The 107857-nt window shown below is 38.3% G+C and overlaps 1 protein-coding gene and 1 non-coding gene across 9 annotated transcripts; one reads left to right on the forward strand and one right to left on the reverse strand.

Moving 5' to 3' along the window:
- Positions 1-15102: 15102 nt before the first annotated feature.
- Positions 15103-99222, reverse strand: Sgms2 (sphingomyelin synthase 2). 8 transcript variants are annotated; one of them, XR_007110509.1, is made up of 9 exons: positions 98646-98957; positions 91623-91743; positions 57115-57217; positions 34341-35041; positions 31002-31119; positions 25583-25736; positions 20976-21142; positions 19468-19724; positions 15103-19339 (listed from the first exon to the last, which is right to left on the reverse strand). XR_007110509.1 is itself a non-coding variant. In XM_047566560.1 (8 exons), exons 4-8 carry the CDS (start codon positions 34793-34795, stop codon positions 19521-19523), a joined length of 1098 nt encoding a protein of 365 aa, XP_047422516.1. In that variant the 5' UTR covers positions 34796-35041; positions 57115-57217; positions 91623-91743; positions 99117-99153; the 3' UTR covers positions 15103-19520. The 8 variants fall into 8 exon arrangements, 7 of the variants coding, with proteins under 7 accessions (XP_047422516.1, XP_047422515.1, XP_047422517.1 ...); XM_047566560.1 differs by lacking the exon at positions 98646-98957 and adding an exon at positions 99117-99153 and having other exon boundaries at positions 15103-19724; XM_047566559.1 differs by having other exon boundaries at positions 15103-19724.
- On the forward strand, positions 78687-78791 carry LOC124995179 (small nucleolar RNA U13). Its single transcript, XR_007110652.1, has one exon. It is a non-coding gene; the product is annotated as a small nucleolar RNA U13 (small nucleolar RNA).
- Positions 99223-107857: the final 8635 nt, after the last annotated feature.

Raw genomic sequence — 107857 nt, forward strand, 5'->3', positions numbered from 1 at the left:
CATGGTCCATTATATTTTTTTCTATAAACGATTCCAGTAAAATATGTTACATTTCCAGACCACTCTGTTCTTATACTATTTTTTTACCTGTTTTCCCTAAGTTAAGCTTGGAGTTCCCCCTAAAAAATGAAAACACCTCACATCTTCTGTAATTAACCATTAATTGTTAGATTACTTTTCATGTTATTTTAATATCTAAGAGAATTTTAAAAATCTAAACTACATGCCTGCAGATATGATCTTCAACATAGGATCTCATTTTGTTCATAGCCCAGCTCTCTGAAGTAGTAGCCACTCAGTCTTTTCTTATAACAATTCACAAATAATTTAAAAATATTTGAAGATATACCTAATTTACAAACACTAACAGCCTTCTTCTTGTGATATTACTACATACATGGTTTTTTTCTAAATATTCCCTTATTTTTGTTAGTTTAACAGCTCTGTGAGGCAAAGAGGAAGTATTATGGGTTGGATTGTGTCTTCTTACCCCAATTCATTGACTGAAGAACTAACCCTCAGTACTTCAGAATGTGACTTTATTTAGAGAAAGGCTTGACAACAGAGGTAAAAGTTACAAGTGAGGTCATATGGGAGGACCCTAATCCAATACTAGTGTCCTTGTATGAAAAAGAGGCTAGGACAGAGACACAGAGGAAAACCTTTATGAGGTCAGCAAGAAGGCAGCCATCTGTGTCAAGAGAGAGACTGCAGAAGAAACCAAACCTGACAACACCTTGATCTTTCAGCATCCATAACTGAGACAATTAATTTCTGTTGCTTAACCACCAGTCTCAAGCTCTTTGTTGTGGCAGCTCTATAACAGTACAGGAAGCTATATTGTTCCTCTTAACACTGTGGGTAACCCATACATGAAGCAATAGCTCATCCAGTGCTTCTTAGGGATCAGTTTCAACAAATTACATTCAAGGAATTCTTGCCAGGGAAAAACACTTCCTGTTCCATCTTCTCTATTTTAGACAGAAAAATACAATAACAATCAGTAACAGCACAGGAAGAGAATACAAAAAGATCTTTTGGGTGGGGATAGGCAGCAAGAAAGATGATGAAAACTTTAAGAAAAAAAATCATTTTATTGAGACCCTAAAGACAATTTTAAACCAGTCAGTTTCCCATTGAAAGTCTTCTGGATTTACATGGATTTTGGCCAGCACTGTTGGTAACTGTATAACTAAAATACCTAAGTACTTATTATTTTGTTATCAAGAGTGGGCATTAAATTACCCTATTTGTATAAGTACAATTGTCCAGCTGGTTTTTAATTCCCTGGGAGCTACATCCATACACCACACTCTTAAAGAGTCAGTGAACGTGAACAGAAAGGGTTTATGGATTAAGAAGGGTTTGCAAAATACTCAAAAAGGAGAAGTGTTATTTATACTACTTGGTCGCACAATTCCACTGACCATTTAAAAATTAACCCCTTCATGTGCATATGAAAATCCCACTATTACTATAATGCACCAATAAAAATGATAAAATAAAATTAACACCTTCATATCCTTTCAGTTCTCATGATTTGCTTCACATATACCTAAATGTCTTCTCTTTATATATATGTGGTTATGCACTTCTTTATGTACGTAAACTCTCCTTGCTCCCATGTACCTTACCTGAAATTGAAGTAATTGATGTACTTACATCAAGCACAAAGATCAAATGAAATAATCATCACAACGTCTAGCATTTAACTAATAGTCAGTAGGTATAAGTCGTAATTACAGTAGTTATCACTGGGGACCTGATACCTTAAACCCAACAGACTAGTGCTATCTCTGCCATTTTTCCCCACCCCTTGAAGTTTTACCAACAATTTCTGAGATCAGATTATGAGATTGGACAGGGCATTATTTCCTATGCTTAGCCTTTATGCCTTGGTGTGATGAATTAATACACTTATCCATTTTTCCCCAACCTCACCCCTCAGTTACATATAGGTAGCTGCAGAGGAGATGAAGGGAGGGAAGCCCTTGAAATACTTATATATCAGTGGAAGGCAGAACCTCAAAGGTAACAGAAGCCAATTCCTGAAACTTTTTATTTGGACAAAATAGTGCCAGAACTGGGGCAAAATTTTTGTTGCATTCCAAAATAAATGGTCCAGGTGCTCTATAACAAAAGAAGGGGTCAGGAGAAACTGTGGTATATTTATTCAATAAACCATCCCTGATCAATAAAAAAGGGATAAGCTATGATAGATTCCACAGTATGGATGAATCTCAAAAACATTACATTAAGTGAAAAAGCCAGTGCTGGGTTTGTGGCTCAGTGGTAGAGTGCTTGCCTAGCACGCGTGAGGCACTGGGTTGGATTCTCAGGGACACATAAAATTAAATAAATAAAATAAAGGTATTGTGTCCATCTACAACTAAATACACACACACACACACACACACACACACACACACACACACACATATATATATATTGAATAGCCAGACCAAATAAGAGTGCATACTGAATAACTACACTACATTTATTTGAAGTTCTAGAACAGGCAAAAATAACCTATAAATCAGAACAGAGAGTGGACTAACAAGGAAGGAATAGGAGAACGTTTTCTGGTGTGGTAGGAATATTCTACATCTTGATCAGTATATTGGTTACTTGGTGAATGAATTTGTCAAAATATAAGTGTGCATTTTACTATAAGTAAATTATATCTCCATAAAACAAATGAAAAATAATAAATAGGAACCAGTATTTTGTAGAAAAAGACATTGCAAAGCAAGACTTAGCAGTTTTGATTTATGAGATGTACCTATTGTGAGGTGGGTGCCCACATGTACGTTGTTAAAAGTGCCAACCATGATTAGTAGTGTAGTATGTAAATAAAGAAAAATGAAAAAGAACATCATTAAAGAGAAACATTCCTCTCAAAAAATAACCTTCTCTTAGTTTAGTTACCCTGGTTATAAATGTTACTGATTCTCCATATTTTATTTTTATGTATACCAAAATCTTGCTGAAATTCCTATTTCTCCCATTTATTTTCATTTATTCTGCAGAAACCATCATAAAAACCACAGGGGGACCTCAGTCCAAATCTAATTGGGTTGCCACGGGCACATCTTTAACCTTTCCGACTCTTGTTCTTTTTATTTGGTGAAATTAGGGGGTTACCACACGTGCCCTAAGTTCTCCATTCCCTAAAATCCTAAATCCTCCCTGCTTAGGTGGATTGTCAGCACTTTGAATCTGGCCTTTGATTAAAATAACATACTTAGTCAATCAAATTGAAAGAATAATATGTACAAGGTAAAATATAAGCCAGATGCTTCAACAAAGCTAGCATGGGCTGCTACTTCCTGGTTCAGGAGATGGAACTTGGACCTGTGCCTAATTGTGAAGCCTCATTTCAAAGTGTCATTAAGACTCAAATTTTAGAAAGGACATTGAAAGTTTGCCTAGTCTTTAGGTAAGAACGTATTCAAAGAAAAGTAGATATTTTATTTATTTATTTTTAATTTAAAGTTCTAAATTAGATTTATTTTCAATAAAACTTATCTGGAACTCATTTTGAACTTTAAAAAATGGTTACCATTAGTGTCACATAAACAACAATCAACTTCAGTTTACATTTATTCCTTAGGTGACTTTTTTTTAAAAAACTTTTTTAATCCTTAGGTGACTTTAATACTCTTATTTACAGTGAAGACAATAGTAAAGCCCTACAATTTAACTTTAACAATGTGAACTTATTATTAGCTGAAAGGACACATACAATATTGTAAAATGGAACATACAGATTGAAGTGTCCTGGGGTACTCCAGAAAACTAGATATTTTAAAGTCAATATTTTATTCTGATTTTTAAAAGACTAAGTTTTTGTAGAAAAATTGAATATACAGAACATTTTAAAGTAGGAAATAATATTTGCCTGTTTATTCTTACGACACAGAGGGTATCTTTATAATCTTATATGCATACATACTTCCAGTCTGGGGTGTGTATATTTAATCACTATAAATATTTCTATTTAAAATATTCATATATTTGTTAATATGTGAATAATGTGATATCATTAACATTTTCCATGTTGTTCTCCCATAAATCGTTTGAAACTTCTGTATTGTAGTACAGGGATCATCATCCTTTTCCTGGAAAGGGTCAAAAAGAAAATGTTCTGGGCTTTGTGGGCCATTATGTTCTGTTACAACTCCACAACTCTGCTGTGGGTACAGGAAAGCTGCCATTGACAATAAGGAAATAAATGAGCATGGCTCTGCTCCAGGAAAACCTTTAACAGGCAGAGGCATCTAGGCTTAGCCTACAGGCTGTTATTTGCTGATCTGTGGATTTTAAAACATCTAGTCCATTGCTTCTTGGCCTTTGGCCAAGATCATTTGTAAAAAAATTAGGCCATTGTTTAAGACTATTTCAAAATTTATCTGATACCTGGTGGTTGACACTATTTTTAGGACTAAAACAAGAAATATATGTAAATATATATGTGTGTGTTTTATATAGATATACAAATGTTTGATTAGTTCAGTAGGACAAATACCAAGAAATGGTACATTTCTAAGACTGTTGATATAAAACAAAATGTACGCACACATGCACAACTTTGACCTTCTATCTCTGCAGAAACTGTGAAAAATATAATATATCTTGTTGGATTTCTTAACTTTGGTTTCACTAACTTGCTCTTTTTCATTGTATTTCTGGAATCTTGTCATGCCTTATGCCCCCCCTCTGCCCTTGTTTTTTTTTTTTTTTTTTTTTTTTTTTTTTCTTGTGGTGTCAGGGATTGAACCCAGGGCCTTGTGCATGCGAGGCAAGCACTCTACCAACTGAGCTATGTCTCCAGCCTGCCTTATGCCCTTTTAACAGCTGTCTGGGCCTTCATTGAATGGAATCATTCATCAGTACACATACTGAGCCCTAATTATCATGAACTGTTCTTGGTACTAGGGATATTATATGAATAAAGCTAAGTGCTTGCTCTTCAAGGAGCTTACTTTAAGTGGGAGAAGCTAGACAAAAGGTGAATGAATGTTTAATGTATCCGTTGGCAGTATTATGGAAGAAATAAGGAACAAAAAGGAGCTGGTAGGAACTGCTGTCTCCATGCTGGGGCAAGTTGCCATCTTATGCAGGCAGTTTGGGAAAGGACTCTCTGGAAGAGAGAGCTGATCACCTACAGGAAGGCTTGCAGATGCCCAGAGGAGCCTTCTACACAGAATTAACTGGAAGCTCTAAGACCAGAGACTAAAGTGTGCCTCGAATTTTCCAGGAACAAGGAGCCACAGGACTGGAGTGGAAAGGCAAAGGGGAGGTGGTAGGAGACAAAAATCAAAGAGGTGTGATGGTTTGACATATTTGACTCCATGGAAATGTTATATGCCAGGATATATGGGTGATGACTAAACAGACTCCATTTTACCCTGAGACTCCATGTTATGTAGGAAATACTTCTCCCATGGGAACACTTTGCCTCTGTACCCATCATCAATTGCTTAGCAGGACATGTTTGACAACACAAAATGGCAATTCTTGTATAATGAAAAATTGTTATCTTTTTGATTCCTATTTTCCTAAACACTGTACCATGTCAATAGTGATGTCAACAGTGATTGCTTAGATGTTAGTAACCATTCTTTAATTTGTACCTAAGTAAGGTCATTTTGGCCCATTTCCCCTTCTGCTAATGATTTTAGATCTCATGATGTTAGTTTGTATTTTTAAATCATACCAACAGACACTTATGAGTGATGCACTGACTTATGGTATTAAAAACCCCTACAACCCTGTGGTCAGGGCTGTTCTCCCAATAGCCATTCTTGGGGCATTGAGATAGTCAGCCGGTCAGCTAATAAATACTCTCAAATTTGGATTTCTCAGTGGTGATGGGTCTGTTCTTAAATTGCACCCCATAACAGAGGTAGCTCAGGTTAGGTTCTGTGGAGCACACCTGTAATCCCAGTGACACAGGAGGATGACAAGTTTAAGGCCACTTTGTTCAACACAGTGAGATCCCATCTCAAAATAAATAAATAAAAAGGTCTGAAGATATAACTCAGGTTCAACCTCTGGTACAAAAAAAGAAAAAAAAAAAGTAGCTTGTGGGGCATAATAGAGACATTTACTTTGAATAAAATGGTAGCTACTAAATTGTTTTTAAGAGGGAATAACATCTGGCTTATGTTTTAACAGAAGCACTTTGGCTGTTTTCTAAAGGGGCAAAGGTGAAACCAAGAAGATAATTAAGGGATCAATTGAAGTAATTTATTAGCCTAGTCCTCCATTAGTAAATATGAACATAATTTCCAGTTTCTATTAAAAATTTGCTGGAATAAATAATATAGAGAGTTTTAATTGTAAAATATAAATAACATAAAAATTACAATTTTAGCCAGTTTTAAATGTATGATTCAGTCAGGTACAGTGGTGCATGCCTGTAATCACAGAGACTCAGGAGGCTGAAGCAGAAGGATTGCAAGTCTGAGGCAGCCTCAGCAACTTAGTGGTGCCCTAAGCCCTTAGAGAGACCCTGTCTCAAAATAAAAAAGTAAAAATGGATGGGGATGTAGCTCAGTGGTAGAGCACCCCTGGGTTCAATCCCCAGTACCACAAAAAAGTGTACAATTTGGTGGCGATAAGTGCATTCACATTATTGTGTAACCTTTACCAGTATTTATTCCAGAACATCACCATTCAAAATAGATACTCTGTACCCATTAAGCAATAACCCGTCACTCGTCCCTTCCTCCAGCCCTGGTAACCTGTATTTCACTTTCTCACTTTATGAATCTGTCTATCCTAGGTGCTACACATGAGGGGAATCAAGGATGCTTGTCCTTTTTTTGTCTGATTTATTTCACTTGGCACAATGTTTTCAAGATTCATTTGGTCGTAACAAGTTTCAGAATCTCATCCTTCATATGACTGAATAGTATTCCTGTGTGCACATATACACACTGTTTTTTGTTTTCCATTCTTCTGTTGACAGACACATGGGTTTTATCTACCTTTGGGCTACTGTGAATAGTGCTGTATGAACACTGGTGTGCAAGTTATCTATTTGAGTCTAATTTCAATTCATTAGGGCATCTACTTAGGAGCAGAATTGTTGGGCTATATGATAAGTCTATGTCTAACTTTCTGCAGACCACTTGTTTCCCACAACAGCTGTTCCATTTGATTAGCAACAAAGGTTCTGATTTCTGTTATCACCAGAATAGCTATTCCTTTTTAAAACAGCCATCCTAATGAATGTGAAGTGTATTTATTGTGATTTGATTTGCATTTTTCTGATGGTGAGTGATGCTGAGTATCTTTTCCCATGCTTTCTAGAAATTCATATATATATATTCCTGGCAGGCGTGGTGGCGCATGCATGTAATCCCAGCAACTAGGGAGGCTGAGGCAGGAGGATTGAGGGTTGAAAACCAGCCTCAGCAACAGCAAGGCACTAAGAAACTCGTGAGACCCTGTCTCTAAATAAAATACAAAAATCTGCTGGGGATGTGGATCAGTGGTTGAGTGCCCTGAGTAGTTCAATCCCCAGTATCAAAAACAATAAAAGGAAAAGAAAAAAAAATTATATATATTCTTTAGAAAAAGAGGTATTCAAATCTTTTGGCCATTTGGGTTGTTTTATTGTTGAATTGGAGTACTTTCAATATTCTAAATACTAATTATCAGACATGTTATATATATATATTTTTCCTGCCCTATGGAAAATACACTGTTCTTTGATGTATTAAAGGTTTTGATTTTGATAAAGGTCAATTTATATTCTCTTTTATTATTAGTTATTTTGATGTCATATTTGAGAAATTATTACCCAATCCAAGATCATGAAGATTTTCATCTGTTTCTTCTAAAAGTTTCATAGTTTCAGCTCTTAAACTTAGACCTTTGATCCATTTTTTAGTTAATTCTTGTAATTGGCATAAATTAAGGTTATAACTTCATTATTTTATATATGGACATCCAGTTTTCCCAGAAATGTTGACTGACAACAGTCCTTTCTCTCATTGAATGATCTGGTACCTTTGTCAAAAATCAGTTGACCCTTTATGTGAGGAATTATATCCACAATCTCTATTTCTATTCCATTAATCTACAGTCATGTGTCACTTAACAATGGAGATATTTTCTGAGGAATCTGGTGCTAGGTGACATTGCTGTTGTGTGAACATCATAAAGTATACTTACACAAACCTGACTGGTATAACTTTCTATCCACCTAGTAAGCAACTCAGGAGGCCAAGGCAGGAGGATTGCAAGTTTGAGGTCAGCCTCAGCAACTTAGTGATCCCCTAAGCAACTTAGAGAGACCCTGTCTCAAAATAAAAAAGTAAAAATGGATGGGGATGTAGCTCAGTGGTAGAGCACCCCTGGGTTCAATCCCCAGTTCAGTCCCTGCACACCTAGGCTCTATGTGCCCATATGTGCTCCACTCCAACCCATTGTTCCTAGAACACGATGAACAAAACAACATGAGATCAAACTAAGTATAATTTGCAATCAAGAGATGTGATAAACACAAGATGTGTGAGGGTGCTGCCAGAATATCACAGGAATGCTTTTTTATGCAAATTCTTATTAAATAGAACATCTTAAAATGATGAGTAAGCACATAAACCAATAAATCATTTATTATCAAGTATTATGTACTGTACATAACTCTATGTGCTAGACTTTTACACCATTTGCTGTGTGGAAAGGCTAACACCTACATCTCCACAAGCACCTGTGTAATGCAGTGCACTGATCTTACTCTGGCTACAGCATCAGGAGGTGACAGGACTTTTTCAATTTCCTTATAGTCTTATGGGACTATATATGCAGGACTTCCTATGGGACTGTACATTCTGGCTCTTGTTGACCAAAATGTTCTAAAGGGGCACATGACCGTAGAGGTCTATCCTTACATTACACAGTTATGACTACTGTGCTCTTGTAAGTTTAGAAACCAGAAAGTATGAGTTCTCTTTTTCAAGATTTTTTGGTTATTCTGGAAAATTTGGCTATCTGACAAGCAATTTGGCTATTGTATTAACCTCTTGAGATAACATTTGAATTTTTAGATGGGCTTTTCTTTATCTGTAAAAATATTATGGAGATTGTGACAGATCACATTGAATCTGTAGCTCACTTTGGGTAGTACTGTCATCTTAATAATATGAAGTCTTATGATTTTATGAACACAGGTTGTCTTATTTACTTAGGTCTTAATTCCTCAGCAATGTTTTCTACTTTGTAGCATACAAGTCTTCTACCTTTGTGATATCTTCAGTGAGTACAATGAAATGTTCAAGGCAATTAACTTATAAAAGTTTTATTTTGCCAATGGTTCTGGAGGTTCCAGATCAAGATTGGGTGGCCCCATTACTTTTGACCTTCAGTGAGGTGCAAGATGGGCAATGGTGATGAGCATGTATTGAAGTAAACCATTCAGATCACAAGCCAAGAAGCAGAAAAAAAGAAGACTGGCAGAGTTCCACAAACCCCTTTGGACATTACACTCCTAATGACTTAAAGACCTACCAATAGGCCCCACCTTTTAAAAGACCCACAGCACCTCACAGCTACCCTGAGGACCAACTCTTTAACATGCAGAACTTGGAGAACACTCATCCAAACCATAGCAACCCCCTAGGTTAAATGTATTCCTAAGTATTTTATTCTGTAGATGATACTGTAAATGGAATTGTTTTCTTAATCTCCTTTTCAGATTATTTACTGTTAGCATATAGAAACCCAACTGATTTTTGTGTTTCATACGCTGCAACTTTGAATTCATTTACCAACTTAATTTTGTTAAATTTTGAGTCTTCTACATATAAAAGCAAGTCATTTGCACAGTTAATTTTATTTCTTCCCTTTGAATTTCAATGCTTTTATTCCTTTTCGTACCTTGTTCCAGTTCTAAGAGGAAGAGCTCTCTGTTCATATTGAATATGATGTTAGGTACAACATTTTCCAGGTATAATCTTTATTATGTTGAAGTTGTTTCCTTTTATTCCTGGTTTGGTGAGTGTTTTTAATCATGAAAGTTTGTTGAATTTTCTAAAATACTTTTTCTGCATCAACTGAGATGATCATGTGTTTTTTTTTTTTTTTCTTACTTCATTCTGTTAATGTATTATATTGATTGATTCTGATATGTTGAATCTTCCTCATGCCCCAGGAATAAATCCCACTTGGCCATGGTATGTACTCCTTTCAATATATGCTGAATTCAGATTGCTAGTATTCTGTTGAGAGTTTTGTGTCAATATTTATAAGGGATAATCTGAAGTTTTAATAGTGTCTTTATCTGGCTTTCATAGTAGAATAATTCTGAACTCATAAAATGAGTTTGGAAGTGTTCCCTACTCTTTAATTTTCTGGAAAAGTTTGAAGATTGGTATTAATTCCTCTTTAAATGATTGGTGGCATTAACAAATGAAACCATGGTTTGGGGTTTTTCTTTGCTGAGAATTTTTGGCTACTGGTTCAAACTCCTTGGTGGTTGTTTTAGTCCACCTTTTCACTGCGGTGTCCAAAAGATCTGACTAGAACAATTGTAAGAGGAAAAGTTTATTTGAGGGCTTATGGTTTCAGAAGTCTCAGTCCACAGTTCCGTTTCTTGGGGTTTGAGGTGAAGCTGAACATCATGGTGGAAGCGTGGTGGATGGAAGCAGCTCACATGATGATCAGAAAGTAGAGAGAGATTTCACAGGCCAGATACAAATGGCACACCCCCAATGCGCACCTCTTCCAGCCACACCCTACCCACCTACAGTCACCAATTAATCCTATCAGGGTATTAATTCACTGATTGGATTAAGACTCTCATAACCCAATCATTTCTCCTCTAAACCATCTTGCATTGTCTCACATGAGCTCTTGGGGGACACCTCACATCCAAACCATAACAGTACTTATAGATGTATTCAAATTTTCTATATCTTCCTGATTCAGTAATGGCAGATTTTGTTTCTACCAATTGTCCATTCCATCTAGATTGTCTAGTTTGTTGCCATACAATTGGTCTCTGTTCTCTTAGAATTTATTTCTGCATAATCAATAGTAATGGACCCACTTTCACTTCTGATGTTAGTAACTCTAACATTCTTTCTTAGTCATCAAATTAGAGGCTTGTCATTTGTTAGAACCAACTTAAAACTTCATTGCTTTCTGTGTTGTGTTTTGTTGTCAATCCTTTTTCCTGTCTTCCTTCCTTCCTCCCTCCCAACTCTAGTGCCAGGGACTGAACTCAGGGCCTCACACATGCTAGAAAAGTGTTTTACCACTGAGCTACATGCCCAGTCCACTCAATTTCATTTTGATAGTTCCAGCAGCAGGTTTCTCAACACTTTCTTTAAAAGGTTATTGAGCAACAAAATAATCTTTAACACTTATTTCTGCTACATTCAAAAGTTAGCTCACCGATTAGCCACTGCTGAGATATGGAAACTTTGTTGCTAGTACAATATGGTAGCAGACATATGGCTCTACTGTGACTGGATCAGCTTTAGCTACTTGAGACTGGGGTAAAATGACCATTCTTTCCATAGTCCAGGGCAGCAGGGCTAGGGTGAGACACAGATTACTTTATTGAATGAACTGTCTTATTTTTATTAGCAAAAATAAATTTGCACATCAGGAATTTATCACTTGTGTTTCTGGAAGTTTCTGGGGAAACAGAGCAACACAATTCAGGTATCAGATTAGTGGGCAAAACATGGGAAAGGCAGGCAGAGTAAGGCCTTTGGAAATAGAGGTTTGAATTTGTGACATTAAATTTCACTGACAATGGATTTGCTTTATACTAACAAGTTTGTGAACTCAAATACTTGCAAATTCTCTTGTGTTCAAGGCCCTTTTGAACTGGGAGCCAGCTTTCCTCCTTTGGAAATGTAGAAAATAGAAGTGCAAGAAATGAACTGTAAAGGTGACTACCATAATTATGACAGGGAGACAAGGAGCTATATTCAGTGAAAAAAAAAAAAAACTCAAGTTCCAGCTCCAACACTTATGAACCCTTTCATCTTATGAAATGGGGTCGCCAACTCTTGCCTCATTTACTTCACAAAGTTTTATGAAGATTAAAGAATGTATGTCAAGCATGAACTGTAAAATGCTGTGCCTTGTTAAACATGCCACATGAATTAAATGTGCATTACATATATACACGTAGCAGCACCTAATCCATTACTATTCTAATTTATGTTAGCAATCTAGTTTTACACTTCTGATATTTTTATGTATTTTATTAGAAGAAAATGAAATGTTAGATGTTAAAGTTTGTGAAGCTTCTATGACTTTACTTACCTGTTCCTTTTTCATGGGTGCTGAGAGAAGACACAAGACTACCGGGTTAGAGACAAAAGACTTCATAACTCACCATAGCAATAGCCAAAATGTCAGCATGGTTGCTTACATTTCCCTTGTTCTCCAAATCCCATGGAGAGAGATGACTTGGAGGGATCAAGACAGATGCTACACATGAAGCAGGTTTGGGGATTTTACTGCACTAAATAGAAACAAGGGGCATTATGCTACCTAATCCCTCAAGATAGATCGCTGCAAACACAACAGCCTGGGTAACAATAATCAGGGCCCTGCACTCTCAGGAGGCTCAACAAAAATGGGTTGGTATGAATGCTCAGGGACCATAGCGGGTTGCCTCTCTCGGCATTTAAATGAAATAAAACCTGTTGTCTGATTGCAGTTCTGCTACAATGGTAATTAGAAAACAATGGCAAAATAAGAGGCAATGTCTCCAAAACAGTAATCAGCTTCCAGTTCTTCAGAATACCTAGATGATTAGCTATCAAAGTCCTCCCCAACATTTTCTTAATCTTGCAAACCCAGGATACCATATTTTATGCAATTGAGGATTGTTGCTGTTGTTGTTGCTGCTGTTTTGCAGTACTGGGGATTAAACTCAGGAGTGTTTTACTACTAAGCACTACTGGTGTGTACCAGTCCTTTTTGAGGCAGGGTCACCTTAAGTTACTAAGACTGGCCTCCAATTTGTGATCCTCCTGCCCTCAGTCTTCTGAGCAGCTGGGATTACATGCGTATGCCACCATGCCCAGCTTGCAATTGAATTTGTTAAAGACCTGACTTAGTTATAGGTGAGTTTTACAGTACAAACATTCCTCTCTTGATATCAGGAATTGTATTTATCAGCAGCTGTGGTATATGACACACGGTGACCCTTAAGAAGCTAATGAACACAGTCTAACTCCTGTCTTCCTATTTCTCAGCAGGAGATTAAAAATATCATCAAAACTTATAAGCACCTCTAAACAGCATGGCATTGTCATTCAGACAGAATGAAGGCTCTTTTTAAGTTCAAGGTGTAAGGATCTATAAACAAAAAAATTCTACATCCATAGGTAAAATAGGCACATAGATGTTGCTTTTCCATCTCCAGATGTGGTGGGGATGGGATGGGGGTAGAAGTAAATGAATGGATAGAACCTCTTAGTGATACTAGCTAAAAATCTTTTACCCACTCTTGTCATTTCTAACACTGATGTCAGGACTTGGACACACCACCACACCCTAATGGTAAAATCAACAACTGTGAAGTAGAAGTCTCAAACCATGCATACATGGTGATCATTTTTTTCTGCCAATCATTCTTTTTTATTTTTTGGTACTAGGGATTGAATCCAGGGGTACGTTGCCTCTGAACTACATCCCCAATCCTTTTCACTTATTTTTTTAAGACTTTGAGACAGGGTCTTGCTAAATTGATGATACTGGCCTTGGACTTGAAATCCTCCTGCTAAAGCCTCCAGTCACTGACATTAAAGTCATGCATCACTGCAGCCAGCTCCTACCAACCATTCTTACTTTTGTTTTGAAGTGGTTATTACTTATGAATCTTACTTACCATTATTAATGATTCAAAATGCCACTTTAACTGGGTGTAGAGTTGCATACTAATTACTTATTGGAGTTGGCTTAAAAAAGAGAATTACCCACCAGGCGAGGTAGTGCAAACTTGTAATTCCAGTGGATTGGGAGGCTGACACAGGAGGATTGTGAGTTCAAAGTCAGCCTCAGCAATGGCAAGGTGCTAAGCAACTCAGTGAGACCCTGTCTCTAATAAAATACCAAATAGGACTGGGGATGTGGCTCAGTGGTTGAGTGCCCCTGAGTTTAATCCCGGGTACCAAAAAAAAGAGAGAGAGAGAGAATTACCATTTGAAATTTTTTTTCTCTCATCACCACTTTCAAAAATGTCCAGAGGTTTTTACCCTCTCATAGGTATTCAAAGTTTTCATACAAGAGAGAACAATGGAACCCAGAATGAATACACCCATTAATAAAAGTTGCCCAGTCCCCTGTATGAAGAGCCAGAGTTCACATTAGCCACTTGTACACATTCTCGATAAGGGCATAAGGCAGTCTGAGGCCATGACCAGCAAAATCAGCATGCAGTGTTTCAAAAAGGACAGGAATCAAGTGCGATGAACTTTCCATCCAAGGCCTGGGTGGATGTGGTGAAAAAACTTTACAAACCTTTCTCTATCATTTCCAGGTAATCCAAAGATAAAAACTTCACTATATTCAATACCTGATCTTTGAGCCTCAGTATCTTATCCTACTGCCTTTGACCCACTGAACTACTTTCACTAACTATGACTTTTGGGCAGGGGTGATGCTCTCATCTTTCATCAAGGGGTCTAACAACGACTTCCTGCAACCTGCTTTGGCAAAGACTAAGGAATCCAGTTGAGGACATTAGCCTCAGGCCCCTCTGTGGAGGCACGTGGAGACATTTCTTTCAAAAACGAGTGACAGGACTTTGTTTTCCTTGAAGAATTAATGAGTTTTGTCCATTTGTAAACAGGAAATCAGAATCATCAAGTGTGCAACTGATTTTTTTCCATACATGAACTTATATTGTTGTACCTTATTTTTTACTTTTAATCTAAGGGCAGGAAAAATAATACTGTCCTGTTGACTCACAGTTCCATTCATTGAAAGTTGTTACCTTATTTTAAAAATAGTGCTAGAAGAAAATAACCCTCTTGTGGTTTTATTAAGTACTCTACTACTAAATAAACATAAGAACACATTTTGTTAAGTTGAAAGAAACACTAATACTCATTTTGAAAAGACTGTTGATGTCACTGTGGTTTATTGGATAAATACAAAGTATAGGCTCTTTAAAGCAAAACAAATGAGATTAAAAACCAAGTACACAAATCCTCTTTTGAATAGAAACATAAATTAGTTTAACTAACAATTAGGCACTTAAAATGTAAATGTAAGATGGTACTTTTAGAAGTATAAACAGCAGTTATACTTCTAAATTCCTCCTGAAATGTTTTTACAAATATAAAAGCACAAGCATGGAAAATATTTCTAAACAAAGAAAATTTCCTCTTTAAAAAAAAAAAAAAAGAAAGAAAAGAAAAGAAAAAGAACCTGAATTCAAATCTCATATGATAGGTCAATGATTAAGGTACTGGTGGGCAGGAGACAAGAGTTTCTGAAATTTACATGTTTGATTAATAAACTATTCGATAGCATACAGTAGATATCATAATGAAAATATATGTCAGGAAAATAATGAGTTCTAGACTTAAAATTTTACTTTACAACAAGGCACTTAACACATTGAAACAGTACAGTAAATTTCCAAAAGAATGCAACTGGCTACCTCTCAAAACTTTGTAATAGTATTTCTTTTGTGAATATACTGTAACATAACCATACATTTTGCAGCATTAATCATTGCATAGGAGGTAAATTAAATAATGAATTCCAACTTGGCAACTAGATTAGCTTATGTTTGTAGTTTTTCTTTTAAAGGACAATTTAAAATAATTCCACAATACAGCATTATTCTTTCATGATTCATTTAGAACACAGTATAGTTATTAAGTAAAAATAACTCAGAACTTACAAGGTGTCTGTCTGTAAAGACTTATCTTTGGGTACCTTTGACATGATTTTCAGTGTTTGGATAATGAAGTCAAGAGCACTTCTTCATAAAAGAAATATTTTTAGCAACTGAGTCAAAGGAGTTAAATTATTGCAACATAATGACATTGAAAACACAAATATGAGGAATCTTTATACACATAAACAGAACAGCCTTCAACACATTACACATAACTTATAATATGCTTGATTTAAACATGTAAACTCATTTATTAAATTCCTTCTCACACTTCATTACACTACAGAGGTGAGTGTGTTAAGACCGGCTTAAGTTTTTAATCAGTTTTACAGTACAAAATTAAAACAACAACAACAAAAGAAATGTTCAAAATATTCAAGAAACAAGATGTGAACTTTTAATTAAAGAAAAAACTATGAGTTCAAGCACGTAAATTTTAAAAAATAAGAAAGACAGCTGACTTGGGGTTTCAAAGTAAACAAAAGTGTAGGTAGTTATAAAGGGAGACATTAATGATTGTGTAGTGAGAGGTAAAAATGGTCTGCAAATTTTCTTTGATCATATGGATGAAAGATTCAAATTGCAGCTTCCTATACTCTGAGCACATTTTCGATGTGGGAAGGGTTTAAAATGTCTCTAAAATAACTTTTCCCCCATACTTTTGGATTGGCAAAAATAGAAAAACAAATGCCTTTTAAAAACTTGAAAATACTTTACTACAAAGTGACCTCTGCGTTCGAAGACATAGAACCTATGGCCACAAGAGGGCGCTGATAAGACAGCAAAGACACCCCCTTGCCAGTGACCCAAATGCCACGTCACCCACAAAACAGATTTCAAGTTCACTCTCCAGAGAGCCCAACATGCCAGTAAATTAAATGACAAATTCGCCATTTGTTCGGATGGAACTAGGGGAAGAGTGCTTTCTTTTTCAGATCTAATGGAGGAGCTCGAACACTAGAATCTGAGAGAACTTCGTTTCCATTGGAAAGAATTCAGGAAAAAATGTAGCATAATTTATAGACATTATATATTATAGCTATTTCATAGAGGGACTAAATTACAGGAAAAAGCTTCAATAGGAGCACAGGCTTGCAAAAACATGGATAATGGATAAGATGTGAATCTTAACTGGCAAAGAAAAGATGTTGCAAAAATTTGTTGTTTCAAAGTCAAGATCATAATTGTTTTCTATCTCAGACTGGCATGTTGGGTTAAATCCCATGTTTGCTCTCCTACATGTAAATGAGTAGTTTTACTATTTCTCTTCTTTTCTCATCTTGAATCTTTGAACCACCCCCACCCCTTATTTTCAAGCCACATTCCTCCTCAGCACCTGTCAGAGAGCTATGACACACATCATGTGTAGACAACATGGGAGTGGTAGTGTCTACACCTGGGGTCACAGGTGTTTTTAAGGTCCTTGAGAAGGTGAAGATATTATTTTTTTAAAAACTGGATTACTTGATGAAAGTGCAAGGCTTACTGCTTCAAAGGTGTCCAATAATCAATACACAAGTCTTTTTAAAGCTTAAGCACTTTTCCTTATTCAATTGGAGAAAAGTGGGTTATCCAAGACACAGCTGAGTAAGGCTCTAAGGTATATTTGATTGTTTTATTTGAATTAGAGGCTCAAGGAGCAGAATCCAGGCTTCAAGTGTCAGATGATTTTCTTCCTAATCAGACAATGGGAATTTAAAGTCAGTGTTTTCAAGAGGAACACCTTGTTCTACAACAAGTGGCAATCTTTAAAAGACAAATGTTGGCAAAAATTACATAGAATGATGCCTAAACACCCAAGGTATATGTTTATTATCATTTTATTTAATAAAAATACTGGAAAAATCCTCGTGTTTCAAAATCTGTCAAAGATGGTTAAAGTTTCAATATTTATTTAAAATAACCAGATTAGAGAGCCTTCTCCCTGTCTTTGAATTCAACCACTTTTCCTTTAGTGATTCTATTACACAGAGGAAAACAAAACAAAACAACACTCTGAAAACTACATAGAATTTTAGCACCAAAGGATGATGACCCTTCTGAACAAATCTATATTGTGCTTTTCTCAAGCAATTTAATGGTCAATTTTGTATAATCAAGACTGACTTGTTTATAATGAGAAATTTAGGGATGTTTCCCATCTAAGAGGAAATTTCACCTTTAATATACATGTAACTGCCACATCCCAACACACTGGCCTCTTTAACCTCTGCCCTTACAACTTTTTCTAAGGTTACTAGAAGTCTTACAAATTGACCTTAAAGTAGTTAAGAATTTAAGCCAAGAATTATCCAAAAATTTCAATAGCAGTAAATAAAGGACTAAACCTGATCATATTAAATCTGAGCAGATTTTTAAAATCCACCTGTTTTATATAACCTCAATGAAATTTAGAAACAATTATCCCCCTTTCCTGTGTAGCTGTGCCTGTCTAACATGCTGATTCCAACAGCATATTAAAGAGCAGCACCATGTATTAATTTTCACAGGGTAAAAGTCAAATTACTCAGTGGTCTTCGTAAGGTGTCCTTACGAAGAGTGTATGGGAGCTGAGGCTATTGATAAAAGGCAAAGGTACGTTAAACTTTCAGGCTTCATCTTGTTTTTTCCATAAAGTACAATTGAACTAGGAAGGAATAATTTTTAATAAAATGTGCCCAAATACCTTTTGGGGTTCTAATTAGGAACCCTAAAACAGACCTTACACCAGTGCCTGGGCTGGAAGGGAAATACATGCTTGTTCCCCAAGGGGTGTGAGTACCAGTTCACACACGTGTGTTTTCAGCCTGTGTTGGTGCAGTCGACATCCCTGGGGTCCCAGATACAAATCTGCCAGTCAGGCTGCATCTAAGTGTGTGCATGAGGGTCATTCCTTAGCAGAAATAACCCCGTGCTTCCTGTGTATCTGTCAGAGATATATAAATGAAATATTTACACACGTGTAAAATCTGTGGGTGTGTCGTATACTTTCATATTTCCTTGGATCATCTTATTTTAAAAAAAGATAAAATTATCAGTTAAAAACTTAAGGGTAAAAGTGATACATAGTGCATAGGGTGGTAGCAGCAGAGCGTATCCCTAGACTCCCCCTAACCTTCCCTGTGACAGGGTAGAAGCAAAGTGCACCCAAACGTGACTTGCAGCCATGGACGGCCCCCCATTATAGTAGCCTAATGCTAAAAACCACTTTCAACATTAGGTTATTCTATTTACACAGTGGCTGTATACATCCAGACATTTTATTCAAAACATTAACAAATTCTTCTGACCCTGGGAGGAAAAAAATATCCTGAAAGAATGCTGAAGTAGAAGATTTTAGTGGAGAAAGAATAAGAAAACGGGTAATATGTTCTTTGGCACCTCTTTAACAAGCTCACTAGTAAAATCCCAGGATGGGGGCTTGTCTCCAATGAATGAAGAGCTGCAGGAAAATATATCTTTCTCAGGCTGAATTAAAAAAAAAAAAAAACAGTCAAAAAGTAATACTTTGTTCATCTTTCCAATCATTTACACAAAATTTGGTCCACGTCTTCATTTACCAGTCTGTTTTTCCTAAAATAAAAACAAAGCTATACCTTTGGTTGCAGCATGAAACTCTTTTGGTGTAAGAGCTGGTGCCTCTGGACCCTCAGGTAGACTTCTCGTTATCCTCACCAATCTTTTGGACCCGTGAGTACTTTTTGCATGATGACTTGAAGCAGCCAGGAGGCCAAGACAGTGGCCAGGAGAAGCAGCAAGGAATTGAGCCTTGTACATTTTTCTCAAAAAAATAAAAGATGGGGAACCACCACGCTCGAGACAAGAAATTAGTCTGTGAAGAGACTTTCAAGTTCTGCAAAGGGTAGGAAAAAAGTGAAATGAGACATCTTTCATGATTTGTCCCCCCTTTTCCTTAATTAAATGGTCATTCATTTAATTTAACAGGGGAGGCAGAGTCTGTGTCCCATGGCAGTAAGTGCTGTCACCCCTTTTCCTGTGACTCTGGTCCTCAACATACCAAGGCATCTTTTCCTGTTTGAGGCTCATGCCATTTCTTCTGCTTACAATTCCAGTAAGAATGGAGACTTGGGAATGGTGTTCAGGAGTAATAATTTTTCGGATATGTGAGTGTCACATCTAGTGGCCAACAAGATCTGAGAGGCTGAACATATTTAAGAGGACAGATGAAAATTCTGGTTCAGTAGAGTGAAGAGGCATCTAGATGGAAGTGTTAAGAAGGAAAATGGAAACAGGAGACTACAGGAGACAGAACTACAAGGAACGATAAAGGAATGCATAGAAAAGGTATTTATCAGTGGACACCAAGAGATGGATGTAGATCTTTCCAGAAAGACATATCAATCACAAATTCTCCAAACATTGTAGGTACCAGACAATATGTCAAAGTCTATTCAAAGATAAGGAAGTCAAAGTACACAGACCAATTCTGTTATACCAAGAAAACACATCAAGACTTAAAAAAGAGCAGGGGAGGAACAGGTCTACCTTGGACCAGAGGAAGAGAGGAGTTAGGGAAGGCTTTCCAGAAGTGGTGGTATATGAGCAAGCTCTGCAAGAATGAATAGAAGAAAGAACAGTTCACCTGGGAATAGGAAGAAGCAGAAACAAATAAGGAAGGATCAGAAGGGAAGCCAGAGGGCACCAATCATCCAAAGATATACCAAAGCCAGTAATTCACAAGATATTCATTTTGCCTGATTAAAAATTATATGGCTGTCTCCTTTTCTGAACATTGATGTATGTGCTTCGAGGGCAGGGAGCAGGTACCAAGCTGTACCATGATACTTCTATAGAGACGGTTCCTAAATTTTAATTTAGTACATATATCTCCTCAATTCCAGTATAAATCAGCCAAATTACTAAAACACTGTAATGTGCTCTGTGATTTTACAGCATTTTTATCTTTACATTTCTATTTGTGAAGTTATTTGGCCTGGCTCTAAGTGTAAGTGGACTGACTGAACCCCACATCTGGGTGGTGCCAGCAGTTATTCCCATGAAGCTCTCTCAAACCCCACAGTCTGAAAAGGGGTCCTCCGAATTGCAAGAAAAGAAACCATTCGAGGATTGTCACTGCTCTCACCTTTTCATTGGCCATCGAATGGTACCACCAAAAGAGCCGTGTTGTGATATAATAAGCAATGATCACATCAACAGTGTAGTGTTCATGCGCTACAAGAATGCAGATGATCCCGGCGGCACTCAGCAGCCAGCAGATTAAATGATACCACCAGAAGTGACGAGGCGAATCTGGACAGTGGAAAAATTATAGCGTTAATAAGATTCCCAGAGATGATCATTTATTTATTTGTTTATTTATTTATTGTGGAGCTGGGGATTGAACCCAGGGTCTTGCTCATGCTAAGAAAATACTCTACTGCTGATCTATACCCACAGCCCCCAGAGATTAATTTAATGACTACGATCTGTCCTAATGACCTGGAGCAGAGTAATCTGGGATAGGGAAATTACTGGAAGGAGAAAAGTGAGAAGCCACAATGAGTCACTATGAACCTTCCAGGATTTGCTCAGGTAGGAGAAGGGGTGAGGGGACCATGGGAAGAGCAGGTATAATTGTCATTCACCAGGTGGGGGAGGCAGTCTCTCATAACAATAGGTATTCAAGACCTTGCCCTTGCTAATAAGCTGCTTAATAAGGAAGAGGATGGAATTGCTTAGGAGGTTGGCTGGAATTGGCTCCTACTGGCTCACATAAGGAACCACACTGGCAAGAGAAACAGCAGGAGTCAAAAGAAAAGGTACTTTGTTCATGAAAACAAGGGAACAAAATGTAAAAGCAGGGGAAATTTCAGGTTATAAATTTTCAGGTTATAAATGTTTCTCCATGTGTCTGGGGAGGGACAGGGAGTGGCTCTGTGGCAAGCAATAACTTCACTCTTGGCAATTTCGTACTGTTGTTGCCAACAGCACTGTGAAGCAGCACAGCCTATGAAAACCTTACAAGTCTTGCCCATCCACTTATAGATCTTTAGCCTTCCTGCTAAGGCCACTTAGATGTTCATTCCATTGATTAGCTGTTAGAAAGAATTGCAGAATTGGTGGAGTTAAACCGGTTGAGAATACCTCAGGAATTTCTCACCCAAATGTTAATGACAGACACAAATGGAACCTGTTCATCTCTAATTACTTGGTCATCTGTTTCATTTCTTTTTTTCTATTTTAAAGCTTTATTGGTTCACAATAAAAGTTTAATAATCCAATAAACTGAAATTTATTTCCTATTTAACTTTTTTATATTCACAGCTGATATTTGCTTTCCAGTGTAGAAGAATGGTTGACTAACAAAAGACTGCCTTTCTAGAACTTCAGATGAAACACCAAGTCAGTTATCATTCAAATACAAAATCTTTTCTGTGATAAAAAAAGCTGTTGCTCTCTTGGTCCCAGGGAGAACGGTAAGAAAAAATAAACTTATATTTGCATTTTCTAGTTCTGGATGTGCTATATTCATTCAATTGCTTCATTGTACAACCAAGTTCTCCAAGGTAACTCAAAGAAACCCAGTTTTTTTTTTTTTTTTTTTTTTTTTGTACTGGGGATTAAACCCAGAGTGCTTAACCACTGAGCCACACCCCATCCCTTTTGGTAATTTTATTTAGATACAGGGTCTCACTAAGTTGTTTAGGGCCTCTCTAAGTTGCTGAGGCTGGCTCTGAACTCAAGATCCTCCTGCCTCAGCCTCCCGAGTTGCTGGGATTATAGGCATGCACTACCATGCCCAGCAAAACCCAGAATTTTGATGCTGGGAGATACTTTAGTCTTAGAGCCTGAGGGGTCTAAGATGAATCTGTTGATCCATTAGACTCAGAAGATGAAAACTGGACAGGACATGTAGATGCTAAATGTTCATCCTCCAGCATCACAAACTCCAGCCCTCCTAAGGTCTCATGCCAACCCCCTGCTTAATGGGTATTTATGAACAATTCAAAATGTTCAGGCAAACCAGAACTATTCTGTATTTTTTTCATCACAAGAAGCAAAGCTGAAGTAGGTAAGGAAGAAAGAGGTGGCCTGAATGGTCACTGTACTACTACTCACGAGGTTTTAAGAATAACTGGAAACCCTAGCATTTTTCCATGATGCTACCACTGCAGTGGGACCACTACTCATGAATTCAGAACACTGGCTGACCCTCTTTCCCCGCAAAGCTGTTTTGAAAGTAAAATGGCAAAATGGTAATCCTCTTTGTTCTCCATTCTACCCACAACATGGAGCTAAAAGATGACACAAATATTAACTGAGTTCACTGTCTGTGTGGGATCTTGAACGTCATGGGCATTGAATAACAGTGACAGTGGACTTGGAGTGGTGGCAAGGTTAAGAATGAAAGTGATCTTGCCTAGCCAAACGTTTGGGATTAAGAGCATGGCTGATTTCTCCAGGTAAATTTCATAAGGAATCTAGGCCCCAGTGATATCTGCACAATTGTGTAAAGCCCTCTTTTGTTAAACCACAAAACGGTCCTGGTCCCACCTTTTCATTTGGTCTCACAACTAAATTTAAATCCACTCATGACAAGAAAGCAAACAAGAATTCAGGCTGATTAAAAGGCAGGAGAGCCAGACATATATACATGATGCATGTCATTCTAGAAGCAGACTTTTCAAAGAAACCACTAGAACTGCTGCTTCCTCAAAACGACGACACATGGTGTAATTTGGAAGGTTACTTTTCTCTGATGGCATAGAAAACAGGCCCAAATGTGGAAGACCCTGCTTATATATAAACTGGTTATGAAGCTGAGTTTGTAGTATTAAAGACTTGACATTTTATCTCTCACCAAAAATTGGAAAAAAGAATATAATCCTTTACATACAACTTTGAAAACCCCAGTTGATGGGAGAGAGTCTTGGGAAAAAAAGGTTTCTACATCCTGTGTGACCTTCATCAAAGCATGAAGTTGATTACAAGTTGCCCTGCTATTGCTCTGAGGTAAAAGAACAGTAATGAAAAATGTACCTCGTTTATAGATAGGTAGACTATTCCTTGGCAATTCTATAAGGTCAGATAACTCAAATTTCCTAAAATCCTAAAAAGCCAAGAATTGAGGACCAGAATCTCTGAGGTCAGCCAGCTTGAGTCTGAATACCTGATCCTCCAAAATCTGGCTGTGGTCCATGGCCAAGTCTCTTTTTCTGTGCTTAAGAAGAAAGACTGGGGGAAAACAGTGCCTCCCTGTTGCAAGGATAAAATGAGTTAATTTGCATTGAGGGCTCAGAATAGTACGTGGCTTAGAAGTAGTAGTATCACCTATATGCTACTAGTGTTAATATCACTTTGTTCCTCAGTTATTTTGGAAAACTGGCGGTAAGTTTCCTGGAGTGTTTTCTCTTCATTATTCTGTGGGTTTTGACTCACAGGGTCTTTGCTCTGACCCTCTAATCCTCCCCACCCCAGCCTCTTTCATAAGCTCCTTATGATCTTCAAACTAGAGTGAAGGTCCTACAACTAAATGTAACTGTAGAGTAGAAAATAACTTATATACAGATGGAATTTCCCCTGGCAAAACTTGGAGTTAGAAATATGAACAATGCTCTTTTCAGAATCAATAATTAGGTATTAGAATATAATGATTAAATTTCAAGAAGAGTCCATCCCCTGATATTGGCATACAGTGAGATTTAGACACCGACCCTGACCCCGCAACCTCTCACTCTACACATAGAGTGAGTGGAGATAAAGGTAAGGTGTAGAAACCCTTGGCCTTTAAACCAAGCATGACAAACACCCTGCACTTAACTAAACCTACCTGGATTAATGAAAGGCCAAGAGAGGAGGAAAGAGCAAGAAGGAGGGGGAGGGGAGGTCTCTCTCTGCATTTCTCTAACATAGATACCTTTTCTACAGGTGAAGTGAAGAGAACTGAGATGAGCATCTAAGAACACTAGCAGGAGGCCTCTTGGATCTAAAGATGAAGGTGAACACTGAGCAGCCTTGCATACATGAAGGAAGAGGCATTTCAGAAGAATTCCGAGATAATGGGCCCAAATGGTCCAAAACCTCTGAAATCTACAAAATTGGGATCTGATAGATAGCCACAACCAAGCCTCACCTGACAATGAATAAGATAGTATTTCATCAATGAAAGTTACTAGAAAAACAAGGATTCTGTATAATGGAAAATGTGTATACAAATATGGAAAGAGATTTCAAGTTCTTGCCTCCAGGTTTCTTCTTAAGAAGAAGATAACTGGAGCTGGCAAAATGTCCCATCAAGATAAGATGTCTAGAAAAACATAGAAGATGGCTGGAAAATAATGGAATTGAAATAAAGTGGGATACAGAAATGGTTTAAAAGGGGGACACAAAAGAATTTCCCTGGAATCATGGAATGGAAGGGTCAGACAAATAATTCAAAGTTCATTTACATTAGAATGGACTAATGCTTTTTGCAGTGAACTGTAAGTTCTCTTGGTTCCAATATTAATAAAGGTTTTCATACCTTGAGTTGTTTGGGAAGTATGCTAAATGCCAGAGAGAAGCCACAGCCAGGTTTTAAGCCTTTGGTGGTCACAACTAATTATTTGAAATGATCACACACACACAAATGTTTTTATATCTGTCTTTTATCGTTATCAACCCCAATAGAATAAGGGCTCCCATCCATTTCAGAGCCAAGGGACCCCTCCACTATAGCAATCAATTATGTGGGAATGAGCTATTACTTACATTCTTTGATGAACAAATATGTAAGTGTCAGCACGACTGTGTGACCGCTGAAGAGGAAGTCTCCACACAAGATGTGTGATCCAGTTATGGACAATCCACCACCAGAAATCAACCGGAGAATCCGCTGTATTTTTGCCTGAGAGTCTCCATTGAGCTAAATGACAGAAGAAGATTCAGAAGAAAATTTACAAACTTATAAAAATTCTGTTTCAGTCTAAGTGTGTGACAGAAAGGTCACCAGGATGTGATTTTTTCCCCTTCTAATTTAAAATGTCAAAAAGAATCCAAGGGGAAGGTCCTCAAACTAGGTTCCATGCATTGCACTGGCCAGCTTTATTGACACCTTTTAAATTATTCAATATGTTACTAATAATATGTTTTGGTGGTATTGTGTCCTTGGGCAAAGCTTTTAAAAATATTAATAACCAATGACTTCACCACAGTTGTGCACTAAAAAGCAGAGCAAAGCTACTTTCTTCCCTTTTTGCAGGGGGATGTGGAGGTTTGGGACAGTTAATATTTGATTCCGTTGCATACCACATTACTAATATTCTGCAGTGCAGTCGTACCTTGTATTAAGTGGGCAGCCTCAAGTATACATAACAGCTATATTGATGCCTGAGCAAAACACTAGAGTTAAAATGAGGAGCTGAAACTCATTAAATCATTCAAATAGGTTTGAAAATGACAGATTAACGATATACTGGCAGATTTAAAAATGACCAGCTTTGATCAGGAAAAATATCCCTGAAAGAACCTATGTGTTGTGGCAGGGGGTCAAGAGAGGGCTGCCATGGTCAGGGGCACTGTCTAAACCTCCTAGAAACCATTTAGGTGAAATGGAAAATGATGTTGGGCTGAGTCAGGAAGTGCAGACAACAGGCAAAAGTTTACACCCTATTAAACTTTAAGCACACAGGAAGGAGTTGGTTCAAATAGTAGACACAGAAGATTAGAATACAGAAATGCTGGGAGGAGTGACATGGAGGGTTTCAGAAGAGTCTAGAATGATGCCAAGAGGCTTCGAAAATCAAAGGATAGGGCTGGGGAGATAGCTTGCAAGCACAAGGACCTGGGTTCAATCCCCAGCATCGCAAAAAAAAAAAAAAAAAAAAAAAAAAAAAGAAAATTGAAATTAAGAAATAGTCCATGGAAGAGAAATAGAGAGAGTCCATTACTGACTATTCCTTTGGAATCTGGGGGACAGGCATATGACATGCTGCCTTCTGAGAAACTGATCCCTGGCCCATGGCTGCCCAGTCTCCATGATGGTGATGCTGTTCGGTGGTGTGAACACAGTCAAATCTTGTGCAAGTGGACGCATGGTATAGGAGGGTCAGAATGTGCACAGGTAGGTGAGAGTCTAGGAGTAGAGAAATGAAGTCAGTCCCCCAAAGCAGGTGGCAAACAATCCTATCCAGGACAATAAGGAACTGGGTCAAGAATCCTCGCCTAAAATATCCTTCGTAGGGTACTAAAAAATCTCCTGATTTAAAAAATCATATGGATCCAGAAAGCCTTCTGGTATTTAAAAGACTCTTGTAAAGGGGCTGGGGAGATAGCTCAGCTGGTAGAGTGCTTGCCTTGCAAGCACAAGGCCCTGAGTTCGATCCCCAGTACCGCAAAAAAAAAAAAAAAAAAAAAAAAAAAAAAAAGACTCTTGTAAAAAGGTGAACATACCATGATTGCTTGGCAGTTAAGAATGAGGCACTGCAGAGAAAATGAAAACACAGGCTTAGAGGAAGGGTGAGAAATGCAACTGGAGCCTTGAAAAGAGTTTCACCCCCTTTAAAAGTGTGCAGACTGTTAGACTGTTGTCAGAGCTGCATGACTCACTTCAGGCATACCCCACAGAGGCATGTGACAAGCTACATAATATACTGTGACAAGCCCTTGGTATCAAGGATTCAATCAAGCCATGTGCTTTATCAGACCAGCACAATCCTTGAGGAATTTCTTCTGATGCGGTTGGTACAACTACTGCCAACACTGAGATCAAATAAAAAGGTACATATTCTCTGCCTAACCACTGTGTTCTCCATTTCAAAGGACACATTATTCTTCATTTTGAAACCATAATATTTTTTTTCTCTACTCACATATCTCAACTCTATAATTTTCTGAAGGCAGAAATACTTAAAACCCTTAGTCCCTTTACTTGGGGTCAACAGTGTAAACAAATCAGTAGCTGAGATAACCCCTTTTCCTCTGCATTCAGTGTCCCCCCATATCTGTGGTTTTGTTTTCAAGAGTCTCAAGTTACTTACCATCAACCATGGTCAGAAAGCTTAAATGGAAAAATATTCATAAGTTTTTTTTTTTTTTTTTTTTTGTGGGGTGGGTACTGGGATTGAACTCCAGGGCACTTGACCACTTAGCCACATCCCCAGTCCTATTTTTGTATTATTTAGAGACAGGGTCTCACTGAGTTGCTTAGTGCTTCACCATTGCTGAGGCTGGCTTTGAACTTGTAATCCTCCTGTCTCAGCCTCTGGAGCCACTGAAGTTTTAAAGAACTTTTATTACAGTATTGTTATAATTATTCTATTATTAGTTATTGTTCATCTCTTACTATGCCTAATTTATAAGTTAACTTTACTCATATGTATATATGGGAAAAACATGGTATACCTAAAGTTCAATATCATCTGCAGTTTCACGCACCCATTGTGGATGTTGGAACATACTCCCACAGATAAGTGGGGGTTACTGTATGGAGATTTCTGATACACTTGATTATATATGCTTTTTCAGAACAGAGGAAGGATTTTCTTCTTGTCTTCTTAATTCCTCAATACTGTCACTGCCAATTCTAAAACATCAGGTCATGCATAGTATAAATGCTAAATAGAACTTCAAGGAAGGAAGGAAAAGAAAAAAAAAGAAGGTAAAAAGAAAACTGGTGAAGGAAAGGAAAATAAAGAGTGTTAGGATTAATGGATTTTTTTCTCTAGTTCTTTTCCAGGTCACTGGGGCCTTCCCATCACATGTCACAGAAGACTCTCAATACTATTAATTTGTTTCCCGACACAAGTCTATGCAGTTACTGGATATGGAATTAAAGATGCACAAACCTACAGAGAAGCATCAGTCAAAACAGCCAAAGCAGACAGGGGCTCAAATGTTCTTAAGTGTTCTTCCAACTGCAACCTCCATTAAACGCCTCCCATAAAAATAAATTAGGTACAGGGGAGCCCAATGTGGCTTCTGACAAACAAGAAACTTACAGGCTGTCCCTTTTATTAAGGAGAGAAGTCTTTAGCCATCTATGGCCAGGATGGGGTGTGGGGAGAGCTGGCCCCAGAGAGCTCTCCCAGGGAAGGGACCCATTGCAATCCCAGCCAAACATTCTTGGGTGTGGCAAAATGATTTAGAAAAACTAAATCACCTCAAAATAATTTCCTAATCAGTAAGACAAAATTTATCTAAATATACATTGAAGAACTGAAGAATACAAAATTTTTGACTGAAAACCAGCTGGGGTTGGTGGCTGAAGGACCTTTAGGTAGCACAGAGCTGTAGGACAGATGAGAGAGGGGGCCACAGGAAAACTATGGAAGTCACGGGTTCACGATGATGACCCCTATGATCACATCTGGTGGACTATAAGCTGTAGGAGCCATCCGTCACTGGCTGGGACACCCTCCCATGGGAGTGGGTTCAGAGCACAGAGCCCTGACATTATTCATCATGAAGGCAAGCCATGGAGCCAGCAGCACAGGAAACAGCTAGATTATCTAGCAGTCTTCTAACCACAAAACCGTAAACAGCACTCAGTGTTAGCAGGTGGACCACATTTAGAATGCAATTCCAACTCCTGTTCTGCAGCACCTCATCTCCTCTAGTCAGGCGGAGTGATTTGGAACCAGGATTCAGGCACCTACAGCCTGCCTGTGCTTCAGGAAGATGTGCTGACAGGTGAACATGGCAGATGATCAGCTAAGGAAGCTCCCAAAGTTTCCATCATGCGTGTCTGTGGTTCAGTTATCTGAAGCACATTTACCGACGTGGCTTCTGCAAATTGCACCTCTCTCATGGAGGGCAATCGGTCTTCTACTTTTCTTTCTGTAATCATAGCAATGCATCCCTGCAAATCTCAACCATTATGAGGATGGGCTTGCCTTCCTTTCTGTGGCCATTTCTTCATTCAACACACTACAACAGGACATTAGAAGTGTTTATTGTGCTTCTAAACTCCTCCCATGTCTTGAATTAGCTTCACTAAAAAGCAGCCAATGTTTAGATTCAATATGTACACTGTTTTAATTACAGACACTTTCTGCTTTGATGACTTTGGAAAATTATGGCTTCTCCCAACCACACCTATATTTGGTAAGGGAGACTGCTGGCTTCTTCAGAATAACTCTATTTTTCCTTTACCTCAGACATCTGCTTAGTGTTCAGTAAAATATGAGGTTAGGCTTCATTCCCTTGTCTAGAAAGCAAATGATTTGTAAGCTTCCATTTTATAAGCAAGTCTATGCAGTTACTGGATATGGAATTAAAGAGGCACAAACCCAAGGGGAAGCATCAATCAAGGTGTACAAAGGTCTAAGGTGATCAACGGCTCTCCCACGAGTGGACTCAACATGACAAACTGACTCCTGCTCAGGACAGTTTCAGAAGACATCCTCACACAGAGTCTCTGCAGTCAGCTACTCTATTTTTCCAACTGCTAAAAACTTTGAGGGTCATCCTTGACTTTTTTCTCTCAAACCCATACCCAACTTACTAGCACAGCCTATTGGTCCTGCTTTCAAACTCTATTTTGAATTGAATGACTTCTCATTAATTCCACTGCCACCATTCAGGTTTAAGTTCTTACAATAGGTCATAAGATCCTCTGGAATCTATGGCATGTATCCCCATTGCTATCCATCCTGCCGCAAACTCCCTACTCTTCCTTTGACCCATTGCAACTAAACTATTTGCTTGGCCTGGAGCTCATATCTTATTAAGAAGCCTTTCCTGATCTCTCTATAAAATAGTTCCTACCCACTTAACCACTCCTCAATTGACAATCACCTGACTAATCATCATGTGATACATCTTAATTTATCATCTGTTATCCCTCAATAGAACACTAGCTCCAGAGGAAGAATTTCATTTTGGTTATTATTGGGCCTGGGACATAAGCTCAATATTTGTAGAATGAATGCTTGACTGTATAAGAAAATGAGGTTACAAAGCGTAAAAGCAAATGATGGGTAATCAGCAGAAAATGATTTTTTTTTATACATGAAGATGTACTTGTACTTTTCTTAATTAGCACATTTCGATTTCTTTCCCTAAATCTAAAGCAACATAGAAAATATGCTATGTGAACACCTATGAAAGTATGTATAAGAATGTACAATAGAGTGGGTGTTCAGTAACTGTTTTCTTGATTTCCTCGAAATGGGAGTGCAGAGCTGCTTACCTTTGGAGCACACTGGAAATGCATTCCAGGCACAGGGAGAGTAGTAACATACATTGTAATACAGCGATACAGGTATAAAGTTCCAATGATAAAAAAGAATCTGCGCCCCACTATTGACCTAAAGGAAAAAGAGGGATAGGGAAAGACAAGCTTACTGGTTGCTTTTGTTCCTAATGCAGTCAATAAAACCTAAGCCAAGAAAGAAAACTTCAACAGATTAAAAATAATTAAGAATGGCATTAAAACACCACAGTTTCACAGAATTTAAAGGCTGTGAGCTGTCCCTTCTATAATTCCACGGTGAGACTGCACTTCTGTTTCCAGAAATGAAGATTCATGTGCTAAATAAATGTAGGTGTTTTGGAGCCCAAAGTGACTAAGTGTGTGGGAACAGGGGCGTTAAAGTAAACTAGGAGTCTAGATAATTCCCTCTTTCCTAAAAAAATCACTTTGCCAGCGAATTCAATGAACCTCTATGTTTTCAGTCAACTCATTGATTAATAAAACCCTCAAGGACATATCGAAGATTTAAGTGAGCCACAGTCACAGAGGAATTAACTAATGAGCCAGGTGATGTCACATAATTGGACACATAGGGAAATGTGACAATCCATTAAACTCAAGTTCTATAAACAAGGTATATTTGGGGACCATCTGAAGGTATTTTGACAACTTGAACATGAATTATATTTTCTCTGATTAAATAAATTTTCAGAGAATTACATTTTGTAGAAGTCCAAAGTGCCCCGTATGCTTAAGGACATTTAATAGTGAAGTCGTAAACTGATTTACTTTTACTCAATCTCGATCAAAAAGGAAAAAGAGGAGTGCAAAGCTTTTGCATGCAGTTTGATCAAGATTGTACTCCTGTGTTTACTGCAGCATTATTCACAATAACCAAGAAATGGAGACAACCTAAGTGCCCACCAAGTGATGAATGGCTAAGGAAAATATGCATATACACAATGGAATTCTATTCAACCATAAAACAATGACAACCTGTCATTTCAGAAAATATGGATGGAACCAGAGATCATTATGTTAAGTGAACTCTGCCAGGCACAGAAAGACAGGCACCACATGATCTCACTCATGGGGAATCTAAGAAAGTCGATCTCACAGAGGTTGAGAGTACAGCAGTGGTTGCCAGAGGCAGGGGAGGTTAGGTGAGTGGGAGTGATGGGGAAAGGTTAATCAGTGAGTTCTAAGCTACAGTTGATAGCAGCAAGAAGTCTGGTGTGCTACTGTACAGTAAGGAGACTGCAGATAACAATAATGTACTACACATTTCAAAAAATTTTAAAAATGGATTTTAAATATTTTCACCAAGAAAAACTAACAAATGTTGAAGAGATAAGTATGTTTAATCTCATTTAAATATTACTTGTGGTTAAACATCACATGACAGTCCATTAATATGTCCAATTTTTAACATTTTTATGTACGAGTTAAATATCATTTAAAAATAAAGACAGACAAAAATGCCTAGTGGACATCAAGGGTCTGAGTGTCCTCACGGCTCAAGGTGACAGTCCCTTTTTTGTTGTTTGTTAGGTCTAGAAGCTCTGTTTGGTTCTGGGGATGGAAAATGAGTGGGATTCCATAAACCCCTGGATTGCTAGTTATAACATCTCCAGAACATAAAATATAATACTGCAGTTCTCCCACTCTCAGAGCTACCAGACTTTCCAAAGTAGGACTGATCAAAAACTTCTGGAATCACAGATAGTTTCATAGGGAGACATGTTTGAAGTTTTTCCCAAGACTGTTAAAAGCCAGCCTCAACAACTTAGTGAGACCCTGTCTCAAAATAAAAAGTAAAAAAGGGCTGGGGATGTGTCTCAGGTTAAGCGCCCTGGGTTCAGTCCCCAGTACCAAAAATAAATAAAAGAGGTGACTTGTGACTAATGTAATTGATACCATTAAAATGTGTGGCCCAGGTATGTGCCCATGAGTTGTGACATGGGGAAATCAAATCTGATATTGGAGAGGAAGTTAACATCTAGATGATGACTCAAATAAAACAAGGTGAAGATTCCACTTCAGGGTGGGGTCCAGCTACTTACCAGACCCTGGTAAATGGTTCTTCTTACATATAGGGATAAAATTGTTCTGCATATTAAAGAAGAAAGCAAACACCTGTGGCCCAAGAGACCCTCTTATGTTCAATGTATCAATTCCAGATACTGAGAAGAAAATCATTAATATTTAACAAGTATATTCTTTGATTTTAGCATAAAGCATGTCATAACTAAGTAAAACACAATTATCAGCTCTTTTACTTAAAACATACCAAGACGGTAATATTAAAGAAAATGCTTAGGAATGACTTTGGTTGGTAGAATAAGTTTTCAAGGCTGCACTTGAGAAAATCTCTGGCAAAGACAGATTGAATTCCTCCAATCACAAAGCAACGAAGAATGGGAAGAACAATACAGCATAAGTTCTCTCTTCTAAAAATGATCTTGTGGCATTAATACTGAAATCTTAGTTGACCCTGAATCTTCAAGCTATATCAACTAAGCATATATTATATATTTTGAAAGCCCCAGACCATGGATAGCATTTTGATCAAACTCCTATGTTAGTGATTTAATTACTAGAATCCTAGTGGAAAGCAAATATTTGATGACTGAGATGAAAGGGGAGTTGAGGGGTCTTAGTTTTTATGGACTAGAAGTCAGAATTCACACAGAGAAGCAGAAATAACTGCTTTAGATCTATGTCCAATTTTTAAATATCTTCAAAGCAAAAATACTGGCTTACTATTTCCTGATTCCTCCTATTCTAAGACAGGGGTGGGGGACAGCTGAACCCAGTGAACTTTGAGCTCCTTTGTGGTGCTGAGGTGAAATCAGAAGGCATGTTTCCTTTAGAAATCTAAAACCCAAACCACAGGGACCCAGTTCTAAATTCAGTTTCTTAAACAAACATTTGTGACTGGGTGGCCAATCGGCCAAAAAAAGCAAAAAACAAAAAACAAAAAACCTAAAACATGAGAACTTTTGAAGACAGGCAAACCTCAAAGCAGGACAGTCATCGAATTAATGAGTAAGGGAGAAAAAAGTTTCCTAGCCTCTTCCTCTCCCCACCTGTCAAGAGCCTGAAATAACCCAAGGAAGAGTACATGTTATTCCCTTCAAAGCTTCTGGATTTATCATACAAACGCCCTAGCGCCAAGTTGCTAGAAATCAGGAACTGGGCATTAAAATGATGAACTGAGTCACCCACCACGTTACTGCTGTATGCTTGCCAGTTTCAAACTTAATGGTTCAACTGACACTTTTTGAACTGTTTATGTATGACTACATTTATTAGGAAAAAAAAAACAAGACTTACTTGTATCTCAGAAAGAGCCACTGGGTGATCCATAATCCAACCAATATAATCCCATTGATTTCTGATACAGAAAATGCCCATTTCACCCGATCAATGTAATCAAAAAACTTGTCTGGGAGTGGAGGGCTGAGCTCCTTGGGAGGGACCCTCTCATGCACAACTGTGATCATGACCGTTGTCAAGACGAGGTTGAAAAGCGCATACACGAAAGCAATGCCCGTTTTCCACCACTCTAGGGGGAACTTGTTCCTTGACTCAGTGGGCATAGCAATTTGGATATAGTCTGGGTACTTTTTGGTGCCCTTTCGCAGCCCATTGGATAAACTCTTAGCTTTACCGTTGCCATTTTTGTTTTCTTCCTCGACGGGCTCAGCAGGTCTTGTGTAGGTGTTTGCAGGATCATTGGACTGATTTTCCAAATGTTCTTCAAGTTTTGCTGTCTCTATGATATCCATTGTCTCCAGTCTTCAGATCAAAAAGGAGAAGGTAAAGTTCTTGTTCTTCGTGGAAACTTAATTTTTTTAAATCCTTTTACTTCCAAGATCAACATGGACTCTTATAATTGATTTTGTTTTCTAATACAAAATGTAGAAGGTAGTCGTCTGATTATTGTTCCTGCCATGTAGCTGTCTGCTGTACATTCACCACTCTTACGAAAGGAAGCCAATTCTCCTTACCCCAAAAAGATGTTTCTATTCCACCTAAAAACAAAACAAAACTATGCTTAGATAATAAGTTTGTCCAATTATCAAACTTCTGAAACAAAAACATTCTCAAAATAAGGAAACAAATACCAAAGTCATTTGCTTTATAAAGATATTATTAGAACATGGTTGACGTTGCAGAGATTTAATTTATTTACAAAATATTAAACTGTTTAATCCTGGTATTCCTGTCTCTTTTTGAGCTGATGTCAGTATAAATAGGAACATTTTAACTATCAATTCCCTTTAAATTTCTTTAAATAAAAGACAGGACCCAACATTGCAAACACTTCAGACAGTATTACTTGTTGCTAACCATGAAGTCATAATAAGCTAGAACCTGCCCAGAGATCACATCATTCTTTGCTAAGACTGTATCTTTTCTATGAACCTTAAAGAAAGAATTAAAAACTGGTGAGTTGCTTCCATAGTCAATGCAACGAATAACTGTTACTCTCTGCATGTGTCAAAATAGTCTATTTTCTGATTAAAAAACTGAAGTCCTTCTGGTGACTACATTTAAAGAACAGATTTCAGAGCAATACATTCAAGACATATAGAATGGCACTGCCTCAGTTTATCTTTTATATTCAGAGATGCACAACACACACAAGAAAAGTTGGCAGCGTGTGAAATAACTTAGAGAAAAGATATACAGAGCCTTTTATGTTTCATTTAGAAAGCAAGTTGTTTGAAGGATAAGATCTTTTACTACAAAGTTCTGGTAAATTAGTAACTGACAGTATCTGACGCAACCATCAGCGTTTCTACCAAACAACAGAAACTGGCATCCAGAGGACTGGCTTGGGGCACTTACTCACCATGACACTGATGAGGAAAGGGTACCCTTGGCTTAGGCTTCACTGGCTCCAAAGAGCAAAGACTTCTCTGGGACACAGGGAGCCACCACCAACTCTCTTATACTAGCTAGTACTATGCTCCAGCTGTTCTTAATTTAGGAAAGCAGTATTTTAGTCACACTGTGGAACCACCACCTGAAGAGGATTTTAAACCTTGTAATTAGTCCCCACCCTGAGTACACTGTACAACTTTAACATAATCCTTGGAATTTTAAAGGACTCCTTTTAGGATAATTTCAGGAAAAACAGAAGGGGGGAAAAAACTCAACCAAGTGACAGTTAAGTCTTTCTTTAATGAAAGAAAAGAGAGAAAATTTAAAACAGCACAGTTAATAAGTACAGGCAAGATTTATTTACAACCATGAGTGGTAAACAGATCAACTACAAGTGTTTACTGTGCATCTACTGAGGAATAGATGAGGGGAATTAAAAGGAGTTTTAAATAAGCCAAAATACCTGAATATTTAGCCAAAGAGTTTGTAGTCTAACCGAAGAGACAGAACCAAAGCAACAAAACTGTCAGAGAAGACTGAATACCATACTGTCAAAGGAAGGCGAGGGCTAAACTGATCACTAGATAATGTAGGCTGAGCTGGGTGCCGTGGTGCGCACTGTAATCCCAGTGACTTGGGAGGCTGAGGCAGGAGAACCACACCTTCAAGGTCAGTTGTGGCAATTCAGTAAGACCCTGTCTCAAAGTAAAAAAATAAAAATAAAAAGGGCTAGGGATGTAGCACAGTGGTAGAGCTGCCCTGGGTTCAATCTCCAGTACTGGGGAAAAGAAAAAACACAGGTGAGTTGTAATTTATTCTGGTCTTGTCAAGAGGTCTCTCTACACAGACACCGTTCATATCTGAGAAAGTAGAAACCGGAGGGAAGCTGACCTGATAAAGAACTGGAGGAGCAGTGGAGGACTAGTTTGGCTAAGAGATGGCACTACCTTTCAACATCTTGCTTGGTCCCTTTGAAAAGTCCCCAGCTATTGATACATTAAAGCAGGATGAGAAAGCCCAATAGCCCTCTGGCCTCATGTATTCTCTATAGTGCCCTCGTATATACAGTGGTGTGGGAAGAAGCACAGTGAAAAGGTGCCACAGCAAGATATTGTCAACAGCAAACCTTCAACACCACCGACTACTTCCAGCAGAGGCACCAAAGCACTAACTCAAACCATTGTCTGTCTCTTTATCAACTCTCGCCTAATCCATCAGAGCATCTTGCCAGGCTATCAATCAAATTCCCGTCAATACTTCACATGTGCTCCTAGTCTGGTGTTCATATGAGAAAGAAGCTTGTGATTTTGAAACCCCATTTCGTCTGTGGACATACAGATGAGCTTTATAAGGTAGGCACCTAATTCTAGAACACAGAATGTGGAACAGAAGAAAATCTAATTAACTACTTTTTTTTTTTTTTATTTAAATGAAGATGCGCTTAGGCACCCACCTCAGGGGACTACCACAAGGATGACTGAAACAATTAATTGTGAAGAGCATTGTGCCACTGGGAGCAACAGCACTCTGTGAGTACAATGCCCATTTACTGTCATTAGTAATAGGACTGATATATTCCCTGGGATTTCATTAAGAGGAATAAGGTACCCAACACATTCATCTTGTGTCCACCAATCCTGGGACTCAGTGATTGTCATGAAGTTGATGACTACCACATACTCATTCCTATAGCCATCCTTTCCTATCAGCATTTGGGATAGTGACAAAGTTAACAAGTTCCTCTAAATGGATAGCAATTCCATGAGTTTGTTTAGGTTGCTATGCAGGAACCAATGCCCAGCTATCCAATTCCTCTTATGTGGCAAAAAACTGGATAATAGAGATACTCCAGGATCTTTATGGACTCATTTCCCTTTTGAAAACAAATGCAAAACATGGAAATGCTGAGTACACTGATCCTGTTCTTAGAATTATTTTAGAAGCATGATACACTCCAAATATGTAAGCATGGCTTAAAATTAGGAAGTAACTATACTGATATATCACAAACATATGTGAAAAGCAAAGGTATGATTATCTTGAATGAAGCCTAAGGGGCATTTGATCAAATTCAACATCTATTTGATTCTGGGGGGCGGGGAACATATTTAATGGAAGGAACAGATTCATAGCTATATGCTTTCAGTGACAAATCAAAATTTTAGTACTATGACTTCTGTTACCAAGTGAAAAGTCCCACTGCTGCTTCCCTTTTCACTCCTAAAACAACTTTAGAATCTTTTTGTCAAGTTACAAAAAAAAAGAACCCACATATTTATACATCACTGCATGTCTCTGTTTTACTTCTGTCATCTCTACTATTTAACATTGGGTTAGCCAAAAAACCAAGACAAGAAAAAGAAAACAGGCAATTACTGACATTATAAGAGAAATGCATATGTGAAACAAACAATATTTTATCTCAAAGATATAATATTCACCTAGAAGGTCTGTTCTGTTTACAAATTAAATACACATAGAGCTTCCATACAGAACCAGTGATAACCAGTTAAAAATTTTATAAAAATATGGGCATGTAAGCTGGTTATTGACATAGCCACTATACCAATGGCAAAAATGTCCTCAAATCCTAGTAATTAAAAGGCAATGTTTAGAAGAAAGCTATAACAATTAACACTGAGATAAAAGAAAACACAAAACTGTAAAATATTTCACAGGAGGGAAGCTATTAATGTTAGTCATTACTTTTAATAATCCCAGTAGTGTATTCCTTTAATTTGACAAAAGTTCTAATGTTCATCAATAAAAATGGGAGAAGCACATTTGCACTACAAGACACAAAATGCAACTAAATCTTGATTTGTGGCACCTTTACCCATGCTGTGATCCTATGTTGTAAATTTATACAAAGGAAATAAATGTACGCCAAATAGTTCTACAATAATTTTTAATAGTTGCTTATAAGAAAGAAGTGGAAATATCCAAATAGTTAAGAATGGGATGAGTTCAACAAATTAGTTACCTTAATATTATGAAATGTCAGGTGGTAATACAGGCTGTGCATCCAAAATCTGAAATGCTCTGAAATACAAAGTCCTTTTGATTGTCAACATCATACTGCACAAGCCTGATGGTTCAATGTACTTTGTTTCATGTATAAAATTATTAAAGCTATTGTATAAAATTATCTTTAAGCTATGTATATCAGGTACATATGAAATAAATGCATTGTGTTTAGACTTGGGTTCCATCCCAAAGATATCTCATTATGTATATACAAATATTCCAAAATCTCTAAATTCCCAAATCTGAAATACTTCTGATCCCAAGCATTTCAGATAATGGATAATCAACCTATGTAATGACAATAAAACTGCAAGACAGAGACATAAGCACTAAAAGAGAATACAGAATCCAACTAAAAGGAAACTTTGGAATAAAAAATGTAGAATTTCAATAATTCATTCATTCAGAGGTTATGGTTTAATTTAAAAAAAATGGAAAAGGGGCCATGTGACAGATACTCCAGGCTATAGAAGAAGGTGCAAATGTGAAGGGCCACTCCCATGAGACTCCATCAGCAGTTCTGACCAGAGGCTCGGTGAATCTGCAAGGCAACTGGGCGTGAAGTCAAAGCATTCACATGTGCTGTTGACTAGATTTGCAAGTTTCTCTACCTGTGCATTTAAAGTGCTTAAGGTGATAAGACATATTAAATGTGTAAATACAGTTTAAAAATTAAGAGAACTTATCTAAGTTTACATATGGGTTTTAATGTTTAAAAGAATTTAATCTGTTAAAGATAGAAGCTTAATATCCATTGAAGAAAATATATTCCTACTCAGCCACATCAATGTTTATGGCAGCTCAATTCACAATAGCTAGATTGTGGAACCAATCTAAATGCCCTTCGACAGATTAATGGACAAAGAAACTATGGTATATATACACAATGGAATATTATTCAACCATAAAGAAGAATAATATCATGACATTTGCAGAGAAATGGGTGGAATTGGAGAATATCATGCTAACTAAAATAAGCCAATCCCAAAAAAAACAAAGGCCGAGTATTCCCTGATAAGTGGATGATGATATATAATGGGGGTGGTGGAGTGGGGGTGAAAGAAGAATGGAGGAACTTTAGATTATGTAGAGGAAAATGAGAGGGAGGAGGGGGTGGGGGTATGAAAAATGGTGAAATGAGACAGACACCATTACCCTATGTACATGTATGATTACAAGAATGGTATGAATCTACATTGTGCACAACCATAGAAATGAAAAGACGCAGTCTGTAAAAATAAAAATAATAAAAAATTTTAAAAAAGAAAATACATTCCTAAATGTTCAAATTGGAATTATGAATAAAATGATGTAGATATTGACCATAAAGGTTTAGGAAGGACTAAGTCTTAAAGAAGTTTAGTGAACTACATGTCAGTTGAAACAAATAGTTGATGAGTTTACTAGCAGACACAAAAGTTTTGTCAGATCTTACACAAGAAAACTTGGTTGTCTCCGAAAAGCCACTAAAAAATGGAATTGTCAAATGAAACAGCCACAAAGTAACAGTTCTCAGCAAATGTTACTTAAATACCAGGTATTGTACTTGTGTATTATCTAATTATTCCTCACAACCACCCTAGGAAGTATTGCTAGCCCAATGTTAAATAAAATAAATTGAGAGAAAATGAGTTGCCCAAGGTCAGATTGATGGGAAATGGCAAAACCTACATTTAAACCAGGAATCTGACCTCAGAAGCCCCTGCTCTTAACTGGCTTACTACTACCTCTAGTGTTTGACATTTTAATAGGTGAACAGTACAGTCAGTTACAAAGACCAAGAGACACTCTTGAATTGTTTATTTTTTTTTTAGATATATAAATACATAGAAAGGTCTTCTAGACAGCATTATAAAAAAGTCTTTGTGATTTTTGCAAAAAACAACATAAACGTAGAGGGCTGAGGATGTAGCTCAGTGGTAGTGCATTTTGCCTAGAATGTTGAAGTCCTGGATTTGATGACAGCAACCAACACCAATCAATTAATTAATATAAACAAGTGTTTTTTATTTTTCTTTTTGTATTGGAGATCAAATCCAGGGTCCTTGTGCCTGCTAGGCAAGAGCTCTACCACTGAGCTACATCTCCAGCTCCACTTCACCCCCTTTTTCTTTTATTTTGAGAAAATGTCTTGCTAAGTTACCCAGGATGACTTTGAATTTGTAATACTCCTGTCTCAGAAAAATTTTTATAATTTATTCCTCTTGTAGGGGAAAAAAGGAAAGGAACCTGTTGACAATTTCCCTATAATCTATATTTACCCTTTAATTATAGTTACTCTTATTAATGAACCTTCATTTTAAATTTCTAATATAGGTATATTAATGTTAACAGGATGCAGTTTGGTTAAGAAATCTTACAAACATACAGTTTTTCTTAAAGACCAGGATAGTTTAACTTTTTCTTATTAATAGTCTTAGAGCTTAACTTGTTTGTAAAAATATCCCCATCTAAAACGTACAGGTACCAATATGCTTACGGATAAAAGGATGCCTTGTGAGTGATGCGATCTATTTCAGAAGCATCCACAAAAGCTATGAATTAGTTTTACTTACAAATTCTCTACAACTGAAGACCCATTGCTTACTAAAATTTATCATGTATTTGTGAAACACTTTCCCAACAAAAGGAATATGGAAAAGTGTCCTTGTCAAATCAAGTTTTTATAATGCCCCTAAGTCCCACAAGTTTTTCAAAATAGGATATAAATTAGGGTGGGCAGGCTTGCAAAGTAGCTTGGTAACACTGTAGTCTGAGAAGAACTTGGAAAAAAATTTAAAATAAAAGACATAATTGAAAAATCAGCTACTAATGACTATACTCTTAAACTCTGTGGTAAAGAATATGCTTTGATGGAGGACAGATGTTTTGATCTCTGGTAGTTACCATTTCTCATGAAGGGAGATGGGACTATTTTAGTCCTGGTTCTATTTTTCTAAGAGAAAGATACAGCCTAGCAATAGAGAGAAAGTAATTAGTGATTACCTGGGCCTGCAGGTGGGCATGGGGAGTGATTGTAAATGGGCTCTTTGGTGTGGTAGAAATACTTTAAAATTAGAGATTATGCTTGTGCATATTTGCAAATTCACTAAAAATCATTTAATTTACCCTTAATACAAATGAATTTTATGAGCTTGAGTTACAAAGCAACTCAGTTGTTAAAGAAAAAGACATAGCCCATTGGGATAACATGTACTAATTAGAAAACCAAGACCCATTCCACACTGTTATTAACCTCCAGGCTCACTTTTCCCTTTACTGTATTATACTTACCAGCTGAGCACTTCTGTAGCAGTGATTGTGAACATTTCTGTTTTTTTACAGACAAGACCAAGAACTAGCCATGGAACAGCAAACTGTTTAACAAAATTCATGTAAACTGTGCTCCAAAAATAAACTTGTAACTAAATAATGTGAAATGACAAAAAACAGATGAGTTTTCTAGCAGAATTCATCACCATTCATTATGAGTTAGATGACTAAGTTTTTTTTTTTTTTTCCTTTTGGCTTTTGTAGTTTTAGGGATTGAACCTAGGGCCTCACATATGGTGGGTAAGTGCTCTATCACTCAGCTATACCACTCAGCTACATCCTCAGCCTTGAATTAGACTAAAGGGAAAAATTACAGTCTTTCTCATTAAAAAAAAAAAAAAAAAGGCCTGGTCACTTTAAATGGCTGAAATAAAATACTTACCCAGGACAAATATTAGCTGTGTAAATTTGAAAACAGTAAATTGTGGAACTGGCAATATTTTACAAGAAGGGATGGTCTACAGTTCCCGGTGAAGCTCTTCTACCTTAGCTAAATTGATACTTTAAAGGACCTTAATGAGATCTGATCCAATGTTCTATAGGATGTTCTAAAATTCAGCTTCTTTTTATAGACTGTTTGCTACCTGTTTGTCTTTCTATTGGTGATTGCAAAATTCTGATTATCAGATCTGATTCTGGGTATTTTTGAAAAACAAAATAGTATTCTAGAGTTGTGTAGAAGAGGAAACTTAAAGGGTGGGGGAGTCATAGGGAAAGACAACTTGACAATCCTGGTATAGTATGGAGCATGCAGTCATGTGAATAAGTGACAGATGCATAAGTAAAGGAATGAATGGATAAACTGTGGACAGATTAGACAGATAGGTAAACAGATATAATGAGACAGCACACAGATAGAATTGGTAACCCAGACACTGAAGATGGAAGAGGGCTATAAAATAAAGCCAAAGTCTAGGGAATATTTAAAAATAATCTTTTAAGTTTCAATTCAGATAGTCTAAATCAGAGATTCTTAAACTTCAGGGATGGGAGTGGGGGACATACAACACATTTGAGGAACTTTTCCTAAATGATGGGAAGTGGTAGCTTATGCTTGTCCCCACCCTCCTTTCCCCACCCCATTCCTGGCATATCTAGTGAAAGTTGTGGAAGGTAAGGATGGGAAGACTCCCCAGGTGATGTTTTCCTGTTTTATCTAGCTGTTTTGGGCACTCGGTAGAAAGAACCAAGCTGATTTTCTCCTTCTCATGCCTTTCTGCATTTAAATGCCAGTGAAGTGTGACATACAAATGGCCTTAGAGAACTGGGTTGAAGGCCTATCTTTGTGTTAAAATGCTTATCTGTTACACACTCCCACAGAGGAAACCCTATAATATAAAGAGATGTTCACACTTTCAATAACCTGAACTGTGTGGCTTTGGTGGTATAGTGGTGAGTACAGCTCCTTCCAATATCTGACCTATATTCTTATCAATATACAAAAATCTATACAAGATAGTTATTTGTTCACTGGCACCCCTCCAGGCAACTGGCATTACCTGCTCTATGTTTAATGGCCAAACAAAACCAGCCAGCGCTTGTTTAGTAGAAATACCCTGGGGCCTTTATCAGAAAGGTTAAATCTAACAGCCTAATGAACAACAGTGATAATTATCTGCTTCTATATTCCCAGCTTTCCTTATATACCCCTAAGATTTATATACTTAGAAACTTAGAAACTGATTCCCTGAGGTTTTAATACTTACTACTCTGGAATAGGTGGCTATGATGGGGTGGCCAGCACCCTGACAGAGCAGGTTCCTGTTCAGGAGGTGTGAGCCTCCTGAGAAAACGAAAGGTCTGAAATAATCAGTAAAAGATTAAAGACAAAGCCAAAGATCAGCTATAAAAAGCAGAGTGCCTGATGTGTCTTCCAGTCCTGATAGGAACTGGAACTGAACAACTGAAAAAGGCCCCAAATCTTTATTTAAGGGGAAATACACCAAAGGCAGGGATACGGTTTCAGTAGGAGGAGTTACATTTGAGTGCTTGTTTCTTGGTGTGGCAGGGGTCCTGCAGTAAACATGTTGACTGGCATTTGGCAGGCTACACCATGTCCAGAAGGCTGTGCTTGAACTTGAGCCGTGATTTAAGACAGAGTGCCACACAAATCGGGTGTTCTCTAACCACGTTCCTAAAACCAGGCTTCCTTGCTCAATGGCTCAAACATTGCTCAGTTCCACACATGGTTCATAGATGGCCCCCAGCAGGTGGCTGCATAGATTAACTATCAAAGTGAGAGGTATCTGAAAAATATTTAATCCCATTTAATATTTTTGAAAGGGATTTGTCTAATACTGGTGTGAATGCTTTCTCCCAAGAATAATGGCTGGTCTAAGAAAGAAAAGTAGAAGCTGAATCTAATAGCTTAACATTATGCTCCCCAAACCACACAGTCCTTTCTAAATGACAGTAGAGGTCTCATTCTAGGTAACCCCATAGGTCACAATCACCAGTCTATTTCCTAGTCAACAACAAAATATTGTACTAGATTTGGAAGCAGAATCTTACTGCAGGAAAATCAGGATGAGAAATGAAAAGGGGAAAAAAATAAAAGATACAGATCCTTTTAAATAATTTCATGATTCTGCTTTAATATAGTTGCTTTATTTCATCCTTTTCATATTATCGGGCTGGGGGTATAGCTCCTTTGGTAGAGTGCTTGCCTTGCAAGCACAAGGCCCTGAGTTCAATCCCCAGCACCAAAAAAAAAAAAAAAAAAAAAAAAAAAAAAAAAAAAAAACAGATTATCTTAGAAATCCACCTATTGATTTCTCCCTTCAGCATGTGGTAAACAAATAGTGTGCATATTTCATACTATTTCCAATACTCTGCATAGAACAATATAAGCAGGCTACTGAAATGGTGTTTAAAAATGACTTCTTGAAGCACTGCTTGCTATTTAATTTTAGTAAAGAATATTATCACTTTGTTTTGAAATGTAAGGGGAGTTACATTTAATCAAGAATCTGTGGAAGGGCTGGAGTTATAGCTCAGTGGTAGAGCGCTTGACAAGCATGTGTGAGGCACTGGGTTCAATTCTCAGCACAAACATAAATAAATAAGATAAAGGTTCACTGACAATTAAAAAAATATATAAAAAAAGAATCTATGGAAAGGAGTTAAATAATCCTGCTCTAGTAATGAAGGTTAGGGCAGAGACTTGAGGAGAAACCACATTTAACCAGGCGCTGATAGCTGGTACATTTAATATTTGTAGTAGAGGGCATATGCCCCAAAACCAAAAGCTCACTCGGTTCCGAATGATGCTGCAGAAATGACACCTCAATGCACTCTAATTTCTTTATAGATGCTTAAGTCTAGAATTAGATGCATTGATATTTATTTAAAATGCAATGGGTTACTGGTAACTGTATTTGTACTCAGTGCTCTGTGCCAGGGAAATGAGTTCAAGTGATAGCTTAGGACAGTCTGAAGGATTTAGGGGAGATCTTCCTGGTGCTGAGAATTGAACACTGAAAAATTAAGATGGAAGGTCCTAGAATCTGCACTGCCAGCAGGTTAGTTCCATCAGCCTGCTGGGATTTAGCAAGAGTATTGTGCAATACTTGTTAGAGGGGGTAATATCAAGAAGAAAGCAAGATGGCTAGAGAGTGCTTCATGTGTTAAAGTCCTGGGCTGGGGCCCATATGGGCTCCTTGATGTGAGGTAAGGATGGTTTTCACTATAGGGAAAAGAATAATTAGGAAAAGGGGGAAACCATGGAAGACCCAGAAAAGATCATAAATCCCAGATTTCTCATTTTCTTAGGCCAACTACAAAAAATGGTCCACAAATGAAGTAATTAAGAATGTGGTCAGGGCTAATTTTGTGACTCAATGGTAAAGCGCTTGCCTAGCATGGGTGAGGCGCTGGGTTCAATCCTCAGTACCACATAAAAAACAAACAAATAAAGGTTAAATTCTTAAAAAAAAAAAAGAACACAGCCAAGCATGGTGGCACAAGCCTGTGATCCCAGTGACCTAGGAGGCTGAGGCACAAGGAATCCTAGTTTAATGCCAGCCTCAGTAACTTAGCAAAACATTGTGCTAAAATAAAAAATAAAAAGGACTTAGGGTGTAGTTCAGTAGTAAAGTGCCCCTGGGTTCAATCTCTAGTACCACACACACAAACCCAGAAACAATCAAAAAGAATATAGACCACTCTTATGATCTAAGTTCAGCTTCCTTTAAAAAAAAAAAAAGCAGGTCTGTAAATTTTTTAGAGTTACTTTATGGCCAATAACCCATTGCTTTCAAGGACTCTAAGGCTCTGAAAAGCACCACCTTCTCTGAAGCCACTGAGGGCCTGATCTGGCTCTAGTTTCTCTTAGCATTTAAACTGTATGTTGTACTTAAGTAAATAATTCTCTCTCAAAAGCACTTATTTGATCAATGCTTCCAATGTGGCTTCAGAGATTGGTTTCTACAAATAACCTAACAATAATGATTTACATTCCCTCCCTAAGTTTGGGTCTATGAAGAGGGACCTGGATTTCCTGACCCAATCCACACTTCAGGGCGGGCCAGTGGCACAACGGATAGCACGCCTCACTGCGAGTCGGAAGGCTCCAATCCACACTTCATTAAAGGAATATCACACATGAGGAAGAAACAGCAAGATAACAACTTTACTAAAGAGATTCGATTTACCTAAAAGATTAAAATCCTGAATCCAACAATGCCATTTAAACAATTTAAAAGAATGCAAAGAAAGTTACACTGAATTTGAAATACACCTACAAAGTATTTATGTATTAAATTTTCATTTATTCTAAAAAATTAAAGAAGTGAAGAAACTACCATGTCAATTTCCAAAATTTTCACCAGTAAGACCGTGTGTGTGTGTGTGTGTGTGTGTGTGTATATATATATATATATATTTAAAATTTACTTGAAGGAAACAAAGAAGTTTGGTTTATTCATCATAGTATTTAAATATTGTTTTAGGAACTATTAGTGGCTAAGTATATGGGTATTCAGAATTATTGCCAATAGATATATTGTCCCCTGGGGGAAAATGAAGTTCTTCAGAATGAAGTTCTTATGTTTTTTAATCTAATAACCTTCAGGGAATGACCCCATATCTCTCTCATAACAGGCTGAACAGCTCACTTACGACTTTCATGTTCTGTGATATATATACACAATGGAATTTTATTCAGACATAAAGAAGAATGAAGTTATGTCATTCACAGGAAAATGGATGGAACTCAAGAACATTATGGTAAGCGAAGTAAGTCAAACTCAAAATTGAGTGTTGTATGTTTTCTCTCATATGTGGAAGCTGGTGAGAAAAAGCAGGGGACAGGGTGTTGTGGGGGGAATTTCATGAAAGCAGAAGGAAGACCAGTAGAGTATAGGAAAGGGAACCAGGGGAGGGAGGAGGAAAGGGAAAGGGGAAATACTGGGGAATAATATAAACCAAATTAAATTGTTATTTCATGTGCATGTATGAATATGTAACAACAAATCCACTATTATGTATAATTATAATGCATCAATAAAACAAATAGGGAAAAAAGACTTTTATTTTCATTTGTGACCAACTGTGCTGGTTTTCAAAGGTATAAAGCCAAGTTTCTAGTAAATGTGTCTTCTGAGGTCCACACAACTAAATGTTCCCTGTACCAAGCCTGAGAAATCCACCACAAAGTGTAGGTTGCTGTTGGTTTAACAAACTATCATGTGGTGGTATATTTGCACACCATGGATTTTGCAGTGATTCCAAACCAACTGTCTATTTTCCTTTTGAAAAAAATCCTAGAACAGGATACACAGCTCTTTGCATTTCCCTTCAGAATATCATAATATCAGATACTCAGGTATAATACTTAGGTCCAATATACCCAAGCTGTCTCTTTGTCAGATAATTAGCTAGACATTGATGCTGCACCTAAATAGTTCTTAGGGACCCGATGTAAGCCACACTCACTGAAAGCTCTGCTAACAGCCTGGGGACTGTGAGAGACACTGGGAGGTAAGCATCACACTTGTCATTAAACCTTAAGGCTCCAAAAAAAAAAAAAAAAACCTTAAGGATCCAATGGAAAATCAAACTGTGGTAGGGACGGAGTGTAGGTATTACTACACAGCAAATGACATTAAAAGTGTGGGAACTACCTAAATGGAGCCAGAGTAAACATAACCACAATAAAAACACGTGAAATCATAGTAACTTTTTACTAGGCACTGTTAGTTATTATATAAGAATAAATATATAAAAATATACAAATTCTACATAAATAATATACAAAATGTGGATATTTATTTGATCAAGGCCATTCCCAGACTGTCATCTCACTTTGTTTAAATTGGTTTGTCATTCTCCAAAATTCTGCAGGCAAGTGATTTCAGGAACCCAGCCTTTGAAGCCCACTCTCAAATGCCATTGAGAAAACATGGAAAGAAACAAGAGGAACGGAGAACATCTTCTGCTATAATCATCACTTTTTTGCAGTGAGTGGAGAAATAAAGAATAAAACTGAGGAGGCCTGGTCTCATAACCACAAATCAATTCCGTATTTTCTGTTTGGAGTTGATTTCTCCTATACCTCCTCTGACAAATGGTAGGACAAGGAGTCCCTGTGACTACATACCTCCCAATTATTAATAACAAGAACTTCCTGCAGAAAGTCTCCTTGACGAATTAACACACAAGCCTCTACCTTATTGTAATTCATGGAAAAGGGACACTGGAAATTTACCCTGAAACAAAGTCCATTAAAATGTGATTTAAGCTGTCATCAGAAAGGAGCACAAAAACTGCTCTGAAGAGTTGGTAGGATCAGAAATGGGCATATTTTTTTGAACATCTATTTTTTTTTATTGATGTATACCCTTCAAGAATAATCAGTTATAAGCTGTTTTGTATATTTTTTTGTTGTTATTTGTGTTTTGAGATGGGGGTCTCACTACGTTGCCCAGGCTTATCTTGAATATGTGAGCTCAAGTAATCTTCGTGTCTCAGTCTCCTGAGTGTCTGGGACTCCAACTGCACAACACCAATCCTGGCTGTCACAAGCTTTTTTTGTTGTTTTTGGTTTTAGATATACAGGATCGTAGAGTGTATTCTGACATATTATACATACATCTCTTTTTAAACATATAGTAAGCTTTAAAAAAGCTTACATCTCTTGAAACAGTAACTGTATTGATAAGAATTTGTTTTGGAACAGATATTAGATAATGAAAAATAATATTTAAAAAAAGAGTAAAATATTAAAACAATCTCAATAACTACAGTTGGAATCTGAAGCATCCATAAAATACACTGAACTATTTTCATAAAAAGTAAATGTGAATGCTGGTGGTGTGATTTACCAGTTATATTTTGCAGTCCAATTCATAATACTTAGTGGGTGTTCTGGGGATAACAATAGTTAAAAAGGCAATTCCTTCATAGAGCTTTGCATGCTGCTAATATAAAATGATAATAATATTAAGGATAAAAAGTACTATGAAAAAAAAATAAAGTGAGAGGGCAATAGAGTAACAGGACTATTCAAATCAAGATCACCAGGATTAAGAGGTAATCTCAATTTAAAATGTTAAATGACTACTCATTTTCAGAAAGGGGGGGAATCAGTGTACCATCAATCAAAAGAACACCTATGTTCCAAACTGCTGAGGCCCATAATCAACTTCCAGGAATCTGTAACTTTTTAAAAATTTAAAAGGAATTCCACTAAAAAGTCCCCATACTTACACAATTGTGGATTTTTGCCTTTGAATTATTTTCTATTCCTAATAGATGAAGAGTATGTGCCTATGTGTGTATGTATAATCTCTAATTATATTGCTTATAATAAAAATTTTTAAACTGGTCTTCCCAGTGTTGTTTTGTAAGAAATGTTTAATCTGAGGTTTTTAAGAAAATATTGAAGATCCAATGTCATGAACATAGAAAGAATAATTTTTTTAAAAAGCATTATGTGGGGGCAGAAAACCTGAAGCTATCAAATATCTAAATAAGAACTCAGAATTCAATTTGACCTTCAATGCAGAAAGGTATGGGAAATGTTTAACTATATCTTGAGTTTAATGAAACAGTGACCTAACAAGATAAGCAGTAGTTTCTCCTCAAATATGTATCAATTGTTACACTATTGCTGAAAGCCTAGAAGGTTAGGCAAATAGCAGATAGAGAAGGCAATTATTTCTGTTCTCCTATTCAGGAAGGTAACAAGAGAAGGCTGGCTATCCCCAAGGGCCTTTTGAGTAACTTCCCCCACCATTTTCCCAACCAGAAGTCACTTAAGAAGAACAATGAGTCATGAAAACTTTTAAAAATTAGACAGGAGCCTGAAATAATGCTTTAAGTTTAATGACACCATATGCCATATAGATGTAAAAACAAAAAGAAAATTCAAATGATGAAAATTAAGTGGAAAAATAAAAGACTTGTTATACACAACTTCGGAATAAAAAAAAGTCTAGGGTATGTAGATAGAAACTAAAAATAAAATTCGAACAAAGAAGAATAGTACTGTCTTTAGTTTTAATAGCCTTTTAAAATGCCAAGTTCTACTTATCAGTAGTGAGTAGAAAATCAGCAAATTAGTTACTCTATTTGGCTTAGCACTAGACAATCCACGGGAATAAACTGATCAGAACTGTTTCCATGGGGTGAAGCAGTTTTAGAGAAACACAGGATGATTCAAAGCACTGACTCTAACCCTGGACATAATGCTAAAGGGAATCAGGAAACTGTAAACTCAATGCTCAATTAGAATCAGGAAGTTAAAAGATGTAATTCCATATTCAATCTTATTTCCATTTAACCTAATTTCCATTGATGACCCCACAAAAATAAAAGTGTTTGACTATAAATAATGAATATATATATATAGTTATATGCTATAACTATATATGACTCATTGTTCTTCTTGACTATGACTATATATATATATATATACATATATATATATGCTATCAAAAACATATTTAAAAAAGGTTCACAGAAATTCCACTTCTTTGCGCCTCATTAAAAAAAATAGCCTAGAAATTTTTGTTGTTCTTGTTGTTGTTTGCACTGGGCATTGAACCCAGGGATGCTTAACCACTTAGCCACCTCCCCAGTCCTTTATGTTTATTTTTTGAGTCAGGGTCTCACTAAGTTGCTGAGACTGGCCTCAAACTTGCCATCCTCCTGCCTCAGTCTCTAGAGTTGCTAGCACTACAGGTATATGCCACCGCACCTGACTGAGCTTTTTGTATTTGCTTTTATTTCTATACATTTTGTGGCATAATCTGTAGTAAGAAGCATACAGGAGATTGGGAGGCCATTTCCAAATTTTATACTGAACAAGATCCAAACTGACATTCTGACTAATGACTAAATTTCAGAAGCACTATTAAGAATGGCAAAATTGATTATGGGTTTGATGGGAGGTATCTTTAAAGGAAAAGAATGAATTCCATCTAAGGGTCTCATAGCCTTGAGATGGAAAAGGCAGATGCTTACAACTCAGGTCCCAAACTACATTTGCCATTTCCTTCCACCAGTCAGGCACCTCTCACTTAGATTCTTCTCCCAGCAAACTGTACCACCATTCACCAGTTGCATAGAGTAAACAAAATCTTAGCTATCATCTCAGGTTCATCCTCCCTCCCCTGCTCACCTGACATTCACCCACGCTCCTGTTCATTTTCATTTCCTATCTATTGATTTACCGCAGCTCTCTCGAGCTTGGTTCAGATCACAAACAATTCTGCCTTACAGAGGACAGGAATGAGTGCAAACACATCAATAACCCAAATAAATGTTAGGTGGGTTGAATCCCTGCACTAAAAAAGTACATAAAATTATTATTTTTTTAAAAAAGCATTATGGTAATAAGAATTTTGGGTGATACTAGTATTTGGTACACAAAGTATTAAGAGAAAACATAATGGAGAACAGTTTACAAAGAAGATACAAAGTCATGGACATTTTTGCACAAGGAGAAACCAGGAACTTTGCAGTCGTTTTATTTAATACAGGAGATTCTCCCTCTCTGATTTTGATCCCAGTCCACTTCCTGCTTTCCTGGCCTCTTTAAAGCACTCAAATGGCTCCCTGTGACCAAAAAGTCCATTGCTTATTTTCACTTAAGAGAAAAACAAAAAGTTAACAAATTAACAAAAAATTAACGAATTAAAAATTAACAAATTAACAAAAAACCAAAAATTAACAAAAAATTAAACATATTAAAAACAACATAGTATATCGTGAACCCCATTAGCGACAACAATTATTAAGGGAAATCTTAATCTAAACTCTACCCTAAGTTTTTGGGTTTTTTGAAGTAATCTCAGAGACCACAGAATTTCATCTGTAAATATTTCAGTATACCTCTAAAACAGAGGGTTTTTTTGTTTTGTTTTGTTTTAAACCAACTGTTTAAAACCCAACTGTAATGCCATTGTTACAATTAACCAAAATTAACATAGTTTCCTTAATATCCAGTCAGGTTACCTTTCTCCAATTATTTATTTATTTTTTATTCTTAGATGGAGGTGTGTCCTTCTGACGTCTATTACTTCCTAGAATTGCACACGAGGTCCTTTATAATCTGGCCTCTGCCTTCCTTTACAGTCTTCCTTTTTACAACTTGCATTATCCCTCTTCCCTAAATCCTGTGCCTTCAGTCATAAGCACTTAATTTTTGTTCCACTCACTGGCAGTATCTCCTTACCAGGTCTTTGCCTGTAATTTACGGTGATCTGTCTCCTCTCACCCAGATTCTCTGCTCAGGCTCTGTCTCAAGCCTCAGGTTATGTTATGTTGCAGTTACATCCTCCTAGAAACCCTCCCTGCTGTGACTCCCTGGGCTGTGTTGCCCCTGCACCCAGAAATGAACCCCTTGCTGCCTGGATAGGATACCAGACCTTCTGCTTCCTCTCCCTCAAGTTTCATTAAAAAAACAAAAACTAATTTTGGGGTCTGAAATTGTGGCTCAGTGGTTGAGCGCTTTCTTACAACATGTGAGGCACTGGGTTCGATCCTCAGCACCATATACAAAATAAATAAATAAAATAAAGTTTTAAAAGTGCTTTAAAAAAAAACCCTAATTTATAGTTTTCAGCTTGTTAGAAATTAACCTGCCCCTGTTGAGTGTCCACATTTTCATGGCAGAGTTACCATTCTTCAACTTATTATGCCTTTTGGCCTGTATGTTCATGCATAATTTTCATGCAGATCTGCTTCATATGATGATCTATAGGTGCAAATCAGACTTGTGTTCAAAGATTATTTGTCAATACAGGTTGAGTATCTCTTCTGAAATGCTTGTGACCATTAAGATCTGTTTTTCTTTTCTTTCTTTCTCTTTTAATTTTCCTTCTTGTTTCTTTTTTGGAATGTGTGCATACATATGAGTTCTCCTGGGATTGGGACCCAGGGCTAAACAAAAAATTCACTTGTGTTTCATATATTCCTCCTATACACATAGCCTTAAGGTAATTTTACACAAAAATTTTCAAACAATTTTGTGCATTTTAAAAAACTCATCACATGAGGTGAGGTGTGGAATTTTCCACTGGTGGCACCATATCAGCCCTAAAAAAGTTTTGGATTTTAGAGCATTCTAGATTTCAGGTTTTCAGATAAGGGATACTCAAGCTACCATAAGAAAATCTACAGAATTACTTAATTATTCTTGGTAATTCACAGAATATTCAGTAATCATGAAGTTTTCAAATGTAAAAAATAATTGTGTATGACAAGGACAAGGACAAAAGGGCCACTGGAAAAAGACTCAAATGTAAGGCAGGGATTCATAACCCCAGGGCAACAGGAGCAGAAAATAGCTTCATATGATTCTGAAAGTGGCACCAACTTCCTAAATCAAAAAATGCACTCAGGGACCTTATTGCTTTTCAACTGATAACTGACTAAATAAACAGACTTTGTAGATATTTTGGCTGAAGTGCAACCAGAAGCCTGAATTTGAAGATTAACTGTCAAAGGGAGTATCTGTAGAAAAGCTGACCACTTTGTGTACATTTCTTCATCTATAAGTTGGTGCATAATGACTAGGTGGAAGTAAAAAATTCTCTGAACCCATAACAAGTCTAATTTATATTGTGAAGCCAGCTGATCATTTTATTTTTGGTTTTGTTATTTTAAGAAAATTTTTATTTAGAGAAGTATTTAAAAATACTATATATACTTTAAACAATTTTTAACAATTGTGATCATGCAAAGCTAAGTAAACTTTATCACTATTATGCTACATTCTCTCCACCAAGGAAAAAATTTTGAGACAGGCTCTTGTTATGTTGTCTAGGTTAGGCCTGGCCTGGGCTCAACCCATCTTTCTGCCTCACCCTCCAGAGTAGTTTGGGGACAACAGGTGTGCACTAGCATACCCTGCCTAAAAATTGTAGGTTGGTTTGGGGCTTTTTGTTGTTATTGTGTTGTTTGTTTGTTTTTACTTTTTTGCAGTGCTGGGGGATGGAGCCCAGGGCCTCGTGCATGCTAGGTAAGTGCTCTACCACTAGGCCAAATTTTCTACCCCCAAAATATTTTTTTATTTTAGTTTAACAAGACTGGAATGTTTTTAAGTGTTTAAAAAATTTTAGATTCATAACCTACTAGTAATGTAATTTATTTATAAAATCTTCTGAAGAGTAAAAGTTGCATTGAACATTTATATGGTCCTTATTATCGTGCAAACACTATTAAACATGCTTCACTAATATAATCTTCACAATTCTGTGATGAGGTATGCATTATTATTATTCACATTTCACAGAGGAGCACAGAGAGAGATAAGTGAATTGCTCACAGTCACCAGCAAATAAATAGCAGAGCCAGCATTTGAGGCTAAGCTCGCCATTCTATGCGCTGTTTGAGAAAAGTATCTACAAATGTGCACACAGGTTCAGGTTGAGTTCTCACAGCAAAGGAAAGGAAAACGGGGTACCATGTCCTTACTGCGCCAGAAGAACCAATGCCAGAGATCAGTAGATTCTCAAAGCCAGTCGTCCCCTGCTGCTTCCTCTTGCCATATAGTAAAAATGTTGCAGAATCAACTCAGAAGAACTTTATATTATTCCCTTTGTAAATGTCATTTCCAGGATGGATCACCTTACCTCCCCTAACTTTTCCATTTATGTTCAAGATCAAATAGAAGGGATAGAAATGCCCTAGAACAGTTCACCTAGACACATTCAGATTGTTGTGCAGAGGAGGTGATGGGATGAGGGAAGGCCGAGTACCTTGTGAGCTAGTCAAGAGAAAAGACATATTTTACAAGAGTGTCCCAGGAAGACGATGTGGATATGTTTTCAGGCCCTCATCATGTTCCAACTTGCAGGGCACTTTGTTTCTATTTTGGAGGAATTATCCAAAATCTCATCTGAAATATGCTTCCATGGCTACAAAAGCTTATAAACTAATAGTGTCATGGCAAAACCCTGGGTCAGAAGTCAAAAAGACCCGAATCCTTATCTCCAGTAGGCCATAAACAAGCCAAGACTGAGTCTGGGTAGATAATTTAGCAGAGCTGAGTTTCAGTTTTCTCATTTAGTACAGTCTCATTATTTTACAGATTTCTTAGATGTTTAGCCATATTTGTAAACAAGTAAATACAATTTTATGAAAGAAAAAGATGTTATTCTTCTCATCAAATACAGCTGAATAAAGCAAATAAAAAATTCCATTCTTCAAAGAAAGAGGTAGGATAAGGTAACAGGGATAGAGAACACTAATGACTAGATGTTCCAGGTACGTTTTCTTAGTGCTCAGAACAACACTGTGAGCTTAATCCAGTGATGTGAGATGTCAAAATCCCCAGAGATTTTTTTAAAAAATTTATTTGGCCCTTTAGCTCAATGAAGATAATTTATGGATAACACATAAGATAATGAACAACTAAAGTTTATTCAACAACCACAACCCCTATATCATGCCTTTGCTGATCTCAAAAGCAAATTAAACACAGATATATTTGCATGGAAACATCTTAGAAGAGAAGTGGGGGGAGGATGGGAATAAGAAAGAGAGTAAAATGAATAGGACATATCTTTCCTATCCTCATATATAAATACATGACCCAAGTAACTCCACATCATTTACAACCACAATAATGGGATCCTAATTGGAACGAGTTATACTTATTCTATGTATATATAATCTTTTAAAATATACTCTATTGTCATGTTAAAAAAAAAAGAGAGAGGGGTATTTGGCCTTGACCATTTTGGACCTGCCTAGGTAAGTTTGAAATTCCCAGAGCAGGTCATCAGGAAGGGAAGCTTGAAATACTTGGGCAAAAGGTAACGCAGCATGCTGTCCACAGGCAGAATTTCTTCTTCAGTTGAGCCTTAGCTCTGCTTTTAATTCACAGTAAGAGAACCCACTCTCAGCTTATCTAGGAAAATCTCCTTTACTTTAGGTCCATTTATTATAGATTTTAATCACATTTATGAAATGTTCACAGCAATATCCAGATTAGTGTTTAACTGAATTACTGGGGACTATAGCCTAATCAAGTTTAACATCAAAATGATCATCTCATATGCAAACAAATAATGCACTTTCCTTTTTTTTTTTTTTGGTAACTATTTCTTCCCTGTGTAGTTATGCTTACACTTGATGGCTACCAATTTATTTTGAGATAATACGTGTACAAAATGTGTAATTCTTACTAGTTATAACCTCCTCCTTTAATGTTTTTCATGTCATGTTTTTATTTGTCATAAAACATTAGTATTTTATTATCTTGAAAAAAAAAAATCTTAGGAGCCCACATCTAGCTTCTAACCCTGACTGCCATTTGATGAAGATTTAAGCAGTTTCCTTGGTCCTCAGTTTCTTTGCCCTACTTTAAATAAGGAACTATGTTAAATGATTAACCTTTGATTTATTACAATTTAAAAACATGACTTACCTTATATCACTCTTCTTCCAGGTACTCACAGAGAATAGGTCACATGAGAAGGGAAATTAGTCAGGAAGAATCACCCAACAGGTTCCATCTACTATTTAGACATCTGAATGGAAGAAGAAAAAGACTGGTTTTAGAGGCCTGAGGCAAACCCCCTTTCCCACCAGGACTGAAATCAATTAAATTAGATCTTGAGGAAGAGTGCTTGATTCAGGCACATTGGACAAAAGCATTAAAACCAAAGAAAATAATTTCGTAAGGTTGAAGGATAAAGGTCATATCCCTCAGAACAAGATGTGGTTAACTGAAGGCAAGTTAAACAATGGAAAGTTACTGGGTGAGCTCAGAAGACAACACCAATGAACCTACAAGTAAACTACTGTGTTACCAATTGACCATGATTATGGATGCAGATACAAAACTAGTAAATAATAACACTTATTAGTACAAACTCTGTTTAAAATAGTTGATATTCAAAAAGTCTTTCTGGAAATATTTCAAATTGGGAAATAAAAATGTTTCAAGCAATCTGAAATTGCATATCTTGATTTAAGGAGTTCATGTATTTCACTAGCATCAAAGAAGGAATTTATAGTATCAAAGAAGACTAGACCTCTCTGATAACAATTTGCAATCCTAGATTTGAAATTTTTCTCAGGGTAGCAGATTGTTCCAGTTTTTACCCCAGACCTGAGTCAAAAAATGTTGAAAATGCAGCTGATCAAATGTTACAACTTTGTTAATTAAAATGACAAATTTCTGTCTTAAAGACTTTTGGAACAAATAAATATAAACAAATTTAGTGAAATCTTATCAGTGTATGTATTTGAATCATTTGAGGAATTATATATTGTTTCTATTTTGAAAATAAATGATGTTCGCTTAGTAATATTTTATGAGTAAGGGTTAATACAGTTTTCTACCAAGTAACAAAGACTCCTGATGAGAATATTTAAATTTATATAAATGGCAATAAAAGGGACAACTCTGGGTCCTTCATCAAATAAGCCAAACTTATGAACACTTCCCCCTGATCAACAATACAAACTTATAGAAAGTTTTTCAAGGTGTATGCTTGAATGTAAAACAGGGACTCCACATTCAATGTCAAATTAAGTGAAGCACTGTGTGTTGTGGCTTTGAGAAAAGTCAGAACATTTTAGAGTTCAATGTTTGCTTTTTTCTTACTTGTTATAGGGATCCAGGTTAGCCTTAAATCATTGTGCTATTATTTCACTAATAAAAGAACTCTTGATATCATGTTGTATTCTTAAATGTGTGCAATTTTTTGTTTCAATTGAAAAATAAATATTTTGAGAGGCTGGTGGCATAGCTCAGTGGTAGATGCATGTACAGCATAAGAAAGGCCCTGGGTTTAACTGTCAACACCAAAAAAAAAAAAAATATATATATATATATATATATGTATGTATATATATGTGTATATATACATATATATATTTAAAAAGAAATATTTACAGTAATTGAATAAAAAGATTTCATGTACTTACTTAATGTGCTGCACCTTTGGCCTTGGGTACAAATTAACAATAATGATGGGTGAAAGTCCCTCCCCTCCCTAACCCTTTCCTCTTTAGAGTTCCCCATTTCCTTGGGAAACACCCTCACCCGACATTTGGTCCATCTAAACATAATGGAATGAGAAAAAATCTGCAAATTCAGGAATAAGAAAGACACTGATTACCTGCCTTTCCTCTCTCCAAATGTCATAGCTCTCTCTCAGTCATGTTTAATTGCTACAGAACATCACCTGGGCACTGTCAAACTCCTAGACCAACACACGGTCACATATTCCCCATCCCGTTCCCTAACATTCTCACTTCTCTTTAAAAAATAAATTCAAGAGAAGTCAGACTGGGACTCAAGGTCAATGGTCCTCTTGCCTTCCCTATGCTCCTACCCATTTTTGTAGCAGGCTGCACAGTTTCATAGTTCATTGCTTACACAGGGCTATCTCCTCGGCCAGTTATGAGTTGCAAGGACAGAGTCCATATCTTATTTGTCAGTGTCACTGGCCACTAGCCAAGTACCTGGCATTCTGGCCCTAGAATGGCTGTTGAATGAATACATCAGCCCACATACTCAAAGACACCAGAGTGATCTTACCCTTTTCTGAAGAACCACAGGTATCTTTCTAAACGAGTCAGTGATGTGTTTACAGAATTGTGTACCTATCAAATACAAGGCCCATCTGACTTTCTATGGTTTACTTCATGTAATTGCATTTTCTAATACAGCATGTCTTACATAAAAAGGTGGGCTATGATGTAATGCATAAAGAACAGTAAAACAAAAACACGGTATCAGAATATCAAAGTAACTCTGATGTAGCTTTTCAATATGTAATTTTCAAAGTACAGAATTCTGAAAATCCTTGGAGAAGCTTCTCAAATGATTTATGGCTATAATCTCTATAATTCTAGTCCTCAGAATCACAAAAGAATAAGTAAATCCTTGAACAGGGTCCCGCTTATCTTTGTAATTTCTTCATTCCCTCATGATTCAGCCCTCACGGAGTTGTGAAATATGGAGGGTGAGCCACCCCAGTCACAGAGCTTAGGTAATTAGGGACTCTGGTTCCAGAGCTTCCTAAGTATGGATATCAAAATGGACAACCAACTTCATGAGGTTGGCAACCTTACTGCTCCCATCTGAGGTATGACAAGTGAAATTTCTAACAAGTGGCAGAAATGGGATTTAAATCCAGGCAGTCTGGGTCCAGAGTCCATTGCTCATTTTACTATGTTATGTTGTTTCTTTCTGCTTTTTTTTTTTTTTGACAATTAGGAACATGCTATTTTTTTCCCCTAACAGCAACAGATTTCCTTTCCTGTGAGTCTTTCTGGAGATAACAACACACCTTTTCCCCTTCAATGCTTCCTTGGGGCAGTTACCACAGACGAAACAGTGTTTGCCCTGTGAGACAACATCCTTCCAAATATTAGCTGGTCCCACCTTCTTACATACAGTTACCAGCTCTTGGTCATCTGATGCCCTTAGTGCCTCTGAGAATGTTTATCCACTCTTTGGTGACTTAGAAGCGGGGCATTTCCTGGAAATACTGAGGTTGGACATTTCATTTGTAATGAGGTGTTTAGAGTGTGTGAATCACTCCTGTTGCCTAGTAACTCATTTGTGTTTGGTAGGATGAAGGCAACCGAAGCACAGGTATAGTCAGGCTCAGGGCAGGTATTTATTCAGCATAAGCTCTTCCCAACACTGGACCGTTGATTTAATGCTTAATCTTGACACCATTCTTTCCCACTTCCTTACTAGTCATAGAAGCTCCTTCAATCATTCCTTGTAAGTCAGAAGAATTCAAAAAGTATTTTGGTATGCAAACAATCACCAGATCCCTTAAAACTGAAATAAAGGTAACATTATTTTTCCTATCGAATTTTCTTGTGGAGTATGGAGGGCAAGCCACTCATCCCCAAAGCTTATATAATCATAGACTATGGTTCTAGTGCCCCCCAAATATAGACATCAAAATGCACAGCCACTTTGCAGGGTAGGCATCCCATCTGAGGTGTAAGAAGTGAAAGTTAGAAATCTAGCAAGTGACAGAAAAGGCAATCAGGAGCCTTGAATGTACAAGGGAACTGGAATTACACAGTGTCCTGGAGGTTACTTGGCATCCCTAGAAGAAAGAGTTTTCTCATGAATTCACTGTAACATAACGTACTCCTAAACAGCATTGAGTCACTAATTCTGACCTCATAGTCAAGAGAGAATTTTTTTAAAGATAACAGGATCATTGACTCATTTGTGGGCTATATTCCAGACCACGGAATTAACACTCAAATACACATACTTTTTCCCCTTCTTCTTATAACACGAATTGATTACCATAATATATAGTTTCAAAAATGAGGGGATTCACCCTCAAATACCATAAGGAAAAGAAATCATGACACAGCTAGACTAAGGTCACCTTACTAATCTTTTGTCTTCAAGTTAAAGATAGCCTGACCCCCTGAGTCACAATAGAAGTCAAAAACTCAGAATAAAAACATTTTGGGCTTGCATCCTTTATAAAGTTTCCACCAGTTATTGCTTTTCTCATATACTTTATGGCTCCACCACTTTTCTGGTCATTTCTATCCTCTAATGGATAGAATATTCAAGGGAAGAAAAAAAGCATATATATTTTTAAAGCCATACACACACCAGACATGGGTGGGTATTTTAGGTTTATTTATTTTTTGTATGTTGTTTTATTTTGTCTAAATGTCTTTCTCCCTGCCCATGGAACATACCTGCTAGAGACACAAGAAAGTAAGATAAAAGGCTAATGCCTAAATATTCCTTCTAATCTTAGTGGGAAAGTCCTAGATCCTAAATTCATTTAATACTTTTGAACTGAAGGATATAAAAGTAATTTTAGAAATTTTTCTTTTTCCTTCTCATCAAATAATATTCATTATTATATGGGTTTCAGTATGGCTGACAGCCATAGGTACTACAAAGTCAAATAGAAAATATAAATTTTACTTTGTTTTCCACAGTTACAAAATGGGTATAAGTTTACTTAGCAAACTTCATCTTGGACATGTTAAAACTTTATCTTCTCTGAATTTTTTCCCTTAAAAATGTATCTCAAAAAGAAACATCTTTCCATGTCTAAAAACTTGAATTCTAACAGATCGAATTCATAGCAGATTTAAGAAAAGAATATTCTGGCTAGTTGTAGGTTAGACTTATTGGTGGCAAGAAATATGGGGGTGAATTGCTCTCCAAAGTATTTTAAAATCCTTAACCATTCTAAAGAAGGTTTTCCTAATTTGGGGTTCATAGTTGACAGGTAGACCTCCTGAACCTCTAAAAGTTGTCTTGGCTCCTACGTGTAATGGAGAATATAAAGTATTCAGTTCTGCAAACTCTCAAATGGAGTTTAGGTCTTAAGCAAGGAACTGCCAGCAGATGGCTCAGGATTTAATTCATAAATTTGTTGCTGACAACCTGCTTACTACAAACTAGTTTTAAAAAAAAGAATATTTGTTTGTACATTGTAACTGTATATTTCTAATCCTTAAATGGGAGTAGAGCCCTACCTATGACAGTGAGCACAGTTTACTGCATTTGTGTACACTGACAGCCAAATCACCATTAACTTTCTCATATTTTGAAAATGTATCTGACCTTCATTTAGCTACCTGTTATGGCCAGGCAAATAAGACAGACCTTGTCCCTGATATCAGAGATCCTATGAACTGGTTGGAGAAACAAATAAATCACACAGGGTGTAAATGTTTGCAAAATTAAAAGTTCAAGACTATTGGAATACATGGCCAAGACACACAAGCCATTCTGGAAAGTTCAGAGAAGGCTTCTTGGAAGAAACTCTAAACTAATATCAGAAGGACAAAGCGTCAGTCAGGTCGGGTGGGATCAGTAAAGACAGATGGGTGGGGAGTGCAAAGGCCTAAGAAACAAAGCAAGGTATGATCTGCACATTTAGCAATGGAGAGTCAGCTTGGCAGAAACGAGGGAAAGTGACTCTTGAATAGCCTGATAAGGCCTATGATATTTGGGTTTTGCCCCAAGAATAAATGGAATCAGGGAGAAACACACTCAATTTTGTGTTTCTTAAATCCCTCAATGATTTCTTATGCTCAGCCAAACACTGGATCATTCCTCTACCTAAGGGTAAGTGTGTAGGAGTCTCCATACACCCAATTTTCTTTAGTGCCAGGGAGATGTTACCATTTGATCAGGGAAGGATAGTGGCTCAGCCTCGGGAGAGGTAGGACACGAATTCAAAATCTAGTTCAACCACATTCTAGCAAATCACTTCACTTTGGGAAACTCACTTAAACCCTCTATGCCTCAAACAGAGATAAACAGCTACTTAACAAGCAGTTGTGAAAACGAAAACACTGATAATTGTGGTCGCCACCATGTCAAACACATACCAGTCACCCCTGAAATTGAGAACCTCTGTTCCTGATTACAGTTGACATTTTTAAACAATATAAACTTTGAGGGCTGGAGGTGAAGCTCTGGGGTAGATGGTGTGCTTAGCATACATAAGGCCCTGGATTCCATCCTCAGCACCAAATAAAATAAAGTAAATAAAATGTTTTATCTTTAGGAGCTATCTAAGTTCCTTAGGAACAGCAGCTTAAACAAATAAGTCTTTAACTGTCTTAAACATTTTTTCTACCTGAATATTTAAAAATTTTAAATAGAATTCAAATACAACATAATTATACAAAAATAAAGTCTTATTTCAATCTTTCTGCTGTATGCCGTATTTGGGCAAAATTCTGCTGTCCTGCAAATCAGCATTTACGTGGCCCAGTTGGCCAAAAAGTGGCGCTAATGTGAAGATTCTAGGACTACTTATTTGCAGATAAGCTTCAGAGTCAAAGCATAATTCAGAAATCAGACTACTTAACTAAAATTCTGGGCCTATGAATCCAAAGGAATTTGGGCATATCCATTTTTTGAATAATCAAATTATAGAGAAGGAAAGCAAGGAACTTGTATGTCTAAATACAATAATATGACCAAAGAACCAGTCATGTGGATTCACCACTAAGCATTCCAAATTCCAGGGGAGACTTATTACCATCTCCGTTTGTTAGGAGTAAATGTTAAATCACTATATTAAAAAATCTTGAAGACTGGATGGACATTTTACTATAAAACACAGACTACAAGTTAAGAAATAGTGCTAAGAGTCTATGATGGAATATTACTCAGCTTTAAAGAAGAATAAAATTATGGCATTTGGTGGTAAACGGATGGAGTTGGAGAATATCATGCTAAGCGAAATAAGCCAAATCCAAAAAACCAAAGACTGAATGCTTTCTCTGATATGCGGATGCTAATTCACAATAAGCGGGGAGGCACTAGGGAAAAATAGAGTTACTTTAGATTAGGTAGAGGGGAGTGAAAAGAGGGGAAGGGACATGGGGGTAGGAGGGATAATAGAGTGAAAGAGACAGTATTACCTCATGTACATATATGACTGCATGACCAATGTGATCCTACAACATGTACAATCAAAAAATTGAGAAATTACACTCCATTTATATATGATTTATCAAAATGCAAAAATGCATTCTACTGTCATGTATAACTAGAACAAATTAAAAAATTGAAAAAAGTCAATTAATTATGTGCTACCATATAGGTCTCATTTGCACTAATACTGCAGAAGACAGAATATAAAAATCTTTACACTGCTGACTGTCTGCAGGGGCAGGACCACCCTCGGTTGAGGCTTCAGAGAACTCTGCATATGTACTACTCATGGCTATGATTTATTGCTGCAAAGGGATACAAAGTAAAATCAGCAAAGGGAAAAGGCATTTGGGCAAAGTTTGGAGAAGACCAGGCACAAACTTTCAATGGTTCTTTTCCAGTGGAACAACATGAGGTGTGCTTAATTTCACCAGCAACAGGTGAGAAGTAGTGTAGACCAGGAAAGCTCACTAGATATTCAATACCCAAGGTATGTATTTATATATTCATTTATTTATATTTATATTTATATTTATATTTATATTTATATTTTTATTAAGGTTGGTCACTTACACACCCTTTGCCAGATACAAACCCAAATTCCATACTCCCTGCAGAAAAGCAGGTGCTCAACATATAGTTTTTTGCAAAAACAGTTTAGGAGCTGGGTGTGTTGGTGCACACCTATATTCCCAGCAATTTGGGAGATTGAATCAGGAGGATCACAAGTTGAAACCTAGTCTCAGCAACTTAGCAAGACCCAAAATAAAATAAAAAGGGATGGGGATTTAGCTCATCCCTTAGTGATCCCTTAGCTCATCATTTAGTGATACAGTGCCCCTGGATTCAATCCAAACACAAAACATAACAACAACAAAAAGACTGTAGGAATAGTGAACCCCTCCTACCAGGACTGGTGGGAACCCTCCCCACATCTGTCTGAGGACAGCAGCCTCGGGCCTGCCATTCGGCTCACTGAACACTGATTTATTGCAGTTAGCTATAATATAGGATCAAGCTATAGCAGAAAGGTCTTTTAGTTCAGCTAAGTATATCATGCACCTGAGAAACACTTTTATCTATATGTTTATGGAATTTACAAGTAGCAAACATCATCTTAAAATTTATAACAGAAAATCTAAAATGACTTGGCAGACTTTTAAAATTACTGTCTGGCAACATGTACAATAAAAATTTAAAATTAAAAAAACTCAGTTGTAGTGCTATTTCCTTTTCCAAGAATTTGCTTTTCAAAATGCCACTGAAAATTCTGAATAGCATTCCTAAATTGAGACTATTTTGAGAAGCCATTTAACCTATCATTATTGGCAAAAACTCCAGACCCTGAAAACTTCACAAGTTTCCAGTAGGAATGTGATAAGAAAACCTACTCTGGAAGGCAGTTTAATGATATTTGTCAAAATTATACTTATACCTTATAACCTACAATTCTACTTTGCAAATTTATACAAATATAATTGTATACATGAAGAGTAGTCTATGTATAGTTAGTTATTGCGGCATTGTTTCAAAGCCAATGATTGGCCACAACCCAAATGTCCATCAATGGGTCACTATTTACATTGTGGTACATCCCTACAATGGACAACACTGTAACTGCTTTAAAAAAATAAAATAATGAGGAAGCTGTCTCAGAACTGATTTGTTAAATTTTCCTACATACATTGTTTAGAGAAATTTATTCATTACAGAGAAGTATTATGTGCTATTTTTTATATTATGAAGGGGGAAATATAAATTCATACTATTTGCTTCCTTCTACATAAAGGAATTCTGGAAGGATTCATTTAGGAACTGACAACAGAGACTGGGCAAAGGCTGGATGGCAGAAACAGAATTTGGGCTCATTCTATAAATCTGAAAAAATAATGGATAAAAATTATATACTTGAAAAGAACCCTTTCTCAAGTCCGAGATAAATCAACCTAGTCCCTTTTTGGGGTTGTTGTTTTAACAAACTTCTAAAATTCTGGACTCAGTAGAGCAGATTGCTTTATTTTCCAAATCAAGTTCCAACTCTCTCCTTTTCTACTCGTGTCCATCTTGCAGGGGTTTTTCCCAGGATACCCAATAGAAAGTCCAGTTCTCTAGGCCTTCCTGCTCCCGTTTGCTTTCTGGGGATATTTGAGAGTTTTTTAAAGATTCATGAAAGCAAGGATTTTGTTTTAGTCCTCTGCCTCAGTTGCCACACGGAAAAGAGGGCCTGGCACACAGAAAGTGTTAAGTATTTGTTGAATAAATGGATTCTTTTTTTCATCCAACTTCATTGGGACAGACAATACCACACAAAGGGAGAGGCAACATTCATTGGTGTCAAATATTTAGAAATACTTGCCATTCCTAGCATTGGCCCAATATAGGCATTCTGATCCTTGCAACATTCTTAGAATTATTTTGAGTTTTACAGAAAGTGAACAAATAAGCCTATAGAATGCTGTGTGGAACAATGAATCTGAACTACTCACAAAAATTTTTTTTTAATAAACGTATGATTATATGTCCTTTGGGTCCACGTTAGGATAGAAGTCTTTCCAGAGAAATGCAACACTAATTAGTAATGAGGAAAAACAATGGCTACCTTAAGTCAAATGAGTCCTAGTCCTAAGGTGCCCAGAGATATAAAAAGAAAACAAAATCTTTTGCACCAAAAATGCAATCACTATTTTTATTTTCAAGAATAAAATTATCCTTGAAGTTAATTTCTAGCGGTCCAGTAGTGAATTCAGTCACATAATATCAATGTCAATCACAACAAGCACAATTTCTTCCTCCTCAGTGGGCACAGAGACATCTCTTTAACCTTGGAATAAATAATTATAAAAACAGAATAACTGTGCTAGTGATACTTCAGTAATGTGCTGAATAGGTGCTTAGCTGACTGAGTCATTGTGAAGATTTTTAGTGCCACAAACTTAAGCTTGGTTGAGGCCTCAGAGCGTCCTCTTTTGGCAGCAATGCAAACACGTTTAGAACTTGCTATTTCCCTTGCTGTCATTTAAAACAGCAATCCGATGAGTGAGGAAACATCCATCTACCTCAAAGAGCTTGTCATTCAAGGTTCTCCATAGGATAAAATTAAAATTCTCAAAGCAAAATATTTGTGCAATGTCTTTTATAAGAGTAAGGGTGGGAGTGGGGATTAAACCCAGGGGCACTTTACCACAGAGCTATATCCCCAGCCCTTTTTATTTTTTATTTTAAGGCAGGATCTTGCTGCTTTTTTGGTGACAACAAGATGTGGCCCTGCAGAGGACGTTGGATTTCATTGTCTCTTTCAGCACTGCAGTACTTACTCCTTAATCTCTAATCCCCTCAATAAAATGATTTGAATACTCCGCCCCCCGCTTTGCAAAAAAAGATCTTGCTAAATTGCTTATGGCCTCACTTAGTTGCTGAGGCTGGCCTTGAACTTGTGATCCTGCTGCCTCAGCCTCCCCAGTCACTGGGATTAGAGATATGTGTCACTGTGCCCGACTTTGCAGTATCTTAGCTGGAAAAGGGAGGACAGAAGAGAAGTTGCGGAAGTGGTAGCCAGTCAACCTTGAGTTGATTAAACTTATCCTTATGATAGAGCATCAGAGAGCACCAATCCTACCATCCACAGATGACAGCATAGACAAGTCCACCTTGGTCCTTGTGGCAGTTAACACTCCAAGTCTTATAGCAGATTTTTTTTTTTTTTTTCTGAATGTTGTAGGGCCAGAGGGTTGACAACTGTAGGAAGGGAAACAGGTTAAGAAAGATGCTTTGAGCCGTATGTGGTGGTGTACAACTGCAATCCCAGTGACATTGTAGGCTGAGGCAGGAAGATTACAAGTTCAAGGTCAGCCTCAGCAACTTAGCGAGGCACTAAACAACTTAGTGAGAACCTGTTCCAAAATAAAAAATGAAAAGGGTGGGGGAATGTGGCTCAGTGGTTATGCACCCCTGGGTTCAATCCCTGGTACCAAAACAAACAAACAAAAAGGCTGAAGTGATGGTACATGCTATGACAAAGATGGGCCTTGACAACATTATTTTAAATAAAAGAAACCAGTTGAAAAGACCACATGCTGCATGATTTCATGTATAAGAAACATATGGAACAGGCAAATGCAGAAAGACAGAAAGATAAGTGGTTAACAGGGACCAGGGAAGACAACAGGGAGTGAACAGAAGTGGGTACGTGGTTTTTGCCAGGGTGATGTGTTCTATAACTAGATAATGGCAATGGCTGTACATTCAAAATATACCAAAAAACACAGAGCTATACACCTTACAAGAATGAGTTCTATGGAGTGTGATTCTCCATAATGTTGTTAGAAAAAAATAAAAGGAAAAACATGTACCTGAAATGCCACGTAATGATCAACTTCCACTGGCCTAACAGTTCACACCAGAGTAAGGCCTGGCAGGGTAAGTGGCATAGTGTCACATCTCAGAGGTTCCCCCAGCCCCGGGGTCCACACTTGCCCCCTAGGAAGAACACTGCACCCTTGGAGGATGTTTTCCTCAGCTCACCTTGAACTTTTTTCTAGTCACTTCCCTCAGGTGACTCCACCCACCGTTACCACCCACTGATTCTACAGCCCAACACGGTCCTGTTTATCTTGGATCATCTCTTGCTGTGTCCCATTTTCCAAGCTGATCTTTCTAAAAGTTCACACTCCTTTAAACCCTTCAGAGACTCCCCACGCTTGAGATCTCTAGGGCACTGAGATACTATGTGTTTTATTTCTTAAGTAGCAGGGGCACGTCAAATTAAAGCAGATAGTTGTTCTTGGGCTTTAAGTTTGGGAATAACCATAATTTATAACTATTTTAATGTGGTATAAACGATAGTAATAATATTGTAATCTTCCAGTTTATATTCAAGTCCATAGCTAAACATGGTGCCTTCTAGTCACTTATATGTGTGCCCTTGTCAAAAAAGAGAATGGGGCTGTCAGCTGTGGTGCTACACGCCTGTAACCCCAGCAACTTGACTTGGGAGGCTGAGGCAGGAGGATCACAATTTTGAAGCTAGTTCAGGCAACTTACCGAGACCCCGTCTCAAAATAAAAAAATAAAAAGGGCGGGGAATGTGGCTCAGTGGTAGAGTACCTCTAAGTTCAATATCCCCAGTACTGGAAGAGAGGAAAGGAGAGGAGAGGAGGGAGGAGAGGGAAAGGGGGCAGGGGAGGAGAGAGTGAATGGGTAAAAGGGGGCAGCCGAAAATTGAAGGCAAATACATGCACACCATTCCAAAACCTTTTTTTGGTACGCATCCTAAGGCGGTGTTAAGAAAAGACTCGTTCTGAATAGTGTCACAGAAATTCATGATTTATTTTAATTTGAAGTTTATGGACCATGCATAATTTTATAAAGAAACAAAGTAAATGATATAACTTTCAACTGAGGGAAGTAATATAGAATCAGAGAGCTTGGTAAATATACACCAGGTGTTCTTGATCACAAGATGCAAAGGAAGAGGGAGAATTATTTCCTGGGATTTAATACTGTTCCACCTGCTCTCAGGGGCAAATTTTTTTTTATGAAAAAGGACTCAAGTCTGAGTTCACACTTAGCACCTGTGTGACTCCAGGCAAAAGGCCAACCCTCCCTGTGCCTCAGTTCCCTCATCTGTAAATTGAGACAATGTCTGTGCTAACTTCATAGGGTCCCTCAAAGCACTCAAAAATTAAAGAAATTAATAGAAATGAAGAGCTTAAAAACAGCCTCTGGCATTTACTATCGTATGTATTTAAGATGGAACTAAGATGGGAAGACACCAGGGGAAATACAGTGTATTAGTTAACTCTTACACACGGACTAAAGCTGGGCTGCATATTTGGTTCTCAATTCCTTTGTTGCCAGAGTAAAAACCAAAACCAAACCAAAACAAAACAAAACAAAAAAAAAAACCCTCAAAACCTACCAACCAAAACTCAGAGGGAGGGAGAAGGAGAGAATCCATATCTGTATGTATTTTAAGGAGGAAGACTGGGAAATGATGTTTTGTTCTCTGGAAGAAAACAAAGCTTTTCTTGACATTTAGCTTTGAGGTGCTCACTGTGGGTCTGTAGACAAGGGGCAATGAGCAATACTGAAGACCAGGTAGGCCCTTGTATCATGCCCTGATAGGATCTCATTGTGTCCTCCGTGAATTTCAAAGAATAATGCTCCAGATCTTCTTCAGTAAGAAGTCATGAAACGTGATATGAATGCACAGCTGATGGACTGGCTCTTTTCAGGGACACAATGGCACCAGAAATGCTCAGTCCATCTTTACATCCATTCCCCACAGCATGCTCCTGATGATCAGGGCTGAGGAGGCCGACTGATCCAGATTTATGGAGCAAATTTCCTAACATCAGGAGATGGCAAAAATAAGCTACATAAAAACATTAAGAAACCTGATGCATTGAAAAGCATCTGTTTTTAAGTTTAATGGATTTGAGAGTCATCATCTGGCAGAAGAACAGCCATATTCATCTCAGGGGATTAAACAACTTGGAAGAATATTCCCATCTGTCATAGTCATCTGAGGCTCTAAGCTCTTGTGGTTAAGACATACTTTATTGTAAATTGGACAACAGATGAATTTTCTTTAAAAGACTGGTTACTAGAGAGCAAACCTTAGCTTTAAAAGACCTGTGCTGGGTACGGTGGCACATGCTTATAATACTAGAAACTCAAGAGGCTGAGGCAGGAGAATCGCAAGTTCAAGGCCAGCCTTGTCTCCAAATAAAAGATAAAAAAGCTGGAACTGTGCATAGGGTTCAGTGGTAGAGCGTTTGCCCAGCATGCACAAGGCCCTGGTTCAATCTCCAGCACCACCAAAAATAAAAAAGTAAAAATAAAAAGGCTGGGAATGAGCACAGTGGCCCATAACTATAACTCTAGAGATTCAGGAGGTTGAGGCAGGAGAATCAGAAGTTGGAGTCCAGCCTCAGCAGTTTAGCTGAGACTGTCTCAGAAAGAAAAATGGACTGGGGATGTAGCTCAGTGTTACAGTGCCCTGGGTTCAATCCTCGGTACTTCAATAAAATTAATTGATAGGACCTGAGTTCCTTCAGACAGTCCCAAACTATCTGTGTATTAACAGGATGTAGTTGAACTTCATGGCTACTTCACTGTTTAAGAAATAGTTCAACTTCATGTGCCTATCCAATGTCCCAGTGATTTGTCAGTCTTCTCTACTTCTTCCAGCAAAGTATGTTTTACTTGGGGCTAATTATTTCAGAATTTTTCTTCAGACAGAGTGGTGTTAATATTTTTATTTAATAGAAACATAACAATTGTACATATTTATGGGGTACCATGTGAAGTTTCCATACACGCATACATGTGTAATGATCAAATCTGGGCAATCAGCATCTCCATCATCTCAAACATTTATCATTTCTTTGTGTTTCTTTGGGAACATCTAAAATTTTCTAGTTATTTTGAAATATACACTGAATTGTTAATCTTAAGTTTGAAATAAACTATTTTCATTTTAATACATGTGGAGTATTGCTAAAGAAAGCAAAAATAGATTACTTAAGGTTCTAAGACACCGAGTGTAGCATTCTGCAGAGGAGAGACAGCAATTATAATTAACCCCTGCACATCCTAGGACAAATGTCACTTCCTTGGAAAAGTACCTCTTCCAGATGGGATCAGACTTCCTTTCACTTCCTCCACATTATTCTATGTTTTTTCTCCATCCTATTTGTTTTCTAGTTGCAAACATTTAGTCAATCACTAGACAAGATTGACTAGTCTCCTTTCTGTCAGACGCTAAGCTCAGTTTTCTGCTATTTTTCAGGCACAAAGCTGGATAGAGTTGATGGCTATCTCTGAGTATGTGTTCACAAACTAACTATAAGAGGCACATGTCAACTCCTTGAAGGACAGGTAGGTAAGGAAGTTGTGAAGTAAGTCTACAACAGAGAGAGAGAATGAAAGCATTTTACCCTCATCCAAGTGTGACCCACAGTTTGATATTTGGAAGATGCATTTCAGAGGCAGAGTATGTGTACCTAAGGCAGATATGAAGGGGAGGGAGGGAGAAAGGGAGAATAGAGGACTGACCCACTACTATAGGCGGGTGCTTTTAGAGTAAAATCTTATTATTAGAACTCAAATAGTGTTTTCTAATTATAGACTTAAATCTAAAATATCTTGAAAGGTCACTCTGTACTTCCCGTTATCTAATGCAGACTGCATTCAAAACATACCAAAAATAGGAATCTTTTTTTTTTTTTTTTTTTTAAGCCCAGAGAAGGAAGGTTGAACAACAGATTGAAAAGCCCTGTGTTCACAACCTCTGCTTTCTGCAGTTTGTCTGTTAGGCCCTCTGTGGCTTAAAGAACCAGTAAGCTGGTTCTTTCCACCAAGACACAAAGTTGTTATTGTTACACCCAAACTTCTAAAATCCTCAGAGTAAAAGTCATAAGAAATCATAAGAATGTCACATAGTATCATAACAGTAATCGTTAAATACTTTTAAAGTCTATCAAATACCTTCAAACCTTCAGTGAAAGAAAACAGCCTCTGTACTTTACATTGACACATTGAAAGTCAGAAAGTAGTGATATCACCAAGGAGTAAGTAAACAAATATGAAATCATTTTCTTCATATATTAAATTTTAAAAACAAAATTACAAAATTGCTTTCCAAGACTACTATTAAATGCATTTCTTAGGTTTTGTAAATCTAAGCATGTGAACAAAGATTTAGCTCTGAAAATATTCACCATGACATTGTTAATAAAAGAGAAAAAATTGAACACAACTTTAAGAGTCTTAAGTGCAAGAGACTGCTTAAGTAAATTGCGGTAAACACGATGGAATAATGAAACACTCCTTCACCAGGTTAGGTGGGGAGGGATCAGAAATTTGTGACATACTCATGGGTACACAACGATATATATATATGACCCTATTTATCCTGCTATTTGAAAGTTGTATAAGTAAACATAAATGTTACTGAAAAAATAATGCAAAATGTTAATAAGCAATAGACTTATAAATGACTTATATTTTCCTTTTGCTTATGTAGGTATTTACTCTTCTAAAATAAACATGGCTTGTTATCATAATTTAAAAGTAAAAGAAAAAAGGAGTTTAAAATTCCTAAAACAAATTTCCAAATATTAGCTACCATATTGTCTCTAAAAATAATTTATTATGACAAGCTCAAAGACTGTTTAGTATCATTATTTACAAAGAATAAAAAAAAGTAAATCTCATTTTTCTTTGTGTTATGTGTGAGGGGAGAGTAGTAAGCAAATAAAAATATTCAGTCCTGGAATCTTGTAAGTTTTCTTTTTAGCAAGATGCTATTTGTGGTGATGTTCTGCCAAGTAGTAAAGAGGTCAGCCTCTTTGATTAAAAATAGCATAATTATATAGTTGAAAAAATTAAAGCAAAATGTACATATTTACTATGATTGCTACTCTTGCTCAAACAAAATCATGCCTTTGAAAACAGAAAAGAAATTCCAAGTAAAAATAAAATGAGGACAGAAGAAAATGTAGGGCTTGGGGTTGTGGCTCAGTGGTAGAGTGCTTGCCTAGGACTGGGTTCAATTCTCAGCAACACATAAAAAAAACCCCAAAAACTAACTAAATAAATAAAATAAATATACTGTGTCCATCTACAACTAAAAAAAAATTTTTTTTTAAAAAAGCAAATGTGGCCTGGGTTGGGAGAGGGGCGTAACATCACAGAAGCTACTCAAGAAGGTTCCCCTTTGCCCAGGGACAGGGAACAGAAGTTGGAACACAGAAAAACTCCTTGGGGTAATGGAAATTATGATGAAACCACAGGATCCTGTAGTGTGCATACCTGAGAAAGTTAAAAGAATGAGTGGAATGGGTGTAACCGAGAAACCTGGGAGATCTAAACCCATCCTAAGCATCCAGAAGGGTCGTGTTTTTTAGATCCCCAGCCATTGGAGTCCTTTGGTGAACAGACTGGAATTACTTGCTCAGTAATCCATTTCCTCTAGTTTTTTTCCTCTTTCCTTATTGTTTGTTGTCCTTGCTTGGGAGATTTCTAAGAGGTTGTTTGCTCTAGCCACCTCACCAGTTATCAGCAGTTTGCTTCTCTTATGAGAAACTCTTTCAAAAATGAACAATCCGTCCTTGTCAAAACTGCTATAAAGAGGCCCTGGGTTTCCCGTGTGCACCACACCCACCTCAGACATCTGCACCCTGCAAGTTTCCAACATTCCTTCCAAGCAATCTCAAAGCAAACTGCGTATCAGCATATTTATATAAACCCGTATCTCACAAAGCACAATCTTTCACATCATTTTTGAAGTCTCAGAGGAAGGATGTATTAAGAAAACAAAATGGGAACCAAGAAATTAAGCCCTGGGGATCCCAAAGAGCTCGGTGACATTGAGATGGAAGAAACTGTTAAAGTACTAGGAATAACTGGATGAAGGGGAAGAAGAAACGAGGAAGTGAAATGGACACATTAAAAGTTTTTGCAACTGTATTTTAAGCAACAGAACGGAAGATGAAGCAAAGGACCCAGAAGCCTAGAAAGTCAAACACAACTGGAGGTTGGGGCGGTGGACATGAGGACCCCATGTAAAGGGGAGGGAGACTCTGCTGGTGGAACTGAGGCACCAACCAAGTTCCAACGCGTTGTCACAAAATGGGATGGCGCTGCTGACAAAGTAAATCCATCTACCCTGTGTGCTTTACCTTGAGTTTCTTAGTCATGCTTGATCAGAGACTACAACTCAGGTGTCAGAAGAGAAAACGAAACATAACCAGGCTTTAGTCACCTTGATCTCAGAATACGGCACCTTCAAGAAAAGAATATGGCTAAACACAAGGGAAAAAACCCTGAGGTCCCCCGCCACATCCCTCAAGTGTCAAAACCCTGCTGTAGAGAAAAGGGAAGAATTATTTATCTCTGCAAAAAAGGTAGAAAATAATCCCAGTTTCCCATCACAGTTCCGAACAAGCAAACATGTATGCATGTGTGCTTTTTCAAGTGGGAATACACATTAATTTTTTACTTCTCTTTCCATTTGCGTGCACACCCGTGTGTGTGTGTGTGTGTGTGTGTGTGTGTGTGTGTGTGTGTTGTTGCTGGGGGCTAAACTGAGGGCCTTGTGCATGCTAGGCATAGGCTCTATCACTGAGCTACACCCCCAGCCCTTTACTTTGTCTCACCACGTGTCCCCCACCCCCACCCCCACACCCCCATCCTTTGGTTAAATTGTAACAATGTATTAGCTGGTGAGCTGCCTTCAAATGGACAGCAGTGAGAAATAGGACAGAAACAAGAGGCAAAGGGGCTTTCTGGGCAAAAAAGCATGGGTGGGGTATATTTACTACAATCAGAAGACCTGATTTTAATCTGGATTTTGATATTGCTGCACTCTTTAAAGAATTACTTTAATTCTATGGGCCTCAATGAACACTATCTCAACTGTATTCTTCACCCTGATATCTCTAGTAACTAGAAATCTAAAAGGTACATAGTAGGTGCTCATCAAGTATTTGCTAAAGGAAACAAATGAACTTGTTGTCTTTCAAATGTGTTCTATCTTTCTAGAGTGGTACTAATACAACCACCAAAAGCTACATAGGGCTGCTTAAGTTTAAAATTAGTTAAAATTAGAAATTTAGTTCCTTAGTGACTCTAGTCATATGTCAAGTGGTCAGTCATCCCATGTGGTTTGTAGTCACGGTAATGGACAGTGCAGGATTTTGGGACATTCTGTCATTGCAGGATGTTCTGGACAGGGCTGTCACAACAGTGCATGACTCGGGAGAAAGGCAATACCTTGCACCAACATGAAGATGGGGCTCTCCAATCCAGACTGTGAACTGTTCACAGAGGGAATAGAGAAACTCATGCAGGCATTAAGCTTTCCCTCAGAGAATCCATCTCCCTTTTTTTTTTTTTTTTTTTTTTGTGGTGCTGGGGATTGAAACCAGGGCCTTGTGCTTGTGAGGCAAGCACTCTACCAACTGAGCTATATCCCCAGTCCCTCTATCTCCTTTTAAAGGTACTTGCTCCTTCTGGTGGCACACGTCTGTAATTCCAGCAATTCTGGAGGCTGAGACAGGCAGAAAATAAGTTCAAGGCCACTTAGTGAGACCCTACCTTAAAATAAAACATGAAACATGAAATAAAAAAGGCTGGGTCTGTGTATACAGATCACTGATACAGATCAAGTCCTAATGCAACAACAAATACTGTTCCTTAGGATAGTTCCAACAAATTGTGTTGGAACAACTAGACAACTACATAAAAAAACAACAACAACAAAAAAAAATAGAGACACTGATTTAGAAGATAACATGAGAAAAATCTATGGGATCTTGGGTTCGGTAATAGATACACCACCATCAAAAGCAGGAACCATGAGAGAAATAAACTGATAAGTTGGGCTTCATTAAAATTAAATACTGCTCTACAAAATCCAGTTAAGAGAATGAAGACAAATCACAGACCAGGAGAAAACTTTTACAAAACAGATATATGACAAAGGACTTACATCCAAAATAACACATAGAACTTATAAAACTTAAGAAACCAAAGAGCCCAATTCAAAAGTGGGTAAAAGATCAGGTCAGATACCATATTAAAGAAGATATATAGATAGCAAATATATCATAAGGAAAAATGTTCAATACTTCACTTGGAAGCTGCACTTTAAAACAATGAGATACCACTATACACAATAGGTAAAATCCAAAACACTAGCATTACCAAACACTGCTAAAGATATGGAACAAATGGAACTCCAACTCACTGCTGGTGAAAATGCAAAACAATATGACCACTTTGGAAGACAGCTTGGCCACTTGTACAACTACATAATCTTATCATGTGACAAGGCAATAGTTATCCCTCTGTATTTACCAGTTCTTGACAAATCAAGAATCTGTACAAAAATTTCATTTACAACTGCTGAAAACTGGAGGCAACTAAGATGTCCTTAAATAGGTAAAATGAATAAACTATGGTGTAGTATACAACGGAATATCATTCTTATTATTTTGGTACTAGAAATTGAACTCAGGATGCTTAACCACTGAGCCACATATGTGCCCCAGCCCTTTTAATTTTTTTATTTAGAGATGGGGTCTCACTAAATTGCTGAGGCTGGCCTTGAACTTGTGATCCTCCTGCCTCAGCTTCCCAAATCACTGGGATTACAGGCTTGTGCCATCATGCCTGGCCAAAATAATATTAAATACAGAAAGAAAAGCTATCAAGCCACAAAAACATGAAGGAACTTTGAATGCAAATTAATAAATGAAAGAAGCCAATCTGAAAAAGCTACCTACAGGATTCCAACTAGGACATTCTGGGCAAAGGAAAACTATGGAGATAATAAAAAAGATCTGCAGTTGCCAGAGGATGGGGGAGGGTGGGATGAATAGATAAAGGGCAGAGATTTTTAGGACAGTATGATATTGTAGTGGTAGACAGATACCACCAGATTTTTCAAGACTGATAATGTAAGAGTGAACTCTATTGTAAACCATGGGCTTTGGTGAATAACAATGTATCGTATTGGTTCATTAATGGTAACAAGTGTAATCCACTAATGTGAGGACACTGGCATGCAGGGGAATAGAATATGGAAACTCTCTGGTTTCTACCGTTTTTCTGTAAACCTAAAACTGCTCTAAAATAAATAAAGCCTATTAATTTACAAAAAAAAAAGCACCTCTCACAATTGGCTGTAAACTCTTAGTAATATTTAAGATAGCAACATTTTTTCAATATTAAAAGCACTCCAAATACTGATTTAAGCTCCAAAGCAATACTACAACATTATGAAAAAGCAGACCCCAGTTACATGCCTCAAGAACAATGATAATCTGTTCAACATAATCACTGACTTAAATCTGCTTTATAATTCCAAAATGCTTTTAATGAGGCCTTGTAAACATACAGAGCATTCCGAATATGGTTCCAAGCTGACAAAACAATGGTGGCCAGGTTGCATCTCCAGCACTGGTTCCTACAGGTTTTAATATTCAACATACAAATTCATTCTGGGTATGGTGTCACATGCCACCATAGCTGTAATCCTGGGTACCTGGGAGGCTCAGGCAAGAGGATTGCAGGTTCAAGGGCAGCCTGAGCAAGTTGGCTGAACCAAGTCTCAAAATTTAAAAAAAAAAAAAAAAAATTAGGGCTAGTGATGTTGCTCAGTGGTAGAGCACTAGCCTAGCAAGATCAAAGTCCTGGGTTCAATGCCCAGCATCACAAAATGAAACAAAAAAAGTGACAGTGAAAGAAAGAAAATGTTAAAAGGGTTGTGGCTTTGGCTCAGTGGTAGAGTACTTGCCTAGCCTGAACCAGGTCCTGGGTTCAATCCCCAGTGCCCCACCCCACACTCACTCATTAAGGTGATATTTCACACACAAATGGTAGGGCCTATCTTATGTAGCCCTGCTGAGACAAAAACTCCTTTCAGTATGTAGCACAAGCACACATGGGGGAAAGAGCAGCACAAATCTGTAGTGTGCACTTGCAGAATTGTTCCCTCATGAAACCAAACCCACAAAGACTTGCTTTGCTTCCGAAATGACATTTTTAGGACATCCCTTAAAATCATTCTTGGAATTCTTTTGGGTTCGTAAGTGTGCTGATTGGGTGTCCGTGCTGTTTGTCTGAAATATGGCTCCCTCTAAACTTTATTATGACTTCCCTACATTACCCATCTGATGTGGGGTGAGGGGGGGAAAGAACATTCCTGACTCATGTTGTTAACAGGACCCTTTAAGGGTTTCTTAGCTGCTTGCCTCAAGGAATCACACTACCAAACAGGCCTCCTCTCTTGTAAACCCCCTCCTGCAGGTGGGCTTTCCTGCACCTTGGCTTGCTGGTTCCCATCAGGTTCACTATAATGATGCTCACTTGGAGGCCATGGACTAGGTGGGTAATGCAGGGGTACCACAAGCAAGAAGCATGGCGCAACAACGCTGCATTAAATAAATGACACATACACTCCTGTTCCTCCCTTCCAGATCAGAGGCTCCTTTACTAGTCCTGAAATATAGGACAATCACTCTCTCCTTTGGACACTTTCTATTTTCACTACCAATGTGAGTTTCTTCTAATCTAGGCCTCCTATGCACCTTGCACATTGCCACAAACATCACTCTCCTTGTCCTGTGGCCCAGGGACAGACTCCACAGGAGTCTGACAGCAGGTGCTCACTGGCTGGGACCCTCTTGCCTCACTTCTCCGGGGTGGTTCCCCTTCCTGGCTCAGCAAAGCTGCTTGTGCATGTGAGTTCTGGGTTGTTCCTGACTTGAGGGAGCATTCCTCTTTTCTAGGAGAATTAAAATCACTTGTCACAATGCCTATTCACTTTGTCCATCCTCTATGGGGAGGAGAGAACAGATGGTCCAGTCTCCCATCAGAAACCAAAACAGACCAATAGCTACACAAATTAGCAACTGAAGGAAATGTAATTACTTAATCTGTGTTTGACTATAGTTAGGTTCCATTTAAACAGAAGCTATTTGAAGAGATAGACTGAGTGTCATTTCTTTGGCTCATTTTAGTATCTAAAACCATGTCTTGCTAAGAGCAGACACTCAATTTAAAAAAAATAAAATCTTAGTCACTTTGGTTACACATCCCCATTCCACCAGGCCAAATCCAAGATCCATCCCCCTGCCGGGGGTATTAGGGATTGAACTCAGGGCACTCAACCACTGAGCCACATCCCCAGCCTTATTTTTTATTTTATTTAGAGACAGGGTCTCACTGAGTTGCTTAGCATCCCACCGTTCCTGAGGCTGCTTTAAACTTCCTCCTGCCTCAGCCTCCCGAGATGCTGGGATTACAGGCATGTGCTACCGTGCCTGGCCCAGGATGATTTTTTAAGAGGTATTTTAATCACTTCTTGAAAACGGACAGAGTCCTCATAGTTCACATGATACATACTTGCCAATAAGACAAAAATGTGACCACAGAAATAACAGCCACAAACCCAAAGATATTTTTCTGCTATTTTCAAAATTCCATGTAATTCTTTTACTGTGATTTTAAATAAAAACATCTCAAAGGGCTTTCTTAGGGTTTCTGTAAATTATATCTACAATTCAGAATTACACAGTTGGTCCCTCTGAATGTCCTTCATAAAATAGTATTCCATGCAATGAAGGATGAATTTCCATTTTAGTACTAACCCACAGGATGTGAGGTCTCTGAGCCTTCCCAGGGCTGGCACACTCAGGATGGAGGATGACCTGAGGACTGGCCTCAGAGGTCCAACTCCAATCTTCCGTTGCCATGACAGCCTCAGCTAACTCTGCTTACCCTTGTTGACAAGCACATCCATGGCAATTCACAGCTGACACTGCACTACCTCCACTACTTCTGCTTCCAAACAGAGTCAGGAAACTATTAGTAACACTATGGTTTATAAAGTAACAATAAGGCCAGCTCATCAGGCAGCTGTATTTGTTAACTCATGGATATGTACAAAGAGTCCATCCAGATTCTCTTTAGAAGATAATCAACTCTCATTTAAATGAATAAAAATGTTTTTGAGGACAAATAATTTTTTTAAAAGGCATTTTGTCAAAATGTCCTTCGAGTTTCATGTTAAAAGGATCAAAGTGTTCTTAGAATTCAAACACAGCTAACTAATGGCTTGAATAAAAATAAGTATGTATCCAATCCTAAGATGGTTTGACAAATAGCTTTCATTCTAGTAAAAGTGAGGTTCAAGTACACCAGGTAAAATAAAAACTTCAGCCTTGCTTTCTTCAGCGATGACAGCAAAGTAGGGCAGAAGCTCAAGTGACTAAGCCAACAGGGCAAGAAGAACAGAAATGAAATTCAGGGACCAATACCACACATTACCTTGAGTTTCTCTCTCTGACAAAACCACTGAGAACAACATTTCTAAATCACATCCTTCTGCATGTAAGTTTCATAAATTTCCTGCTCTTTGCTCACCTATTAAAGGCAATTTACATTTCAAGAAGGAAACAAAAACATTTTTTTAAAAAAAGACTAAGAGAGAAAGAGAGAAAGAGAAAGAGAGAGAGAGAGAGAGAGAGAGAGAGAGAGAGAGAGAGAGAGAGAGAGAGAGAGAAGTAGGCCTGAATTACATTACAGGATAGAGTTTTGGGGGAAAAAAAGCAAGGTCTGCACGTGACTAGTGGCCCATAAAGAAATAAAAAAGCAATAACTACAAAAGTTTGAGATCTGCTTGAGCCTACCTTCAAAAATCATTGTGACACAATTGGAAATGACAAGAGGTCATTAAAACAGGTACATCTTAGTTTCCATGACTGTCTACTGGATAACTAGAAATAGGTTGGTCTACCTTTCTCTCTCACATGTACCTTAACACACAGAAGCAGATACAGAGAAAGGGATCGGGGCTGTAGCTTCCTTCACTTAATTTCAAGTATATTCCCTGCATTCTGCTAATGTATACTACATGAATTATCCTCTGTTAACCCATGTCTTTTAGATATGTATAATTTTAATTCAATGATAAAAGAATCCCCCCTTTAATTTGCTTTTCTTAAAAAGGTACTAGTTGTCCATATCTTTAGTTCAAGTTTCTTCTCTCTTCCTATTAACATTATCTTTGGAGACAAATATTATGCTACCTCTGAAATACAGAAGCAATCATCAGGTTATTCCTATTCCTCTTCATCCCCATGAGAAGCAATTTTGTCACCACCTCCACCACTTTGTGCCATAAGAATACCAAAGAGTCTGCCAAGTTAATTAATCACAACTTTCCACACATCCAAATCCTTGGGCTATAGAATAGGACCTGAATTCCTCCTCCTGAAAATCCACATCATCCTGCCTCTGGTCCTTACCAAGACAGCTCTGGAAATAGCACCAAACTGGATTGAGAAAATCCCACCTTTGCTAATAATATTAGTTTTGGCACCTACACATAAAGAAGTTAGACTAACTAGACCATCTAAGAATTTTCAGGCTCTTGACTTCCAACCTTTTTATACTATCCTCCCCAGCCTCATGAAGATTAAAAAAAAAAAAATGCCACAGTAAGTCGAATTTATTAATGCTGTACTTACTAGATCTGGTCTATGTCTCAGGAAATGTACAATCCATTTGAAGATCTAAAGACATTAGGTTAAACTCAATGAAAGTCCACTTCTGATTGTTCCAAAATGGGCCCTAAACAGGGCATTTTGATAGACCATGAATTCTCAATAGGGATATCTTAGTTTGCTTTTTGTTGCTATAACATAATACCTGAGATTTAGGTAATTTATAAGGAAAAGAGGTTTATTTGACTTACGGTTCTGAAAGCTGGTAAGTTCAAGATCGGGTGGTCACATCTTACAGGTTTCTTGCTGGTGGGGACTCCCACCATGCCAGAGAGACTTTTTACAACAAAGCCACCCCTAGATAATCAATGAATCCATCAGCCTACAAATGGATTTAATTCAATCACAAGGGCAGCCACTCATGATCCAATCACCTCTTAAAGATTCCATTTGGTCCCACCTCTGAATACTGGGGATTAAATTTCAACATGAATTTTTGGTAGGGGCACTTGAATTCAAACAAGGATTGAAATCTAGTTATTGAAAGGTGAAAAAATGGTTTGTGACCCTTCAAAGGGCATTAAAATTTCACCGAGGTAGGAAATCAGTAAGGCAAAACCTGTCTAACAAGGTTCCTTAGAGAGGTGGTATTAGGAAAAAAAGAGAGGGAGAGAGAGAGAGAGAGAGAGAGAGAGAGAGAGAGAGAGAGAGAGAGAGAGCGCGCGCGCAAGCAAGAGAGAGAGGAACCCAGAGAGGGGCTCAAGTTTGCTGAGTTGGCTAAATCACCCTAAACAAATTCCTTAGCCTGAGTCTCAGCTTGATATTCTACCAACTTCACAGGGTGTTTTGTTTTAACGAGTACAAATGAACAGCATCTTTTTTTATTTTTTATTTTTTTTTGGCGGGGTGGAGCAGTAGGGAAGGAATAAAAATATTTTGAAATGCAAGACTGTCCATCAAAATGGCATATTTTACTCGTCAGGGTGTTCAAATTCTAAAAGATCTTTCCTATTCCCATGGCTGGTTTTCTACCACCAAGTGTGTAAATAACTGAACTGCTAATAGAGAAGTGAAGCAATGAACAGCCTGGGATATTAACCCATTTCACATATAGGAGGACATAATTCTGCAACAAGAGATGAACATATATACTTAGGAGAGAAAAATCAAACTTGAGTTATAGGAAGGTCCTTTCAAAGAAAAACAGTCAGTGTTTGTACAATATTGCTCCATGCCCCCTCCCAAAATATCCCCTGCCCATTTAGGAGGAGCTAGATCAAGTACTACTCCAGTAAAATGAATCTTAGTGAAAATATAACATGAGGAACTCAGAGCTGTCTTTATCAAAAAGAATCTTTTGACTTGCTTATAAGAACAAAAAGAAATATCTTCCTACAATACCAAAATCAAAATCTACAAGCTTAGTTGGAAAAAGTAAAACAACGTATGTGTCACGAGTAAAGTTATGTGAATTAACACAAAAATATATAAAATACTTCATTCCTTCAATTTTTATTAAATGTGGTCTTAAATTAGGTTGACCATACATTTTAATATCCAAACTAGGCCAGCTATATGTGAAAGAGCCTTTAACATCCAATCTCTGAGACTGGACTGTCCTGGATCAACAGGACATGGGATCACTTTAATCACGGAAAACTGCAAGGATTCATGAAGTGGAAATCAGATGGAATAATATGCAAATATGTCTACTTTAGTAAAGTTGAGTTTTTAAAAAAGGTGTGAAGAGATGAATTTTAAAAGATGATGCCCACAAAAGAATTTCTCCAAATGGGACAATATTCTATTAAACAAAGGATGAAAATTAAAGAATAAACAGCAAAGTATTAAAATAGGGAATTAATCTCCAATAACACCAGAATATTCAATTTATTTTCTTTAAAAAAGGTAATCTTTTCTAAAAACATAAGAAAACTTCATATAGATGCTTCTATACCACCGTCTCTAGTAAGATTGATTATTTTTGTGAGTAGGAAACATATGCAGGAAAACAAGATTTATAACCTCTCACTTCCGCCCCTCCACCTAAAGCAACAGCCTGCATTAGCCAGGAGCTTACTATCTCCACAGCAACTGGCATAATGAAAGCAGGATAATGAAGTAAAGAACAAAGTGGTGGAAGTAGAGTAGAAGAAGACACTTCCACCCTGCCATGGTGACAAAACAACTATCAAAAGAGAAAAGAAAAAACAAAGGGAGCCAGGTATGGTGGCACAGGCCTGTAATTCCAGACGCTCAGAAACTGAAGCAGGAGGATCACAAGTTCAAGGTTAGCCTGGACAATTTTGTGAATAAAAATTTTTAAATTTAGTGAAAAAAAAAATACAAAAGGTTGGGGATGAAGCTCAGTGGTAGAGTACTTGTCAAGCATGCACGAGGTCCTGGGTTCGATCACTTGCACCATAAAACAACAAAAAACCGATAATGGCAAAGGAAAATTTGCTAGATTTGCTAGAAAGCCCTTTTGAAGGAGCTACAGTCAATTACCACCACACCAAAGAACACCAAACCTTCTAGGGCTTCAAGACATTCGAGTGTACAATGGGACGAATAAGTTTCAAAAATAGTGAGTTTCAAAAATGGAGAAGTGAATGGAGAAGATGTAGAGATGACTTCACCCAAGGGACTCAGAGGTGGAGTGGAAATAATCAAATGATTTCCACAGGTTTTCCTACTGGACTCATAAGTAGAGTACAAATGAAATACCCCAAAAGAGAGAACTCAACTAAGCAAGACTCAGGATCAACTGCTGGCTTGGTGGAGGAAGCAGGGGAATGGTGGGAGAGGAATGATGGAAACATTTTAAAAAGGTGTGAAGAGATGAATTTTAAAAGATGATGCCCACAAAAGAATTTCTCCACATGGGACAATATTCAAAGACATCCCAGGCCCAGACACAGCAGTGGCTGCAGAAGGCAGGTGGCGTGGGAAGAGGGCAGCAGTCTGACTGGGAAATGGGAAAGTCAGACTCCAACTTTGCCTCTGCCCAACAGAACACAGTGGGGGATAGTAGAAGCAAAAAATGCAGTATTCAAGAATATCCCAGGGGAGGTGTGTAGCTCAGTGGTGAAACACTTGTCTAGCATCTGTCAGGTCCTGGATTCAATTCCCATCACCTCCATTTAAAAAAAAAAAAAAAAAGAATATTCAGCTCATTAATCCAGCAAATATGTATGGAGTAACAGCACCATGCTAGGAAATACAAAACTCTTCCACGTTGCTAAACCCAATAAACTCTGTGTTCTCATCTTACTCAACTTCTCAAGAACTTAAACAGAACTGATGTGATGACTCCACCCTTTTCAACAGTCATGTCATTTGGCATCTGGAACATGGCTCTTCTGTCCCCAAACTCACTGACACTCCATCCCCTTATATTCACTTTGCCAGTCCTCAAAGCTGCTCTGCCTACATAATCTCCCTAGTGATTCTAGATGTCCCATAACTTTATTATGTATCACTTCTATGTTGACAACTCTGGCTCTGCTCTCAGCCACACGTGCAAGTCACAATCACAACTGGCTATGGGACATCTCTTCATGGGGATGACTAAAAAGCAACTCAAGCTAACCAAGGGCCAAACCATATCTCCATTCTTTACAACTCTCTCTACCACCCAAAAATAGAAAAATGACTGATTTCTCCTACTCTCTCACGTGGTACATCTTACCCATCAATCTCTGAAACTCTCAAATCCATCCACCATCTTCCACTTCTAATGTCACCAACCTCCAAGGAGCCACATCACAGAATGCAGCTAATGGCTTCCTAATGGATCTCTCACTTTTATTACTCTTGCCCACTTCTAGTCCATTCTCTGCCCAGCAGTCAGAGGGCTCTATCACAAATGTAAGCCAGATCAAGTCCTTCTTATAACACTTCATAATCCCTGCTCATGGCATTTGCAATGAGCCTACAAAGTGCCCTACAAAGTGCGTAAGCCTACCCACCCTGGACCTGCTGCTGCTGGCCAAGCCACATCTATCTCTCACCCATCCTGCTGCTCACCTGCTGCAGCTAGACCAGACTTGCCACTTTGTGTGTAAATAAGCTCTTTCCCTGGTGCACATGGTGTGTCCTCTGCCAAGTGTTCTCATCCTTCAAAATCTCAGTGCAAATCTTCCTTCTCCCGACAAACCTTGCCTGACTGAGCTACTATAGCCAGTCCCTGTCTCTCTCTACTTCTTCAAAGAACTAATTCCAATCTAAATTTACATACTGATCGGTTTTACTTGCTTATCATTCTGGCATTCTCCCTTTTTAGTATCTTTGCCTCTCTTAACACACACACATTCAAACAATCTCCATTAAAGAAAACTTGAGTGATATTCACTGCTGAATCCCCAGATCAAAAATGTCTAGTATACAGCCTGTGCTCAAAAGACTGTGTGGAATGCACCAATCAATTTCAGTAGGAACTGAAGAAGGATGAACCACAGCCACCTGTGTATAAGTATCTGGTAAAGTCAATACATTTATGGAATCTGAGGCACCCGTCCAGAAAGCCTGGGGAGAGCAGCAGCTTACCTGATGGCTGGGGAATTGTCTGCTATGAAATCCTTCCTGTGCACTTGCTCTGCACCCCAAGCCTCCACCTCTAGAACTGCATGGTCTCCTTCATCTTCTCCCCTGCCCAGTCCCCTCTCTCAATCTGTGGTGACCCCGTGTCTTCTTACATTCGAATGGTTTCTGTTCCAGGCAGACTGACATCTGATATCGAGTAATGATTTCTCTGATCCAGGTTTTACAGTGGCCTTGCTTCCCAAATTGTCACAATAAACAGCTGAGCAAGAGCACTAATAGTAAACAACATTACCCACCTACACAGGGCAACAGCAGGGTGAAGGTGATGGTGGATCTGGTGGTGGATAACAGGTGGACTGCCAAGAGCAAAAGAGGAGTTAAATGTAGTGAAGCCCTAGGGCTGAGACTGGCCCAGGGTCAAAGGCACAGAAGCGGTCATGGTTCTTGGACCCACAAATCTAATAATCCAAATTTTTGTTTATAGGTCAAGGCACGTCTGGCATTGAAATTCACAAATTCGAGCAATGGATAACCTTAGAGAAGCATCTCAGTGCACCCATTGGTCAGTTCAGTCATTATAGCAAAAGGCACCAGAATCAGTTTTTCTTTTTCTTTTTTTTTCCCCTGCAGTGGTGGGGATTAAACCTAGGGTCTCACATATGCTAAATAAGACCTCTACCATTGAGCAACATCCCCAATACTTTTTTTTTGAAAGAGGGATCTTGCTAAGTTGCCCAGGTTGGCTTTGAACTTGTGCTTCTCCTGCCTCAGCCTTCCCAACATCTGGAATTATAGGTGTGGACCACTGTGCCCAGCTCCAATCAGTTTCCTCTGGCACCCACAAAGGCAGCTCCATGATAGAATTTTGTTTTTAAATCACAATACACCAAAGTCATTCAAAAGCAACTGGTATGGTTTGCATATGGTTTGAGTGTGTCCCCCAATCCTTCATGTGCTAGAAGCTTGTCCCCACTGTGGGGATGTTGAAACATGGCAGAACCTTTAAGATGTGGGGGTCTCCTGGAAGGTAATTTGGGGGGCACTGCCCTCAGAAGGAACTAGTGCCACCTTGGGAATGGGTTAGGTCTCTTAGGACTGGATTAGTTACAGCAAGAGCAGATTATCAAGGGAGGCCACCCCACCTTTGGTCTCTTCAGCATGCCCTGCTTGTCACCCTCACAGGTGCTTCTGCCATGTGATGCCATCCACCATGGTATCACACAGCATGAAGCCCTCACCAGGTGCCAAAGCTGGCACAATGTTCTTGGATCTCCAGAGCTGTGTGTTAAGTAGGCCTCTTACCTTCATAATGTACCCAGCCTCAGGTATTTTGTTATAGAAACCCAAAATGGACTGATAGTAATTATTAACAGATTTTCTTCAGATTCATACGGGACAAATTGGTTTGAGTTACACTACCCAATACAATAGCTGCTAGCTATGAGTTGCTACTGAACACTTGAGATGAGGACAATCTGAAGAGATATACTGTTAAGTGTAGACTACATACCAGATTTCAAATGCAAGTTTCAAGAATTTTTATATGGATTGTAACTGATAACAGAAGATAACTTGATATATTAAGTTAAATTAAATGTATCAAAATTAATTTCACCTGTTTCTCTTTACTTTTTGCAATGTGGCCGTTGAAAAACTCAAGTTACATGTGTAAACACCATGGGCAATTCACATTTTATTTCCATCAGACAGCACTGGTTCTCAGGGGAGGGTTACCTCCTGGCGGCAGGTTAGCACAATGATCCAGGATCTGGTCTTTGCAAGTTCAGAAAGTATTTCATTAATTCACCCAGGAGAAATAAGCTCTGGAGCTCTGGTTCACATTAACAAAAGATCAGAAGAGAACATCACCTATTAATTTCTCAATGATGGAAGACAGAACAGATACCCTTCTGGTCTCAGTGAAGGTTAATTACATGGCCATTTCCATAGTGAAGACATCCTTATTCTGCTATAAACATGCTCTGGTTTGGATGGTGAATGTCCCCTAAGACCCAGGTATTAAAGCCTTGGTCCCAAGGTGGTGCTACTGGGAGGTGGTAGGAGCTTTGCTCAAAGGATTAAGTGGGAAATCCTTAGGTCACTGAAGTCTTTTCCCTGAGGGGGACTGTGAGACCCTGGACCTCTCCTTTCCATTGTTTCCTGGCTATGAGGTGAGTGCCTTTATTCTACCACATGTTCCTACCATGATGTGGGCCTCACAACAGGTCCAAAGCAACAGGGCCAACTAATCAGAAATGAAACCTCTGGAACTGTGAATCAAAACAAAATTTTTCTCTTTATACAAGGATTATCTTGGGTATTTCATTATAGTAACAGAAAACTAACACAGGAACCAGAAAGGAAAAGCAAACTATTAAGGATAAGGATAAAATGCATATAAATGAGTCAGATAAAATAAGGATAAAATGCATATAAATGAGTCAGACAGTCCTATGGAGTATTGTACCCTTAGCAAGAGCACAGGACATCTGTATGTTAGACAACTGAGAACCTGGGGACCCTTTTCCAAAAGCGTATTATAACACAAAGCAAGACTTTCTTTCCCTTATGCCAAGTTTTTTCCAAACCTTTTGGTAAGAGGAAATAATCAATCCATCTTCTATACACAGGAATGTACACACACACACACACACACACACACACAAACACACATGCTGTATCCCCTAGACTAAGAAACTAACTCAAAATCTAAAAAGAATACATTTAAAAGAATTGTAAATATGAAAATAATCTCTCTACAGTTTTTAAGTTTCCAAAATATTTAATATTTCTACATAAGAGAGTCGCTTTTCCTTAGAAATTGTCATATATCACCCCCAGCTAATTTTCTACCCATGTTTCTTGAAAATTAAAGTATTGCACTATCCCCTGATTCTTTCTTTCTTTCTTCTTTTTGTACTGGGGATTGAACCCAGGGGTTCTCGAGCTATACCCCTAGCCTTTTTTTTTGTTTTTTGTTTTTTGAGACAGGGTCAGGATTGCTGAGGTTGGCCTCAAACTTTCAATCCTCCTATCTCAGGCTCCCAAATTGCTGGGATTACAGGCATGTACACCACTGTGCCTGGCTCATCTTCCACTTTCAAAGCCAGCAATGGCCACTGGAGTTTTTCTAAGGATGCCAACTCTCTTGTTCTAATCTGCTTCCCTTTTTCACTTATATTGTGATTACACTGGGCCCACCCAGATGACCTAGGATAATCTCAACTTCTCCTTGTGGTGTAACATGACAGATTCACAGGTTCTGGGATTAGGATGTAGGGAGCCATTATTCCGCCTACCCCCACTAGTAATTAGAAAACAGTGAAAGAAACTTCATGTGTACAAGCTACTCTCCTGAGGATTTTATAAATGAGGATTTTAAACTATTTTAAAAGTTAAAAATCCTAAAGCTAAAAGCAAAACATAAATCCTGTTAAATAGCAGGCCTGAGACTTCTGCTTTTCCTGCTCAGCTGAGTGTGCCCATCCTGGAATGGGACAGGGCACTGCTCACTTCCTGGATCAGCACCAGGGCTGACCAAGCACTCAGAAGCTTTGAGAGAGAAATGCTTGACCATACCATACTGGAAATGAAGCATCAACGTCTTTCACTGAATTCTCGAATTCAATGGCAATCACAACCCACTTCAATAACAATATTCAAATACATGATCAAGATGTAATCCTCCCCATGTGGTAAATGGTTAGGAGTTGATAGCATGTTTGGACAGGTGTACTTTTACCTTTGATAAAACTGCATGCCCAAACTGAGATACTTGCTAGATTCTACATCAACAAGGCAGAGGTTAAACATCACAGACCAACTCCTACTCTCTTGTTTCATAATTCGTATTTATTATCAAGCAGTCATGACTTTGGAAACTAGACAGGGCTGCCAACTGTGCTTCCAAGCAAGAGGGTGTTGAAGCTGATGGAGGCTCTTCCCACACCTAGTGATCCTTGCAAAGGACCCATTTCACTCTTTCTATCCTGGATGCTGGGGCTTGAACCCAAGGTCTCAGGAATGCTAAGTAAGCGCTCTACCACTGAGCTACACCCCCAGGCCCCAACTGTCTGCTTTCAAAACCTAATTCTGTTGTGTACTGTGTGACCTTCAGCAAGTGACTTAGCCACTCTGTCAAATGGGGATCCTTAAAATAGGGATAAACCTATCGGTCTTCATGTTTTAGGAGTAAATGAGGAAGAGTTCTAAGTACTCAGGACAAACCCTAGCACCTAATAAGCACTTAAAGTATTTGTTAAGTAAAAATTTTAAATGTTCCTGCTTGCTGCTTATAACTTGCCAATGAAACTATTCCAAGGGAGCATACTGCTCAGCCCTAACTAATCCATCATAGAGGATGCATTTTCTATGCATGTTAATATACGCAATGACATTCTTCTGGAAGTGCTCTATAATGCTAATTTATCAAAAACAAAGTCCTTTACTGCTATTGAAGTTTGGTTACAACTACTGGGGTAATAATAATGACTTGGTCCAACAACTCACTGAGCAGACGCGAATCTCGGAAGACAGTAGCAGCTGTGTTAAATAACTGCTCAGGGCCTCCTAAAGAAAGACGCACAGCACTGGCGAGGACAGTGGGGTTTGTGATGCTTAATGGCCCCGGCATTTTCTGGGACAGTGGTGTCCATGGTACAACACTCTGTGAGGGACAGTACCAGTTGTGCTAGACTAGCACTCCTGGCATCTGCTGAGACTAGGGCAGGCATATTATGACTGCACTTCCAAAGCTTCTCAGCGTGCACAGCTGATGTTACATACTTCTTATGAACATTCTCAAATTCAATGACAGTGTACAACCCACTTCAATCATTTTATTTTAACCCCAAAGGGAAGGGTAAGGGGTTCATGGGGGGGGGGGGTAGGATCCAGTCCCTGCCAGCACAGGCAAGATGTAGCACATGGATATTAATTACAAAAGAAACAAGTTACCTTAATGAGAAATATCTGATTTTGCCCAGGTGTGTTGGTGCACACCTGTAATCCCAGTCACTTAGGAGGCTGAGGAAGGAGGGTCGCAAGTTCGAGACCAGCTGGGCAACTCAGCAAGCCCCTGTCTCAAAATAAACAATAAAAAGAAAAGGGGATGTAACTCAGTGATTGGACACCCCTTGTTTCAATCCCCAGTACCTCAAAAAACAAAACAAACAAACAAACAAAAAAAACCCTGAGCCACTGAATATTTATTATAAGCCAGGTATTACTCTCAATGTTTTACACCCATCAAGTCACATGATTCATATGGTTACCCCAAGAGGTAAATGAACTTAGTGATGAGCCTAGTGATGATCACTGGGGTTGGCACTGAAGTTCACATCTGCCACACTAAACCCCTTCAGTTCCTCTTAGGTATTACTACATGACTTAAAGGCAGCATAGACCAAAGACAGAAAATTTGTAGACATGGAATTCCTTATCAAAATATATGTTCCCAAACCTGGTAACTCCAAAGAGATGTCAGGTGTCCCATGAGGGATATTGGGAAGGGTATGGGCATCCCAAAGTGCTGAGCCCACCTTGGAATACCTGCTCTGCTTCCCACCACCTCTGCAGCCCTGGGTACAGACCCTTTCTACATTGTTTCCACACTTCCACAGTAGAGACAATTTCTCTTCTGCAGGGCTGTCTGAAAGCAAAGACAGTGTTTCAAACAACCCAGGAGAGTACCTATCCATGGCATCTACCATTAATAACCACCCACTACCTTCATGTTCCATGTGCAGTGGAGCTCAGGGAGCCAACTCCACTGCTGGACCTGCGTTTCCACGTCTCAGCTCCCCATCAACCAAGGCTGCCAGGCTTCCTGAAGGTCTGCACTTCTCTTTGGGGATGGGCTGCTATGGAAAGCTCTTTCTCTGCAGTACCCCAGTGGGTTAAGTGGCCTGTGATCTGAAACCACTTACTCTGTCTTTGACCCTCTTCCCTTCCCCTGAATAAAGACTCATTCTTTCATATTATGGCAAGGTGTTAGATCACACTACCTAAACTAAAAATATCCTCAGGTGAGGAAAAGAATCCTTCAGCCACCTGTGTGGTATCCGTGTGTCTGTGAAGAGGTGGCATTCCAGGATAGTGGCCTACCTTATCCCACCCAACCAGGCCCTCCAGGATCACAGGACAGACAGGACCACAGTTCTAATGGGAGGAAGCCCTGGGAGGAGGTACCACCCTTTCTGGCACATTCCCTTCTTTCTGTCTGTAGCTACTTTCCCATCTTTAAGGCTATCCCTCCCATCAGTCCCTTCCAATGGGTAGAAAAGCTTTTATAAATTTTAAATCCTATGCATCTTGCATTTCTAATCATCTTAATGATGGAGATTAAATTCCAGTGGTAGCTCCTCACTGCAATTTTCCATAAACGTAACGCCTCTGGTTCCAGGGATTCAACTGGATAGGGACTCGCCATTGTTCAGACACTCACTGAATACCTTCTTGGCCTCGGCAAGTAAGGCCAGGTAAACTTGGAGCTGGACACACCAAAGGCAGGTAGTTCAACTCCTTCCCACTACTGCCTGAGGCTGGCCCTGACTCAGGTGCTCTTTCCACAGCTGAAATGAACATGAGACACGAACTTTAACATAGCCTCCCAGCTGGGAAGTGGCACTTACCAGAAGGACCCTCAGAGTCTCCACCTGCCCTGAAGTAGCCTGCCTTTCTGCCCTTCAATTTGTTACTTTTCATCTCCTTCTTAACAGATTTTAGTATGTGACTCACTTTTTTAAAAAATTGGATCCACACTAGGGCATAATGCAAGAAAAGACAGTATATATAAGACATTCAATCCAGTTAATGAGTTCATGCTTTGTGTGTGTGTGTGTGTGTGTGTATGTGTGTGGTACTAAGTTTCAAACCCAGGGGTAGTTCATACCTGAGCTACAAGCTACACCCCCAGCCACCCACCACACACATTTTTTAAATTTGAGACAGGATCTTGCTAAGTGGCTGAGGCTAGTCTTGAACTTGGAATTCTCCTGCCCCAGTCTCAGAAATCACTGGGATTATAAGTGCGTGCCATCATGCCCATCTAATTAATGCTTCTTAAAAAGAAAAAAAAAAGAACATCCATGAGTTTGGTTTGAAATTTTTAAGTGATACTATTGATTTAAATAAAATCCATGAAAACAGAAAATTTTTAAGTTGTTAAAAACAAAACACCAAATGATAGAAGAGTCTGGCAATAGAGCAAACCAATTAGCAAATAACTCATGATTCCATTGATAAAAGTATCTTTAAATTTTGCTTTGAATCATAAGTCATTGTTGGAAATTAATAAATGGAACTGATCTGGGTGTCTGGATGAGGAGGCTGAATTTAACACTGCTTATATCCCAACACGCTTTATGAAAACCATAAAAAAAATTAACTAGCATTAGAAAGGGACTATAAACCCAAGGCAAAATTAAAATTTTTACTCAGCATAGAAGTGTGCTATTATTGTAAAACTTCAGCATGATTACATGTACGCTTTATATGTATAATTTGCTAGTGGAAACGTCTTGTACTGTCATTAAATAACAATATCATCTTACCAATGGTCTGCTTTCTAAGAGATTAAATAACAAATGAACAAGGTTTTTAAAAAAGGTGACCCATTTATTTGATATTGATGCAATTTATTCTAAACCTAGTGATAAATCTGCTAAATGAAATGTCTGAAAATACTTTACCTCACTGGTACTAAGGAAGTAAACTATAGAAGTAAATTTTCTTTTTTTAAATTTTTTAGTTGTAGAAGGGCATAATACCTTTATTTTATTTATTTATTTTTATGTGGTGCTGAGGATCAAACCCAGTGCCTACATATGCTAGGCAAGTGCTCTACCATCGAGCTACAACCCCAGCCCAGTAAAATTTCTTTTAGAGAGCTGCTTGGCAAAATTAGCAATGCTCCATTATGCTATAATACCTCACAAAATAAGTGTAGCTCCATGGCCAATAACAAAAGCACAAACAGTACTTTAGGAGAGCTCCTGTGTTCCCTTTTCATCAGATAATCCCTTGTATAACAAGCTACTACCCTGCTGTGCAGCTCCACAGAGGTTGATCCTCTTGCTAAAATCTTATGAGACACACTGAAGAAAAACAGAAGTTAAAATTCCTTTATTTTAAACTAAAAAGAAAGGAGGCCAGACATGTTGGCACATGCCTATAAGCCCAGTGGCTCAGGAGGCTGAGGCAGGAGGACGGCAAGTTCAAAGCCGGCCTCAGCAATTTAGCTAGATCCTATCTCAAAATAAAACATAAAATGGTCTGAGGATATGGCTTATGGTTAAGCCCCCAGGGGTTCAATCCCTGGTACCTGGACTGGGAGTGTACCTCAGTGGTAAAGTGTATGTTTACCATGTGCAAGATCCTGGGTTTGATCCCTGGGAACACATTTTAAAATAATAATAATAAAATACATTAAAGGGGGGGAAAGGAGAAGATTCTATAATTCTGAATATGGTTCTTCAAAAGGTAGCTAAATTACCTGGTGCAGTGGCCTACACCTGTAAACCCAGCTACCAGGAAGGCTGAGGGTAGGAGGATTGCAAATTGGTGATCCAGCCGGGAAGCTTAGAAAGACCCTGTGTTAAAATAAAATAAAGGTCTGAGATACAGCTCAGAGGTCGAGCACTCTTGAGTTCAATCCTCAGTTCTGAGGGGAAAAAAGAAAAGGTAGCCAAATTACATATATTTCACTTTTTAAAAAGTGAAATAAACTATAGAAGTAAAATTTCTTTTTTAAAAAATGAAATATCTGAAATAATCATGGATCTATAGATAGAGCTAGGAAGATATTTAGAGCTGCTTAAACTCATGCCAACTGGAAACAAACTAAGTGTCCAATAATAGGGGATTAGTTGAGATGCAGCCAGATAATAGAAAAGATAAAACAATGCTATAAAAGAGTATTTTAGTGACCAAGAGATGTCCATATTGCGGGGGTAGGGGGGAAGAGAAAATAGAATGTAGAGAACAAACCCAGTTTTGTAGAGCATAACTTCCTAGTTGTAAGACTTCACAAAAGTTACTGAATTTCCATAAATCAGTTTCTCCTCAGTAAAAAGGGGGTAATAAGAGTACCTGCCTCTAAAGATTGGAGTGGGGATTGATTATAAAATAAAGTGTTATAGTTATGTGAATGCAGGGGACACATTGTTTGGCCCACAGTAAACTCAGTACATGTTATCTCTTTATGTGTATGTGCATGAGTGGAAAACAATGGGAAGATATAATGTAAAGTGGTTTTCTGGGTGGTGGGATGCCAGCCGATTTACCAATACTTTTAAAATTTCTATAAGTAACACATTACTTATGAGGAAAACTAATAAATGGGGATATTTGCACACAGTGGTAATCCTCTTAAAGATCTACCATAGTGCTTTGTTCATGGTAAATACATCTCAGTTGAGCTAAACTGAGTCTTGAGATTTCATTAAATAATTTGCTCTGGACCATTTAAAATGGTTTCAACTTGAGTTAAATTTGCCTTTAATATTTTTACTGGGTAAAGCTAGACAGACCTGCCTTGTTCAGCCTCATAAGGATTTATGAGCCTCAATTTGAGAGCCTTCCAAAAGCCACTGGATTTCTTCTTATCAGTGAGACACAGCCTACCACAGTCTAATCACTTATTTCCTTCTAATTCCCCAGCCCTCTCTCTTTGACTCCTTTTCCTTCTTCATAATCAAAATCTGGGGTTTCTCTCTACTGGACCATAGGTTTCAAGGACAGTAACAGGGATTCCTTCCTCTTAGCATCAGGAATATCTAGCAAAATGGCTGACATATAGTAGTTGCTTACTAAATGTTCAGCAAATAAATGACTGGAATAAATATCTGATAGTAGTAGTTCAGGCTTCAATTCCACCATAAGTAAATAAAATAAAGCTCAGTAAGCTACTCATTAGTCTGGAACCCCAAAATTCTTAATAACTGTTTTTTTAAAAAAGAAATATCTTGCTGGTTGTGGTAGTGTATGCCTACAATTTCAGCAACCAGGGAGGCTGAGGCAGGAGGATCACAAGTTCAAGGCCAGCCTCAGTAACTTACTGAGCTCTTGTATCAAAATAAAAAGGGACTAGTGGTGTAGCTCATTGGTGGAGTGCCTCTTGGTTTAATTCCCATAGCTAATAATAATAATAATAATAATAAAGAAATATCTTACCTCAAAGTATCACTTGAAAGGTTCTGATTTGTACTTTACTATTTTAATATATGTAAGACTATTTCTATTTTTTCTTATATTTTATTTAAAGTCCCACAAACACCCAAGAGAGTTTGAGTAACTACCTTAAAACAGCACAGTTAATAAATTACCACCTAAATAGTCTTGGGACCCCACAGATTCTCATGTCCATGATCTCTTTATAGCATAAAAGTTGTCATAGATAAGAACAAATTCTTTCACTAACATCTGAGCAAAAGCGTCAGATTCTTCCAATATTTCCTAGGGCTTTTACCAGGTTCTGGGAAAAGTGAAACTGAGCACCTCCCAGGAGCAGCAACCTAAGGGTCTCCAAATGGCTCCCTACAGGTTCATAACTCAACCAGCTTTACTTAAAAATGAAACTAAATTAAACATTAACCAGTAAAAGAAATGACCTCAACCAGAAGACTATCAGCAGACCCGGGAAAGGACTATAAAAAGGAAATTTTGCACTACTTCTTTTAAAAATGAGGAAAAGAAAAAGATAGGGTATGTGGGGTGGGAGGGGGTAAAGTCAGAGAGCTTTCCACATGTCCCTTCTTCCTGTAGGCTTGTCACTTTCAGTCACTGCCCTGACGTTGTTTAAACAGTGAGTGGCAGTCCCTATGACACGGGGTGGGAACCAAAACCTTCTCAGGTATCCACATGGAAACGTCTAACTTCCTGAAACATCACTTTCCACTTCCCATGCCAAGGAACTTGCCAATGGGTTTCTCAAGTTAAACCTCAGCCCACCAGGTTTGTTTAAAAAAAAAAAAAAAAAAAAAAAAAACTGTGGAAATTAATTGATTATTACCTAAACCAGATGGAATGCGGTCTTATTTATATATAAACAGCCACAATTTGTTGGAATCTGCTTTGTACCACCCATTATGATTAAGTCTTTTGTGCTTTAATCCTCATTGCTATTTTCATTATTAATCCTGATTGAATCCTCAAAATCATCCGAAGTGGTTATAATCCCATTTTACTAGTTCAGAGAGCTTCATATACCTGAGAACCCACTGGTAGCAGGAGTGAAACCACGGACTTGAAAAGTTAAGTACGAGATTCAAAATCCATGTCCAAGCCCCAGTGACACTTAACAGTTGATTCTCTTCAAAATTTAATACATATGGCAAAAGGATTTTAAGGTCATTTTAGAGGAGGCAAGACTTAAATGAGAAGAATGGCAATAAATAAAAGATTACAGAATCTGAGTTGGTTTTTCTCTGGCTATCCGTACCCACAGTTGTTGACAGGGGTCCAGTCCCACCTATCTGCGCTAAGAAACCAAGTCTCCCTTAAGGGGTACAGCTCTGAATGCCAAACGTTGAAAGGTTTCCGTGTAAACAGCCCAGACCTGGGCTATTCGTGTTCCTTCACACATCATCAGTAAATTCCTCTCAAGAAGAAGAAGAAGAAGAAAAGAAAAAAAAAAAAAAAAAAGTCCCTCCTCCACCACCCGAACTTCAGCCTGACCTCTGGAGTGGCCCTGGACAAGCTATGGTTTAACCTGTGTCTTTCCAACGCCAGCAGCGGGTTACCCGAAATGGGTTGCAAATGAATGAGCTGAATGCTCAGAGCAAGGAGACTGAGTCACACAGCCATCCTCCGGCCGACAAAAATCGAGAAAGGATGCCCTGGGGCGGGGCGGGTGGGAGCCGAATATTAGAGCCACGTCTGGGGCTGGAGATCCACCTTCCCCCTCCGGCGCTTAGCAGGACGCGCAGCTCCGCAGCTCCGCAGCCCATCCTCCTCGCGGCCCCTCCGCGCGCTCCTTACCCGCTCGCAGTGGAGCTCCCGACACTCCCGGCTCTAGGCACTTGCTCCCGGGAGGAGGATCTGCCAGGGGATCCAGTCCGCTGCTGCAGCCGCTGCGGCCGGCCCCGGGCACCGTCACCCCCAGGCCTAAGCCGCCAGAAAGTTTGCTAGGGGTCTAGTCCTCACGCGCCGCGGCCCCGCAAGGGGAAACAGCTCCCCGGGTCGCTCCCGCGGTCGCCACCCGCGAGGCCGCACTCGGCGGCGCTGCACCACTGGCCCGACTCGGGGCGGCCGAGGGCGGCTCCGCGCGCGCCGAGGGCGGGGTCTCCCCGCCCGGCTCAGCTCGCGGCGCAGCGCAGCGCTCGGTGTTTACCGCGGCCCCGCGGCCCGCTCTCCCCGCCCGCCGCGCGCGGCCCGCGCCCTGCGCGCTCCTGACATCATTCATTCTCGCACACCCTCGCCCGCCCACTCCATTTCCAAACAGTGACTCACCCGCCGGCTCCGAGGCAGCAGCTCGGCTCCGGCTGTTGTGGCTCTCCAGGCTCAGATCGAAGCTCGAAAAACCGGTGCGACTTCTTAAGAAGAAAATCCCAGCCGACCCTCCCCTCTCCCGGCTCTTAAAGATGCAGGGAAGGAGGGGCTTGGCACGGCGGGCAGATTGGCTCCGGGAGGAAATGCTGAGCGCCCCAGGCAGACCTCCCGGAGCGGTGACTGTGATCAATCTGGGAAAGTTCTTTAGGTGCCACTCCCAGCAACTTTCAGGGTGGGGCTGGAAAGGGATCTCCCACCCCCGCACCTCCTCTTGTTTCAGAAACTGTTTCCTGACTGTGGTGTGAGTGGGCTTGGGGGAACCAGCGTTGATTCAAAGGGTGTCGCCCTGGCCTAGGTCAATGGGGTGGGTTTCCCCTCCATCACAGGATTGACTAGAGATGTTAGTCATCATTCCGCTCGGTGGCACCTCTAGGTGAACAGGAATGTGCTCGAGGCTAATGATACTAACCACTTTTTCATTTGACCTGTTAGTTGATTTGTTTCTCAGTATTCTCAGTAAAGATTAAAAAAAAAAATCGTAACCAAAATAAACATTGGGAGAGTAGTTCTTTACTCATTTGAGCACTCTGCTTTTCTCCAGGTTTAGGGGTACAAGGTGTCTGCGTGTGGTTTCGCGGATGACCTCAGCAGTTCTGTTTTTAGAAGGGGTGTTGCCATCTTTAAAATGATCAAGGACCTACGTTTTCTTGGATACTATTCATACACCTGCTGAGCAGTTTTCAGAACTGTCAAGATTTTTTTTTTTTTTCTTGCGGTACTGGAGATCGAATTCAGGTCCTTGCGCTTTGCTGAGCAGTTTTCAAAGTAAATGATGGCAGCCTCAGAGGGTCTGAGTAGGAATAAGAGGGAATTGGCCAAATCTCTATTGAATTTAATTGACAGAAATGTTTATGTTAATTTCTACTTCCAGAAAGGATATTTCTGTTTAGAATTTGCACTGGCTTATGGATACTTCCATACAACCAACAAAAATGTGAGGCATCTCTGGGATCTAGAGTGGATATCATTTTTGTAAACGATCATTGGTCTATGGTTATTAAACATGATAGTAACAAAAAAAGAACATGTAAGGGCAGTTCCCAAACTGACAATTGTAAGATTTTGTCACAATACAGAATTTTCCTTCAAATAATAACTACTATTGAAATAAACCAAAGGTTCAACTCTATCCTTGTGGAAAATGCATTCCTTTAAAGCTACAGAAAGGAAAGAACCCAAGGCTGGAGTTGTGGTTTAGTGGTAAAGTACTTGCCTAGCACATGTGAGGTACTGGGTTTGAGTCTCAGCACCACATATAAATAAATTAAGGTCTATCAACAGCTTAATTTTTTTTTTAAAGAAGGGAAGAACCCAGAAGAGAATACCAACAATCAAAATCTATTTTTCTTGGTTTTTTTTTCTTTCTTTTCAATAAGGAATTCGTTTTCAGTTTTACAAAGCCCAGGCATTTTGCCCAGAATACAATAGCAAGTGGATTGGTTTGCTAGGATGTGAAGTAAATTTAAACAGTTTTGGCCAACGATCACCACTAATTCAGAAGCTTGAGTGTTCCATCCATAGATAACACCCAGGTTCTAGGTTCAAATGTGGACCCACCGATAGGCGAGTTTTGGTGAATATACATTCCCTCTACACCCTATTTCATGACCCAAATATTTGGACCGTATGGAGATATGGACAAATATAATTTTCTACAGATATCAGAAAAATGATGTGGCATTTTGGGTTGACATATGTAGATAAAATAAAAAAGCTCCAAAGTCTGCCAGTTCTTTCCACATTGTTACATGTAATTCCTGTAGCTCCTTCATAGGCCTTTGTCTTTGTGAAAGGCTATTTAATGGATTGTTTTTAATTCGTGGCTACTTTCATGCTTCAGTTTAAATATTGTGAAATAATTAGACCATCTTCTTATACCACTTAAATACCCCAAATAAATAGTGTAATTGTGAATAAGTTGCATGAAGTTTTTCCATATTACTCACTGTGAACATTTGAGAAGGAAAATTAGTCATCATAATTTCTGTTTTGAAAAATAGTGACATCAATCTCACAGAAAGTAGTGATGTCTTTTTATATTTTCAACTGTATCTTTTGTTCTGACAATGTATCGAAATTTACTAAATCTATGATTTGTCACCTTTCAAAAATAATGATGTTCAATGCTGTAAGGAAAAGGCTGATAAATGTGTTCTTGACATTTTTTTCTAAGCCAGTACATACTGTAAATCAAATTTTATAGAGGTTCCTTTGGTTTGATAAAACAAACTGATTAAGTTGGGGAAGTATACATAGTTGTAGTACTTATCTCCTCTTTTAATTACTCCTGCTCTGAATTTAACTAAAGTCATTTATTTAATCAGCAAATTTTATCATGTTTCCACTTCATACACATGGTTGTTTATCTAAGAATCACCACATGCCCCTTCTAAACAAGTCTCAGTAATGGGGAAGGATTTTATTTTTAAATTTTGCATGAGGATGTTTATTGCAGCATTATTTATAATTTTCTTGGGATTCAGCATAGTGCCTAGCATGTAATCATTGTGTGAGTAAATAAATGAACAAACCTTAAAAAGAACAAACCAGTAGAATTCCAGCAATTTGGGAGGTGGAGGCAGTTAGATCACAAATTTGAGGTCAGCCTTAGCAAATTAGGAGACCCTCAGCAATAGTAAGACTCTGTCCTAAACTAAAAATAAAAATGGCTGAGGATGTGGCTTAGTGGTCAAGAGTCCCTGGGTTCAACCCCCAGTAAAATAAATAAATAAATAAATAAAATAAAAATAAAGCAAAACAAACCAGTAGTTAAGAAACTCCATGTTGCTGGGGAGATGGCTCAGCTGGTAGCGTGCTTGCCTCGAAAGCACAAGGCCCTGAGTTCAATCCCCAGTACCGCCAAGAAACTCCATGTTATGCAATACAATATAGTCAATTTCTTTTTTTTTAAAGAATAAAATAGTTCTGTAGGCGCTGACTTAGAAAACTGCCCTTGTTAAGCGAAAAATACAAGCAGAAATACACACATACACACACAATTTTCTTAAAACAAACATTATTCTCCCCTGGACAAAAATACATAATCAAACTATATATAGCTTCTCCTTGGTATCTGATGGGGACTGGTTGCAGAACCCTGCAAATTCCAAAATCTGTGGATGCTCATGTCCCTTATATAAAAAGGCTTAGTATTTGTATATTCACATACTTTACATCATCCCCAAATTAAAGGTGGATTTTTATTTATTATGGGGGATTTAACCTAGGGATGCTTTAACACAGCCACTCTCCGACACTTTTAAAAATGTTTCTTTTTAGTTGGCATTGGCTCTTTTTTTTTTTTAATATGCGGTGCTGAGAATCGAACCCATTGCCTTGCATGTGCTAGGCAAGGTCTCTGCCACTGAGCCACAACTCCAGTCCCACTTTTTTTTTTTTTTTTTTTTTTTGAGACAGGGCCTCTCTAAGTTGCTGAGGCTGCCCTCACACTTGTGATCCTCCTGCCTCACTCAGCCTTTCAGTTGCTGAGATTACAGGTGTGGGCCATTGTGTCCAGCCAGGACAGTGTCTTGTCTATGATTGGATGCTGAGGGGAGCAGAGGAGATGAAATAATGGGGAGGTCAGTTGATAATCGAGTTTCCTGAAAAGTCTGGAAGAAAATGTTCAAAACACAGATGAGAAGCAATGACCTTAGAGGTAAGAAAGAACTCCAAGACAAGGAGGAAAAGAAAAGTATGAGTGGGGCACAGTTATGTTTGTAGACTGATGGTAGAAAGTTGAAAAAAAATTGCCTTTGATATTTTCATTTTCCTTTTAGTTGGGGAGTGTGTAACAAATGATCATGAACTTAACAGCTTGAACCTGCACAAATATATTATCTCATCATCCTACAGGTCAGAGGTCCTACAGGGTTCTCAGCTTCAGGTTCCATGAGGTGAAAGCAAGATGTTAGTCACAAGGAGCTCTACCAACCTTCCAAACTCACATCGCTAGCAGAACCTAGTTTCTTCCAGCACTGGACCAAGGTACCCAGTGCTTTACTGGCTCAGCTGGGGTCACGTATCTCTTAAAGCATCTGGTCCAGATCCAGTAGCAGTGTGTTGAATCTTTCTCACACTGGAAACTTTTTGACTTCAGTCATATCCCTGCCTCAGCTGGAGAATGTTTCCTGCTTTTAAGGGCTCATCTGATTAAATTGGATCCACCTGAATAATTGTTTTAGTCAGCCTTTTCACCACTGTGACTAAAAGATCAATCTTAGGGGAAGAAAAGTTTATTCGAGGGCTCACGGTTTCGGGGGTCTTAGTCCATAGAAGGCGATTCCATTGTCGAGGCTCCAGGTGAGGCAGAACATTATGGCGGAAGAGTGTGGCAGAGGGAAGCAGCTCACATGGTGATCAGAAGCAGAGAGAGGTCTCCACTCACCAAATACAAATATATACCCCAAAGCCACACCCCAATTTCCAGCTCCTGAAGCCACACCCCACCACTTCAGTTACAACTCAATTAATCCCTATGAGAGGACTAATTCACTGATTAGGTTAAGACTCTCAAAACTCAATCACTTCTCCTTTGAACCTTCCTGCATTTTCTCACACATAAGCTTTTGGGGGGGACACCTCACATCCAAACCATGACAATAATCAAGGCTAATCTCTCTATTTTAAGAGTCATATTCTTAATTTTATCTTTAAAGTCCCTTTTTGCAATGTAATGTGCTAATAGTTTCAGGGATTAGGATCTGGACACCTTTGGGGTCTCATTCTACCAACCACAAGGTGACACCATCAACTGAGAATGAGGAAGTGGAACAGATGGGAAGTTTCATTATTTTCGTTTTTCCGGTACTGGGGATTGAACCCAAGGACACTCTACCACAGAGCTACATTTCCAGCCCTTTTTATTTTTATTTTGAGACAGGGTCTCACTATGCTGCCCAAGCTGGCCTTGAACTTGCAATCCTCCTGCTTCAGCATCCACTCACCCTGAGTTGTTGGGATCACAGGTGTGCTTCACTGCAGCCTGCTGTGATGAGTCTTATGAAACTAGCAAGTTCAGGCAATTCCACTCCAGGTTAATCTCCCCAGGAATCAAATCATTGTCGACATACAGCCTCCTTTTCTTTGCTATTGATGAATTTTCCAAGGACATCTGCCATATTTCATATAGCCCCAATACCCCTCTTAGGCTAAACATTTCCAAAGTTTTAGCCTAAGAGTAATCCTCCACCTTTTTTGCTACACAGTTGGGGGAAATTATACATGTTCTTAAGAAATATGAGCTATGATTTTCAGGAAGGATCATGCCATCTTGGAAGTGACTACAAGGGGTTATAAATTGGAGCTGGGTGCAATGGCACGTGCCTGTAATCCCAGGAATTCAGGAGGCTGAAATAGGAGGATCAGAAGTTCAAAGCAAGCCTCAGCAACTTAGTGAAGCTCTAAGCAACTTAGTAAAATTAAAAATTAAAAAGGCTGGGGATGTGGCTTAGTGCTAAAGCACCCCTGGGTTCAATCCCCGGTAGTACCAAAAACAAACAAAAAAGTTTGTAAGTAGAGTGTAGGCTGGAAGAGAGAGATGGGAAGAGAGGACAGAGGGGAACAAGTTTTAATAGTTTCCCATGAAAGACTGAGTCCTCTCCTCAATAGTGAGGGTCACCCCTGCCATCCCACTCCTAATCTCTGTCCCTGTTTGATAGTCACTCTTTTAAACTCTAGTCTAGAGGAAGAGAAGTCACTACTAGTTTAAAAATGATATTCTGATTTTTAAGACTGTTCTGTGATTCTGTGTCCCTCTCTGGAAACCCTAACACCTTGGTATTCTAGCAAAGATGAATTTCAAGTTTTCCAAACTAAAAACAGCCTTCACAGACAGGTGCTGGCCAGACAAGGGACTCCTGGTAGGACACATTGGGACTGGTCGCATACCCCAGGACCTGTTCCTTTGCCTCATCGGCTGCCTCTTCAGCTGTTTCCCTAGCCCTGTTCTAGTTAGAAGAGCACACACATCCTCCTGCAGTTTCTTAAAGCATTACTTATGATTATATCACTTTACTCCATCCTTTGAAAAGGACTTCAAATGCAAATTAAGCAGACCTTTTCTTTTTTTTGTAATTTAAAATGTATAGGAGGATGATATTGCTGGAGGACGTGTTGGCTTTATGCAGATCTGATTTCAGCTATAGCTCAAATGGAAATGTCTAATGAGAAATATACAAGGTCTGTTTATCCAAACCTGTTCTTTAATGAAGCGGAAGTAATAATTTCACAGTGCTGTGCTTTCTACCTGAAAGTATCCAGTCAATGACCTCAAACATGCAATAAATTCTGCATCAATTATCTTTACAACTTCCTAGTACTGTAGTTAAATATGGTCCGGGATAAAGAGATATAAAAGATGAGTAATAATAGACTTGATTTCGCTTCAGCCCCTTCAACTCTCCTAGTCTTAGCTGTGTTTTCAGAGAGTGACCATTAAAATATATATCATATACACAATCTATAAATTCAACATGAAATAACACCTTGCATTTATACTAATGGTGTTACTGAAAAGAATCCAGAGCCCTTTCATGTGCCATTAACTCATTATTGTAACTTTACAACATCCTCTTAAATTTAGCTTCTATGAATCCTTAGTCTGCATTCAGTATTTAATATCGAATGCTTATAAATTCAGAAAAAAGTAACTGCCTATCATCCATTTAGAATTTATTTCCTTTGTGCTTTTGAAATCCTATATTTTGTCTTCAATTTCTCAACATTATACCCCATGCCCTTGTAATACCCCACCTGTTATTCTTCACTCTCTCCTCCCTGAGCCCTTTCTCACAGCTTCTCTAGATAATAAAGCTGGTGCTTTTTTTTAACCCTCCCTTCCTTTGGTCTGGTTTCATTTATTATATTTACTTATTTTCTGATTAAATTTGAGGGAAAGAATTTACCCTACACTATGTATTTTAGGTTTCTTCATTAGCAATCTGTTGGTACTCAATATATGTGATTAACTGGGCTTTTCACCCATTTTGACTCCATCTATCATGTAAACACCAAGTACTTACTAGATACTGAGTTTTTTAAGGGACACACGAGGTAGCATATATTCCCTTTATTCAGTGTTCCCAAATATAGTCAGGAAAAGAAGAGAAACACAAGAAGATTACTTTTATCATAATGTGATCATATTTCACCTGGAAGCAAATTAAAGCTTAATGTACTTGTTTGTTTCACATTTGTTTTCAAAGTTTTTAACCCAACTCATGGGAGACATGCCAATCTGCTTGGAACTGGTTTTAACTGTCCCTGGCAGTGCCACCAGGCTAGCTTCTGGTTTTCCTCTGCCCTTCTATATGCTAGGTGATTTCAGTAGTATATAACTATATAAATATAAAAAGTTAAGAGAAAAACCTAGAATAATAACAGTAGTTTTATTTCCTGAAATACATGAGCTCACGTAAGTCAGGATCTTGACAGAGAAAAAGATGTATCCTCAAAGAGTTTGACTAAAATGGGTTTAATGAAGGGACTATTTATACAGGGTGTTGCATCATCAGAGAGACCAGTTTGAAGATACGATAAGAAATGTTGGAGAACAGAGACACTGGGAAGTGATTCCGTACCTGTAGTTCTGATGGGATAAGGAGACAGAAAGATCCAGAACCAATGAGGACTGGAACTGTGGAAAAGAGTGTACTTCGTAGGATCTGGGACCTGAAGGTAACCACAAAACCATGGTAAGAGAGGGAGGAAGGGAGAATCATGAGTACCCTGATCTCTCTTTCCTCCTACCCTTAGATTCCCTGTGGTGACTCCTCTGACTTCCAGAAGTTGAAGGATGAAGAAATATCAGAGATGCCTGCTGTAAAGGGCCAGTGTCTAGGGCTAGGGAACTGGCTGAAGAAAGGGAAGACCAGGTCTGGAGGCCAAGTGTTGAAGAGTCAGCACAACGCCATATAAAGTGTTGGGATCTATGGTTGGTGAGGTTATACTAAGGCATAAACCCTTTTTTTTCTTTTTTTTTTTTTTTTTTTTTTTAATACTGGGGATAAACCCAAGGGCTCTTTGCCACTGAGCTACTGAGCTACATCCCCAGTGCTATTTTCCTTTTTCTTTTTGAGGCAGGGTCTTGCTAAGTTGACCAGGCTGACCTCAAACTTGAGATTCTCCTGCCTGTGTCTCCCAAACCCTGGGGATTTCAGGCATGCACTGCAAACTGTAGCATCCCCAACCCAGCTGGGAATGGGGACAATTAGGCCAATGGACGAGACCACAGGCTCAGTGTTTAGCTTAGCCAAGTTTTCTCCTAACCCTTTGCTTACACCTTAAATATATTGTTGTGTGCCAATTTGTTATCATTTTATCCCCTCTTATTTTGGTGAGAAAAACATGTTCTTTTGTTAGGGTAAATCTTTCCTTTATAGTGAGTGCCAATTAGAAGGAAAAGACACCAACATCAAGGTAAGATGAGCAGTTATGCAGGTTTTCCTTGGACAATTCTAAGTTTAAACTCCACAGTACAAACTCACATACAACAGAAATCATTCTAAGATTTGTAATGCACAAACTCCCTGAGTGGCCTCTCCTCAGAAATAGATAATTCTAATTAATTAATTAGAATTAATTTGTGAAATCAGTCTAGGGATACAACTGTAGACAAGTAATTTTTTTTTTTTATTGTGGCA

Source organism: Sciurus carolinensis, chromosome 10, assembly GCF_902686445.1.
Source record: "Sciurus carolinensis chromosome 10, mSciCar1.2, whole genome shotgun sequence".
In the NCBI taxonomy this organism is placed as follows: Eukaryota; Metazoa; Chordata; class Mammalia; order Rodentia; family Sciuridae; genus Sciurus; species Sciurus carolinensis.

Coding starts and splice junctions, on each gene's coding strand:
- Sgms2 (XM_047566564.1), bottom strand. CDS start 34,795: ATGGATATCATAGAGACAGCAAAACTTGAAGAACATTTGGAAAATCAG. Junction 31,120..34,340: donor TGGCTCTTTCTGAGATACAA/GTAAGTCTTGTT, acceptor TTTTTCCTTTAG/GTCAATAGTGGGGCGCAGAT. Junction 21,143..25,582: donor ATATTTGTTCATCAAAGAAT/GTAAGTAATAGC, acceptor TCCACTGTCCAG/ATTCGCCTCGTCACTTCTGG.